Here is a 143,383-nt window from a genome sequence, read left to right as displayed (position 1 = left end):
TAGAGGATCTAGTATCGTTAACGTCTAGGTCAACCAATTAATCTTAACAGAACAATTATATACTGTTTCTTTGTCTCCGTGTAATTATGTCACTTTATGTGGGCCCGCGATAGCTCGTCGGTTAACCAGCCATATAACTCGAAGTGCGTGGTTTGACGCTCCCGTGTCGGTTTGCGTTTCTCCGGAAGTTGAGAAACAGACCGGTCTGTGCTGCCGTCGTTGTGTACTTGGACAAAACACTTTATCCTAATTACTTTGGATGCCATGCGACGGGCCTCCCCTATGCTGTTTTGTGAGGCAGTCACAAACTACTACAAGGAAACCTCGCCTCAAACTGACCTTGGCTGTTCACATGATGATAAACCCAACAAGTAAACAAACAAACTGTCCAAAAAAGCTGGAATTACATTACTTGATTGTGTGGGTGTTGCGCGAAAGTAATAGGTGATGTCGTCTGATACACCGAACCACTCAAAGTAGAACCTCGTTCTATTTAATTCAATTCTTGCAGTGATATGGTTTCTTGTTTTATTAAAATTTTAAGTGTCCTGTAAATATACAACCGATATCAAACAAAGGAAAATGCTGCCGCGGGTAAAATCATTAATATCAAATGTAATTCATTTACATCTGCTACTTAGACTTTTACGCAATAATTGAAAACCTTGCTCAGCACTATACATGGATACCATGTCAAATACATAGAGTAATGCACATACTTTATGATCTGTTAGATGTAAAATATCAATAAGATGTAAGTTTTATTGAGGAGCAATTCAAGCTTGTACATCTTAAGGAAGTATACGTTCCGATAAACTTCAATTTCGAACAAGAGTTATGAACGCGCTATGGGTTCTGCTGACGCTAGCTGTCTGTGGGTTCAATGTCAAGCTCATAGAAGGTAAGCCTTACCAGAAATGATGCCTTTACAATTTTATCATTAATCAAATGCCTCATAGATATCTATATTTTGTATGAAAACAAGTTGGTTTAATAATCTTAAAATTAATAACACTTTTGAAAAGACGGTAGACAAATCTTAGTAAAAAGTTCCCCTCTGTTAAAATACTTTATTGGGTATCTGGCCTAGAATGTCCAACTACCTGCATTGTTTGAATGTTGGTTGGTGCAGAAATGCACACGTTTATATGAATACATTTGGTCCCTGAAGATGGAGTTACGTTTTGATTTGTTTGAACTCTGATGGGGCTCGTAGGAGCACATATTTGCAGACGTTTATCTATAAACCTGACAAAATATAAGTGAACTATATGTTCATCAACACCATAAAGGTCATTAGGACCAAATGGCGAGTAAAAATAGGCAAACAGAAAAAACTTTTCTTGCCAATTTTTTAACGTAGGGAAAGTTCCACCGCCTGCCATTATTGGGGGCAATGATGCTGGAGAGGATGCGTGGCCATGGCAGGTGCTTCTTTTACACAAGAATAAGTACCAATGTGGCGGTACACTTCTAAACCACGATAGGGTACTTACTGCGGCGCACTGTACCTACCGCAAGAGGTAAGTTGCTCCCAATTTCACCTTTGAGGCTAGGGAGGTTATGCAAGCTGATCGATTGTGGCAGATTCAGTGCTTGGTACTGGTACCCATGGTTATCTTGTTACTTGGTACCCACGGCTACCTTGTTACTTGGTACCCATGGCTACCTTGTTACTTGGTACCCATGGCTACCTTGGTACTTGGTACCCATGGTTACCTTGGTACTTTGTATCCATGGCTACCTTGGTACTTGGTACCCATGGCTACCTTGGTACTTGATACCCATAGCTACCTTGGTACTGGTACCCATGGCTACCTTGGTACTTGGTATCCATGGCTACCTTGGTACTTGGTACCCATGGCTACCTGGATACTTGGTACCCATGGCTACCTTGGTACTGATACCCATAGCTACCTTGGTACTGGTACCCATGGCTACCTTGGTACTTGGTATCCATGGCTACCTTGGTACTTGGTACCCATGGCTACCTTGGTACTTGATACCCATAGCTACCTTGGTACTGGTACCCATGGCTACCTTGGTATCCATGGCTACCTTGGTACTTGGTACCCATGGCTACCTTGGTACTGGTACCCATGGCTACCTGGATACTTGGTACCCATGGCTACCTTGGTACTGGTACCCATGGCTACCTTGTTACTTGGTACCCATGGCTACCTTGGTACTTGGTACCTATGGCTACCTTGGTACTGGTATCCATGGCTACCTTGGTACTTGGTACCCATGGCTACCTGGATACTTGGTACCCATGGCTACCTTGTTACTTGGTATCCATTGCTACCTTGGTACTGGTACTGGCTTGTCATATTCCTGACTCTATTCACGATTGAGGACAAGTAAATCACGCGATATTTTATATTTCTGGCAACTGGTTACATGATATTATAATGTCACTGTCTTTGAGAATTTACTGTTTTCATGTCCTAAAGTCCTAAAAGCTATTGTGTAATTTGAAACTGAATATAATTATTTGTCGTGAATGAAACTGTCAGTGAATAACTGTCGGTTACATCTGAATCATGCAAGGGTGGAAGAGGCATACTGTCAGATCCCCGACCAAATATAAAGTCGGTGACATACGGAAGTCACTTGAACTGTCAGATCCTCGTCCAACTGAACATCAGGGACATGATTGTTTTTTTTTTGTTTTTTTTTTGTATGTTTCACATTTGAATCCAATAAGTTTGAGTTTTTATTGTATTTTAAGATGTACATTTGCATCGCATATTTTTAGTTTATTTACTATGATGAAGATCCCGATACAGTGTTAATACCAAACATATTATGCAAACATTGTGTGAATTTTGTGTTGTAGCATCCTGATTATGACTATGACAATGACATAAACGACCTGTCGATCATAACGCTAGATAGATGTGTCAAATTCAACAATTATATTCAACCGATACCAAAGCTGGCAGACGACAGTATGGACTTCATCAACAAAACCTGTTACGTCACTGGCTGGGGAGTCTACGACGGTAAGGGAAATTTGATTTGCAATCCTTTTTTGGAATTACATCAATTCTGCTTTCAAACGAAGTTCAGCTTACATTTTCTGTCTCACACAAATGATACAGTCTCGGGCTAAGATTCTGAAACATCCCAACCGAGGCGTTATCCAAATGTTATGGAATCTAAGCGCTGCACTGAGAAAACCCTATTTCTCTCACTCAATGGTAGTCCACTCCAATATCGATTGTTCCTCGTCAATGTCTGACTCTAATGTCGTCTGTTCCTCGTCAATGTCTGACTCTAATGTCGTCTGTTCCTCGTCAATGTCTGACTCTAATGTCGTCTGTTCCACGTCAATGTCTGACTCTAATGTCGCCTGTTCCCGTCAATGTCTGACTCTAATGTCGTCTGTTCCCGTCATTGTGTGACTCTAATGTCGTCTGTTCCCCGTCAATGTCTGACTCTGTCGTCTGTTCCCCGTCAATGTCTGACTCTAATGTCGTCTGTTCCTCGTCAATGTCTGACTCTAATGTCGTCTGTTCCCCGTCAATGTCTGATTCTAATGTCGTCTGTTCCCGTCAATGTCTGACTCTAATGTCGTCTGTTCCCCGTCAATGTCTGACTCTAATGTCGTCTGTTCCCGTCAATGTCTGACTCTAATGTCACCTGTTCCCCGTCAATGTCTGACTCAGATGTCGTCTGTTCCCCGTCAATGTCTGACTCAGATGTCGTCTGTTCCCCGTCAATGTCTGACTCTAATGTCGTCTGTTTCCCGTCAATGTCTGACTCTAATGTCGTCTGTTCCACGTCAATGTCTGACTCTAATGTCGTCTGTTCCCGTCAATGTCTGACTCTAATGTCGTCTGTTCCCCGTCAATGTCTGACTCTAATGTCGTCTGTTCCCCGTCAATGTCTGACTCTGTCGTCTGTTCCCCGTCAATGTCTGACTCTAACGTCGTCTGTTCCCTGTCAATGTCTGACTGTAATGTCGTCTGTTCCCCGTCAATGTCTGACTCTAATTTCGTCTGTTCCCCGTCAATGTCTGACTCTAATGTCGTCTGTTCCCTGTCAATGTCTGACTCTAATGTCGTCTGTTCACCGTCAATGTCTGACTCTAATGTCGTCTGTTCCCCGTCAATGTCTGACTCTAATGTCGTCTGTTCCCCGTCAATGTCTGACTCTAATGTCGTCTTTTCCCCGTCAATGTCTGACTCTGTCGTTTGTTCCCCGTCGTGTCTGACTCTGTCGTCTGTTCCCCGTCAATGTCTGACTCTAATGTCGTCTGTTCCACGTCAATGTCTGACCCTAATGTCGTCTTTTCCCCGTCAATGTCTGACTCTGTCGTTTGTTCCCCGTCAATGTCTGACTCTGTCGTCTGTTCCCCGTCAATGTCTGACTCTAATGTCGTCTGTTCCACGTCAATGTCTGACTCTAATGTCGTCTGTTCCCCGTCAATGTCTGACTCTGTCGTCTGTTCCCCGTCAATGTCTGACTCTAATGTCGTCTGTTCCCCGTCAATGTGCGTCTCTTCAGTTAATATGTGGCGCACGATTGATTCATTTGCATTCACCGCCATATCATTAAATACGATACTATGCTTGTTTGAATCACACTTATACTGTATATGAAACAGTATATTACACGGAAAGAAGCATAATGCTTGTTACTAGTACTTTAAGGAGTATCTTGTTCATTCTTCAGGTCCATTTTCTGTCCACAGAATTCTGAATCAACTTCAAACGTCTGCGATGACAAATGTTTTTTTCTTTCAGATTTGTTCCGCCCGGCCAGAATTCTGCAAGAGCTTCAAACGTCCGTGATATCAAATGCTCACAGATGATATGATCTGTACTGACGCGGCTCCTAACGGCGCTTATCTAGTAAGTAATTGTGAACCGAAACAAACATCTTACTGCATAGTGAAGGAACATAAATAATATGTTGACGCAGATTAACGCACGGTTTTGTTTATGTTGCTAGCGGATATGTGTTGATATTTTAAACATACTAACCACAAGACGACCTTTCATTCTGCATCATACGACAGGACAGTAAAATATTGCTGCAAAGGTTATCATCAAGAATAAAAGAATTGTCTTCTGGGTATTTCAACAGTTTTCAAGCATGAAAAAGCTTCTCTTTTAATCTGATGTGATTTTAAGAAAATGTTTATCTTGTGTTGTTAGAGAGTCTTCTTTGATATTTCAAACGTTTTTTATCGTTTTCAGCATGATTTGTTTTAAACTGATTATATACTAAGAACAATTGTAGTTTGTTTTTATTTCCTATATCGAAGATATAAGGTGATGGTATCACTTTGTTTTCTATTTACAACTAAAACCTGCCACCCTGTCCCCACCTCCCATCCTTTTTTAATTTTGGAGAAGCAGGCACGGCAAATATGTTTAAAAGAAAAAACAACAATGGTGATGAAAATGATAGCAAATAAAAGGTGTTAAACATTAAGACCAGCAAGCATCTCTTGTAAACATAAACGAGATAAATTATATATGTAAACCAAATTAAACGATGTATGGATAATATCTTCCTTTCGATATGTTTTCTATGACAGAATTTTGATTCTGTATGTAGAATACAATGGTGAAGAAATTGCAGTCTTTTTTACCTGCTAGATCTATGGTAATGAATCTGAAATGCAATTACAGTTCTATAAACAAAAATTTTTAGTTGAAAATCTTAATTACGTTAGTTCTGCCTGCATGAAGAGTACGGCAAGGATCTCCAACCTCAATCCCTTCTTTTGTGAAAATTTGATTAAAAGTCTTAAAGTGAAATGGCCATGACTCTAGACACAAGAGGCCCTCGGGCCTGAACGGTGAACCGAGTTCTGATTTACAGCTCTAGGTTCCAGTAGTTATGGATCAAAATAAGGAAAATGTGTAAATTTTGGCAAATATCTGACTACTTCATACCCTCAACCTCAGTCCTCTGGTCACTTAATACGATCACACTACCAACGCATACAGATTGATTTAACCTAGTTTGAATAATTACAATGGAAATTCAATAAATGATTCTCAAAATTCCATCCCTTCATGTGTATAAACAATAGTTAAGTTTATCACCGTATCTGTAAAATAATAGGTGAGTGGAAACTAAATTATACGAGAATGAGGGACAAAGGTAAAACGATATTTTCCTGTCCATTAATTACTCGTCTTGATGTTTAATACTGCTTACTGACCCCGCCGTGTGTGTTGTATCTTACAGGGTGACAGTGGCGGACCTCTCCAATGCCGAATGAACCGGAAATGGGTCCATGTGGGAACCGTGTCGTGGGGCAGTAATCCTGACGTAGGTTTGGGACCAACCGTCTATGCCAGGACCTCATTCCACAGAGACTGGATCTTGAATAACATAAGGAAAAAATAACCACCAATTAGTCAACAGTTTAACCAGGCAAACATCCAGCTACCATGGTGTAACATTTCCATTAGGTCATCATCAACACCACCCAACCTTTCCCATATACTAGCCTGTCATATACTAGCCTGCAATGTGTTTCTACATGGACGTTTCAAACTTCTTCAAAGTACATTAACATTGAATTTTATTACGTTTGACGAACATCAACACTGCATTGTAATAATTGTGCTGATACAAATTTGATATAACTAAATAAAGGTGTATTGTTGATAATGTATTAGTGATGTTATAATAACCCCGTACCACTGACATTTTTAAAACCTTCAGTCATTCTGCTTTATCATGACAAATGAAAAAAATATTTCGGACAATTAACTAGCACAAACTGCGCACGATGATCTGGGATCTGATTATTTATATGGTACAGATACCGTGTAGTAAATACCCTTGACTATTGATAAGGCTTTTAGCAGCATTCCGCTCATACTTATTAATAAACAAGGGAAGTTATCTATATATAATTCACGTTGTGCGTTATTGAACTTTGTCCGAATCGTCCTTTTTCTAATACTTTTCATAAAAATGCACATGGTGGGATCGACTTGGACTATTCTCGAGTTCCTGTTTTTTTTTCCTTTTTAACAAGTTTAAGCTTAGATTGCATGGGGTTTAACGTCAAACGACATACAGAACAACGTGATGAAATATAAAGGGGAGATAACTCAACTTTACGAGATAAAAATATGACATTACTATCTTTTATTATTTATATTTCCATGGTAAGGTAACGTTTTATTCTTCCATAATCTAATATTGATAATAATCTGTCACCTCAGAAAAGGTAATATGATTGCACAGAGAAAATATATTGAGAAAAAAATGTTCGCCATATTTTGGTGGTTTAAATGGAGTCCACAAGTATGGTGTCGTCTTGCATATTCGATAGTTACATGTTTTCGATAGGCTTCGTAAACCCGGAAGTACTAATCACGCGAGCACGCGCTGCGCTGATCTGCATATGTCAAGAAACCGAGAGGTTCTTGTTGCTCCATCTCCGGTTCCAAAACTCTGCAATCATGCGTCAGAAGCAGGCCAGATATGCAATTTATGTTTTTCGTGTAGAAAAATCGTTTTTCTGCTAAGCCTTTTTATAGAAAATGTTTAAAATTATGATTTTCATAAAAAAAAACATCATCGAAATCAAGACTTGCTGCATCGTCTGCAAGCTCTGCCTTAATCCCAGCATCCCCGAAGTTATTATTGGGGGTCAAATTAAAATAGTGAGGCTAAAAATGGGTGGTCTCCTAGCTTGCGTATTAAAAAAACATGTATGTACTTTTAAAATATACTTTATAAACAAAATTAATACTTTTTATAGAATCATGGGTATTTAGTAAAAAAAAAATATGGAGGAATAATACAATATTTATCTTTAAAATAGATAAACGGCATAGTTTTAATGCTGGTGGTTATAATGTAAAACTACTGGTGAAATAAATGAACGAACTACATTGTAATTAATAAATGCGCAGTTTCAGCACGGATAATAAAATTATATCAGTTTGAATCATTTTTGGTGATAATAAGACTGCAAATGTGTCATTTGAATAGATGCATCCACTTATTCAGCTTGCATTCAATTTAAAAGGGACATCACGGTAAAAAAAAAAGTTGCAATTTTCACTGAATGTACGCGTTTTGTTCCTTTCCAGTTATGTTTCTGTGCTGTCCAGCTTGACCACTCGATTTAGTTGGGAATCCCCCTCTAAATTTAGCGTGACTGTTTTGAAATCGTGGCAGCACAAACACACGATAGTTTACAAGGCGATATCTATATCCCATCTGGGTTAGTTGGATAACGATATTATACAGTGGTTTAAATATTAAATATCATGTTCTGCATATATATTACGGCACACATATCTATGTGTAAGTAAGTGTAAACATTTGTCATATAGTATAGTGACAGTAGCGATGTACTGGTACAGACTGTATAAATATTACCGAGTTTGTGGAACTACTAAAGGATTACCGAGTTTGAGTTAATATTACTGAGTTTGTGTAAATATTACTGAGATTGTGGAAATCTTACCGAGTTTGTGTAAATATTACTGAGATTGTCATGACCTACTATCAAACAATCAAGCAGAATACGAGCGGCGTCCGTATTACTGCTGTTTTCATGTTTGAACTATTACAGTCTATTGTACTGCTTCACAAGTTTAATTCTAGGATTGTGTTTGACCCATTTTCCTATTATTCTCTTCATTGCGGAAGCTGTTATTGTTTTCAACCGCAGTCGATTCACATTGGAAGCCATTTTTGTTTCCATGTGTTTTAGTTTGTTGTGCGCATGCGTTTATCGTATATGTCACAAAATTTTTGCATATTCAGATTGTTTATCAGCGAATTGTGATAACCTTTTAATAATTGATAATTGATGTTTTTATGTACATACATCATCGAATTCGAATGGTTATTGTTCAGAAGGTTATTTTTTCAAAAGATATACCCAATAATATGATAAAAAATACAAAATAAATATTAGTTTACCGTGAGGTCCCTTTAACATTGTTTCGTTTTTAACTGTATATCTGCATTTTGCATTGACCGCTACATTGACCAATCACATACTTCATCTTGACCAGTAACGCCACCTGTCGCGTCATATCCGGGGCCAAAACAAAAAAATAAGACGGCTATGCCGAAAAACTCGACGAAACAGTTATTTTGTTCAGTTGTTCCAATCACTTACTAAAATGATGTCGCAACTTTACCGCTATTTTCTATGTAAACATCTATCCTAGCTTTACTTGTAGTTTCGTATCCATATGTCTCATTTTTGTTGTGTGTGTTGAAAAGTCGAAATCAGAAATCAATAACTTACAAAAGATGTAATTGTCTCTTTAGATGTCATATTTCATATTTTTGTATCAAAATATGTAATTAAATCAACGACCACGTGATCCGTCTGTTCACGTCTGATCACATGATCAATTAGTCAAAATGGGAGCGCCTTTTGGATACGTGCTTCATCCGAAACTCTGTAGTGTGATGTTTGTCACCGTATTTATCAACACGAATTAAAGGCAAGTTGCTTACAAGTTGTTAATCTGTTTGTTCACATGTTTGCCTTATTTTTTCTTTAATTACTTAGGACTAAACTTTGTTTACCGTAAGTTACGATTAACGTTAATTAGAACGAAGTCATACCCTTCCTACACTGCTCTGAGGCAGACATATCGTCGTCCAGATCAACGTTATCGCAGCTAGTATTTCATAAAAAAAAAACATGTATCATGGGTCAGTGATAGTATGTTGAAATCCGATCGATTATCTTATAAAGCTAACAAAACTATCGCATCTGTTAGTCGTAGTGGTCATTCCGACATTCGTGATGTTTACACCGACGGCACTCTTCCTTCACGAAGAATATACAGAATTTGGAATTTCTGGGATAATATTAACTGCAGTGGGTTATAGTATTGATAATAAAGACCCATACCATAGACATCAACAAAAGAAGGTATCAATAGCTGTATTTGATATGTTAATATATACATATAATTTTCTAACGACGTTTTCATGTAATGTGCTGATGTTGTGAGATGTTTTTTGGGTAGTTTTTGAGTGTTTTTGGGTAGTTTTTGGGTGTTTTGGGGTGTTTTTGGGTAAATCGTTCTGCCGCCAGAGCGCGCTATTATATCCGACACCGTTTAGTGTCGCTAAGAATTTGGTGCAAATACAATAAAATCGGGTGTGACATAACACGTACCTTACATTTATGGATAAATGAGATATTTATTTACCCAAGAACACCCATTTAGTCCCATCTAGGTGTTTTATTCCATCCGTATAGACCTTCGCTTTACGCTAGTCAAAATTTCATACTTGACTCGACGCCATATATTGCTAACTATGTAGGTCGCGGTCAGCCAATTTCCCTAATCAGTGCGCGATGGAGTGAAAAGGGAAAAAAATACAACATTTATTTTTTATATATTTTACCCCTTATAATGTATAAATAATGAATTTTTGAATTTAATATAATTCACACAGGTTTTGGGAAATAATAAGCTTAGTTTTCTTAATTTAAGACATATGTGGTCCTTTTGGTCCATTGCGTTCCGATTCCGGTGGTGACAGGGCCAGAGTAAAATTGGGATAATTTATAAAATGAAAAATAATTTTAGATCATCAAAATGTATACCAATTGCATACCATATACTACTTTTTGAAGTATATATATATATATATATATGGGGCAAAGAAGTAATTCAAACAGTGTAAACAATAAGGTTTGTTAAATTTTCGAGGCAATCCGCCCCTTTATCAAAACACAAAAAATCACAAATACAATCACATAATATATATAAGAAGTACTGGAAATACAATAAAATACAATAAGAATAATGTTTTAGTCTAGCCGCAATATACCGCTCAGCTAGAGAGATCTTCTCTTTAACTAAATTGGTTGAGTGTAAGACTAGTAAGCTAGAGGTCCGGCTTCGATCCCTAGCGGAGGCAGTGATTTAAATTTAATTAAGCATGCGCTCTGTTTACAATATTTATCACAGGGGACAGGGGAGGACCAACGTCACAAAAAATAATTGTTAGATAGATAATCTGACAATCATTTTTTGTGACGTAATTCCTGATTTTGCAGAAGACGACAAAGACATCCACGGCATGGCGGTGCAGTGTGCGGAGCACGTCCCTATGGTGCAGAGCTAGAGTGCTGCAACATGGTGAGGAGTTCCGGTTTGGACAGGTTGCCCATGTCCACGCACCAGATCCTGGAATGCTCAACTATGTCAAAGTGCGAGCAATTGTAAGTACATAGAAATATATGCAGAAACTGTATTTTTAAGATTGATTGTTCAAATGACACATTAATAAAGTTAAATTTCTGATTCAAATGCAGTCTTGCTATCACCAAAAATGATTTAATTAAAAATTTAATGCATTAGTTCGTTAATTTTTTTCACATACTGTATATATAGTAGAAATGTGTATAGAACTTTGTAGTGTTGTGGACATTGTTAAGAAGAAAGATGTGTTTCAGTTTTGTATTTTTAGTGTATTAATTAAATAAAATCCATTTGCATAAACATCTAGTAGATATTATATGATATGAAAGGAAATTATATATTTGTGCTGATTTATGTCCTTTTTTCATCTCTTCTTTGTTTATTGTATGTAAACATCTACGTTTATATGTAATATTATCTTCAGAATGAGAAGTGTATATACCTGTAGAACTGTGAAATAATTGTTAAATAAGTGTTTAAAGTATTTTATATTTATATCAGCCTAACTATAAAGTATACAGTTAAGAAATGTATCATATTCATCAAAATAAAGTCAGGTTTGTACATGCTTTTGTACATTGTTGTAAATATATATATGCTTTTGTACATTGTTGTAAATATGTTTTCTGTACACCGGTAAATTTGTGAAGAGAAAGAAGTTGAAAGTTGGAAATATGATTACAAACTACATGTATATGTATTAACAATTAAATGAGGCATAAATAAATAATATATATCCCATCTAGTTCTAGTTTTCTTTGTTATACTCAGTGACGTTTTATAATACCGGTGTTACTTATCTCTCTATATATGTCTCTGATATGGTATATACGTCTCTGGTTAGGGTTTATCTAGATCCCAAGAAGATGGTTCTAATCACACTAGGTATCAGCCCAATAAGGTTGGATACAAAATAAAATCAGTGGCCTTTTTATGTTAGATATAAGGGATTTAAGATTTTTAATTGATCTGTCCTTGGTTACACAAATGTAGGAGTATATTATGTCACTGCATGTACAAACTTGTACACATTTATTTTCCCGAAATGGCACGAATTATCACCATTTATTTCAGTAAAAATCCATCGACCGTTTTTTCTATTATTTGTAGAGACACTGACCATATACAAGTCTCTGCCCTACCCTACCGCATTGTTCCGACAATAAACGATCAGTACCTCTAAAAACGGCCCTTTTCAAAGCCGACCCCTTCACGAAATGTGTCTAAAAAATCTCTAAAATGCACAACTCAAATCTATAGAACTAATATTTCAAAAAGCCAATCGTACGTATTACGTAGTCATCAATAATAGTAATTGATGATTTTTTGTACGCGTGTTGTTGCAGAAGTACAAGATGGAGAATATTACATTTGGTAATAAAATGACTTTATTTTTTATGTTTCTGGTAGCAACAAAATATTCTTTTTATATTAGAATAGAAATAAGCAAACTGATGATGGGGGACAAACAGCACGACACCTAATTTGCTAGTTACGTGACTCCGCCTATTGATAGCTTTCGTCACCTGTCACCATCTTCCATTGAACACAAGTAGGCGGAGACGCGGGTTAGTTGACAGCTAGACAGGCGCCAAAGTTATATAAACTAATCCAATTAGACTACACCGCAGGTGGGCGGAGTCACCGATAGATGATCTTTTTCACTTGTCTCGGTCAATGATTGTTTTATTAAATATCAATGCATTTATTGATCACTTCGAAAATTGTATGTATGCATTCATGGTCACGATGAAATAATAAGTTTTATAAGTATTTTATTTCAGGTTTCAGATTTGGAATTCCACAATTGACATATTAGAGACGTGTACATAAGAAACACCGAGAATGTCTTTATTCTTCTCTATCAAAAATGGTATAGATATAAATTTTCTTTGTGACATCATGCCAGAAAGTTTAGGGAAAATCCGTAATATTTTAAATTCCCATCATCTGAGACAACCTAACTTTCGATTAGAAAATATGCGTATTTCCTTCTTTCCGTCGTCCATCAAACTGGAATGATCCAGATATTACTATAAAGGATTGGTTTACTTAGAAGTTCATTAAAAGAAATATACCTAGGAAGTGCCCAATAATAACTGCATCTTGGCGTGTGGCTCCCGCATGTTAAAATACTCCATAGCCGTTTGAAGAACCGTGGTAGCTCTCTTAACTATGAACTTTTCAGAGCAAATTTTAGATATAATTCTCCTGATTATATGTGTGGTAATCCTTGAACGACCCTTATAGGCCCTTAGTTGTTTTTCTATTTACAATTTACATTGTTATAACCTTTCCGCAAAAATCGGACCTCAATTTGCAGGAGATTGATAAATAATTGATATATTTAATTTTAAGTCGTTAATTGTACTAGAATACTATAACAATATATTTTTGCCTCTGATTGTACGTTATCTAGCGAGTGTCTAGCTGGATTAGCCGAACACGCGGGCTTGTCCCTCATTAGAACTATTTATATTGTAAAAAAGAATGTTAGTATTTAACTTAGAATGTATAGTTTTCGTATTTATTTTAGAACTCGAAGTTTACGATGTTATTAAACGTTCTAATTACTGAACTGAAACTGTAACTGAAGGAATAATCGTAACTGATGAAATAGTTAGTTTTTATTTGTATTTTATTCCGGGTTGCAATATGTTATATATCAATTCACAGGGACATGTCAAATTCAAATTGGTTTATGTCAAGTTGTTATGTAAACCAATACAATTACCGGTTACACAGCAGGTGGGCGGTGCTACGGATATAAAATGGCCTGGACAATGAAGTGATCACCGAAGGCTGGATTCAGAAACAAATTACAATAATATGCACCCGTCCGATCGAAGTGAAATTTTGCTTGGTGTTAGATAAATATATAATCTGTATGTTACAGAAAAAATAATAAAGAAATATAAATTCACGACTTCCTGGGCGTGTAAAATCCTCCCTGGACACTCATGTGCCGAGCGCAGCCGTAATACAGGGCAACTTTCATAGGTCTCTGTTGTAACTTCGTAAGATTTAATGGTAAAATTTAGTAATAATCTGTATGTTACAGAAAAAATAATCAAAAAATATAAATCAACGACTTCCTGGGCGTGTAAAAACCTCCCTGGACACTCATGTGCCGACCGCAGCCGTAATACAGGGCAACTTCATTGTAACTTCGTAAGACTTAATGGTAAAATTTAGTTTTATGCATTCGTCTGATCGAAGTGAAATTTTGCATGATGTTAGATAAAGGTAGAATCTGTATGTTACAGAAAAAATAATCAAAAAATATAAATCAACGACTTCCTGGGCGTTTAAAAACCTCCCTGGTCACTCATGTGCCGACCGCAGCCGTAATACAGGGCAACTTCATCGTAACTTCGTAAGATTTAATGGTGAAATTTAGTATTATGCCCTCGTCTGATCGAAGTGAAATTCTGTATGATGTTAGATAAAGGTAAAATCTGTATATTACAGAAAAAAATATCAAAAAATCTTCATTAACGGCTTCCTGGGCGTGTAAAATACGCCCTTGACACTCAAATGCACGCTATAATGCACCTTCAGTAGTGCATTTCCGTATTATAAAATCGTTTGATCGGGGTGAAATTTTGCATGGTGTTAGATAATGGTCTAATAAGTATGTTACAGAAAGAATAATCAAAAAAATCTTCAATAACGAATTCCTGGGCGTGCAAAATGTCCCTATATATGGCTTTGAATTTAAAAATTGGAAACACTTGTGTAAAAGGAGCGGGTCGCTGTGGGTTGCATATATAATGTTAAATATGGTCTCTGTCACTCTCAGGTGACGGAGCATGTTTCTTTAGCTCAGTCGGTAAAGCTGTGGATTATCCAGCCATAGACCCAGGTTCGATTCCTGTAGGGGTACTCGACAAGAATATGTTTCCCCCCTGTTCTATTATACAAAGATTTTTTCTTCACTATGCTTCCCAAACCCCTCCGACGAGAGGGTTTGTGATTTTCAACACTCAGCTGACATAGGATGATATATAAAAGTCATCATTTACTTTTGTCTGTTTATAGATCAGGTTGTACGTGGGGCAGCGACAGAACAGCTAATAACTTTGGTGAGAGAGTCGGACATTGCATGTGGTAAGCTACTAATTATATCATTCTATAATTTTATATCTTAAAACTTTGAGACAAGTTTTCTTTTATCGTTCTTGATTGTAAACAGGAACAAAAATTTATAACTAATTCTACTAATAATGTTCTTTGATTTCCCTTAGATAATTTAAAAGAAAAAATGTATGGATACCTGAAGGATTTTATGAATTAGTGCATTTGACATCATGTTTGTACACACCTAATTAGTCCCCCACTGGTACATGTGGGAGGGGGGCTATATTTTTCTTTTGTGTGTCTGTCCGTCCTTTTGCATAAAAGCATGTCCATGACTCCATCTCCAACACTACTTGTAACTGGAACTTCTTACATGGGCCAGAGTTTCACCTAGTTGAGACAGGGTGTCATGTACCGAAAGTAGGTCACTCTGAGCTATATTTTGACCTTTGACCTACTTCAAAGAAAACTCTTGTCTAGCTTATAATTAATTCACATCCAGTGGTAGATTGTAATTCTCCTGATGGCCTTGTTGTAATTTATCGTAATTGTATTTTGCATTACTGTATGTATTTATATTTGCAGAGAGTTCAGCAACATCGACTGTTAGCACTCCAGTTGCTACTCCTAGCACTCCAGTTGCTACTCCTAGCACTCCAGTTGCTACTCCTAGCACTTCTCCAGTTACTACCCCCTCACAGTCTAATGAGATCACTTTGTCACCGAAGATATGGAGTGAAACAGAGGCCAGACTTCTTCTAGACACTAGAATAGAAATGGACAGTCTATTCCAAGGTTCAACAAATCATAAAACTCTTTGGGGAAGAATAGCAGAAAGAATGTTGTTGAGAAATGTTCGTGTTTATGGAGACCAGTGTAACAATAAATTCAAGGCGACGAAAAGAGATTATCGGGCGACAAAAGATCACAATGAACAGAGCGGCAATGATAAGAAAAGATGTAGGTTTTACGACGAGTTTGACACGGTGTATGGCTGCAAAGCGGGAACAAGACCCACAAAGACCCTTGCTAGTTTTGGGTCAGAAGATGAACAGAGTCCTGTCACCATAAAGAGTAAGAAGAGGAAAGTCCGAACAACCCGACAATCTGCTCAAAGTCCAAACTCAGAATATCTGGAAAGGTGGGGGAAAAGGCAAGATGATAGAATGCAGACAATGAAAGCAATGCATGATGAGAAAGTCAAATTACTTGAAAGGTTTTTGGGTGTACTTGAAAACAAACATAACCAACCAAATTAGTGAGAGAAATTAGTTGGTACTCATTTAATAGCAGTCTAGCAGGAATACATATTTACACAGTTCACATAATTACTATTTTTTATATATTTTTTCATAAACTAGAGATGGGCTCTGTAGTATCAACCTATGCTTTAATGATTATGGCCCGGGGTGACTGGGCATATAGTGTTTGTCCTGTTTGTCTGCTAAGAGTTCGTATATATTGTACATTGTATGAGAATTTTCTGCAACAAGAGATATATTTTGATGCCTCTCACATCTTAAATGTGCTGTGTATACTATATGAATTGTTACTAGAAGGCTTTGATTTTATTACAGAGATATTTTGGATCTTCCAGAAGAAATTGTAGCTGAAATTCTGTCATATTTATCACCAGAGGATTGTTCTCGGTTAACCATGGTGAATAGACATTTCAGAAACAAGGAATCCTTTTGTATAACACAGCAATATCTGGAAGTCAACACATTAGTGGCTATGCAAAACTTTTTTTTGATATTTTTTTTTATTTTTGAAGGCATTTAATATACATTTATACATAAAAGACACTTTCATTCCAACTGACTCATCTCATTCATATTTGGTGACAGTATTATCCTCATCATTCTCCTCAGCTTCATATACATGTATCATCATCAGTCACCTCACATCCATACATCATCTATTATAGCATCAATATAATCATATCATCAAAATAAATCATCATCCTCATATATGTCATCATCATTGTTTTACAACAGTCTATTGCACATCCACACACCCTTTCACATACAAACATACGTACGTACCTAAATATATGCATACAAACATACATACATGCACATAACTGTGTACGTACACAGTTATGTGCATGTATGTATGCATACATACATACATACATACATACATACATACATACATACATACATACATACATACATACATACATACATACACAAAAAGACTAATATCCCCACCCCATACACACAAACACACACTTGCTCTAAATCCAATTTGTGTGTGTGGTGGGCAAATTTGTTGAATGATCTCTGTGGAAGGGTTACATTTTGTCATGACATAATTGATTCACTGCCAAGAAGTATGTTAGCAAATCATAGACAAGCTTACAGTTGGCCATGGCCATCTGGCTTGCACTCCTCTGTATTGGAAGAAAAAAATTAAGGCTAAATCCAGTGTCATAAAATGGCAACTTGTTAGATCACTTGTTTGTTTGCTACTTGTTAGTTGCAAAGCATTTTCTGAATTATTTGCAAATTATATAATTCTGATCTGTTCAATGATTAAGTTTACATTGTCCGTAGTTTTGTGTTCTGAAAGTGAAGAAAATATTTCACTATGCAAGAGTCACATATACATGTAACATTCTTATATTTTATTATCCCTTGTTATCATTTAATTTTATGTTTTATACCAACAACTTAAGTGAAGTATTTTTTCATTGTGCTAAATATGAGGTAAAATTTTACATGTTATATATGACCCGTTATAATAGAAAATAGTAAGATGTTACAAGTTGTATACGGCTCGTTATAATAGAAAATTAGTAAGATGTTACATGTTATATATGGCCAGTTTTAACATAACATTATGTCCCTGGTAGCACTTGTTATAACTAATTCACAAGTATAACTCAAAAGTTTATTCAGCCCTTACATAATTGTTATCTAATTCGCATTAATTGCAGGCACGTGTTCACGTTTGTTTCCAATACTTCTATATATTTCCTATATGGAGCGTACCATATACAGAGTTTTGATATAGATGCCAAGCGTTAATAAAAAAAATAAAATAAAATTACTATGGAAATATGAAAAAACAAGTGCAATCAATGATTGCGAAAGCTCATCGGCGGCAGCAATCACGCTATGCATACATTTTTTATGTATGTATAAGCATGTCATTTTGAAATTGTATGTCACATAATATCGCTCCTAGACCTCTAATGGATGTATAAACCAAATAAGAAGGGTGTGGACTTACAAGCTTTTCAAAACTAACCCCCAAAATCTTTAAAGTGGTTTTTTGTGTCAAAAAAGTAAGTCCACTAAATAGTAAAATGTCAAAATGCCATTTTTTTCTGCATAATTTGCCACAGCATCACTCCTGGATCTCTAATGAATGTATTAACCAAATAAGTAGGGTGATAGGTGTATAGTTTTGGACTCACCCCCAAAACGTTAAAGTGAGTTTTGGTGCAAAAAAAAAAGTTAAGGCCACAAAATGATAAAATGCGAAAAAAAAGCACAATTTTATTCTGCATGATATTGCCATAAAATCCCTCCTAGACCTCTAATGAATGTATAAACCAATTTTGAAGGGCGTGAGGTGTATACTTTTGGACTTACAAGCTTTCAAAAATCTTACTCCAAAAACTTTAAAGTGGGTTTTGGTGCCAAAAAAGTTAAGTCCACAAAATGGTAAAATGCGAAAAAATCACAATTTTTTCAGCATAATTTTGCTATAACATCATTCCTAGACCTCTAATGAATGTATAAACAAATTTAGAAGGGTATGAGGTGTATGCTTTTGGACTTACAAGCTTTCAAAAAACTTACTCCAAAACCTTCTTCAAAGGTTTTGGTGCTAAAAAAGTTAAGTCCAATAAAGTTTTGGTGTGGGACGCCGACGCGGACGCCGGGGTGACAGCATTAGCTCTCGGTTACTCGTAACCGGTGAGCTAACAAGTAAGTAGTACAAATAAAAAAACAAAAACAGATTTACTTCAATTCATTTACAAATATTAAAGCAATATCAGACTCAAGAACAAGAACTTGTTTATTTGTTCAAAAAAAAGGTCGGCTTATGACACAAGAAAAATTAAATAAAATTACTGTAAAAGTTCTGAGGAATTACGGCATTAGTTCCGAATCCTGAGACCAGTGTATCCTCGTATAGTGATTTTCATGTTCGTCAACTCTGTGGTTCTGTCTCGAAATTTACAGCTGGCTACAGATCAATGGAATGACAACACAGTTTATAAAGTTCAACATTTTATTATATGAAGTTTAGAAGTGATGAAACACGATGACTGAATATATACATAATGCTCACGTAACCTAGCCGTGTGTCCGGTCCATATCTCGTATGAAAAATATCCACCTCTGTCCCTCCCTGGGGAATAAATGTACCCAAAAATACAACGACTATAATTAACATGCCTACAACGGGAAAAGACCACCCGAAATAACAGCGGAATTTCTGACTATATCATGCCTATAATTGAGAGAAAAATACCACCCAACCCTGGATAATTTAGAAGTTTAAGTCCGAAATCTACTGCATACCTGACTCTGTGAAGGAGAAAGACGAGCCGGCCAGCTACATGTAAGCCTCTGCCAAACTGTCGTATTATACTAAAATTCCCAGCTATATAGCTATTTAATTGTATGCCTCGTAATACACGTGCAGTTTGTCCCAAGACTTACAGATAGACCGATACCTGAGCGTAGAGTAATGTACTGGTAAGGTGATTATAAATAAACACATACCCCGAACATTAGCCAATCAGAAACGTCGACAAATACAACCGGAAGGGTTCCCCAACGGAAATACCCCGTATTAACAATATGGACTGATGATCACAACACAACAACACGCACTCTGATTTACAGGATGTAAATATGGTATTATATACAACGGGTAAGTGTTCAAAACCCAAATCTTTTACATTACTATGGGAATATGAAAAAGAAGTAAATAGTAAAAATAAAAAAAGATTTACTTCAATTCGTTTACAAATATTAAAGCAATATCAGCATCAAGAACAAGAACTTGTTTATTTGTTCTAAAAATAAAGGTAGGCGTCGGCTTATGACACAAGAACTAACCAAGTGGCCGTGTTTTAAGAGTACATGCTAGAGTTATGCCCCTTCGAATAGGGCGCTTCGAAATTGTATAAAGAAATACGAGTCAAAACAACAAAACCCAAATCGTCGTTTATCAAGTCGACCAAGAACTTTTTCAAAGCCATTTTTAACATGATAATGCATTTATCTCGACATTTAAGGGAGTTTTTGGGTAGGTTTATGGTATTTTTGGTGGTTGTTGTGCGTTTTTGGGTAGTTTTGTGTCTTGAAATACCGAACAAGAAATCAAAAATCAAAATCGTAGTTTATCAAGTTGGCAAAAAACTTTTTAAAACCCATTTTTAATATGATAATGCGTTTATCTCAACATTTAAGAGTGTTTTTGGGTGGTTTTGGGGTAGTTGTTTTGGGGTGTTTTTGGGTAAATCGTCGTACCGCCGGTGTACTGTTGATGGCGAGTAAATCTTCAATAATGCTTATGACAAGAGCTGTGATAGCATTGGACGCCATATTTGTTTACTCGAGTTACACGACCCGGCGTATTCGATTCGAAATTAGGATTATACATAAATGCGCATGCGCACTTGTGTATCTCGCGTCACCGAATGGAATGCAGCCTCGTTTGAGGCAGTCTCGAGCGAAGACGAGAGTCTGGGGAATGGAATGCGAGACTACTATCCCGGGCCAGCTAGAAGCAGGAAGTGTAATGGCTAGGCCTAATGGCACTTGTCTATTATTCAGACGTTTTTTCTATAATTTATTTATCTCTAACAGGCGTCATCCACCATATTGTAGGTGAGTACACTGCAAAGTTCTCTTTAGACAACACGTGTATAAGCTATATTTCCAATCAAATCTATACCCCTTCAACTTTGAAATCGTGTCCCGCGGGAAAGGTCGCGCGCCTCCGGTAAAGGCAGCCAGGTTTGAAATATCGTTCCCTACACGACGAGATCTGACTAATTTCTCTCTCGCCGAAACAAATAACTGAAAGTTAGTTCAAAATACTTAATTCTTGAAATATCTACACAACCCATGTCAAAGGTCTTGATTCATTTAAAAATTACAAATGTATTTTCGAATTTGATTGGCTTGAGATACTTCGTTGAGTGAGGGTACCTAATTTCGTACACTTTTCACACATATTTGCATTTTTAGGTCATCTGACCCGAAGGGTCAGGATGACCTATAGTCATCGTGCTTCGTCCGTCGTTGTCTGCCTGCGCCGTGCGCCGTCTGTAAACTTTTCACATTTCAATCTTCTTCTCAAGTTCCACCAGTGGTATTGAGCTGAAACTTGCCTGAAATGATCCTAATATGATCCTGACCAAGTGTTGTTATTTTTCGGGTCAGTCCGAAATCCAAGATGGCCGCCATAGCCGCCATCTTGAAAAACACATTTTAAACTTCTTCTCAAGTTCCACCAGTGCTATTGAGCTGAAACTTGTCTGAAATGATCCTGATATGATCCCGACCAAGTGTTGTTATTTTTCGGGTTGATCTGAAATCCAAGATGGCTGCCATAGCCGCCATCTTGAAAAACACATTTTAAACTTCTTCTCAAGTTCCACCAGTGCTATTGGGCTTGAAATGGATGAGGATATCAAGGAAGGCGAGCCAAAATAGTGTTGTTATCTTTTCGGCTTTGTAAAAACTTTGAAGTGGCAGCAATGGTGGCCATTTTGTAACATGATTGCGCAATCATGGTTTTCCTGAACAATGCCTATTTTAAACTTCTTCTCAAATTCCCCCAGTGGGATTCAGCTGTAACTTAGCAGAAATGATCCTTAGATGGTCCTTACCAAGTGTTGTTATTTATCGGGTCGCCCAGAAATGCAAGATGGCCACCACGGCAACCATCTTGAAAAAACATTTTAAGCTTCTTCTCCAGTTCCACTGGTGCCATTGAGTTGGAAATTGGTGAGGATTTTAAGGAAGGAGGGCCAACAAAGTGTTAATATTTTTCCGCCTCGTAAAATCATTGACTTGGCATGCAGCCATGGCGGCCATTTGTAACATGATTGTGCAATCATGGTTTTCCTGAACAATGCCTATTTTAAACTTCTTCTCAAATTCCCCCAGTGGGATTCAGCTGTAACTTAGCAGAAATGATCCTTAGATGGTCCTTACCAAGTGTTGTTAGGTCATCTGACCCGATGGGTCAGGATGACCTATAGTCATCATGTTTCGTCCGTCGTCATGCGCCGTCCGCCGTGCGTAAACTTTTCACATTTCAAACTTCTTCTCAAGTTCCACCAGTGGGATTGAGCTGAAACTTGCCAAAAATGATGCTGGGATGGTCCCGACCAAGTGTTGTTATTTTTCGGGTCAGTCTGAAATCCAAGATGGCCGCCACAGCCGCCATTTTGAAAACACATTTGAAACTTCTTCTCGAGTTCCACCAGTGCTATTGAGCTGAAACTTGCCTGAAATGATCCTGAGATGATCTTGACCAAGTGTTGTTATTTTTCGGGTCAGTCTGAAATCCAAGATGGCCGCCATGGCAACCATCTTGAAAAACACATTTTAAACTTCTTCTCCTGTTCCACTGGTGCCATTGAGTTGGAAATTGGTGAGGATGTTAAGGAGGGAGAGCCAACAAAGTGTTGTTATTTTTCGGTTTCGTAAAAACATTGACATGGCCGCCACATCGGCCATTTTGTAACATGATTGCGCAATCATGGTTCTCCTGAACATCACCTATTTGAAACTTCTTCTCAAATTCCACCAGTGGGATTCAGTTCTTACTTACCAAAAATGATCCTGAGATGGTCTTGACCAAGTGTTGTTATTTTTCAGGTCAGTCAGAAATCCAAGATGGCCGCCATGGCAACCATCTTGAAAAACACATTTTAAACTTCTTCTCCAGTTCCACCGGTGCGATAGAGCTGGAAGTTGGTGAGGATGTTAAGGAGGGGGAGTCAACAAAGTGTTGTTATTTTTTGGCTTTGTAAAAACTTTGACATGGCAGCCATGTTGGCCATTTTGTAACATGATTGCGCAATCATGGTTCTTCTGAACAACACTTATTTGAAACTTCTTCTCAAATTCCGCCAATGGGATTCAGTTCTTACTTACCAAAAATGATCCTGAGATGGTCCTGACCAAGTGTTGTTATTTTTCAGGTCAGTCAGAAATCCAAGATGGCCGCCATGGCAACCATCTTGAAAAACACATTTTAAACTTCTTCTCCAGTTCCACTGGTGCGATAGAGCTGGAAACTGGTGAGGATGTTAAGGACGCAGAGCCAACAAAGTGTTGTTATTTTTTTGCCTCTGCCACGGCAGCGATTTTGTAACATGATTGCGCAATCATGGTTTTCCTGAACAACACCTATTTCAAACTTTTTTTCAAATTCCACCCGTGGGATTCAGCTCTTACTTACCAGAAATGATGCTGAGATAGTCGTGATCAAGTGTTATTTTTCGTGTTTATCCAAATTCCAAAATGGCCATCATGGCCAACAGTGCCACTATACCTGCTACAGAGAATACATACTACAATAGTATAATGTTCTTTAATTTAGAGTCAGATGACCGTTAAGACCCTTGGGCCTCTTGTTATTTATTGGGTCGGTCAGAAATCCAAGATGGCCACCATGGCAAACGGTGCCACTATATACTTGCTACGGAGAATACATACTGTACTACAATTACATAAGGTTTTTAATTTAGAGTCAGATGACCGTTAAGGCCCCTGGGCCTCTTGTTTAAAGATATTTCTTGTTTGGCATTTATAATCAATACTCGGGTAAAATATTGATAGCAGTACCTTTCAGACAAATTGATAAACAACTTGTTTTATTTTTATAATGATGCTAGTTCCAGAAACGGCTCTGGATTTTTTGAAAGGAAATAAATTTTGCCATTGGATTTGCTAATATTGGGCAATGTATAGGTGAAATACACAACATGTTCTTGGATTGTAAAAGTGCAAGGTAACCTGGGGTCCATTCCGGGTACAGTATACATTTTCAATGGAATCTTACATAACAACGTGTTTCAGTTTCGCTAAATATCCAATGCAGTACCTCACCAGCAAAACCTGTTTGGAAGTCAGAAATGTGTCTGCGGTCAAGCATGACGGTACCGGTGTTACAATAGGATTTACCAGAGTGTTGTCTCAATAGCCCTGGGCATATACTGCCAGGTGTGATTACCGTAGTCGCTTTATAAGAAGCCCTAGGTTTACAGGTTAAATAAATCTGAACGGAGATTTTATGTCACAAGTTTGGACATGTACCTTAACGACCGCTGTTCAAATATCACCGGTCGTTAGTCACATTAGACAGGTAGTCGCTATACAAAGGGTCGTTATATAGTAAAATCTCACGGGGGAATATTAAAATCAGTCGTTATAGGCAGGCAGTCGTTATATGCAGGGGGTCGTTAGAGCAGGTTTGACTGTATATGCATTTTATATGGGACGAGATGTCTCTATGTAAACAATGTGACATAAACATGTATTACAATGTAAATTTGTATTTCATTTGTAAGAATTATATTTTAACTTTGTAATTTTATTGATTACAGTCAATCTTTCCTCCACGTAATTTTATTGATTACAGTCAATCTTTCCTCCACGAATGAATTGGAGTTTGTCATGTGCTGCATTTGGAGTTTGGTATCTACAGCTGTAATTTCCATGTTACATAAAACAAGTAGTTTCATTAATTTGCACTTTTTTTTGCACAGGTTTTTAGTGTGCTGTTCCGGATATGTTGCTCCAGAATCTAGTATCGCTGTAATATGAAGCCATATATTCAAATGTGCAGAGAGAAACAAAAGAACAGTAAGTATTTGTTTGCATCTTCGGCCCCGAATAGGGAAATTATCTGAATAGTTTGTGTCGCTTGTAGATTTATTAGGTCATCTGGGTCAGGATGACCTATAGTCATCATGCTTCGTCCGTCGTCGTCCGCCGTGCGTAAACTTTTCACATTTCAAACTTCTTCTCAAGTTCCACCAGTGAGATTGAGCTGAAACTTGCCTGAAATGATCCTGAGATGGTCCTGACCAAGTGTTGTTATTTTTCGGGTCGGTCCGAAATCCAAGATGGCCGCCATTTTGAAAACACATTTTAAACTTCTTCTCATGTTCCACCAGTGCTATTGAGATGAAACTTGCCTGAAATGATCCTAATATGATCCTGACCAAGTGTTGTTATTTTTCGGGTCGGTCTGAAATCCAAGATGGCTGCCATAGCCGCCATCTTGAAAAACACATTTTAAACTTCTTCTCAAGTTCCACCAGTGCTATTGAGCTGAAACTTGCCTCAAATGGTCCTGACCAAGTGTTGTTATATTTCGGGTCCGTCCAAAATCCAAGATGGCCGCCATTTTGAAAACACATTTCAAGCTTCTTTTCAAGTTCCACCAGTGCTATTGAGCTGAAACTTGCCAGAAACGATCCTGATATGATCCCGATCAAGTGTTGTTATTTTTCGGGTCGGTCCGAAATCCAAGATGGCCGCCATAGCCGCCACTTGAAAAACACATTTTCAACTTCTTCTCCAGTTCCACCAGTGCTATTGAGCTGAAACTTGCCTGAAACGATCCTGAGATGGTCCTGACCAAGTGTTGTTATTTTCCGGGTCGGTCTGAAATCCAAGATGGCTGCCATAGCCGGCATTTTAAAAACACATTTTAAACTTCTTCTCATGTTCAACCAGTGCTATTGAGCTGAAACTTGCCAGAAACGATCCTGATATGATCCCAACCAAGTGTTGTTATTTTTTGGGTCAGTCCGAAATCAAAGATGGCCGCCATAGCCGCCATCTTGAAAAAACACATTTTAAACTTCTTCTCCAGTTCCATTGGTGCCATTGAGCTGGAAATGGGTGAGGTTGTCAAGGAAGGAGGGCCAACAAAGTGTTGTTATTTTTTAGCTTCGTAAAAACTTTGACATGGCAGCCACAGCAGCCATTTTGTAACATGATTGTGCAATCATGGTTCTTCCTTTACAACACCTATTTCAAACTTCTTCTCAAGTTCCACCAGGGAGATTCAGCTCTAAACTACCTGAAATGATTCTTTGATGGTCCCGACCAAGTGTTGTTATTTTTCGGATCGGTCCAAAATCCAAGATGGCCATGACATCCAACTTGAAAAACACACTTTGAACTTCTCCAGTTCCACTGTTGCTGTTGATCTGGATATTAGTGAGGATGTTAAGTAAGGGGGGGTCAATAAAGTGTTGTTATTTTTCGGCCTCGTAAAAACTTTGACATGGCAGCCATGGCCGCCATTTTGTATCATTATTGTGCAATCATAGTTTTCCTGAACAACACCTATTTCAAACTTCGTCTCAAGTTCCTCTATTTGGATTCAGCTCTAACTTACCTGAAATGATCCTGAGATGGTCCTGTCCAAGTGTTGTTATTTTTTGGCTCTGTCTGAAATCCAAGACGGCTGCCAATTGAGAGCCTGCCATGGCAAACAGTGCCACCATGCTTGCTACTGAGGATGTATATGCCACGAAAGTACATGAGTCAGATTTCCATCAAGGCCCATGGGCCTCTTGTTTTTATTGGGAGACTATAAGCAGGTTTATCTTGACTGAAGATAGTATAATTGTAATTGTTGTATCACATGTGAACATTTGTTTAAACTGTTATTAACTTGGTGTGTACATGTTTTTTCAGATGACATAACAACATGCTTACAGTGTAATAATCCAAAAGATGGCTGAAGAAGCTAGTGTGAGTTGTGTTATATTATCTTTGAAGGGGGGTGGGGGTATATTCGGTATTTATATGGAAGTAAAATATAGTATGGTTTGATTGAATAGAGCTTCATCCAGGGAAGTGGACACTAATGGGGACTTAACACTAGTTAGTAGAGGTGTAAGTATGCATCTACTTATCACGATGCATACATGCCATATTTTTGGGAGACCAATAAGGGAGATTGATGATTATTTTAATCTTGAGAAAAACTATTGAATATTGTAAACAAAAATGGCGGCGGCAAAAATACCGGAGGGAATTACAAAATACGGGAATTTGGGCTCTCCTCCCGGGAGGAAATAAATGACTTGAAAATAAGGGAGATTTTGTCTCACGCCGGGAGGTATGGCATGTATGATAACTCCTGTTATGTATGCAGACATTCAGCGTACAATGTGTCTGTCAAAAGTATATATTGTTCAAAACTGTAAAACTTCTTACATTGTAGAGATGAAACACACACACATATATATATATAAACACGCACACATTTATGCTGACAATGTTATTATAATACAGTATGTATATGATCCTTTGACAGGCGGCTCATAATACAAAAAACACAATATAAATCATCATAATTATAATTGTATAGCTCTAATTTTTCGTTGAAAGAACTTTGTTTGTGTTTGGTATTTCCATTGTTCATTTAATTCATACCCAAAAGTTGTAACTATGACTAGGTGCTGTCATGAATTCAACATATCAACAATTATATGTGTTCTTGTTATTTCTGTTTCTAATTGAATTACATGTATACTTAAGTGCACAGATTACGTCTTAAATGTAAAAATACATTGTAAATGTTAAATAAAAATTTAACCTGTCATGTTAAACAATTTTAATAGAACCATGTGAATAACAATACTATTTTATTACACAATCGTATAATTGACAGTTGTTTGTAGATCAGTATAATAATTAGTCTTTGATAATGCAATTCAATAGATAATACTGAAGGAGTTGGGAAAGGGAGAATACTGAACTGAAGTTGTTTGGAAAGAGAGTTTGTTTGGGAAGGGAGAATACTGAGGGAGTTAGGGAAGAGAGAATATTTAGGGAGTTGGGAAGGGAGAATACTGAGAGAGTTTGGAAAAAGAGAACATTTAGGAGTTGGAAACGGGAGAATACTGAGGGAGTTGGAGAAGGGAAAATATTTAAGTAGTTTGGAAAAGGAGAATACTTAGGGAGGTTTGGGAGAGATAATACTGAGGGAGTTGGAGAAGAGAAAATGTTTAGGGAGTTAAGGAAGGGGAAATACCGTAGGGGTCGGGGCAGGGGAATATTTTGGGAGTCGGGGAATGGAGAATACTGAGGGAGTTGGGGAAGGGAGAATACTGAGGGAGTTCGGAAAGAACAAAACTGAGGGAGTTGGGAAAGGGAGAATATTTAGGGGATAGGGGAAGGGGGAATATTTAGGGAGTTTGGGAAGGATATACTGTGGGAGTATAGGGAAGGGAGAATATTTAGGGAGTTCAGGATGGGAGAATATTTAGGGAGTTTAGGATGGGAGAATATTTAGGGGTTAGGGGAAGGGAGAATATTTAGGGGAAAGGGAATATATTAAGGGAGTTAGGAGAAGGGAGAATACTGTGGGAGTAGGGGAAGGGAGAATATTTAGGGAGTTCAGGATGGGAGAATATTTAGGGGTTAGGGAAGGGAGAATATTTAGGGAGTTTAGGAAGGGAGAATATTTAGAGAGTTGGGGAAGGGAGAATACTGTTGGAGTTGGGGAAGGGAGAATATTGAGGGAGAAGGGAAAGGGAAAATATTAAGGAGGTAAGGGGGGGGGGGGGGGGATATTTAGGGAGTTGGGAAGGGAGAATATTTAGGGAGTTGGGGAAGGGAGAATTCTGAGGGAGTTGGGGAGGGGAAAATATATAGGGAGTTAGGGAAGGGAGAATATTTAGGGAGTTGGGGAAGGGAGAATACCGAGGGAGTTGGGGAAGGGAGAATATTTAGGGAGTTGGGGAGGGTAGAATATGTAGGGAGTTGGGGAAGGGAGAATTCTGAGGGAGTTGCAGAAGGGAGAATATTTAGGGAGTTTGGGAAGGGAGAATATTTAGGGAGTTCAGGATGTGAAAATATTTAGGGGTTAGGGAAAGGGAGAATATTTAGGGAGTTTAGGAAGGGAGAATATTTAGGGAGTTTAGGAAGGGAGAATATTTAGGGAGTTGTGGAAGGGAGAATATTTAGAGAGTTGGGGAAGGGAGAATATTTAGGGAGTTGGGGAAGGGAGAATATTTAGGGAGTTGGGGAAGGGCGCCTCTCTTCAGGGGAGTTGGGGAGGCCGGGAGATCCTGTTGGAGTTAGGGAGGAAGGGAGAATCTTTAGGGCGTGGGGCCGGGCTAGACTCTTTAGAGAGTTGGGGAAGGGAGAATACTGTTGGAGTTGGGAAAGGGAGAATATTGAGGGAGAAGGGAAAGGACAAATATTAAGGGGGTAAGGGGTGGGGGAGTTGGGGAAGGGAGAATATTTAGGGAATTGGGGAAGGGAGAATACCGAGGGAGTTGGGGAAGGGAGAATATTTAGGGAGTTGGGGAAGGGACAATATGTAGTAAGTTTGGGAAGGGAGAATTCTGAGGGAGTTGGGGAGGGGAAAATATGTAGGGAGTTAGGGAAGGGAGAATATTGAGGGAGTTGGGGAAGGGAGAATATTTAGGGAGTTGTGGAAGGGAGAATACTGAGGAGTTGCAGAAGGGAGAATATTTAGGGAGTTTGGGATGGGAGAATTCTGAGGGAGTTGCAGAAGGGAGAATATTTAGGGAGTTTGGGAAGGGAGAATATTGAGGGAGAAGGGAAAGGGAAAATATTAAGGGGGTAAAGGGGGAAGGGAGAATATTTAGGGAGTTGGGGAAGGGAGAATACTGAGGAGTTGGGGAAGGGAGAATATTTAGGGAGTTTGGGAAGGTAGAATATTGAGGGAGAAGGGAAAGGGAAAATATTAAGGGGGTAAGGGGGGGGGGGGGGAGAATATTTAGGGAGTTGGGGTAGGGAGAATATTTAGGAAATTGGGGAAGGGAGAATACCGAGGGAGTTGGGGAAGGGAGAATATTTAGGGATGTTGGGGAAGGGAGTTTGGGAAGGGAGAATTCTGAGGGAGTTGGGGAGGGGAAAATATGTAGTGATTTGGGGAAGGGAGAATATTTAGGGAGTTGGGGAAGGGAGAATACTGAGGGAGTTGGGGAGGGGAAAATATGTAGGGAGTTAGGGAAGGGAGAATATTTAGGGAGTTAGGGAAGGGAAAATATTCAGGGGGTAAGGGGGGGGGGGGGGGAATATTTAGGGAGTTGGGGAAGGGAGAATATTTAGGGAATTGGGGAAGGGAGAATATCGAGGGAGTTGGGAAGGGAGAATATTTAGGGAGTTGGGGAAGGGAGAATATTTAGGGAGTTTGGGAAGGGAGAATAGGTAGGGAGTTAGGGAAGAGAGGATATTTAGGGTGTTGGGGAATGGTGAATATTTAGAGAGTTATAGTTGGGGAAGGGAGAATACTACGGGAAATGGGGAAGGGAGAATAGTTTTCATAATGAATAAAATACTAACCTCTCTATCTGTTTGTCATTTTTACAGATTTCCAAACAGTTGGAGAGTCTGCATTATCGTATGGTCAATGATGTTGCAAATTACATCAGTCCAGATCTTGATAAATCAGACTGGGATGTTTTTGTCGGGTCATTACATTCCCTCTTGGAGAAAAATTTCCTAGAGAGAAAAGACATCAATTTTATTCAGATTTGTACAGAACTGATTAAAAAAGAACATATATATTATGGATCCTACACTACGCTGTATGAAGCCGTCAAGAAAATTGATGCTCGTGCCGCAAAGATTATTCAAGCTACAGCTGATGAAATCCAGGCGATCCAATTAGAAGGTTTGTTGATTTTAAGTAAGTTTATGTATAGGTTGAGATTAAAATGACAGGTTGGTAGTGTGACTAATTAATGACCTAGCTATGTGTGCTGAGGAAAGTATATACATATATGTGATATTTACTAAAGGTAGAGTTTGACTTCCTATAAATGTTGTTTTTAGCTCACCGGTTATGAGTACCGAGAGCTAATGCTGTCACCCCTGCGGCCACGTCCGCGTTGGCATTGGCGTCGGCGTTTTTGGAAAGCTTGTAAGTCCAAAAGTATACACCTCATGCCCTTCTAATTTAGTTTAAAGATTCATTAGAGGTCTTGGAGTGATGTTATGGCAAAATCATGCAGAAAAAAAAATGTGATTTTTTAAGCTCACCTGGTCCGAAGGACCAAGGTGAGCTTATGCCATACCGTTGCGTCCGTCGTCCGTCCGTCCGTCAACAATTGACTTCTTCTTCATAACTACTGATCAGAATTTGACAAAATTTGGTCAGAAGCATCCCTATGGGGTGGCAACTAAACATTGTACAAATGGTGGGGCTGACCCCCCAGGGGCCTGAGGGGCGGGGCCAAAATTGGCCAATTTGGCTGTATTGATATTAACAACTTCTTCTATGAAACCAAGCTATGGATATCGCTCATATTTGCCTGGTAACATCACTATGAGGTGGGGATTCAAAATTGTACAAATGATGGGGCTGACCCCCCAGGGGCCTGAGGAGCGGGGCCAACTGTGGTCAATTGGGCTATATTGATAATAAACGACTTATTCTCTGAATTCGATCAATGGATATTGTTCCTATTTATTTGCCTGGTAGCATCACTATTGGGTGGGGATTCAAAATTGTACAGATGGTGGGGCGGACCCCCCAGGGGCCTGAGGGGCGGGGCCAAATTTGGTCAATTGGGCTATATTGATATAAACGACTTCTTTGATACCGAGCAATGGATATTGCTCATATTTGCCTAGTAGCTTCAGGGGATTAAAAACTGTACAATTGATTGGGCTGACCCCCCTGGGGTCTTGAGGGGTTGGGCCAAAAGGGGTTTATTTGGCTATATTAATATTAACGACTTCTCTGAAACCGAGCAAAGGATATTGTTCCTATTTGCCTGGTAGCATCACTATTGGGTTGGGATTTAAAATTGGACAAATGATGGGGCTGACCCTCCAGGGGTCTGAGGGGCGGGGCCAAATGTGGTCAGTTTGGCTATATTTATATGAACGACTTCTTCTCTGAAACCAAGCAATGGATATCGCTCATATTTGCCTATTAACTTCAATATTGGGTGGGGATTCAGAAGTGTACAATTGATGGGCTGACCCCCCAGGGGTCTTAAGGGGTGGGGCTAAAAGGGGTGGCTATATTAATATTATTGACTTCTTCTCTGAAACCAAGCAAAGGATATTGTTCCTATTTGCCTGGTAGCATCACTATTGGGTGGGGATTCAAAATTGTACAAATAGTTGAACCAACCCCCTGGGGGCTGAGGGGCAGGACCAAAAGGGGTCAATTTGATTAAATTGATATAAATAACTTCTTCTCTGAAACTAAGCAATGGATATTACTCACATTTGTATGGTAGCATGGTCATGGGATGGGGATTCAAAGTTGTACAAATCTTAGGGTTGACCCCACCAGGTGACTGAGGGGTGGAGCTAAAAGGGGTCAATTTGGCTAAATTGATATGATCAACTTCTCTGAAAAAAGCTCATGTTTGACTGGTAGCATCCTTTTTGGTAAGGATTCAAAATTTTATGAAGGAAGGAACTGACCCTGACCATGACAAAGCAATACCAGTGACAAATCAGGGCTCTACAATATTATTTTTTCACACTTGTCCGCTTGGGCAAGTGATTCTAAAATCTACTTGTCCGACAGCCAAATGCACTTGTCCAAGCTTTTCCCACTAGCTTGCAGAAAAATGTTTGCCATTATGATAATCATATTATAATAATGAAATAAACTAGAAATTGTTGGCTAACAATTTGACGGGCTTTTCACCTTCTTGGCATAAATGACCTAAAGGCTTGGTATTTCCAAAGGTTAAAAAAATTATTTAAGAACACTTGATGGTCATCCACATTCTAGTTTTGAATAAATCTGCCATCATTAAATAAAACGTTTCAACAAATGTTGGACGAGGGGAGGTAACTCGTACAGCACATTGTATGAGTTATCTCCCCTCGTCCATCTAACGTTATATCTCAGATGCCAGATTAATTCAAAATTTCGTACCGCATTAATGGCAAATGTTACCGAAACACTAAAAACATCAAAATCATCAAAAAACATGCTGCATCATACTGAGAACTTTTTTTGGAAAAAGATTGAAAAATGAAGATTTTCTAAAAATAGACTTATTTGACCCCATAGCAAACGCTTTTATTTAACCCGGCTGACCCTAAAACTTTTAGTGAGTAAAAGCTATAGCCAGGCATTAACTACAAATAACAAAATTACCCGACCCCTGTAAAATGAATACTTTTTTAATTATGGGCATTTTAAGCTTTTTAATACATGACGTCATGGCGGCCATCTTGGATTTCAAATCAACTTAAAAAATAACATAACTTAGCCAGGACAATCCAAGGATTATTTCAGCTAAGATTGAGCTGAATGCCACTTGTGGAACTTGAGAAGAAGTTTAAAATGTAAAACTATTTTTAATATAGAATATATAGGGGGAAATTCAAAATGGCGTATAACAGAAACCGTATGTGTCACAGAAAAACTGAAAACGTCAAATTCATCAGAATGACATTCTACATCATACTAAGAATGTTTTTTGGAAAAAGATTGAAAAATGAAGATTTTCTAAAAATAGACTTATTTGACCCCATAGCGTACGCTTTTATTTGACCTGGCTGACCCTAAAACTTTTAGTGAGTAAAAGCTAGAGCCAGGCATTAACTACAAATAACATAATTACATGACCCCCGTAAAATGAATACTTTTTTGATTATGGGCATTTTAAGCTTTTTAATACATGACGTCATGGTGGCCATCTTGGATTTCAAATCAACTTAAAAAATAACATAACTTGGCCAGGACAATCCAAGGATTATTTCAGCTAAGATTGAGCTGAATGCCACTTGTGGAACTTGAGAAGAAGTTTAAAATGTAAAACTATTTTTTAATATAGAACATATAGGGGGAAATTCAAAATGGCGTACAACAGAAACCGTATGTGTCACAGAAAAACTGAAAACGTCAAATTCATCAGAATGACATTCTACATCATACTAAGAATTTTTTTTGGAAAAAGATTGAAAAATGAAGATTTTCTAAAAATAGACTAACTTGACCCCCAGGCGAGCTTTTTTATTTGACCTCTGACCTTTAACTTGTAATTTTATAAAAATTAGCCCCAAAGGTACTGTAACATAATATCATAACATGACTCTTGTTTCTTGAATACTTTTCGAGTTATGGCCATTTTAAACTTTTGAGGTATGACGTCATGGCGGCCATCTTGGTTTCTTGACCTACTTGAAGATGTTGCTGTCACCCCTTCAACTCATGCCATATACAATAGGCATACCAGACTTGGCATACCTTTTACCATTTTCCCACAACTTGTGTGACAAAATAAAATGCAGAAGAAGAAGAATAATAATAAACATAACAGAAACAATAGGTCTTTTCACCACTTAGGTGAAAAGCCCTAATTAAGTTAACTCTTTAAAACTGTGTCAGTTGTCTTTATTTATTATTACAGTGATTTTTTCATTATAATGCAACGCTGAACCCAAATTTCGTCAAATCCATATTACACCTGTTATAAACAGTCAGATCAATCTTTGTCATGTAAACGCTTATATATAGGGCGATCTCTTAAATACAAACGCAACAGCGATTCAGATTTTCATGTTCGGAACACATCTGGGTTTACCCCGATCTCTTTGATACAAACGCAACAGCGATTCAGATTATCATATTCGGAACACATCTGGGTTTTTACATAACATACCAATAGCTTACCTCCCTGAATCCAGAATGTGGCCATCGCAGTTCAATCGATCTCTTTGAAGTCACATTTTATTGAAAAACGAAATGAACAACTCTTGAATTTTGTAAGAAAGACATTTTAATCTTTTTTGCCATTTCTAAAAGCATAGTTTCTGCTAAAAATCATTGTCCGACAGAGATTTGTACTGGTACGGACAAGTCGGACAAGCGTAATTGTCGAGCCCTGCAAATATACTTCATCATCATTCTTGTTAGCTCACTTGCCCTTCGGCGTCAACTTTCCATTCAAACAACTTCTTCTCAATAACCAAAAGGCCCAGAGACCTAATATTGGGCCTGTAGCATGCTGGGGTGAAGGGCTACCAAGTTTGTTCAAATGAATAACGTTGACCTTCATTCAAGGTCACAGGGGTCAAAAAGGCTAAAATCTTTAAACAACTTCTTCTCAATAACCAAGAGGCCCAGGGAGTTGATATTGGGTCTGTAGTATGCTGGGGTAAAAGGCTACCAAATTTGTTCAAATGAATGACCTTGACCTTCATTCAAGGTCACAGGAGTCAAAAGGCTAAAATCTTTAAACGACTTCTTCTCAATAACCAAGAGGCCCAGGGAGTTGATATTGGGTCTGTAGCATGCTGGGGTGAAGGGCTACCAAGTTTGTTCAAATGAATGACCTTGACCTTCATTCAAGGTCACATGAGTCAAATATGCTAAAAAAAATTAAACAACTTCTTCTAAATAGCCAAAAGACCCAGGGACTTGATATTGGGTCTGTAGCATGCTGGGGTGAAGGGCTACCAAGTTTGTTCAAATGAATGACCTTGACCTTCATTCAAGGTCACAGGAGTCAAAAAGGCTAAAATCTTTAAACGACTTCTTCTCAATAACCAAGAGTCCCAGAGACCTGATATTTGGTCTGTAGCATGCAGGGGTAAAGGGCTACCAAGTTAGTTCAAATAAATGACCTTGACCTTCATTCAAGGTCACAGGAGTCAAAAAGGCTAAAATCGTTAAACGACTTCTTCTCAATAACCAAGAGGCCCAGTGAGTTGATATTGGGTCTGTAGCATGCTGGGGTAAAGAGCTACCAAGTTTGTTCAAATAAATGACCTTGACCTTCATTCAAGGTCACGGGGGTCAAATATGCTAAAAAAAAATTAAACAACTTCTTCTAAATAGCCAAAAGACCCAGGGACTTGATATTGGGTCTGTAGCATGCTTGGTTGAAGGGCTACCAAGTTTGTTCAAATTAATGACCTTGACCTTCATTCAAGGTCACAGGAGTCAAAAAGGCTAAAATCTTTGAACGACTTCTTCTCAATAACCAAGAGTCCCAGAGACCTAATATTTGGCCTGTAGCATGCTGGGGCAAAGGGCTCCCAAGGTTGTTCAAATGAATGACCTTGACCTTCATTCAAGGTCACAGGAGTCAAAAAGGCTAAAATCTTTAAACGACTCAATAACCAGCAGTCCCAGAGACCTAATATTTGGCCTGCAGCATGCTGGGGTGAAGGGCTACCAAGTTTTTAGGTCACCTGAGACGAAGTCTCAAGTGACCTATTCTAATCGCCTTTTGTCCGTCGTCGTCCGTCGTGCGTCGTCCGTCGTGCGTCCGTAAACTTTTTACATTTTCGACTTCTTCTCCAAAACCACTTAACAAAATTCAATGAAATTTTGCAGAAAGTTTCTATGGCTGAAGGTCAACCAAAATTGTGAATTATATGGTCCCCACCCCCCAGGGGCCTGAGGGGTGGGGCCAAAAAGGGTCAAATTGACTAAAACTTCAAAAATCTTATTCTCTACTCTCAGATATGGTGGAGTCAAACACTCTTTATAGATGAAAGGGTCTTGTGGTGCTTTACCAAAATTGTGAATTGCATGACCCTGGGGTCTCACGTTTGCCCCTGGGGAGGGGGTAAACTTAACTATAGTTTATATAGGGAAATGACATTTTTGACTATTATTTGTTGGATTTGTATTGGAATTCATTCTAACTTGGTTCAAATTATCAGCATGGGATTACAGTTTGATGTTATGTACATGTTGGCCCTGGTTGACTCCCAGGGGCTGGTGGGTGGGGCCAAAAATGGTCAAATTGACTGAAATTTCAAAAATCTTCTTATCTACTATATGTTAGAATCAAATACTCTTCATAGACTGACCCCATTAGGACTGATGGGTGGGGCCAAAAAGGGCCGAAATATTTCAAATCTCAGGTGACCGTTAAGGCCCTTTGGGCCTCTTGTTTCAAATGAATGACCCTGACTCACATTCAAGGTCACGTCGATCAAGTATGCTTAAATCTTTAAATGACTTTTAGTGAAAAGCCAAAGTGCAGAGAGACATTATATTGGTCCTGTAGCATGCTTTCAAATAACTGCAGGATCCATGTATGAAAAGATCACTGCATTGCAGGTGAGCGATTTGGGCCCATTGGGCCCTTGTTTCATATCTTGTGAAATCCAGGTTGAGCGATACAGGCCCTTTGGGCCTCTTGTTAGTTTTATATGATCAGGTTATTAAATGTTACTATGTTTGTCATGTCATTATTACATGTATGATCAAATCTCATACCTAGGTAATAATTATAACATATTGTATGATCAAATCTCATAATAATTAACATATTGTATGATCAAATCTCATCATAATTAACATATTATATGATCAAATCTCATAACAATTGTTGTGCATGACACACTGTATTATTAGCTCAAAATATCCCGTTTTATTAGCTCACCTGGTCCGAAGGAGCAAGGTGAGCTTATGCCATACTGTGGTGTCCGTCGTCCATCTGTCAACAATCGACTTCTCCTTCATAACCGCTCAACAGAATTTGACCAAATTTGGTCAGAAGCATTCTTATGTGGTGGGGATAAGAAATTGTAAAAATGGTGGGGCTGACCCCCTGGGGGCCTGAGGGGCGGGGCCAAAAGGGGTTAATTTGGCTAAATTGATAGAAACAACTTCTTCTCAGAATCTAAGCAATGGATATCACTCATATTTGACTGGTAGCATCCTTATAGAGTAGGGATCCAAATTTGAACAAATGGTGGGGCTGACCCCCTGAGGGCCTAAGGGGCCCAAAAGGTGTCCATTAATTAGCAATATTGATATAAATTACTTCTTTTCTGGAACTAAATGCAATGCAATGTATGACATTGATTTTTAGCCCACCATCTTCAGATGGTGGGCTATTCAAATCGCCCTGCGTCCGTGGTCCGTCCCTCCGTCTGTCCGTCCGTCCCTCCGTCCGTCCCTCCGTCCGTCCCTCCGTCCCCCGTCCCTCCGTCCCCCGTCCCTCCGTCCCTCTGTCCCTCCGTCCGTAAACAATTATTGTTATCGCTATTTCTGAGAATGTACTGAATGGATCTTTCTCAAATTTCATATGAAGTTTCCCCTTGGTGCTTAGTTATGCATATTGCGTTTTGAGACCAATGGGATATCAACATGGCCGACAGGCAGCCATCTTGGATTTTGACAATGAAGTTTGTTATCGCTATTTCTGAGAATGTACTGAATGGATCTTACTGAAATTTCATATGTAAGTTTCCCTTGGTACCTAGTTATGCATATTGCATTTTGAGACCAATCAGAAAACAACATGGCCGACAGGCAGCCATCTTGGATTTTGACAATTGAAGATTGTTATCGCTATTTCTGAGAAAGTACTAAAGGGATCTTTCTGAAATTTCATATGTAGGTTCCCCTTGGTGCCTAGTTATGCATATTGCGTTTTGAGACCAATTGGATAACAACATGGCCGACAGGCAGCCATCTTGGATTTTGACAATTGAAGTTTGTTATCGCTATTTCTGAGAATGTACTGAATGGATCTTACTGAAATTTCATATATAAGTTTCCCTTGGTGCCTAGTTATGCATATTGCGTTTTGAGACCAATCAGAAAACAACATGGCCGACAGGCAGCCATCTTGGATTTTGACAATTGAAGTGTGTTATCACTATTTCTGAGAAAGTACTGAATGGATCTTTCTGAAATTTCATATGTAGGTTTCCCTTGGTGCCTAGTTATGCATATTGCGTTTTGAGACCAATCAGAAAACAACATGGCCGACAGGCAGCCATCTTGGATTTTGACAATTGAAGTTTGTTATCACTACTTCTGAGAAAGTACTGAATGGATCTTTCTGAAATTTCATATGTAAGTTTCCCTTGGTGCCTAGTTATGCTTATTGCGTTTTGAGACCAATCAGAAAATAACATGGCCGACAGGCAGCCATCTTGGATTTTGACAATTGAAGTTTGTTATCACTATTTCTGAGAAAGTACTGAAGGGATCTTTCTAAAATTTCATAAGTAGGTTCCCCTTGGTCCCTTGTGTTGCATTTTTGGACAAGTCTGTCCTGAAAACAACCTGGCAAACAAACAGCCATCGTTAAATCTCAAATTTCTTATATAGCTACTGTAGGATTCCTTTGTTTGAAAAGTACTGGAGGGATGTCTCAATTTGCACAGATTAGTAAAATGAAGGGAAAAGTAGAGAAAAGATCAATCTGACATGGAACCTATGAAGATCATTCCATGGTGGGCACCAAGATCCCTCTGGGATCTCTTGTTAGGTCTTCTGACCTGAAGGGTCTTGATGACCTATAGCCATCGTGCTTCGTTCGTCGTCGTCGTCCGCCGTCAGCCGTCCGTAAACTTTTCACATTTCAATCTTCTTCTCAAGATCCACCAGTGGGATTGAGCTGAAACTTGCCAGAAATGATTCTGAGATGGCCCTGACCAAGTGTTGTTATTTTTCGGGTCGGTCCGAAATCCAAGATGGCCGCCATAGCCGCCATTTTGAAAACACATTTTAAACTTCTTCTCATGTTCAACCAGTGCTATTGAGCTGAAACTTGCCAGAAATGATCCTGAGATGGTCCTGACCAAGTGTTGTTATTTTTCAGGTCGGTCCGAAATCCAAGATGGCCGCCATCTTGAAAAACACATTTCAAACTTCTTCTCATGTTCCACCAGTGCTATTGGGCTGAAACTTGCCTGAAATGATCCTGATATGATGCCGACCAAGTGTTGTTATTTTTCCGGTCGGTCTGAAATCCAAGATGGCCGCCGTGGCCGCCATCTTGAAAAACACATTTTAAACTTCTTCTCCAGTTCCACAAGTGCTATTAAGCTGAAACTTGCCTGAAATGATCCTGATATGATCCTGACCAAGTGTTGTTATTTGTCGGGTCAGTCAAAATCCAAGATGGCCACCATAGCCACCATCTTGAAAAAACACATTTTAAACTTATTCCTAAGTTCCACCAGTGCTATTGAGCTGAAACTTGCCTGAAATGATCCTGATATGATCCAGACCAAGTGTGTTATTTTTCGGTTTGGTCCGAAATCCAAGATGGCCGTCGTGGCGCCATCTTGAAAAACTTTTTTGACACAGGGGTAACCCTGAGTCATAGGGATCACTATAAAAAAGGGGAAATGGCAGTGGTAAAAATACAGGTACTGCCCTCTACCGGGCTCTCTGAACAATATTACAATACACAATTTTTGCTTCTGCTGAACGGAAGATGTGAAATAATTACTGTAGTTAAAATGGTTCCTATAAATCAGTCATAATCATATTATGATAACATCATTTCTTTCTTATTTTATTGTTTAAGTATATTTTTGTGTTTTTGATGTTTACTTTTGAAGCTAAAAGCTAACCTGCCATACTGGATATTATATGTTATCGTAGGGTTGACCTACATAGTAACTTCACTTCGGTTCCGATTGTGTAATAAATACACAACACTGCAAATATGCCGGTAATACGCCAAGTTACCTTGGATTCATATATTCGATGTAGAAGGTAGAAGTTTTGAAGTGATGGGGAAAGATTGACGTGTAAATATGGACTTTGAAAGATTATCGATAGAACTAGTGCCAGTTTGTCCGCGCTATTTTTAGATCTATGGAGATTGTTTGTACAACATACTGAATCGGCCCGGATATTAAATCCGGAAAAAATATAAGTGGCCTAATTTATTTACTCATTTTTTTATTTAAACGCTAAAAGCGTGTACATTTACGCCACTTTGTGTGCAGCATTTATTAGAAATATCTTTTAATTATTGTGTTTGCTTTATTAAATGGAATATCACAGTTTAAATGTATCCGGACATTTGACCCGGTCGCTGGTTTTTGTGTCAGTTTTGCCTTGTGACCCGTATGTTCATCGAGACATTTCATCTATCTTGTTTACCATCGTAGACTTTCTTTTGTGATTGTAATATACCTGATCAGAATACTATGCAATGCGATAATTAAATGCAAATTTTATATCTCAAATCTAGATTGTTATAATAAATAGATCTAGTGTACAGAAAAATAGAATAGAAATAAGAGCCGACCTATATCTACCGTAATTTGTTGACATCATTCTATTTTTATTAGGCCTAGCTGATTAGTCATAACGTTGCCATACCAAATAAACCCAATAGGATAAAATGAATGAAATGTAGTCTAGATCTTGCACAAAAAAAACATTGCCTCTAATTCTAGCTTTTAGAGTGACAACCTCTTGCATCTTTGCTAACTAAGATATGTTTCAATGCTGCTAAATGTACAGTTCATCCAGTTGGGCATTCTAATTTTGAAATTGATGATTTGATATCATCAATTTCAAAATTAAGTAAGCTATAGCTATATTCAGATCTCACTAACATAAATTAACATTAAACATACATACATATATGTATCATGCAGTTACAGTTATGTATATGGTACATATACTATTGTGGAGAATATTTGATGTAATGTACTTACAAAAAAAATATAAGTTAAAAACAAACTTCCACTTCAAATTGATTTGAACTGTACATGTGAATGAATGTGTTTTTTTATAGATAATTTGTAGCTACACAGTATGGAGTGTAAACATATAACATAGAGTGCTATATGAAAATCATGTTTCACTCGAATGAGCGATTAAGAAATCGCCACAAGTCTGAGCTGATATGAGCATGTAATTCAAAGTTTTGAATGCTAATTATAAATTAGTTTGATGTGCCCGTCATTGATGCCAATGCCGTATATATAATGGTATACTCTAGCTGCCCTGTCTACATCCGCATTCTCAGCCTCCAGATCTAGAGTAGTTTAGCATACCCAGGTGTTTTTTTGTACAGTGGAACCTCTATAAACCGAACATGCATGGGACATGATTATTTGTTCGGTTTATAGAGGGTTCGGTTTGGAGAAGTTGATCGAAAAATGACCTGTCAAATTCCGGATATAATTGGTTGGACGATGTTTTATTAGAATGCACCAGATTACAAAACGGCACGTACATACTTAGACAATTTGGATTGTCTGAATAATATGCATATTATGAAAGTTAATCAATGTTTATATTGCAGAATATATAAGAAAGGCAAATGACTATAACAATAGTTTTAAACAGTATTTTCACATGTACAACTACACTTTACGATCGGCCTACATTTTGTTACATCCGGTGAAGCTTCGTCATGTGGATGGGGCCAATAGTCCGATACGGAATATTTTACACATCAAATAATAGTTAAAGGGTGTGAAGATGTTTTGTTTCAATATCAATTACAATTGATCAGATGATACTGGTCATATTTCCGACATCGCTGTTGTCTAAAAAAACATCACGGGCTTCTTTACGAAAACAACCCCTTTTGGGCCTCATTTAAATTAAATGCGAAACTCAGGCTTCTAGCTCTACTTGCATTGAGAAGTTAAACGAACCGACGCGCTTCAATGAAGTGTGGCATTGTTTCATAATTGTCGTGTTGATTATACACTAGGCCTTCCGTCATAATGCCCCCTTGGGGTATATATTGGATACCTGTACAAAACACCTACGTAGGTCCCGAGACAATAAGGCTTCACACAATACCCGTCACAGTTGTTTCACGGTTGACTGGCCTGACCTCGTGTCATAATCGCTCAGGTAAGGCCGGTTTTCGGAAGTAATTTTTGGTATATTTTAACAGGAACCGGACACAAAATCAGTCCGGTGTTCGGAATTCAGAGGGATCGGTATTTGGAAGTTTTTTAATACTATAATAAAGAAGGACCAATTCCATACAATGACAATTCGTTCGGTATTCAGAGGTGTTCGGTTTTTAGAAGGTTCGGTTTTCGGAAGTTGCACTGTACTTATATATTAAATTATTAATTACACAATTGAATATGTTTTAATGGAAATGAAGTGCTTATTATATTAATTACACAATTGAATATGTTTTAATGGAAATGAAGTGTAACTAGCTCAGTAGCTAGTCTTCTAATCCGATACAAAATGATAGATACTGAAACCCTAAACCTATAGTCAAAGATGATTAACATCTAGTTTATGTTATCATAAAGACAGTCTTAGGAATTAAAATTCTGTGTATATCATGCAGGTGAAACATTGAGATCTATAGGTTATTAGTCAACCCCTCCCGCCTTCCCTTCCCCCTCCCCTGCTGATAGGGTGCGACACCCTTTTATTACCTGGACAGTTCAGGCCTCAGGGAATCTTTCAATACACTGGTCAAAGTGCAAAAGAGTGACACTGGCATGTTGTTTACATCTTCCTAAGTGTGAGGAATTAATTTTAAAATATGGTAGAAATAACTTCCATAACTGTGAATGTATTAGGTGGCTAAACGAGACGGATAGAGTAAGAAATATGTCTTATTGTCCAGTAAATCAATATATAAAACAAACTATGATAGCAAGGGAAAGCAAACAAATATTTCATACAACAAATTGAATCTAATTAGTCAATCATATATAGTTCATAATCTTACATCAAGGAAAAGCAATAATATAAACTGGTGATGGCATCACTTTTTTGTTATTTTAAAAGATATAGATCTATAGAAGACCACATAAGAATGGAAATCATCACATTTTACTGTGCCCTGCACTCACAATTTCATGCATATTTTGTAACATGTAATTAACCATTGATAATATCTTACATCATTAGCTCACCTGAACCGAAGGTCCGTTGAGCTTATGCCATGGCGCGGCGTCCGTCCATCAACATTTGCTTCAAATCGCTACTAGTCAAAAAATTCTTATTGGATTTTGACAAAATTTGGCCAGAAACATCCTTGGCAGAATGGGAACAGATTTTGCATAAATGGTTACTCTGACCCCCTGACCCCTGAGGGGCCAAAGGGGCGGGGCCCAATATGGGAAATAGAGGTAATTCCTCTAAATCTCAACTAGTCATAAAGTTATGAATGGATTTGAACCCAATTTGGTCAGAAACATCCTTGGGGGAAGGGGAACAGATTTTTTATAATTGGTGATTCTGACCCGCGAGGGGCCAAAAGGGCGGGGCCAAATATGGGAAATAAAGGTAATTCCTCTAAATCTCAACTAGTCATAAAGTTATGAATGGATTTGAACCCAATTTAGTCAGAAACATCCTTGGGGGGAAGGGGAAAAGATTTTGCATAAATGGTGGCTCTGACCCCGAGGGGCCAAAGGGGCGGGGCCCAATAGGGGAAATAGAGGTAATTCCTTTAAATCACTACTAGTCATAAAGTTATGAATGGATTTGAATCCAATTTGGTCAGAAACATCATTTGGGGAAGTGGAACAGATTGTGCATAAATGGTGACTCTGACCCTAAAGGGGCCAAATGGGCGGGGCCAAAAGGGCGGGGCCCAGTGGGGGAAATAGAGGTAATTCCTTTGAATCGCTACTAGTTATCAAGTTATGAATGGATTTGAACCCAATTTGGTCAGAAACAGGGGAACAGATTTTGCATAAATGGTGACTCTGACCCCCGAATGGCCAATAGGTGAAATAGAGGTAATTCCTTTAAATCGCTACTAGTTATAAAGGTATGAATGGATTTGAACTTAATTAAGTCAGAAACATCATTGGGGAAGAGGAACAGATTTTGCATAAATGGTGACTGACTCCCAAGGCTCCAAAGGGCAGGGCCCAATAGGGGAAACAGAGGTGATTTCTTTAAATCACTTCTAGTCATAAAGTTATGAACGGATTTGAATCCAATTTGGTCGGAAACATCCTTGGAGAAAGCGAAACAGATTTTGCATTAATGATGACTTTGACCCCCAATTGACCAAAGGGGGTGGGGCCCCATAGGGGAAATAATGGTAATTCCTTTAAATTGCTACAAGTAATAAAGTTATGAATGCATGTTGTAAATTTAGAGCAGTTAGGATCCCCACACTATAACCATATATAGCATTGTTTGATGTTGACAAACAAAACAAATTGAACATGAACATTATTTTGACATTTGGTCAAATCAAACCAGGTGAGCGATACAAGCCCCATGGGCCTCTTGTTACCATTTAGTGGACTTACTTTTTAGCCCACCATCGGACCTTTCTTAAATTTCATATGTAGGTTCCCCTTGGTGCCTAGTTATGCATATGGCATTTTGACACCAATCGGAAAACAACATGGCCGACAGGCAGCCATCTTGGATTTTGACAATTGAAGTTTGTTATCGCTATTTCTCAGAAAGCACTGAAGGGATCTTTCTCAAATTTTATATGTAGGTTCCCTTTGGTGCCTAGTTATGCATACTGCATTTTGAGAACAATCGGAAAACAACATGGCCGACAGGCAGCCATCTTGGATTTTGACAATTGAAGTTTGTTATCACTATTTCTGAGAATATACTGAATGGATCTTTCTGAAATTTCATATGTAGGTTTCTCTTTGTGGCTTATTATGCATATTGCATTTTGAGACCAATAAGAAAACAACATGGCCGACAGGCAGCCATCTTGGATTTTGACAATTGAAGTTTGTTATCACTATTTCTGAGAAAGTATTTAAGGGATCTTTCTCAAATTTCATATGTAAGTTTCCCTTGGTGCCTAGTTATGCCTATTGCGTTTTAAGATCAATCAGAAAACAACATGGCTGACAGGCAGCCATCTTGGATTTTGACAATTTCAGTTTGTTATCACTATTTCTGAGAAAGTACTGAATGGATCTTTCTGAAATTTTATATGTAGGTTTCCCTTGGTGCCTAGTTATGCATATTGCGTTTTGAGGGCAATCAGAAAACAACATGGCCGACAGGCAGCCATTTTGTGGATTTTGACAATTGAAGTTTGTAATCGCTATTTCTCAGAAAGCACTGAAAAGATCTTTCTGAAATTTCATATGTAAGTTTCCCTTGGTGCTTAGTTATGCATATTGCGTTTTGAGACCAATCTGGAAACAACATGGCCGACAGGCAGCCATCTTGGATTTTGATGATTGAAGTTTGTTATCGATATTTCTCAAAGTACTGAATGGATCTTTCTGGAATTTCATAAGTAGGTTCCATTTGGTCACTTGTATTGCATTTTTGGATCAGTCTGTCCTGAAAAAACCCTGGCAAACAAACAGCCATTATCGTTAAATCTCAAATTTGTTATATAGCTAGGATTCCCTTGTTTGAAAAGTACTGGAGGGATGTCTCAATTTGCACAGATTAGTAAAATGAAGGGAAAAGTAGAGAAAAGATCAATCTGACATGGAACCTATGAAGATCATTCAATGGTGGGCGCCAAGATCCCTCTGGGATCTCTTGTTTTGACACAAAAACCCACTTTTAAAGATTTTAGGGGTTAGTTTTGGAAAGGTTGTAAGTCCACACCCTTCTTATTATCCCCCGCGAAACGTGTTTGCATATTAAATTGGGCTCCGTCTGTCGTCCGTCCGTCCGTCCGTATTCTGTCAACAATTGACTTCTTCAAAACCACACATCAGAATTTAACCAAATTTGGTCAGAAGCATCCCTATGAGGTGGGGACTCAAAATTGTACAAATGGTGGGGCTGACCCCCTGGGGGCCTTAGGGGAAGGGTCAAAAGTGGTCAATTTGGCTCTATTAATGTCAACGACTTCTTCTCTGAAACCAAGCAAAGGATATTGCTCCTATTTGCCTGGTAGCATGGCTATGGGATAGGGATTAAAAACTGTACAAATGGTGGGGCTGATCCCCTGGGGGCCTTAGGGGCAGGCCAAAACGGGTCAATATAGCGATATTTATATTAATGACTTCTTCTCTGAAACCAAGCAAAGGATATTGCTCGTATTTGCCCGGTAGCACATATCACTATGGGGTGGGGATTCAAAATTGTACAAGTGGTGGGGCTGACCCCCTGGGGGGCTGAGTGATGGGGCCAAACAGTGTCAATTTGGCTAAATTAATATAAACAGCTTCTTCTCTGAAACTAAGCAATGGATATTGCTCATATTTGCTTGGTAGCACCCCCAAGGGATAAGGATTCAAAATTGTACAAATGACGGGGCTGACCCTCCTGGGGGCTAAGGGCGGGGCCTAAAAGGGGCCAGTTTGGCTTAATTGATATCAACAACATCTCCTCTGAAACTAAGAAATGGATATCACTCATATTCGCCTGGTAGCATCCTCTTGTGGTAGGGATTAAAAAGTTGTACTAATGTGGGGGCTGAGGGGCGGAGCTAATTATAAACAGGGTCAATTTGGCTAAATTAATATAAACAACTTCTTCTCTGAAACTATGCAATGGATATCGGTCATATTCGCCTGGTAGCATCCCCTTGGGGTAGAGTTTCAAAATTGTACAAAGGGGGCTGAGGGTTGGAGCCAAACGGGGTCGATTTAGGTAAATTAATATAAACAACTTCTTCTCTGAAACTAAGCAAAGGATATCGCTCATATTCGCCTCAGGTAGCACACCCTTGGGGTAGGAATTCAAAATTGTACAAATGGTGCGGCTGACCCCCCCAGGGGTCTTAGGGGCGGGGCAAAAGGGGTCAATTTGGCTAAATTGATATAAATGACTTCTCCTCTGAAACTCAGCAATGGATATTGCTCATATTTGCCTGGTAGCACCCCCTTGGGATAGGGATTCAAAATTATACAAATGGTGAGACTGACCCCCGGGGGGGGGCTGAGGGGCGGGGCCAAACAGTGTTAATTTGGCTAAATTAGAGATCCAAGAGTGGTGCTGTGGCAAATCATGCAGAAAAAAAGGCATTTTGGCATTTTACTATATAGTGGACTTACTTTTTTTGACACAAAACTCACTTTAAAGATTTTGGGGGTTAGTTTTGAAAAGCTTGTAAGTCCACATCCTTCTTATTTGGTTTATACATCCATTAGAGGTCTAGGAGCGATATTATGTGACATACAATTACAAAATGACACGCTTATACATTCATAAAAAATGAATGCATAGTGTGATTGCTGCCACTCACTGGTGAGCTTTCGCAATCATTGATTGCACTTGTGTTAAATATGTCTTGGGCATGTACAAAGATAACACTAACATTTCAGTTTCTATATGAAAAAACAACTCGCCGAAAACACACTTGTAGTCTGCCATTTTGTTTAAACTTCTGAAGGCGAGCCTAAAAACTACTTCCGGTACAGAATCCGGAAGAACACAAAGTACGGAAAGAGTTAATTGACAAGGCTATTGACATGATAAAGCTAGAAGAAAATTGGTGCAGTAGTTGTGGAAAAAGTTTGTTCAAACTCGTATAGATATAGTTTCTGAATCCAAATAGTAGCTTTGATATTGGTATTTCATGAAGGTTTGATTTATTTGTTTGTTACAGAAGAAATGGTAATTTTTATGTATCAGCAAATATATGCGATACAGGAAGGATCTTTAGCAGTATTTATAGAGTGTGAAGTGGATCCTAAACCAAACAGTATTTTATGGAAAAGAGGCAAAAGTACACCACCAAGGGAAAAAGTTCTTATTGACAATCGTAAATACTTTTCTGGTAGTAAGGAAGCTCCTTCACTTGTGATAAGAAACCCAGAAAAACTAGTGGATGAAGCTTACTACCAATGCATGGCAAGGGCCAATGGAAAAATAAAAAATGGTGATATTGTACAGCTACAAGTGTGTAAGTATGGATTTATGTAAGTATGTAAATGTTTGATCAAGTAAAGAACAATTATATTGTCAATATTAAGGTAAATAGTTGATTTTAAGACTGCAAAACTCAGCTGAAATGATTGAAAAAATTAGATGAGATCATTTCTGAAATTTTTTGGAAACTTTTAAAAAAATAATCCAAGTAGTGCATTATCTTACTGTACCTGACCAGCAATGAGGCCCTGTTCCAGAATAAGCGCGCTCCCCTTTCGATACAGTCCTTTAGAACTAGGCCTACATTTGGTAATAACCTCCCTCCCTGATTTTGTTCTTGAAAATCTTGTGACATGATGTTAACTTATAAGTTGATCCTAAATAATCTGATTCATATGCAAACCTTAATATCAAAAAGTTCTCTCACCAATTCATGTTCTGATGGTCATCGGTCAAAGTGTCAAGGGTAACACTTGACCCACTTTGGAACAAGATTTGACAATATATACAGTAAAACTCACTTGTGTCGAACACAGTTGAATCAAATACATCGGATGAGTGGAACGTTTTGTTCGGTCCCGATTTTTTCCCTTCTTTATCTTAGTAAATTAAGCACGGATGATTCGAACACTGTTGAATCGAATACTGCGATTGTGTCGAATATATTTTGTGGTCCCTCCCTTTCTAATCTATACCAAAATTTCCATTTTTGTGCCGAACATCGAGTCATCATGCTCATCATGCTTTGCTGACCTCGCCTGATTGACCTAGTGTGACCGATCAGCCGTAAGTTACCAGAGCCTATTGTTAGGTTCCGGCTGTCGGTCACACATCATCCCATTGTTTATACAAGTGAAGTAAACGTTCAGGTATACATAACTAAGAATAAAATGTGCACGTTTTAGTCTACAAACCAATATGTGTTCTGTTTACTGTTTTGATGCACATGGCCGCCGAAAAAATAAGGAAAAAGTAAGGATAAGGATAAATTACATATCTTCCATCGAAAAATGCACAGAAAAAATACTTGTCTGTCATTTATTTATTTATATATGCCTAAATTCTGAATACCACGATGCAAAAGTAACAATGATATGCGGGATGTTTTACTCTGTTCAAAAGATCGTGGCAATACATGATCATGCAGCCGATAAACACTGACCGCGGCGTTCACCTTTGATACAAAATCAGCATGCATACGGTCGCTCAAATTTTCCTGAACTGTTTATTGTTACATTTTGTTAAATTAAAGAACAATGAAAACGGATTTTAAGATAAATAATATGAGTATAATTTATACATTTATATTCTTATAATGTATGTATCGTTTTCATAGAATATTATGCTGTCATTGTACAACTCTCGTGTGTAAATCGCGTGTCTATGTCAAAGATGATTTTACGCATGAAGTTTTTTTTGATCTGTAACTATGCACAATATTGTTTATTAGATAAAGGGAATAACTGTTATCATGTACAATTGATTAATTTCTTTATTATTATTTATTGCTTACTTTCGATTATGTTATCAAGCACTTGTTCTGCATACAGCCGATGATAGTCGGGAATTTTATTTCCGTATATACAAACGTACATGGATAAGTCGAACCATCTGATAAGTCGAATATTTTGCTTGGTCCCGTTGACCTCGACATATCAGAGTTTTACTGTATCTATAAATCCTATTCAGATTGTTGATAATCAACCCATAGGATGACATTAAGCTGTACACCTGATTATATCCTGGTGACAGTTTACGTTGTAGTACAAATGTCAGATAGGTTGATACCTGGATCGATTTTGTTAATACATTTATGCTTACAAACAATGTGTGTATTTGCATTATTATCATTTCTTGATGGACTGAGACCAAAGGTCAAGTTTCAAAATAGCCTAAGAAGCAAAAATTGTTTCCAACAGCTGATGACAAACAAGGATCGAGCAGAGCTAACCCCACCATAACAAGGTCAGTTGTTGAGATTATTACTTATAATCATCGAATAGTCTACTGTAAAATCAGGATAAGAACAATAGTTAAATACCATTATACTTAAAATTGAAACCTATAATCTAAAATGATAATATAACAAAAAACAAAAACAAAATTCAGTGAAAGACAGCATATACAGTCAAACTTTGATGATTTGAACTTTGTTTATTCAAATTTCTCGCTGTGTCGAACTTTTTGCTTGGTCCCGAATTTCCTCACTATATTACGCTACTAACGAACCTATGTATTCAAATTTTTACAAACAGAAAAAGTTTTCGATGTATCAAACTGTTTTCATGGCCCGTTAGCTTTGATATTATAGGTAATTGACATCTCATAATGCGAACAAAAAAATTACCTGTACTGACTTCTTGACAGGTGTTTGTCGTAGCCTCGCGGCAAGATTTCAAGACCAAATTGATAGATAAATGGTGTATTTAGAAGTCATGGCATTTAATCTCTCCGGTATAGCATCTCGGTAGTCAGATATACAAATCTCTGGTTTGGTTTTAATTTGCTTTGAGGTATAAATTAACTAAACTTTTCGATTTGAGCCTGACAGGCGAGAATCAACACGAAGACACCGAGGACATGTTACATTAACAGATATGGTCATTATCAAGAAAACATCGATCTATTGTCAACCATAAATAATTTGAAGTCCCTTTGTTTCAAAGTTTTTCTGTTGGTCCCTTGAACTTTGAAACATCAATGTTTGACTATGTATTATTTCATTAACAATGGATTTATTAACAGTGTTTGATGCATTTCTTTTTATTGCTATCACAGCCATTCGTCCATGACAACGCATGAACCAACCCAGCAAACACAAGGTATTGATAGTTTTTTTGTTCAATACACATTCATAATTTTGCTCAGAGTCAACCATATGAATGACCTAAAATGGAGCATCATCCTTCTTCATCAACATTTCCTTAAAAATCCTTTTTAGTTTTGAACACCTGAATGAATTTTGATGAAATTTGGTCTGGAACATCATTTGATATTCACCCATGCATTTCTGAATTATTCAGTCTAGGTTTTGACAAAATATTCACTTGAAGTTAGCTTTATGTACAGAGATCATCGCATAACAAGAGAAAATTATAAAATTATGTTGATCAGTCTTTTCAAAATGGCACCACCGGGTTGATGTTTCGTAACATCACAAAGAGATGATATCATGAATTGTATCTTACCAATTCCTACGCTTATTAATTCGCTAAACTTTCCACTGCATATACATTTATGCTTACTTATTATCCCCTGCCCAAAAAAGTTGGTGGGGGATATACAAATGAGTTCCGTCCGTCCTTCCTTCCATCCAATCTTCTGCCCTGATTCACTTTGAACAATATCTTTCGAGGGAATGATTGGATTTGGATGAAAATTGCTTGGTAGGCTTATAACCTGAACCCCTCGTTCAATTTCCATTATTAGCATATTCTGTGCATATATTTAATGAGGCTGCTGTGAACTAACTAGCCGATTGCTTTCTGTAAGATTTCGTTTGAAGTTATAACCCGATTCTAACGAGACTTCTATGCTAGATTCATTGCCTGAACCCCTCGCTCAAGTTTGATCATCAGCTAAATCGGAGTTTATTAAATGAGGCTGATGTAACCTGATTGGCCCATTGCTTTCCAGATATGAATCACTCTGTCATTTTAGTATATTTTGCAAGTATATTTTATACATCATAGACACAAACATGCCAATCTCAACCATTACAAAAGGCAAAGTACCAATGATCTGGGTAACTTTAAACATCCTCACACTTCAATTAGTAGGATAATCTCTCTCGAAAAGGAAAAGCTCTCTTGAACATTATACATGTCTCAGGTGGATTCGAACTCAGAACCAAGGCAGTGATGAGAAGGTAACACTTCCATTGAATCCGCCACCTGAATTTTCATAATGTGATGAAACCTCATTACTGATCTTATGTTAGAATTATTATACCACTGTTACAGTTGAATGATTATAAATGTTTTACTGAGCATAACTTTTTTTTAGCCCACCATCATCAGATGGTGGGCTATTAAAATCGCCCTGTGTCCGTGGTCCGTGGTCCGTCCCTCCGTCCGTAAACAATTCTTGTTATCGCTATTTCTGAGAAAGTACTGAAGGGATCTTTCTCAAATTTCATTTGTAGGTTCTCCTTGGTGCCTAGTTATTATGCATATTGCATTTTGGGACCGATCGGAAAACAACATGGCCGACAGGCAGCCATCTTGTATTTTGACAATTGAAGTTTGTTATTGCTATTTCTGAGAAAGTAGAGAAGGGATCTTTCTCAAATTTCATATGTAGGTTCCCCTTGGTGCCTAGTTATGCATATTGCATTTTGGGACTGATCGGAAAACAACATGGCCGACAGGCAGCCATCTTGGATTTTGACAATTGAAGTTTGTTATCGCTATTTCTAAGAAAATACTGAAGGGATCTTTCTCAAATGTCATATGTAGGCTCCCCTTGGTGCCTAGTTATGCATATCGCATTTTGGGACCGATCGGAAAACAACATGGCTGACAGGCAGCCATCTTGTATTTTGACAATTGAAGTTTGTTATCGTTATTTCTGAGAAAGTACAGAAGGGATCTTTCTCAAATTTCATATGTAGGTTCCCCTTGGTGCCTAGTATTGCATTTTGGGACCAGTCTGTCCTGAAAACAATCTCGCAAACAGACAGCCATTATGATTATCGCTAAATCTCAAATTTCTTATATAGCTAGGATTCCCTTGTTTGAAAAGTACTGGAGGGATGTTTCTCAATTTGCACAGATTAGTAAAATGAAGGGAAAAGTAGGGAGAAGAACAATCTGACATAGAACATATGAAGATCATTCAATGGTGGGCGCCAAGATCCCTCTGGGATCTCTTGTATCTAACTCAAATAATTTTGTATGGAAATTTCTGTCGCTATCCTTAAGAAATATATACCACATCACAGGTTTATGATGGATTTAGGGGTTCATCATTGATTACAAATTGTTTGGTTACTATCTAATTAAAATCTAGATGGTCATTCTCACTACGTTACATGAACATCTAACAACATCCCATAAGGGGTCACGTTCTGATGACCTCTGAGATGTGTGTATTTCACTTTCAGGGTGAATTGGCATTTTATCGATGTCATCAAAGCTAAATATTTCGTCACAGCATGCATCTGAAGCAAACCTTTTCAGCACAGTATATAGCTATATGCTTTCTGGGACGAAACGACTTGAAACAAATTGACAGATTATACAAGCTATGCATTCTAGTCATGCTAACTAGGACATATAGAATTCACTTCCAATATTCTGGAAGTAGTCATTTGATTGGCTAATCCAAAAGGTCACCCTGACGTGATCCCTTATGGGATGTTGTTAGATGTTCATGTAACGTAGTGAGAATGACCATCTAGATTTTAATTATATTGGTTTGGTTATGTCTTAAATCTTACTCAACACAAGTGTACTGAAGTGTCTTAAAATTTATAACTTTTTGTAGCTTTTCTGTACCTTGAAAAGGTAAAATTGGTTAATAATTCAACACTTCTTTTTGGTTCAGTCATTTTATTTTGATGACATTTTTTTTCCGTGTCCAGAAAGTTGAGATTGTCAAAGCTCAAACAAGTTATAAAAAGTTATAACGATATTTGATATTGTAAGTTTTTTTGTATCGTTCTGGAAAAGCACCCTACAACAGAATCAATTTATCTCAAATCCCACTAACCCATAGATGTCATTATTAAAAAAGCCTCTTGATGTTTCACGGGGTCATGTTACAAATAGTTGAGGCTCAAGGAGGGATTATTTGTAAGTTTTAAACCACTTTTAAAGTTTTCTTTCAAAAAAAAAAAAAAAAAAAAAAATGATTCTACTGAAAAAAGTTCTTGGAAGGGACTCATATCAAACTAGAAATTGTTTCGGAACAATTTGACGGGCTTTTCACTATTTAGCATAAATGACCTAAAGGCTTGGTATTTCCAAACATAAAAAACTATTTTAGAACACTTGATAGGTCATCCACATTCTAGTTTTGATTAATCTGGCATCTGAGATATTACATTTCAACAAAGGAGTGGACGAAGGGAAATAACTCGTACAGCCTTGTACGAGTTATCTCCCCTCGTCCAACTAACGTTATATCTCAGATGCCGTTATATATCAGATGCCAAATTAATTCAAAATGGCGTTCCGCGTTAATGGTAAACGTTACCGAAACACCAAAAAACATGAAAATCATCAGAATAACATTTTGAATCATACTTCAATTTCTTTTTTTGGAAAAAGATTAAAAAATGAAGATTTTCTAAAAATAGACTTATTTGACCCCATAGAGAACGCTTTTATTTGACCTCTGACCCTAAAACTTTTAGTGAGTAAAAGCTAGAGCCAGACTTTAACTACAAATAACATAATTACCTGACCCCTGTAAAATGAACGCTTTTTTAATTATGGGCATTTTAAGCTTTTTAATACATGACGTCATGGCGGCCATCTTGGATTTCAAATCAACTTAAAAAATAACATAACTTGGCCAGGACAATCCAAGGATTATTTTAGTTAAGATTGAGATGAATGCCACTTGTGGAACTTGAGAAGAAGTTTAAAATGTAAAACTATTTTTAATATAGAATATATAGTGGAAATTCAAAATGGCGTATACCGGAAACTGTATGTGTCATAGAAAAACTAAAAACGTCAAATCCATCAGAATGGCATTCTACATCATACTAAGAATTCTTTTTTGGAAAAAGATTGAAAAATGAAGATTTTCTAAAAATAGACTTATTTGACCCCATAGCGAACGCTTTTATTTGACCTCTGACCCTAAAACTTTTAGTGAGTAAAAGCTAGAGCCAGGCTTTAACTACAAATAACATAATTACCTGACCCCTGTAAAATGAATACTTTTTTAATTATGGGCATTTTAAGCTTTTTAATACATGACGTCATGGCGGCCATCTTGGATTTCAAATCAACTTAAAAAATAACATAACTTGGCCAGGACAATCCAAGGATTATTTTAGTTAAGATTGAGATGAATGCCACTGGTGGAACTTGAGAAGAAGTTTAAAATGTAAAACTATTTTTAATATAGAATATATAGTGGAAATTCAAAATGGCGTATACTGGAAACTGTATGTGTCACAGAAAAACTAAAAACGTCAAATTCATCAGAATGACATTCTACATCATACTAAGAATGTTTTTTTGGAAAAAGATTGAAAAATGAAGATTTTCTAAAAATAGACTTATTTGACCCCATAGCGAACGCTTTTATTTGACCTCTGACCCTAAAACTTTTTGTGAGTAAAAGCTAGAGCCAGGCTTTAACTACAAATAACATAATTACCTGACCCCTGTAAAATGAATACTTTTTTAATTATGGGCATTTTAAGCTTTTTAATACATGACGTCATGGCGGCCATCTTGGATTTCAAACCAACTTAAAAAATAACACCACTTGGCCAGGACTATCCAAGGATTATTTCAGCTAAGATTGAGCTGAATCCCACTGGTGGAACTTGAGAAGAAGTTTAAAATGTAACACACTTTTCTATATTGAAATATATAGGGGGAAATTCAAAATGGCGTACAACAGAAACCGTATGTGTCACAGAAAAACTGAAAACTTCAAATTCATCAGAATGACATTCTGCATCATACTAAGAATTTGTTTTGGAAAAAGATTGAAAAATGAAGATTTTCTAAAAATAGACTAACTTGACCCCTTAGCGAGCTTTTTTATTTGACCTCTCACCTTAAACTTGTAATAATATAAAAGTTAGCCCCAGTTATTATCTACAAATAATATAATTACATAACCTCTGTATAATGAATACTTTTTGAGTTATAGTCATTTTAAACATTTTAGGTATGACGTCATGGCGGCCATTTTGAATTTTCTGACCTACTTAATTTTGTTACATGAACATCTTCAGACCTTCTTATTAAACATACCTACATCATTTTAAACATAACTTATACCATATTTGCTGAATGGCTGTCACAAAATCAAGTGCAGAAGAAGAAAAATAATAAGAAACATAACAGAAACAATAGGTCTTTTCACCACTTGGGTGAAAAGCCCTAATTAAATATGGTTGGAAAATAAGGTCTGTTCCAGGAAAACATTTGGGCCTACCTATAGAAGCAATTTAACTTTTTGAAGACACTCGATCATATCCACTTTTTCGTGAACATTATACTGATCTAAATGCTATTTTGATTTTAAAAAAACCAACTCATAACATATGTCTAACAACAGAGTTAATTTATTTTAAACCCCACCAACCCATAGATGTGTTTTTAATATGAACCCACCACATGTAATTTCACCCATTGGGGCCTATAATATCGGTTCCAAAAAGACCTCATACAAAAGGTGCAAAAAGCCATGTTTACGTAATGTATATAGTTTAGTAAGTTAGTAGCACGATTGGAGCTCTTAGAATTCTAATTTCAAGAATTACCTGCCATCAAACCAGACTTTATGAAAAGTCGTCGAGGACAAACAAAAAGGGAAAGGAAGGACGTGTCTGATGATAGTGATGATGAGTGGAATCCTACGTCTGAAAGGAGGAAGAGCCAAAGAGGTAAAGGCAGGAAAATTATTTTTGATTTATGGCAGTTCAAATCTTATTTCAGTGCAAGATAACATATATATATTACACTATATGGCATTCAATTATATTGTTCCTCCCAGCCGTACTCTGGTTTATTAGCTCACCTGGTCCGAAGGACCAAGGTGAGCTTATGCCATACCGTGTCGTCCGTCGTCCGTCTGTCGTCCGTCCGTCCGTCCGTCAACAATTGACTTATTTGACTTCTTCTTCATAAACGCTGATCGGAATTTCACCAAATTTGGTCAGAAGCATCCCTATGGGTAGGGGACTCAAAATTGTACAAATGATGGGGCTGACCCCCTGGGCGCCTCTAGGGTGGGGCCAAAAGGGGTCAATTTAGCTATTTTGATATAAATGACATCTTCTCTGAAACCGAGCAATGGATATCGCTCATATTTGCTTGGTAGCATCACTATGGGGTGGGGATTCAAGATTGTACAAATGATGGGGCTGACCCCCTGGGGGCCTCTGGGGCGGGGCCAAATGAGGTCAATCGGGCTATATTGATATAAACGACTTCTTCTCTGAAACCGAGCATTGGCTATCGCTCATATTTTCCTGGTAGCATCACTATGTGATGGGGATTCAAAATTGTGCAAATGATGGGGCGGACCCCCCAGGGGCCTGTGGGGCAGGGCCAAATGTGGTCAATTGGGCTCTATTGATATAAACGACTTCTTCTCTGAAACCGAGCATTGGATATCGCTCATATTTTCCTGGTAGCATCACTATGTGGTGGGGATTCAAAATTGTACAAATGATGGGGCTGACCACCCAGGGGCCTGAGGGGCGGGGCCTAATGTGGTCAATTGGGCTCTATTGATATAAACGACTTCTTCTCTGAAACCGAGCAATTGATATCGCTCATATTTGCCTGGTAGCATCACTACTGAGTGGGGACTCAAAATTGTACAAATGATGGGGCTGACCCCCCGGGGCGCTGAGGGGCGGGGCCAAACAGGGTCATTTTGGCTAAATTGATATAAACAACTTCTCCTCTGAAACTAAGCAATGGATATCTCACGTATTTGTCTTGTAGCACCTACTTGGGGTAGGAATTCAAAATTGTACAAATGGTGGGGCTAACCCCCTGGGTGTCTTAGGGGCGGGGCCAAAAAGGGCCAGTTTGGCTAGATTGACGTCTCCTCTGAAACTAAGCAATGGATATCTCACATATTTGACTGGTAATATCCCCTTGGGGTAGGGATTCAGAATTGTACAAATGATAGGGCTGACCCCCCTGAGGGCTGAGGGTTGGCCAGAACGGGTCGATTTGCCTAAATTGATATAAACAACTTCTTCTCTGAAACTAAGCAATGGATATATATATATCACTCATATTCGCTTGGTAGCATCCCCTTGGGGTAGGGATTCAAAATTGTTACAATTGGTGGGGCTGACCCCCGGGGGACTGAGGGGCAGGGCCAAAAGGGATCAATTTGGCTAAATTGACATTTTTAGAATTACAATAAAAACAATGTTCATGTAACCATATAAAATGCATATGATATATATTGACATAGCAATACCAGTGGCAAATATACTTAAGCATAGTTCTTGTTTCATATCTCATGAAACCAGGTGAGCGATACAGGCCCTCTGGGCCTCTTGTATAATTAGTCCTCTACCGTTGAAACTTGGAGGACAAAAGGTTTCTTCCCTGTATGTCTATCAATCTGTCCACTCAGTTTTTTGCATTTTTCTCAGCCATGCTTCAAGGTATGTTGGTGAAAGTTGGTATGTAACTTAAGTATGAGTAGCTACAAATCGAGTCCAAGTTTCAGGGTTTTTGGGGTCGAATGTCTAGGTCACTTGTTTTCAGTGGGGAGCCGGTATGGCATACATGTTTACAAATACATGCCCATCAATCTTTTGGCGTATTAGGTTCCCCTTGGTGCCTAGTTATTATGCATATTGCATTTTGAGACCAGTCGGAAAACAACATGGCCGACAGGCAGCCATCTTGGATTTTGACAATTGAAGTTTGTTATCGCTATTTCTGAGAAAGTACTGAAGGGATCTTTCTCAAATTTCATATGTATGTTTCCCTTGGTGCCTAGTTATGCATATTGCATTTTGAGACCAATCGGAAAACAACATGGCCAACAGGCAGCCATCTTGGATTTTGACAACTGAAGTTTGTTATCGCTATTTCTGAGAAAGTACTGAATGGATCTTTCTCAAATTTCATATGTAGGTTCCCCTTGGTGCCTCGTTATGCTTATTGCATTTAGAGATCATTTTGAAAACAATATGGCCGACAGACCGCCATCTTGGATTTTGACGATTGAAGTTTGTTATCTCTATTTCTCAAAGTACGGAATGGATCTTTCTCAAATTTCATAAGTAGGTTCCCCTTGGTCCCTTGTATTGCTTTTTGGGACCAGTCTGTCCTGAAAACAACCTGGCAAACAAACAGCCATTATCGTTAAATCTCAAATTTCTTATATAGCTAGGATTCCCTTGTTTGAAAAGTACTGGAGGGATGTCTCAATTTGCACAGATTAGTAAAATGAAGGGAAAAGTAGAGAAAAGATCAATCTGACATGGAACCTATGAAGATCATTCAATGGTGGGCGCCAAGATCCCTCTGGGATCTCTTGTGACAATTGATGTTTGTTATTGCTATTTCTCAGAAAGTACTAAAGGGATCTTTCTCAAATTTCATATGTAGGTTTCCCTTGTTGCCTAGTTATGCATATTGCATTTTGGAACCATTCTGAAAACAACAGGGCAGCAATCTTGGATTTTGATAATTGATGTTTGTTATCGCTATATTACAGAAGGTACTGAAGGAATTTTTCATCAATTTCATATGCAGGTTCCCCTTGATCCCTCGTATTGAATTTTGGGACTAATCTGAAAACAACATGGCCAATAGACAGTCATTATCACTAGAATCTCAAATTTCATCAATGGGTTCCCCTTGTTTGAAAAGTACTGGAGGAATGTTTCTCAATTTACACAGATTAGTAAGAGGAAGGGGAAAATAGAGAGACGTTCAATCTGACATGAAACTTATAAAGATAATTCAATGGTGGGCGCCAAGATCCCTCTGGGATCTCTTCTTAGATGTCTTGATGAAAAATATATGCAGCATCAACAGGTGCTGGGCATTGTACTTTAACCAGGTCACTGTGACATTCATTTCTACAGTTAAAATAATGAATATCTATATTGTTTGTTTACAGCAAGGCTTGCTTCTACTGACCAAGGTAGCCAGATGTCATTTAAAATAAAGGAAGACATTGATCTAAACAGAGAAAAGTCAAAAGAAGATGTTTCTGTTGTATTTTCAAGAGTAACTCATACTGAAGAACGAACAACTAAAGTAGAATATGAAACAGGTAAGTTTATTCATATTTGTAAGACGGCAATATAGAAATAAAGTACAAAAGTACTTCAATTTTATTACTAGTTTTTTCCTACTTGCCTCGCGTCTGTAATCCGTCCATCCCTCCATCCGTAAACAATTCTTGTTATCGCTATTTCTGAGAAAGTACAGAAGGAATCTTTCTCAAATTTCATATGCAGGTTCGATCCCCCTTAGTCTGTAGTTATGCATATTGCATTTTGGGACCGATAGGAAAACAACATGGCCCACAAGCAGCTATCTTGGATTTTGACAATCAAAATTTGTTATCTTGGATTTTGACCATTGAAGATTTGTCCTGCTATTTCTCACAAAGTGCTGAAGCGATCTTTCTCGAATTTCATATATACGTTTCCCTTGGTGCTTAGTTATGCATATTGCATTTTGAGACCAATCCAAAAACAACATGGCCGAAATGCAGCCATCTTGGATTTTGACAATTGTAGTTTGTTATCGCTATTTCTCAGAAAGTACTGAAGGGATCTTTCACAAATTTCACATGTAGGTTCCCCTTGGTGCCTTGTATTGCATTTTGGGACCAATCTGTCCTGAAAAAACCAGACCAACACACAGCCATTATTGCTAAATCTAAAATTTCATTATAGGTTTCCCTTTTTAGCTCACCTGGACCGAAGGTCCAGTGAGCTTTTATCATGGTGCAGTGTCCGTCTTCCATCATCCGACCATCCGTCGTCTGGCTGTCGTCTGGCCGTCGTCCGTCATCATTTGCATCAAATCGCTACTAGTCAAAAAGTTCTCATTGGATTTTGACCAAATTTGGCCAGAAACATCCTTGGCAGAAGGGGAATAGATTTTGCATAAACTGTGACTCTGATCCCGGAGGGGACAAAGGGACGGGGCCCTAATGGGGAAATAGAGGTTATTCCTTTAAATCGCTACTAGTAATCAAGTTATGAATGGATTTGGACCCAATATAGTAAGAAACATCCATGGGGGAAGGGGAACAGATTTTCCATAAATGGTGGCTGACTCCGAAGGGGCCAAAGGGGTTGGGCCCAATAATGGAAATAGAGGCAATTCCTTTAAATCGCTACTAGTCATAAAGTTATGAATGAATTTTAACCCAATTTGGTCAGAAACATCCTTGGGGGAATGGGAACAGATTTTGCATAAATGGTGGCTCTGACCCAAAAGGGGCCAAAGGGCCGGGCCCATAAGGGGAAATAGAGTTAATTCCTTTAAATCGCTACTAGTTATAAAGTTATGAATGGATTTGAACCCAATATAGTCAGAAACATCCTTGGGGGAAGGGGAACAGATTTTGCATAAATGGTGGCTCTGACCCCAAAGGGGCCAAAGGGGCGGGGCCCATAAGGGGAAATAGAGGTAATTCCTTTAAATCACTTCTTGTCATACAGTTAGGAATGGATTTGAACCCAATTTGGTCAGAAACATCCTTGGGGGAAGGGGAACAGATTTTGCATAAATGGTGGCTCTGACCCCAGAGGGGGACAAAGGGGTGGGGTCCGATAGGGGAAATAGAGGAAATTCTTTTAAATCGCTACTTGTCATCAAGTTATGAATGGATTTCAACCCAATTTGGTCAGAAACATCCTTGGGGAAGGGGGAACAGATTTTGCATAAATGATGACTCTCGGGCCAAAGGGGCGGGGCCCATAAGGGGAAATAGAGATAATTCCTTTAAATCACTTCTTGTCATACAGTTATGAATGGATTTGAACCCAATTTGGTCAGAAACATCCTTGGGGGAAAGGGAACAGATTTTGCATAAATGGTGGCTCTGACCCCCGAGGGGGACAAAGGGGCGGGGTCCGATAGGGGAAATAGAGGAAATTCTTTAAATCGCTACAAGTCATAAAGTTATGAATGAATTTGAACCCAATTTGGTCAGAAACATCCTTGGGGGAAGGGGGAACAGATTTTGCATAAATGGTGACTCTGACCCGAAAAGGGCCAAAGGGACGGGGCCCATAAGGGGACATAGTTAATTCCTTTAAATCGCTACTTGTCAAACAGTTATGAATGTTAATTCCTTTAAATCGCTACTTGTCAAACAGTTATGAATGGATTTGAACCCAATTTGGTCGGAAACATCCGTGGGGGAAGGGGAACAGATTTTGCATAAATGGTGACTCTGACCCCAAAGGGGCCAAAGGGGCGGGGCCCATAAGGGGAAATAGTTAATTCCTTTAAATCGCTACTTGTCAAACAGTTATGAATGGATTTGAACCCAATTGGGTCAGAAACATCCGTGCGGGAAGGGGAACAGATTTTGCATAAATGGTGACTCTGACCCCAAAGGGGCCAAAGGGGCGGGGCCCATAAGGGGAAATAGTCAATTCCTTTAAATCGCTACTAGTCATAGAGTTATGAATGGATTTGAACCCAATTTGGTCAGAAACAGCCTTTGGGGAAGGGAAACAGATTTTGCATAAATGATGACTCTTGGGCCAAAGGGGCGTGGCCCAATAGGGGCCCAATAGGGAAAAAAAAGGTAATTCCTTTAAATCGCTACTAGTCATAAAGTGATGAATGCTTGTTCTAAAAACAATTTTTGAGGTCTTTTACACCTTAAAGAGTCTGGACTTCATTAATCTTTAAAGCAGTTCAGATTCCCACACTATAACCATGCCTATATAGCATTGTTTGAGGTTTACAAATAAAACAAATTGAATATGAGCATTATATTTTGACATTTGGTCTAATCCAACCAGGTGAGCAATACAGGCCCCATGGGCCTCTTATTTAAAAAGTACTTGAGGGATGTTTGTCAATTTGCACAAATTACTACAGTGTCTCAGATTGGCGGTGCGCCCGCGCCATTCCCACACGTTTTTTGTGAATGACGCATGGTTTTATTTCCTGAAGGGCCGCCCTGGTGCATAGATAAAATACAAAATAAAAGATTCGTGACCAAAACATCGGCGCAGCCAGTATCGGCCTCTCGTGGTTAAAGGGAGGCAACTTCTAAACTAGTACAAGAATTAATAAAGTCTCGTTTAACGTGAGAATTGAAAATGAAACAAACACAGATCGGCCGATATTTCACCTCCGGTGGACCGGGAGACAAAACAAAATTTGTCCCTAAAGAAGGTATGTCAAGTTAACTTATCAATGAAAGAAGATTTATAAATATGTTAACTTCAAATAAATTAAGGGAATATGTATAACTAAACAAAACATGTCTGACATTTAGTCATTTACCGATGACCCAATTACTGTGCGTTCGTGGTTACGTACTGCGAAAGCAATTTGATGTAGTGTCAATCAGATTTGATATAATTACTAGGCAGTATTAAAGCTTTATGAAAGAATCATAAACTGCAATCAGTAATTGAGTTATAATGATGCATTACAGCCTATTTTCACGAAGATTTAATTTATTTTCCCGATATAAGATGTCCGTGTTGTTTGATTTAATATTTACATGTATAATTTTAAATGTACTGTACAGTGAAATGTTTCATCTTTCATAATAAATTCATTGTTTTAGTTTATATTTACAGTATATGTAATAAAAAAGAAACACAGTTTCATTTGCGTTTTTTTTTTAATTAGTAAAAATATCACCAATAATATTTGATAATTTTAACACCAATAGGGACCGGCCCATGGTTTTGGAAAATGACCCCTCATTTCCGACCCAGAGGGGTCATATGGCCCACACCCACTGAAAACAATCTGAGACACTGTTACTAAAAGGAAGGGGAAAATATAAGACAGAAGATCAATCTGACATAGAACCTATAAAGATCATTCAATGGTGGGCGCCAAGATCCCTCTGGGATATCTTGTTTGTTCATTTTCTGGGGCATTATTGAAGAGAAAAAACAAGATAAAAATATGATGAAATGATTACATATCAACAAATCAGTGACAATTATAAAAAAAAGAAATCTGTTCACACAAGGAAAAAATTATGTTACACATGAGTGATGCATGGGTGACACTGTGAGTCATACTGTAAGTCATTCTACCGAATGATTTTGTTGTATTCCATGAAGGTAATCCAAAAATAAGTTTGAACTTTTCCTATAGGATATATTGTAGTAAATATTTGGCGAGATACAGTTATAATAGGCTCCACACAGTTTTAAAATATAATTTATCAATGCTGGCAGTGACAGCCATGTGCTAGGAAAAACGACAAGTGCAAAGGATGATTGACGTAACCCTACAACAATCGCTTCTAGTAGGGACCATGAATTTTGAATGAGCACAGCAAGAGTTAAGAAACATGGGTGTGAACTTATTTTAATGGAACCAAAAAATGTATTGATATTCCTGTAACATTGTGGTGTGTACAACATAGCATTTTTATCCAATCATTAAAAACAAAGTCAAAATAGTCTTAGATTTGCAATTATGTGTTTTGAATAGGTTTAATATATACACAAATAGTAGCAGTAATAGATTAATTGATGTCATATCACCCATGTAATAAAATATCGGACAAATGTTCCTTCTTGAAGGATTTTCACCAAACTGTTTGAGGACCATAATATCTCAGGCAATGAAGTTTAAGGTTATTGAGTCCATGTTATACTATTTTTAGCTTACCTGCCCACATGGCAAGTGAGCTTTTATCGTTGAGCTGTCTCCGTTTTCCGGCCATCTGTTTGTCCTGTATCCATTTTGTCATTTGACCAACTTCTCAATTACCATGAGACACAAAAACCTAATATTGGGCCTGGGACTTGATAATGAATCTGTAGCATGCTGCAATGAAGGGCTACTAAGTTTGTTCAAATGAATGATGTTGACCTTCAATCAAGGTCGCGGGGGTCAAATAGGCTGAAATCTTCAAACGACGACTTCTCAATACCAAATTTAAGAGGCCCATGGAATTGATATATTAGCTCTAGCATACTGGTGTGAAGGGCTAACAAATGTGTTCAAATGAATGACAAGGTCACAGGGTGCAAATATGCTAAAATCTTTTAATGACTCCTTTCAAAATAATTCTATTGAATTCTTTTCAATAAACAAAAGGTCTTGAGATCTGATATTTGGCTTGTAGCATATGCTTGGGTGAAGGCTAGGAAGTTTGTTCAAATGAATGACCTAGACCATGATTTTGGTTTGAAAGAGTTGAATATTAATTGGCCTAAATATTTAAAAGACATATTTTTAAATAACTGCGACGCCCTGAGATCTTTTATTAGCTCACCTGGCCCAAAAGACCAAGGTAAGCTGATGCCATACTGTGGTGTCCATTGTCTATCGGCCAAAAATTACCTTGTGTACACATGATAACTTGAGTAAAAATCAAAATCAAGTTTAATGAAACTTTCAATTGCATGCAGTCGTATCGACAAGATCTCAGACTTGTGAAAAAATGGAAATAATTCAACAGTAGTAAACAGAGTAATTGCCCTTTGTAATAATAATGTTATTAACAATTTGTTAGCTTTCCTGGCCCGAAGCGTCTGGAGCATTATTGGGCAAGAGAGATGTAACGTATAAACGGAGGGTATGGCTCCCCTGGGGTTAGTGGGGTGAGGCCCCATATGGGAAATTGAGGTAAATCGTTTTAATCTGTATTATTCCTGAAGGCCTGAATGGATTTTGTTGAAATTTGGTCTAAGGCCAAGGAGATCTAACATTATATAAATGGAAGGTATGGATATACCCTGAGGCTGGAGGGACAGGGCTCAATAGGGTAAATGGAGTTAAATCTTAATCGCTACTAGTCCTGAACAACATTATGGATTTTGATAAAATTTGGTATGGAGCATATATTATTTGGCAAACAAGATCTTATGTTGTACAGATAAAGGTTGTGGCACTCTTGGGGCCGGAGATAGGGGGCTCAATGGGCGAAATACAGCAAAAATGAAAAAAACATCCCTTTAAAATGCTTTTACTTTTTCAATGATTTAGTCAACCTTTGGTTTGAATCATTGGGAAAGACAGTGCAAAAGCATTAGAAATATAATTGAATAAGAGTATTCTGTCATAGTTGCAGAAAATCTAGGTTAGCAATGCAGGCCCTCTTAGCCTCTTGTTTTTAGACCTAATTATATTCCTGTTAAATAAACTTTAGTAGAGTTAGTATACTTACTGTGATAGTTCTCGTTAGATCTGTAGATTATTGGTATGACATATTGAACAAAATTATTTTTATAAATGTATGTGCATGTACAAACTTCATATTTTGACTTTGCAGGAAGCGTAATAATATGTATAGATATCTCACCTGCCAGCAATTCATCAGAACCATCTTCTATACATTTGGCTGAAGAGTTCAAACATTATCTATTGGATGGTGGAACTATACAATTAACTGATGAATCACACACAGTGTTACATGTAGACGAAGAAGCTTGTTTCAAGATAGCACCACAAAATGCTGCTGAAGATGGTAAGAAAACATATTTTTAGCCCACCATCATCAGATGGTGGGCTATTCAAATCGCCTTGCGTCTGTGGTCTGTCCGTCCGTCCATCCGTAAACAATTCTTGTTATCACTATTTCTGAGAAAGTACTAAAGGGATCTTTTTAGCCCACCATCATCAGATGGTGGGCTATTCAAATCGCCTTGCGTCTGTGGTCTGTCCGTCCGTCCATCCGTAAACAATTCTTGTTATCGCTATTTCTGAGAAAGTACTAAAGGGATCTTTTTAGCCCACCATCATCAGATGGTGGGCTATTCAAATCGCCCTGCGTCCGTGGTCCGTCCGTCCGTCCGTCCGTCCGTCCGTAAACAATTCTTGTTATCGCTATTTCTCCGAAAGTACTGAAGGGATCTTTCTCAGATTTCTTATGTAGGTTCCCCTTGGTGCCTAGTTATGCATATCGCATTTTGAGACCTAACGGAAAACAACATGGCCGACAGGCAGCCATCTTGGATTTTGACAATTGAAGTTTGTTATCGCTATTTCTGAGAAAGTACTGAAGGGATCTTTCTCAAATTTCATATGTAGGTTTCCCTTGCTGCCTAGTTATGCATATTGCATTTTGAGACCAATCGGAAAACAACATGGCCGACAGGCAGCCATCTTGGGTTTTGACAATTGAAAATTGTTATCGCTATTTCTGAGAAAGTACTGAAGGGATCTTTCTCAAATTTCATATGTAGGTTCCCCTTGCTGCCTAGTTATGCATATTGCATTTTGAGACCTATCGGAAAACAACATGGCCGACAGGCAGCCATCTTGGATTTTGACAATTGAAGTTTGTTATCGCTATTTCTCAGAAAGCACTGAAGGGATCTTTCTCAAATTTCATATGTATGTTCCCCTTGGTGCCTAGTTATCCATATTCCATTTTGAGACCAATCGGAAAACAACATGGCCGACAGGCAGCCATCTTGGATTTTGACAATTGAAGTTTGTTATTGCTATTTCTCAGAAAGTATTGAAGGGATCTTTCTCAAATTTCATATGTAGGTTCCCCTTGGTGCCTAGTTATGAATATTGCATTTTGAGACCAATCGGAAAACAACATGGCCGACAGGCAGCCATCTTGGATTTTGACAATTGAAGTTTGTTATTGCTATTTCTCAGAAGGTGCTGAAGGGATCTTTCTCAAATTTCATATGTAGGTTCCCCTTGGTGCCTAGTTATGCTTAAAGCATTTTGAGACCTATCGGAAAACAACATGGCCGACAGGCAGCCATCTTGGATTTTGACAATTGAAGTTTGTTATCGCTATTTCTCAGAATGTACCAAAGAGATCTTCCTCAAATTTCATATGTAGGTTCCCCTTGCTGCCTAGTTATGCATATTGCATTTTGAGACCAATCGCAAAACAACATGGCCGACAGGCAGCCATCTTGGATTTTGACAATTGAAGTTTGTTATTGCTAATTCTCAGAAGGTACTGAAGGGATCTTTCTCAAATTTCATATGTAGGTTCCCCTTGGTGCCTAGTTATGCATATTGCATTTTGAGACCAATCGGAAAACAACATGGCCGACAGGCAGCCATCTTGGATTTTGACAATTGAAGTTTGTTATCGCTATTTCTCAGAATGTACTGACGAGATCTTTCTCAAATTTCATATGTAGGTTCCCCTTGGTGCCTAGTTATGCAATAAGCATTTTGAGACCTATCGGAAAACAACATGGCTGACAGGCAGTTATCTTGGATTTTGACAATTGAAGTTTGTTATCGCTATTTCTCAGAAAGTAATGAAGGGATCTTTCTCAAATTTCATATGTAGGTTCCCCTCGGTGCCTAGTTATGCATATTGCATTTTGAGACTAATCGGAAAACAACATGGCCGATAGGCAGCCATCTTAGATTTTGACAATTGAAACTTGTTATCGCTATTTCTAAGAAAGTGCTGAAGGGATCTTTCTCAAATTTCATATGTAGGTTCCCCTTGGTCCCTGATGTTGCATTTTGCGACCAATCCGAAAGCAACATGGCGGACAGACAGCCATTATCGCTAAATCTTAAATTTTATATATAGGTACCCCTTGTTTGAAAAGTACTAGAGGGCTGTTTCTGAATTTACACAGATTAGTAAGACTTAGAAGGGAAAAGTAGAGAAAAGATCAATCTGACATGGAACCTATAAAGATCATTCAATGGTGGGCGCCAAGATCCCTCTGGGATCTCTTGTGACAATTAAAATTTGTTATCGCTATTTCTCAGAAACTAATGAAGGGATCTTTCTGAAATTACATATGCAGGTTCCCCTCAGTGCCTAGTTATGCATATTGCATTTTGAGACTAATCAGAAAACAACATGGCCGACAGGCAGCCATCTTGGACTTTGACAATTGAAGTTTGTTATCGCTATTTCTGTGAAAGTACTGAAGGGATCTTTTTCAAATTTCATATGTAGGTTCCCCTCAGTGCCTAGTTTTGCATACTGGGACCAATACGAAAACAACATGGCCGACAGACAGCCATTATAGCTAAATCTTAAATTCTATATATAGGTTCCCTTTGTTTGAATAGTACTAGAGGGCTGTTTCTGAATTTACACAGATAAGTAAGACTTAGAGGAAGGGAAAAGTAGGGAAAAGATCAATCTGACATGGAACCTATAAAGATCATTCAATGGTGGGCGCCAAGATCCCTCTGGGATCTCTTGTTCAAATTTCTTATGTAGGTTACCCTTGGTGTCTTGTTATGCATATTGCATTTTGGGACCGATCTAAAAACAACATGGCCGACAGGCAGCCATCTTGGATTTTGACCATTGAAGTTTGTTATCGCTATTTCTGAGAAAGTTTTGAAGGGATCTTTCTCAAATTTCATATGTAAGTTCCCCTTGGTGCCTAATTATGCATATTGCATTTTGGGACCGATCGGCAAACAACATGGCCGACAGGCAGCCATCTTGGATTTTGACCATTGAAGTTTGTTATCGCTATTTCTGGAAAAGCACTGAAGGGATCTTTCTAAAATTTCATATCTAGGTTTCCCTTGGTGCCTAGTTATGCATATTGCATTTTGGGACCAATCGGAAAACAACATGGCCGACAGGCAGCCATCTTGGATTTTGACAATTGAAGTTTGTTATCTCTATTTCTGAGAAAATACTGAAGGGATCCTTCTCAAATTTCATATGTAGGTTCTCCTTGGTCTGTAGTTACGCATATCACATTTTTGCACTGTTCGGAAAACAACATGGCCGACAGGCAGCCATCTTGGATTTGGCAATTGAAGTTTGTTATCGCTATTTCTGAGAAAGTACTGAAGGGAGCCTTCTCAAATTTCATATGTAGGTTTTCCTTGGTCTGTAGTTATGCATATTACATTTTGGGACCGATCGGGAAAAAACATGGCCGACAAGCAGCCATCTTGGATTTTGACTATTGAAGTTTGTTATCGCTATTTCTGAGAAAGTAAGGAAGTGATCTTTCTCAAATTTCATATGTAGTTTCCCCCTTGGTCTGTTGTTGTGTATATTGCATTTTGGGACCGATCATAAACAACATGGCCGACAGGCAGCCATCTTGGATTTTGACAATTGAAGTTTGTTATCGCTATTTCTAAGAAAGAACTGAAGGGATCCTTCTCAAATTTCATATTTAGGTTGCCCTTGGTCCTTAGTTATGCATATCGCATTTTGGGACCAATCGGAAAACAGCATGGCCAGCAGGCAGCCATCTTGGATTTTGACAATTGAAGTCGATATTCCTCAGAAAGAACTGAAGAGACCAACCAACCAATTGTTTTCCCATAGACCTTAGTGTTATCGTTTTGGATTATTTCATTCAAATTCTTGAATTGAATATGACGATTATGGTTTATAACAAAAGTTTAGGGTCTGATATAACACCTAATCAAAAAAAACATTTCTTATTGATAGTTACCTATCAGGCTACATATCTATTTTCTCACTTCATAACATACTGGCCAATCAGTGGCTGCCAGACATTTTATCCTTGGCTCAACGTTCTATACACAGGGGCTGTTTCAAAAATATATTTTTTCAATTGGTTGGTTGTTCCCTATAGCATCTTTCACATTTTTCAAAGATAACTTTTCTGGAACAGGATAGAACCATAGGATATGCTATCAAAATATGCAGTGCCTGACTGCAAGTCTTAGGCTGGTAGGTTGATTCTTCTATTGGTACCGGATATGAAATTCTTAAGAGAAAACCACATTAAAATTGAGTTAATTTTGAAATGTAAATTTTAATATCTTGATAAGCTTTGAATTTAAAGTGATGGTTTTTGGTTAATAGCCAAGTATAGAAATCGTGCTACTCAGAAATATAAACAAATAAGATATAGAATAAAGATCAGGGGGAGATAACTCAATGTTATCTCCTCCACCCCCTAATTTCTGGTCTTTTTGTAAAAAATGAAGAAAAAAAGGCCGAACGATAAAAAAAATTAGGAGTGGAGCCATTATTTAGATAAAAGAGTCGAAACACAGACACAGAACACGGAACCGGGCAAGTGACAACAAAAAATAACCAGATATATCACCAAACACTGAACTGGGGTAGTGACAACAGAACAACCAAACATATCACCGAATACCGAATCGGGGTAGTGACAACAGAACAACCAGACACACACCCACACATTGAACCGGGGTAGTGGCAGCAGTACAACCAGCATACCACCGTACCCCGAGCCACGATATATACCGCTACAATTGAAATATAGAATGTATGTCCGTATCTGTCCGGTCTATGGTCCTCCTTGTAACACTACATGTGTCATATTTTCATCATCAATCCCCCCTGAATCTCAATTTCTCTCTAAATTCTGCTACAATGCCTCCAAGATGAGAATCCCGTCCGAAAATGTGCTAGTCGGTCCCATCATCTGGTTTCCAGGGATGCTAGATGGCACAAAATGTCATATGCGGTAGCTATATGTAGAGACCAACCAACCAATTGTTTTCCCATAGACCTTAGTGTTAACGTTTTGGATTATTTCATTCAAATTCTTGAATTGAATATGACGATTATGGTTTATAACAAAAGTTTAGGGTCTGATATAACACCTAATCAAAAAAAAAAGTTGGGTCCTTCAGCTCAAATTTTCTCCAGGGTAGCCATTTTGAAAATAGGTGAATTTCGCAGTAAAAATTCTCAAACATCTTAAATGTTTACCTGTTTACTATTATTACGTGAACTTTTGGGAAAAAAACCAATCGGACTTAAGAAATTTATATCAACATTTCTTATTGATAGTTACCTATCAGGCTACATATCTATTTTCTCACTTCATAACATACTGGCCAATCAGTGGCTGCCAGACATTTTATCCTTGGCTCAACGTTCTATACACAGGGGGCTGTTTCAAAAATATATTTTTTCAATTGGTTGGTTGTTCCCTATAGGGATCTTTCTCAATTTTCATATGTAGTTTCTCCTTGGTCCGTCATATTGCATTTTTGGACCAATCTGGAAACATTGTCGACAGACAACCATTATTGCTACATCTCAAATTTCATATATAAGTTTCCCTTGTTTAAAAAGCACTGGAGGGATGTTTCTCAATTTATGCAGATTAATAAGAGGAAGGGAAAAAAAGAGAAAAGATCAATCTGACATGGAACCTATGAAGATCATTCAATGGTGGGTGCCAAGATCCCTCTGGGATCTCTTGTGACAATTGAAGTTTGTTATTGCTATTTTACAGAAGGCACTGAAGGAATCTTTCTCAAATTTCATATGTAGGTTCCCCTTGGTCCCTGGTGTTGTATTTTGGGACCAATCAGAAAACAACATGGTCGACAGACAGCCATTATTGCTAAATCTTAAATTTTATATATAGGTTCCCCTTGTTTTAAAAGTACTAGAGGGCTGTTTCTGAATTGACACAGATTAGTAAGACTTAGAGGAAGGGAAAAGTAGAGAAAAGATCAATCTGACATAGAACCAATGAAGATCATTCAATGGTGGGCGCCAAGATCCCACTGGGATCTCTTGTTAGATATACACAAGACAGTGGAGACCTGTGTCAGACATCTATAATATACTTGTATAGTATATTGTCAGTATGATGTGACAAGCTTAAGATAGAGAGGTATGTCACTTTGTCACATATAACAACAACCAGGTCATAAAACTTTCAGCAAACAAATACCTTACATACATAACGTTTATCGTTTAAAAAATTCTACTGAATAACATGTTTTGATACATTTTAACCAATGTGTATTTTGTTGATCAGGTTTTCCATATGTGAACATTAGCCATGGCGAGTTCACTGTTCCTGTCGAGAAAACAGCCTTCATCCAAGCATATGTCATAGCATCACCGGAGGCTATGTCAATTCAGTGGTATAAAGTAGAAAATGATGAGCGCATTCCAATAGAAATAGACAACGAAAGATACTTTGCAGGCTCTACTCTTTCCCCCACATTAATAATCCGTGAGACAAACACTGATGATCAAGGACAGTACCAGTGCTCAGCTACTAATAGTAATGGAACTGGTTGGAGCAATATTTCGGTTCTGTCCATACAACCTGGTAAGTACGATTTGATTTTTAAATGAAATGTTAAAAAAATTATGACAGTGTTGTACAAGATGGAATTTGATTGTAAATTGAAAAAAGATTGACCAGACCTTTCTCTAGGGGCTCGTGGCCTGGCCAAAAGCGGGAAAATTGGCTGAATGTCAACAATCTTCTTATTTAGATAAGATATTTTACAATCAATACTCTTCATATATGTAAGTCCCAAAAAGAGGGATCAACTGGTTAATTTCCTTGCACTTGAACCTAACATCTTAAATTTGAAAACAAACAACAGTCTTCTTCTGGCCAAACCTAGAATTCTGTTATCATAAAGTGTTAGCTCAACTGCCCGAAGAGTGAGTGAGCTTAAATATGTCATGGCGCTGCATCCTTTGTCCGTCTGTCTGTCTGGCTGTACTCACTCAACATCCTTGTGGGGTGCATTCACCGATTCATTGCGTCAAAATATCTTCGTCACCTATATAGAAAACAAATTTTAAAGTATTTATCTTTTTTACCCATAAATCAACATTCAATGGAATGGAAATGAAAACAGATTTTGAAATTCTGATCGACCAAGGCCGTTCGTCCGTACAGCATCAAAATTTTCCTTTAAACAATTTCTTCTCAAAAACCACAGACCAGATATTTGTCATGTGGCATACTGGGGTAAAGGGCTACCAAGTTAGTTGAAATGAATTACTTTGACCCATATTAAAGGTCACAGGGATCAAATATATAGTTAAACAACTTGTATTCAAGGTCACTGAGTCAAATAGGCTAAAATCTTTAAACGACTTCTCAATAATCAAGAGACCCAGGGTCTTGATATTAAGCTTGTAGGGAACAACCAACCAATTGAAAAAAAATATTTTTGAAACAGCCCCTGTGTATAGAACGTTGAGCCAAGGATAAAATGTCTGGCAGCCACTGATTGGCCAGTATGTTATGAAGTGAGAAAGTAGATATGTAGCCTGATAGGTAACTATCAATAAGAAATGTTGATATAAATTTCTTAAGTCCGATTGGTTTTTTTCCCAAAAGTTCACGTAATAATAGTAAACAGGTAAACATTTAAGATTTTTGAGAATTTTTACTGCGAAATTCACCTATTTTCAAAATGGCTACCCTGGAGAAAATTTGAGCTGAAGGACCCAACTTTTTTTTTAGCCCACCATCATCAGATGGTGGGCTATTCAAATCGCCCTGCGTCCGTGGTCCGTCGTCCGTCCGTCCGTCCCTCCGTCCGTCCCTCCGTCCGTCCCTCCGTCCGTCCCTCCGTCCGTAAACAATTCTTGTTATCGCTATTTCTCAGAAAGTACTGAAGGGATCTTTCTCAAATTTCATATGTAGGTTCCCCTTGGTGCTTAGTTATGCATATTGCATTTTGAGACCAATCGGAAAACAACATGGCCGCCAGGCAGCCATCTTGGATTTTGAAAATTGAAGTTTGTTATCGCTATTTCTCAGAAAGTACTGAAGGGATCTTTCTCAAATTTCATATGTAGGTTCCCCTTGGTGCCTAGTTATGCATATTGCATTTCGGGACCAATCAGAAAACAACATGGCCGACAGGCAGCCATCTTGGATTTTGACAATTGAAGTTTGTTATCGCTATTTCTCAGAAAGTACTGAAGGGATCTTTCTCAAATTTCATATGTAGGTTCCCTTTGGTGCTTAGTTATGCATATTGTATTTTGAGATCAATCGGAAAACAACATGGCCGACAGGCAGCCATCTTGGATTTTGACAATTGAAGTTTGTTATCGCTATTTCTCAGAAAGTACTAAAGGGATCTTTCTCAAATTTCATATGTAGGTTCCCCTTGGTGCCTAGTTATGCATATTGCATTTCGGGACCAATCAGAAAACAACATGGCCGACAGGCAGCCATCTTGGATTTTGACAATTGAAGTTTGTTATCGCTAGTTCTCAGAAAGTACTGAAGGGATCTTTCTCAAATTTAATATGTAGGTTCCCCTTGGTGCCTAGTTATGCATATTGCATTTTGAGACCAATCGGATAACATCATGGCCGACAGGCAGCCATCTTGGATTTTGACAATTGAAGTTTGTTATCGCTATTTCTCAGAAAGTACTGAAGGGATCTTTCTCAAATTTCATATGTAGGTTCCCCTTGGTGCCTAGTTATGCATATTGCATTTTGGGATCAGTCAGAATACAACATGGCCGTCAGGCAGCCATCTTGGATTTTGACAATTGAAGTTTGTTATCGCTATTTCTCAGAAAGTACTGAAGGGATCTTTCTCAAATTTCATATGTAGGTTCCCATTGGTGCCTAGTTATGCATATTGCATTTTGAGACCAATCGGAAAACAAAATGGCTGACAGGCAGCCATCTTGGATTTTGACAATTGAAGTTTGTTATCGCTATTTCTCAGAAAGTACTGAAGGGATCTTTCTCAAATTTCATATGTAGGTTGCCCTTGGTCCCTTGTTATGCATATTGCATTTTGGGATCAGTCAGAATACAACATGGCCGTCAGGCAGCCATCTTGGATTTTGACAATTGAAGTTTGTTATCGCTATTTCTCAGAAAGTACTGAAGGGATCTTTCTCAAATTTCATATGTAGGTTCCCATTGGTGCCTAGTTATGCATATTGCATTTTGAGACCAATCGGAAAACAAAATGGCTGACAGGCAGCCATCTTGGATTTTGACAATTGAAGTTTGTTATCGCTATTTCTCAGAAAGTACTGAAGGGATCTTTCTCAAATTTCATATGTAGGTTCCCCTTGGTGCTTAGTTATGCATATTGCATTTTGAGACCAATCGGAAAACAACATGGCCGACAGGCAGCCATCTTGGATTTTGACAATTGAAGTTTGTTATCGCTATTTCTCATAAAGTACTGAAGGGATCTTTCTCAAATTTCATATGTAGGTTCCCCTTGGTGCCTAGTTATGCATATTACATTTTGGGATCAGTCAGAATACAACATGGCCGTCAGGCAGCCATCTTGGATTTTGACAATTGAAGTTTGTTATCGCTATTTCTCAGAAAGTACTGAAGGGATCTTTCTCAAATTTCATATGTAGGTTCCCCTTGGTGCTTAGTTATGCATATTGCATTTTGAGACCAATCGGAAAACAACATGGCCGACAGGCAGCCATCTTGTATTTTGACAATTGAAGTTTGTTATCGCTATTTCTCAGAAATTACTAAAGGGATCTTTCTCAAATTTCATATGTAGGTTCCCCTTGGTGCCTAGTTATGCATATTGCATTTTGAGACCAATCGGATAACATCATGGCCGACAGGCAGCGATATTGGATTTTGACAATTGAAGTTTGTTATCGCTATTTCTCAGAAAGTACTGAAGGGATCTTTCTCAAATTTCATATGTAGGTTGCCCTTGGTCCCTTGTTATGCATATTGCATTTTGGGAGCAGTCGGAAAACAACATGGCTGACAGGCAGCCATCTTGGATTTTGAAAATTGAAGTTTGTTATCGCTGTTTCTCAGAAAGTACTGAAGGGATCTTTCTCAAATTTCATATGTGGGTTGCCCCTGGTCCCTTGTATTGCATTTTGGGATCAATCTGTCCTGAAAACAACCTGGCCAACAAACAGCCATTATCGCTAAATCTCAAATTTCATATATAGTTACGGTTCCCTTGTTTGAAAAGTACTGGAGGTATGTTTCTCAATTTGCACAGATTAGTAAAAGGAAAGGAAAAATAGAGAGAAGATCAATCTGACATAGAACCTATAAAGATCATTCAATGGTGGGCGCCAAGATCCCTCTGGGATCTCTTGTTTGATTAGGTGTTATATCAGACCCTAAACTTTTGTTATAAACCATAATCGTCATATTTAATTCAAGCATTTGAATGAAATAATCCAAAACGTTAACACTAAGGTCTATGGGAAAACAATTGGTTGGTTGGTCTCTACATATAGCTACCGCATATGACATTTTGTGCCATCTAGCGTCCCTGGAAACCAGATGATGGGACCGACTAGCACATTTTCGGACGGGATTCTCATCTTGGAGGCATTGTAGCAGAATTTAGAGAGAAATTGAGATTCAGGGGGGATTGATGATGAAAATATGACACATGTAGTGTTACAAGGTGGACCATAGACCGGACAGATACGGACATACATTCTATATTTCAATGGTAGCGGTATATATCGTGGCTCGGGGTACGGTGGTATGCTGGTTGTACTGCTGCCACTACCCCGGTTCGATGTGTGGGTGTGTGTCTGGTTGTTCTGTTGTCACTACCCCGATTCGGTATTCGGTGATGTGTTTGGTTGTTCAGTTGTCACTACCCCAGTTCAGTGTTTGGTGATATATCTGGTTATTTTTTGTTGTCCCTTGCCCGGTTCCGTGTTCTGTGTCTGTGTTTCGACTCTTTTATCTAAATAATGGCTCTACTCCTAATTTTTTTTCTCGTTCGGCCTTTTTTTCTTCATTTTTAGCTCACCTGCCCAAAGGGCAAGTGAGCTTATGCCGTGGCGCGGCGTCCGTCGTCCGTCCGTCGTCCGTCCGGCCGTCCGGCCGTCCGGCCGTCTGGCCGTCCGTCCGGCGTCAACTTTCCATTCAAGCAACTTCTTCTCAATAACCAAAAGGCCTAGAGACCTAATATTGGGCCTGTAGCATGCTGGGGTGAAGGGCTACCAAGTTTGTTCAAATGAATGACCTTGACCTTCATTCAAGGTCACAGGAGTCAAAAAGGCTAAAATCTTCAAACGACTTCTTCTCAACAACCAACAGTCCCAGGGGGTTGATATTGGGTCTGTAGCATGCTGGGGTAAAGGGCTACCAAGTTTGTTCAAATGAATGACCTTGACTTTCATTCAAGGTCACAGGAGTCAAAAAGGCTAAACAAAAATTAGACGACTTCTTCTAAATAGCCAAAAGACCCAGGGACTTGATATTGGGTCTGTAGCATGCTGGGGTGAAGGGCTACCAAGTTTGTTCAAATGAATGACCTTGACCTTCATTCAAGGTCACAGGAGTCAAAAAGGCTAAAATCTTTAAACGACTTCTTCTCAATAACCAAGAGTCCCAGGGACTTGATATTGGGTCTGTAGCATGCTGGGGTGAAGGGCTACTAAGTTTGTTCAAATGAATGACCTTGACTTTCATTCAAGGTCACAGGAGTCAAAAAGGCTAAAATCTTTAAATGACTTCTTCTCAATAACCAAGAGTCCCAGGGAGTTGATATTGGGTCTGTAGCATGCTCAGGTGAAGGGCTACCAAGTTTGTTCAAATGAATGACCTTGACTTTCATTCAAGGTCACAGGGGTCAAAAAGGCTAAAATCTTTAAACGACTTCTTCTCAATAACCAAGAGTCCCAGGGAGTTGATATTGGGTCTGTAGCATGCTGGGGTGAAGGGCTACCAAGTTTGTTCAAATGAATGACCTTGACCGTCATTCAAGGTCACAGGAGTCAAAAAGGCTAAAATCTTTAAACGACTTCTTCTCAATAACCAAGAGTCCCAGAGGCCTAATATTTGGCCTGTAGCATGCTGGGGTGAAGGGCTCCCAAGTTTGTTCAAATGAATGACCTTGACTTTCATTCAAGGTCTCAGGAGTCAAAAAGGCTAAAATCTTTAAACGACTTCTTCTCAATAACCAAGAGTCTCAGGGAGTTGATATTGGGTCTGTAGCATGCTGCGGTAAAGGGCTACCAATTTTGTTCAAATGAATGACCTTGACCTTCATTCAAGGTCACAGGGGTCAAAAAGGCTAAAATCTTTAAACAACTTCTTCTCAATAACCAAGAGTCCCAGGGAGTTGATATTGGGTCTGTAGCATGCTGGGGTGAAGGGCTACCAAGTTTGTTCAAATGAATGACCTTGACCTTCATTCAAGGTCACAGGGGCCAAAAAGGCTAAAATCTTTAAACGACTTCTTCTCGATAACCAACAGTCCCAGAGACCTAATATTTGGCCTGTAGCATGCTGGGGTAAAGAGCTACCAAGTTTGTTCAAATGAATGACCTTGACTTTCATTCAAGGTCACAGGAGTCAAAAAGGCTAAAATCTTTAAACGACTTCTTCTCAATAACCAAGAGTCCCAGAGACCTAATATTTGGCCTGTAGCATGCTGGGGTGAAGGGCTACCAAGTTTGTTCAAATGAATGACCTTGACTTTCATTCAAGGTCACAGGAGTCAAAAAGGCTAAAATCTTTAAACGACTTCTTCTCAATAACCAAGAGTCCCAGAGAGTTGATATTGGGTCTGTAGCATGCTGGGGTTAAGGGCTACCAAGTTTGTTCAAATGAATGACCTTGACCTTCATTCAAGGTCACAGGGGTCAAAAAGGCTAAAATCTTTAAACAACTTCTTCTCAATAACCAAGAGTCCCAGGGAGTTGATATTGGGTCTGTAGCATGCTGGGGTGAAGGGCTACCAAGTTTGTTCAAATGAATGACCTTGACTTTCATTCAAGGTCACAGGAGTCAAAAAGGCTAAAATCTTTAAACGACTTCTTCTCAATAACCAAGAGTCCCAGAGAGTTGATATTGGGTCTGTAGCATGCTGGGGTAAAGGGCTACCAAGTTTGTTCAAATGAATGACCTTGACCTTCATTCAAGGTCACAGGGGTCAAAAAGGCTAAAATCTTTAAACAACTTCTTCTCAATAACCAAGAGTCCCAGGGAGTTGATATTGGGTCTGTAGCATGCTGGGGTGAAGGGCTACCAAGTTTGTTCAAATGAATGACCTTGACCTTCATTCAAGGTCACGTCGATCAAGTATGCTTAAATCTTTAAATGACTTTTAGTGAAAAGCCAAAGTGCAGAGAGACATTATATTGGTCCTGTAGCATGCTTTCAAATAACTGCAGGATCCATATATGAAAAGATCACTGCATTGCAGGTGAGCGATTTGGGCCCATTGGGCCCTTGTTTACAAAAAGACCAGAAATTAGGGGGTGGAGGAGATAACATTGAGTTATCTCCCCCTGATCTTTATTCTATATCTTATTTGTTTATATTTCTGAGTAGCACGATTTCTATACTTGGCTATTAACCAAAAGCCATCCCTTTAAATTCAAAGCTTATCAAGATATTAAAATTTACATTTCAAAATTAACTCAATTTTAATGTGGTTTTCTCTTAAGAATTTCATATCCGATACCAATAGAAGAATCAACCTACCAGCCTAAGACTTGCAGTCAGGCACTGCATATTTTGATAGCATAGCCTATGGTTCTATCCTGTTCCAGAAAAGTTATATTTGAAAAATGTTAAAGATGCTATAGGGAACAACCAACCAATTGAAAAAAAATATTTTTGAAACAGCCCCTGTGTATAGAACGTTGAGCCAAGGATAAAATGTCTGGCAGCCACTGATTGGCCAGTATGTTATGAAGTGAGAAAGTAGATATGTAGCCTGATAGGTAACTATCAATAAGAAATGTTGATATAAATTTCTTAAGTCCGATTGGTTTTTTTCCCAAAAGTCCACGTAATAATAGTAAACAGGTAAACATTTAAGATTTTTGAGAATTTTTACTGCGAAATTCACCTATTTTCAAAATGGCTACCCTGGAGAAAATTTGAGCTGAAGGACCCAACTTTTTTTTTTGATTAGGTGTTATATCAGACCCTAAACTTTTGTTATAAACCATAATCGTCATATTTAATTCAAGCATTTGAATGAAATAATCCAAAACGTTAACACTAAGGTCTATGGGAAAACAATTGGTTGGTTGGTCTCTTGTAGCATGCTGTGATGAAGGGCTACCCAGTGTGTTCAAATGGATGACCTCGACCTACTTTCAAGGTCATAGGGGTCAAATAGGCTAAAATCTTTAAACGACTTCTTCTCAATAATCAAGAGACCCAGGGTCTTGATATTAAGCTTGTAGCATGCTGTGATGAAGGGCTACCAAGTTTGTTTGACCTTCTTTTTAGATTACAGGACTCAAGCCTTGAAACAACTTATCAGCCAAAAATCCCATGCAAATCAGATTTAGGCCTGTATGGCCTCTTCTATTTATTATTCAATGAAGTATGCATGCAATCACCAATAGTTTTGTCAAGAACTTTTCATTTGAAACAGATTCCATAGGTAATTGCATGGTCAGATAAGCATCACTAGCAGACAACATTGATGAACTTGGTAATCTCATTTAGAAGAATAGAGCTTATAATAATTTTGTGACAACTTCATTTGAGGAGGGTAAACGTGCTAGTGAGGTGACACCTGAAGGATGTCACAGAAAGAATGAAGCGTAGTGAGGGGCAATAACTCTGTTTCAGCAGTTTTCATCAAAACCACTCAATATCTAAGTTTCAACCAAAAAAAGACTGTGTTATTCTGAAGACAAAAAAAAACCCGTACTGTTGAACTTGCAGTCCCCTAATGCCTGCTTTTACCAAATTAAATGAAAATCGAACTATATCTTTTCCACCAATCAGAGGCAAGAAATGAGCGGCAATTTTGTTTAAAGCATGAAAGTGAGGCTACGGCACAGAAACCGGTGTCCCTTGATGTACTTACATATCAAATTTCATCAAATTTGGAGATGTCAGATGTCTGGAAATGGTGGCCATTTTGTTTAAATGTGAAAGTAAGCTAGGTTACAAGAGTGATTGGTGTCCCATCATGTACCTACATATCTAATTTCATCAAGATCGGACAATATCTAAATTTGAACCAATCAGAGCTCAATTGATGCATGGTGGCCATTTTGTTAAAATGTGAAATTGAGAATACGAGAGGGACCTGTGTCCATGATGTACCTACATGTAGATATCAAATTTCATTACAATTTGACAATACTTTAATATGGACCAATCAGAGGCCAGTAATTGACGGCCATTTGAGGTGACAAGAGTTGCCGGTGTCCCGTGATGGACCTACAGTCCAAATGTAATTAAAATCGGACAATATCTTAATTTGGACCAATCAGAGGCCAGAACATGGTGACCATTTTGTTAAAATGTGAAGATCAGGCTACGAAAGTGACTGGTTTCCCATGATGTACATACGAATCAAATGTCATTAAAATAGGACAATATCTTAATTAGGAACAATCAGAAGTCAGGAAATGGTGGCCACTTTGTTAAAAAAAGTTAAAGTGAGGTTACGAAACCAAATTTCATTGCAATCGGACGCTATCTCAATTTGAACCAGTTTCCTCTAAATATAGGGATTAACTTGTTCAGATGTAAATCTTCAGGATTTTATGGGAATTAAGTTTCCCAAATTTCAATCTTGGAGGAAACCCCATTTTTAATCTTGGAGGAAAAGGTTAATATAATTCAGACTTACGTGAGGAAAATCCCATTTTTAGCTCACCTGGTCCGAAGGGCCTGTGAGCTTATGCCATGGCCCGGCGTTCGGCATCCGTCAACATTTCTATAAATTGCTACTTGTCCTAAAGTATTGAATGGATTGTCACCAAATTTGGTCAGGAACATCCTTTGGAGCAGGGGAACAGAGTTTGTATAAATTTTTACTCTGAACCCCACGGGCCTGAGGGGCGGGACCAAATAGGGGAAATATGGGGTTAATCCTTTAAATCGCTAATAGTCATAAAGTTATGAATGAATTTGAACCAAATTTGGTCAGGAACATCCTTGGGAGAAGGGGAACCATATTTGTATACATTTTCACTCTAAACCCCCAGGGGCCTGAGGGGCAGGGCCAAATAGGGGAAATAGGGATTAATCCTTTAAATCGCTACTAGTCATATTGTAAGAATGAATTTGAACCAAATTTGGTCAGGAACATCCTAGGGGGAAGGGCAACAGGGTTTGTATAAATATTGACTCTGACCCCTCAGGGGCGGGGCCAAATACGGGAAATAACATATGAAATGGGTACTTTCTATATACGAGAATAAAGTGTAGGGTCTTGAGGTTTGGAAAATCAAAAATATACACTCCTACTGAAAATAGAATGGCGTAGGATTCGAGGTATAAAAAGGCGGGAATTCCCCAGGTCGGGGTTCCCCAGTGTACTGTTAATGTCAGGGTTACTGTCTTTCGAGTACCTGTGTGCTCTAATATGCCATTAAACCTATACAATAACAACATTTGTCTGATAGAAAAAACTTCAAACTTTAATTTGATATAAATTTCACATCATTTGAACTTCAAACGAGCGAATAAAGGGATGGGGTCACTAGTAGTAACATATAGTAAATTATTAAGTTGTGTGAATCCTAAAGGGCAGGTCAGAGGCTTTTACACTGTTGTATTTCAAAATTTAAAGCATTTGAATATAAATATTTCATTAAAAAATTGAGAAAAAAAATCTATTATTGAAAACAAATTGTTCAATATGCTGTTAGTGTGTACTTAAGTACATGTACAGTAGTCCCTGAAAGTTTGTGTCTTCGTAAGCTAAAAATATGTGTGCAAAGTCCGAAAACGTTGCTACTCAACAAACAAATATCAGCTGATCAAGATATCAAAACATCAACATGCATCAACTAACGAAACAGTAATTTCATTACACAAACAAACAATAAAGAAAATAAACATTACATATTTAAAAGTCGCCTGTCTCTAAAACGTTAATGAACATGTATGACATTTACAGAAGGCCTACCTGAAGCTTGTTATCGAAAAGAATTTGAACGCTGGTCTGGGTTGACAATGAATACTGGTCCTGTCAAGCAACACATTAAGTCATTAAGTCGAACAGCTATAACCTTCAATGTCACCTTTAATATGATATAATATTAAACAATCCTGGTCCTGAGGGTAAAATGTAATACAATTCACTTTGACTTCAGCTTAAGGCTTGAGTTGAACGAGTAAGCGACGTGAAGTCCCCGGCATTATTCCATCTGGAGCTCCTCGGGGAATTATTTCAGCGACAATACCCGATGAGTTCAGAATGGCGTTATCCTTGTGTCATCAAAGCAGACAATCTATTTATAGTAAAATACCCCTGTCGAGTGGAAAAATACTGAGAAGGTCGAAAAAATAGGCCATTTTGAAAAACAATTTTGTGACTGTTCTGTTAATTAAAGATATCAAAAACTAAACAGACCATTTTCTTCAGGAAACATTTATCTATTTACATGTGCTTTACATATGCTTCTGGTTTTTTTTGTTGAATTTTGATGGCGATTTGAACAGAACCTCTTAGTCAAAATGTTGATTTTGGCATGTTTGACCCAAATTATCTCATGAATACGAATTTCCACAGGGATACCAGATACATCCAGACCTAGATCGAGCCAAGTTTTACAATGGTTCAGAAAACCATCAAAATTGTATGTGCCAGTTTTACTGTCCTCAAATCGCTATTATATCCGGCAAAAAATGTGAATTGTCTTGTACCTTCATTTCATTCTGTAAGGAACGATAACAGAGTTATCGTCCCTTACTACACTTCATTCTTTACAAATGGTGCTAGTGTGACTTATTGGGCCCGAGTGGTAGGGCCAAAAAGGGGAACTTTGCTGTAATTTTGATTTAAAACTCTACTCCTCCTAAACCTTTCAGTGGATTACAACCAAAAATTTTGTGGATTAGATTACAACCAAATTTGCTGTGAAACATCATAGAGGGATGCCAATCACAATTTGTTCAAATGAGGCAGGTGTGACCCCTTGAAACATCATAAGGAGGCGGCAATCATAATTTATATAAATGAGACAGGTCCAACCCCTGGGGGAAAAAGGGCGGAGCCCCCAAAAGGAGCACTTTGGTTAAATATTGCTTTAAAACGTAATGATCCTCCTCCTTAATAGCTTAATCGATTACAACCATATTTAGTATGAAACATCATTTGGGAAGGGCAATCTTAATATTGTTACATAAATGAGGCTTGGGGTCAGAGGGGCATGGCCCAAAATTGGAACTTGGCTTGCTCTAAGATTCTGCTCCTCCTTTGAGCCAAAATGGAAAAAACCTAATTTGATCTGAAACATAACTGGCTGCGTATAGATAATTTATGGTAATGATGCTTGATTGAGGGATATGTATGTCCCTGCTGTAAGTGCATGTCAGATGATCGTTAAGACCCATGGACCTCTTGCTATTCTTTGTAGGTGAGCCACAACGCACTTCGTCACAGAAGAGGAAGACGGAAGCTAGTGTAAGAATTATTTATCTGTTTTTGTTAAAGTGTGATATTATGTATACCACTGTGTTCGACTAAAACATTCATGCCTAGTATGTAAAGTTTTTTCTGATTCTAACACCTTTAGATATTTTCGCAGGGTCTCTGATACCCGCACTCATTTTCTAGCAATACATAAACAAAAAAAGCTTGAACTCCCTTTTTCTTTGATCTTTCTCTTTGGATCTTTACCTGTGACACTTCATATGTAGATTATCCCAGATTCGTAGCTGGACATGTTTAATTATGAGACTGATGAGATAATAAAATGGCCAACAGGCCGCCATTCTGAATTTTGACAGTTGAAGTATGTTAAAAGCATTTCTCAGATGGAACTATTATGGCACTTTCTCAAATTTCATCTGTTTATATAGCTTAATAGGCACCCCTTGATCCAGGCTAGTAGTTGTTCAATTTTGAATCTGGTCAGAAAAACCAAATGGCGAACAGGCAATCTCTTGTCTACAGCTGCCCTCAGCTGACAATCAAATACTAATCCCTCTGTTTGTCATTTCTACAGCTGTCCTCGCCTGATGATCGTGGGTACCAGATCAGAATGTTATATCACCAGATGGTGCTACATCTTAGTGAGAGGTTCAGCCCAAATCTGAAATTGATCTGGCAGAGACTTTTGGTAGTGCTGAGACCATTGTTGCCTGAGGCATTCCTTGGTGATGACATAACAAATTTTGGACAGATATGCGAGAATCTTTCAAGAGAAGGAAAGATTCATCCTATGAGAGGTTCCTTTAAGAAACTCCATGATGCAGTCAAGAAAATTGATGCTGATTCCGCCAAAGTTGTTGAGGAGACTTCAGTTCAAATAAAGGAACTCCTGTCTGAAGGTTAGTTTATTCACTTATTGCTGAGCATGATATTTAAATTCTTACGGCGAAATGTCTCTATTAACTCTTTCCTACTTTGTGTTCTTTCCCGATTCCGTACTGGGAGTAGTTATTAGTCTCACCCCAAGAAGTATAAACAAAATTACAGAATACATGTCATAGATGTATTTGTTAATTTTTAGCAAGTCTGGACCACAGGTGCTTGCATAGAAAATATCACTTTCGATTTTTTTTTTTATATGACAGCGGTATGTGTAATCTGTTAAGCTGAAGGTTGGCAACAACGCCACGAGCGAAACGGCACCCCATCTCACTTCAATCGACTAAATAACACATTTATTCAAACTGACACGGTGCACACTATATGCCACCTTCATCAGGAAACATTCATCTTTAACCTACCGTGTCACTCAATACGAATTGTTACATCCAAAACACAATAATCCGTGAAAACATCGCCGAATTGGATTTTGACAATTGAAGTTTGTTATCGATATTTCTCAAAAAGAACTGAAAAGATCGTTCTGAAATTTAATATGTAGGTTGCCCTTGGTCCCTAGTTGTACTGAAGGGATCTTTCTCAAATTTCATATGTAGCTTACCCTTGGTCCGTCATGATGCATTTTTGGACCAATCTCAAATTTCATATAGAAGTTTTCCTTGTTTAAAAAGCACTGGAGGGATGTTTCTCAATTTACACAGATTAGTAATAGGAAGGGTATAAAAAGAGGAAAGATCAATCTTGACATAGAACCTATAAAGATCATTCAATGGTGGGCGCCAAGATCCCTCTGGGATATCTTGTATGATAAAAGACATACAACTTATTTCATCGTGACAAATCATAATTAATACTAAAACTTATTAACTCGCAATTATTTTCATTTATGATTTTTTTTTCAAATTTTATGTATTTTTTGCTATTATTTTTTCGGTCATCTGACCCGATACACCTGTCTGTGACAAGTTTGTGGACCGTAATTTCACACCTGGTAATTGTTTAGCGGTATACTAACCCATTAAAACTGTGTGAAATTACGGTCCACAAGATCGTCACAGACAGGTGTCTGTGATTTCTGGTGTTCTAATTGGCACACGCCGATAATTGCTTGTGAGTTCACGCGTTCGGTTTCTGTGCACTTCAAAAAAGTTCCGAAGACATACTTTTACAGGTTGTACATGAATTGAGCTTGAATTTTATTAAGAATTGTGTTCATACTATAGGGAATACATTTTCAAGTTGTTGAAATCACACACATTATTTTTGGAATTCTTTGAGTTTCGTTTTCCTTACAAACGAAAAAATTCGTATCTCAAAGGTTTGTCTATAGAATAATTAACCTACCGCGGTAAGTTACTTCATTCATTCACTCTATGAATCTTGTCTGGAAGTTACTGATCTTTCATGGACACGTTTTATCAATTGCGGACAATTACCCAAAAATCACAAATAACGGTATCATTGCTGTTTTGGCTAATAAATAATTCAAAATGATTAGCATTTTTTAAACTTGTATTACTAGAAGTATTATAACCGAAATCAATACTGGTACTTTTGTATGTAACAAACCGGTCATGCCCTCATGATAAAGGCTATATGATGTAAGTCGTTATAAACGGCCCGTTATTCAAATGTCATACATGTTACAACGACCCGTTAAAATTTTAAAAAATTATTTGAATATACATTGTACACGTTATATACAACCTGTTATGATAGAACATAAATAAGATGATACATGTTGTATTTGGCCCGTTATAATAGAAAATTAGTAAGATGTTACATTACATGTTGTATATGGCTCGTTATGAGAGAAAATTAGTGAGATGCTACATGTTATATATGGCCCGTTTAAAAAGAAAGTTATATGTCCCTGGTTTCGGAAGCACTAATTGTTATTAACTAATTCACAAATATAACTCAGAGAGTTTATTCGATCAGCACTTTCATTTTTGTTGTCTTATTCGCATTAATTACAGGCACGTGTTCACGTTTGTTTCTATATATTTCCTATATGGCGATCGAAGCGATTGTGTTCAACCTTTGACTTCACAGGTCAGAGGTCACCAAAACGAGGTATTCGACTTTGGGCTTCAAGTGTGTTTTCGAGAAAAATCGCAATTACTTGGTAATGGGTTGGCCGATTTTCATGCGGTTTTCTGCATTCTTGTTTATTAATCAATACCAATAACATGTTTAAATATAATTTTTTGTTCAGGGTACACTTTACCACATCACTTTATCATTGTACTAGGGTGCTGATATTTGGTAAAAGAGTCCCTATGGGGTTAAACTTTCCCTTCTTGGAGTGAAACTGAAAAATATACCGGTCCACATTTTTCAAGGAAGACAACCCTCATAGGATAATATTTTGTCAAAAAATTGAAGAAATATGTCCAAAAGCACTTACATTTGTATTTGATATATTTATTTAATCTACAACAGCATAGCTTGTCCCCCGAATGTTTGTCAATAAATAATTTGTATATATATAAATTGGTATGGTTTTGAAAATTGCATGAATTCACAAAACATAATCTGATCAAGTAAACAATATAAATATTATTAATGCAATTTGCAAAACCATTCCAAATAATATATTTGAATTATTAGGTCATCTGACCCGAAGGGTCAGGATGACCTATAGTCATCATGCTTCGTCCGTCGTCATGCACCGTCCACCATCCGCCGTGCGTCGTGCGTAAACTTTTCACATTTCAAACTTCTTCTCAAGTTCCACCAGTGGGATTGAGCTGAAACTTGCCTGAAATGATCCTGAGATAGTCCTGACCAAGTGTTGTTATTTTTCGGGTCGGTCCGAAATCCAAGATGGCCGCCATAGCCGCCATTTTGAAAACACATTTTAAACCTCTTCTCAAGTTCCACTAGTGCTATTGAGCTGAAACTTGCCATAAATGATCCTGAGATGGTCCTCACCAAGTGTTGTTATTTTTCGGGTCAGTCCGAAATCCAAGATGGCCGCCATAGCCGCCATCTTGAAAAACACATTTTAAACTTCTTCTCATGTTCCACCAGTGCTATTTAGCTGAAACTTGCCTGAAATGATCCTGATATGATCCCGACCAAGTGTTGGTCCGAAATCCAAGATGGCCGCCGTGGCCGCCATCTTGAAAAACACATTTTAAACTTCTTCTCAAGTTCCACCAGTGCTGTTGGGCTGAAACTTGCCAGAAATGATCCTGAGATGATCCCCACCAAGTGTTGTTATTTTTCGGGCCGATTCGAAATCCAAGATGGCCGCCATAGCCACCATTTTAAAAACACATTTTAAACTTCTTCTCATGTTCCACCAGTGCTATTGAGCTGAAACTTGCCTGAAATGATCCTGATATGATCCTGACCAAGTCTTGTTATTTTTAGGGTAGGTCATTTTTAGGGTAGGTCCGAAATCCAAGATGGCCGCCGTGCGCCGCCATCTTGAAAACACATTTAAAACTTCTTCTCCAGTTCCACCAGTGCTATTAAGCTATAACTTGCCTGAAATGATCCTGATATGATCCCGACCAAGTGTTGTTATTTTTCGGGTCGGTCCGAAATCTAAGATGGCCGCCGTGGCCGCCATCTTGAAAAACACATTTTAAACTTCTTCTCAAGTTCCACCAGTGCTGTTGGGCTGAAACTTGCCAGAAATGATCCTGAGATGATCCCCACCAAGTGTTGTTATTTTTCGGGCCGATTCGAAATCCAAGATGGCCGCCATAGCAACCATCTTTAAAAAAAATACATTTTAAACTTCTTCTCAAGTTCCACCAGTGCTGTTGAGCTGAAACTTGCCTGAAATGTTCCTGAGAGGATCCTGACCAAGTGTTGTTATTTTTTGGATTGGTCTAAAATCAAAGATGGCCGCCATGGCCGCCATCTTGAAAAACACATTTTAAATTTCTTCTCCAGTTCCATTGGTGCCATTGAGCTGGAAATGGGTGAGGATATCAAGGAAGGCGAGCCAACATAGTGTTGTTATTTTTTTGCCTTCGTAAAAATTTTGAAATGGCAGCAATGGCGGCCATTTTGTAACATGATTGCGCAATCATGGTTTTCCTGAACAACACATATTTCAAACTTCTTCTCAAATTCCACCAGTGGGATTCAGCTCTAACTTACCAGAAATGATCCCGAGATGGTCCTTACCAAGTGTTGTTATTTATCGGGTTGGCCAGAAATCCAAGATGGCCGCCATGGCCGCCATCTTGAAAAACACATTTTAAACTTCTTCTCCAGTTCCACTGGTGCCATTGAGCTGGAAATTGGTGAGGATGTTAAGGAAGGAGGGCCAACAAAGTGTTGTTATTTTTGGCCTCGTAAAATCATTGACTTGGCAGCCATGGCGGCCACTTTGTAACATGATTGTGCAATCATGGTTTTCCTGAATGTGCAATCATGGTTTTCCTGAAAAATGCCTATTTTAAACTTCCACCAGTGGGATTCAGCTCTAACTTACCAGAAATGATCCTGAGATGGTCCTTACCAAGTGTTGTTATTTATTGGGCGGGTCAGAAATCCAAGATGGCCACCATGGCCAACAGTGCCACTATATACTTGCTACAGAGAATACATACTACAATAGTATAAGGTTTTTAATTTAGAGTCAGATGACCGTTAAGGCCCCTGGGCCTCTTGTTTATTGACAAACATTTGAGAGACGAGCTATGCTGTTCTCCAACAGCTCTTGTTAACTTGCACTGTCAGCTTTAAATAAAAACTTCTTCTCAATAACCAACTTTTATGTAGACTTCGTATTTGACATTGAGGAATCTTAGAGCAAGGTTTACAAAGTTTGCGAATGAAAAAAAATCTGGTCAATAATAGCCCCACAAGAGGTGCTGTAATGTGTCCAAAATTCAACTGACTGATTTTATACAAAGGTGCTGTTGCAGAACCGCCCACAGCGATTTCTTCGACTATATTTTCCAGTAAAGCTATGAAAAATACATATTAAACAAGATGTTTTTTTCCACTTGACCCATAACGCCATCTACTTCACTTTTTAGCTCACCTGCCCGAAGGGCAAGTGAGCTTATGCCGTGGCGCGGCGTCCGTCGTCCGTCCGTCGTCCGTCCGTCCGGCCGTCCGGCCGTCCGTCCGGCGTCAACTTTCCATTCAAGCAACTTCTTCTCAATAACCAAAAGGCCTAGAGACCTAATATTGGGCCTGTAGCATGCTGGGGTGAAGGGCTACCAAGTTTGTTCAAATGAATAACGTTGACCTTCATTCAAGGTCACAGGGGTCAAAAAGGCTAAAATCTTTAAACGACTTCTTCTCAATAACCAAGAGTCTCAGGGAGTTGATATTGGGTCTGTAGCATGCTGGGGTAAAGGGCTACCAAGTTTGTTCAAATGAATGACCTTGACTTTCATTCAAGGTCATAGGAGTCAAATATGCTAAAAAAAAATTAGACGACTTCTTCTAAATAGCCAAAAGACCCAGGGACTTGATATTGGGTCTGTAGCATGCTGGGGTGAAGGGCTACCAAGTTTGTTCAAATGAATGACCTTGACTTTCATTCAAGGTCACAGGAGTCAAAAAGGCTAAAATCTTTAAACGACTTCTTCTCAATAACCAAGAGTCCCAGGGACTTGATATTGGGTCTGTAGCATGCTGGGGTGAAGGGCTACCAAGTTTGTTCAAATGAATGACCTTGACCTTCATTCAAGGTCACAGGAGTCAAAAAGGCTAAAATCTTTAAACGACTTCTTCTCAATAACCAAGAGTCCCAGGGACTTGATATTGGGTCTGTAGCATGCTGGGGTGAAGGGCTACCAAGTTTGTTCAAATGAATGACCTTGACTTTCATTCAAGGTCACAGGAGTCAAAAAGGCTAAAATCTTTAAACGACTTCTTCTCAATAACCAAGAGTCCCAGGGAGTTGGTATTGGGTCTGTAGCATGCTCGGGTGAAGGGCTACCAAGTTTGTTCAAATGAATGACCTTGACTTTCATTCAAGGTCACAGGGATCAAAAAGGCTAAAATCTTTAAACGACTTCTTCTCAATAACCAAGAGTCCCAGGGAGTTGATATTGGGTCTGTAGTATGCTGGGGTGAAGGGCTACCTAGTTTGTTCAAATGAATGGCCTTGACCTTCATTCAAGGTCACAGGGGCCAAAAAGGCTAAAATCTTTAAACGACTTCTTCTCGATAACCAACAGTCCCAGAGACCTAATATTTGGCCTGTAGCATGCTGGGGTAAAGGGCTACCAAGTTTGTTCAAATGAATGACCTTGACTTTCATTCAAGGTCACAGGAGTCAAAAAGGCTAAAATCTTTAAACGACTTCTTCTCAATAACCAAGAGTCCCAGAGACCTAATATTTGGCCTGTAGCATGCTGGGGTGAAGGGCTACCAAGTTTGTTCAAATGAATGACCTTGACTTTCATTCAAGGTCACAGGAGTCAAAAAGGCTAAAATCTTTAAACGACTTCTTCTCAATAACCAAGAGTCTCAGGGAGTTGATATTGGGTCTGTAGCATGCTGGGGTAAAGGGCTACCAAGTTTGTTCAAATGAATGACCTTGACCTTCATTCAAGGTCACAGGGGTCAAAAAGGCTAAAATCTTTAAACAACTTCTTCTCAATAACCAAGAGTCCCAGGGAGTTGATATTGGGTCTGTAGCATGCTGGAGTGAAGGGCTACCAAGTTTGTTCAAATGAATGACCTTGACCTTCATTCAAGGTCACAGGGGCCAAAAAGGCTAAAATCTTTAAACGACTTCTTCTCGATAACCAACAGTCCCAGAGACCTAATATTTGGCCTGTAGCATGCTGGGGTGAAGGGCTACCAAGTTTGTTCAAATGAATGACCTTGACTTTCATTCAAGGTCACAGGGGTCAAAAGGCTAAAATCTTTAAACGACTTCTTCTCAATAACCAAGAGTCCCAGGGAGTTGATATTGGGACTGTAGCATGCTGCGGTAAAGGGCTACCAAGTTTGTTCAAATGAATGACCTTGACTCACATTCAAGGTCACGTCGATCAAGTATGCTTAAATCTTTAAATGACTTTTAGTGAAAAGCCAAAGTGCAGAGAGACATTATATTGGTCCTGTAGCATGCTTTCAAATAACTGCAGGATCCATATATGAAAAGATCACTGCATTACAGGTGAGCGATTTGGGCCCATTGGGCCCTTGTTCGTTTACAAGCATACCTGTGTTTTTCACTTGACCATCTTCCTCTTCAGTACTTCTTCAAAGCTTCTCCTCCGTTGGGGTGTGCCACACAAAAGTTCTCTTTGCCACTTGGTCTTTTGACTACTCACCGCGAATGGTGCTTGGCGTGTCGTTATAATTGCTGTTAGGTTTTACAATTCTTTTTAGTTGAGTTATTCTGTAGTGAAGTTGTCTTTGTCTCAAATAGGAAAATGGAGAACTCCATGGGATGTAAAGTACAACCAGGTTGGCGATGGTAAAAATCCGCGAAAAATTCAGGACTGGATGAAAGATGTTCTCCTTTCTGAAGGTGTCATACTTTCTGAATCAACAGAAGCAAAGATGTGTCCAAAATGCTTTCTCAGATACCTCAAAAAACGTCCTGCATCAGAGAATGCCAATGAACCGGAACGGAAAAAAGCTTCCGTAGACAATGATGATTCTGTTGACGAATCTGACACTCTGGACGGGTATCTTTCTGTAGATGATTTATACTATGCCCCTTCTTCGAACAGAAACTGTAGCATTTGTCGAACTTACAACATAAAGAGTTCTAGCTGCATCAGTGAGAAAGCAAGACACCAGCTGCTTATCAAACATAAACTGTACATGCGTGAGAATTCCAGGGTGCGTTCAAGTCATCTTCTTGGTAAGGATATCAGTCCTGACATTGAGCCGGTTTTGACAGGGAGGGATAAACTTGTTAATCACTTGGCCACCAAGTCACCAGCTGTTATCAACGATTTACTCAAAATCATACAGAACATGTCCAATAACTTGTCACTGCTTGTATTAAACTTCGACAACATGGATGATGAAGATTGCCAAGCTTGGACAGGCTGGGATTGTAATCAATTCAATCAAATACACTATGCTTGTTCCGAACATATTACTGGTACAAAAACATTGTCATCTAAGAATGCCCTTCTGCTGTTTTGGGTTAAGCTCAAAACAGACATATCTTTCACTCAGTTGGCTTCTCTATTCCGCATTCACAAATCGAGCATCAGCAGAATTTTCCAGATCATTACAGATGCTCTAAATCAAGCCGTAGTTCCCACACATCTTGGGCCGGATCACACGCTAGGGCGCAGGCGTTGGATCACAATACAGTTTTCACGAAAACATTCTTCGGCAACAAAGTCACTGTAATATTGGATGGTACATATATATATATCGGCAAAAGTGAAGAACGTGAGTTTCAGCGGAAAAGTTACTGCGGTCAAAAAAAAACGCAACTACGTGAAGTTTATGAGTATTGTGTTCCCTAATGGTTACGGTCTAGACACTGTCGGCCCATTTCTTGGTAGTGATAATGACGCCAAAATCATTGACAAGAAGGAAGATGATCAGGTAATTGTAGACAGGCGTTTCTGAGACATTTTGAGCAAACTATCAGTGAGGGATACGAGACTCACATGCCGACATTTCTCAAACCTGGACAGAGTCAACATGATGGGACAGAGGCAAACACAGACAGGTGTATCACTAAAACAAGATGGGTGGTCGAAAGTTATCACTCTCGTTTGAAGCAATTCAGATTATTTAAAACTGAACTCACATCAAACCACTTCATCAAAAATCTCGAAAGTCTTCTGAAAAGTGTCACGGCATGTCTGAATTGGCTACGTGGACCCATATATCGGCCTTCATCAACAAAAGCAGCCGAAGATGAAAAAGTTGCTCTGGAGAAGAAGTCACTTCTAAACAAGTCCAACATCCTAGCAGAGCGTGTTGAGAAAGAGCCAGGCCTATCACGGAGAGCCAAATCCCAATAGCAGAAGCTAGAGGCAGCCCAGCTCGAGTTCCCATGTCTTGACCAAGAATATCTAGAAGTTCTGGCATGTGAGACGTACCAGGTGAAGTTTATCGGAACATTTGACAGCAGATGGAGATTATGAAATCATGGCATACCAACACTCTTCTGACCTGATTCGATGTCAAATCCGATTTCGTCATAAATCGCAAACGAAATACAACATATGGATCCAGTACTCAGTTACCGAACAACCACCAATACAGAATCACTACTGTACGTGCCCAACCAGTCAGAGGACTGTTGGTTTGTGTGCTCATATCGCCAGTGTTCTCTTCTACCTTGGGGTCTATGCATGTCCATAGTCAGTCTCGAAAACCACTTCGACCAACCAAGTTTATGCCACTGATGAAGTAAATAGCCTGCTAATACATATAATCCAGAATGTAGGGAAGATACTACATTGAATGTTTCTGATATACACAACGTAGCGTCATTGTCACTCTTCAAAAATGATCGACATCGTCTAGAATGTAACTGTGAAGGAATATAATACTCATATATATATATGATATCAAGTTCTTAATACACAAATAATACATGATGAGCTTTATGAGCAAGAACAAAGTACATTAGTTGTACAACCAAGTCATGGAGATAGGAAAATAGGTAAAGGGACTAACATTATCCTGACAAAAATCTTGAAACAAATAGTTTCCTTGAAGGCGAATTCGTCCAATCGTGTTTCCTATAATATTTCAACGTATTTCTTGTCCGGACGAGATGTCTTCACTAGCATGCAGTGCTTTCAGCACTTTGATCTATATGAAGATTTATGGGGGTTGACTAATAGAAGTTGCAAAAACGAGGCATATCCAGTAATTCTGAAGTGTATTTTTTTTTCATTGATTACACAAATGAATGGAGATATTTTCTATTGGAAAAATTTGGTAGTACTTGGGGTTTGAATTAGACAAAATGCCGTTTTAAACGTGCAACTTTATGAGAAATATCATTTTTTATGTTTGATGTCAAAGGAGGTGGTGCATAGGAGGGCTAAATCGGCCCACGGCGATTGTTTTCCCAGAAACATATTTTTTGTAAAAAGCATAATATCCCCGATTATGTGGGAGGAATTAATTTCCATTCCTCAATGTATATATTCTTTTTTTGGTGATTTCATTATTTCCCCATCAAACTGCATAAGAAGCTAATGTTTTGACCACTAATTATTATAGAACACATTTTTATTTCCTATTTGTGAAACAAATTCACCCCATTTGTTTAAGGTTTGATTTTGTATATGAATCATCACGCTCCGTGACACTAAAATTAAATTTCAGCCTAATTTGATGTCTTCTTTGTGAAAATCATTGTTTTTAACTTTTCATTTAAAGTCTAATATCACAAAGTTATTAATGCAGTACTATCAAAATTTCTGGTTAGAAATAATCTATGGATATTCATAAACATTCAATGAAACAAATTTATTTGGTGAATTACTGGATATGCCAAGATTTTATTATGTTAAATGCATACACCCCCAATTTTGGACAACATATCAAAGTACTGAAATTACTGAAAAATAGAGGCAAATGCTAAAAATCCAACAAAAATAACAATGCAATCAGACTTTACTGCTTGAGTCAGACAGGGTGCTCCTTTTTAACCCTTGGTTTTTAGGTCATCTGACCCGAAGGGTCAGGATGACCTATAGTCATCATGCTTCGTCCGTCGTCGTGCGCCATGCGCCGTCCGCCGTCGGCCGTGCGCCGTGCGTAAACTTTTCACATTTCAAACTTCTTCTCAAGCTCCACCAGTGGGATTGAGCTGAAACTTGCCTGAAATGACCCTGAGATGGCCCTGACCAAGTGTTGTTATTTTTCGGGTCGGTCCGAAATCCAAGATGGCCGCCATAGCCGCCATTTTGAAAACACATTTTAAACTTCTTCTCATGTTCCACCAGTGCTATTGGGCTGAAACTTGCCTGAAATGATCCTGATATGATCCTGACCAAGTGTTGTTATTTTTCGGGTCAGTCCGAAATCCAAGATGGCCGCCATAGCCGCCATCTTGAAAAACACATTTCAAACTTCTTCTCAAGTTCCACCAGTGGGATTGAGCTGAAACTTGCCTGAAATGACCCTGAGATGGCCCTGACCAAGTGTTGTTATTTTTCGGGTCAGTCCGAAATCCAAGATGGCCGCCATAGCCGCCATCTTGAAAAACACATTTTAAACTTCTTCTCATGTTCCACCAGTGCTATTGGGCTGAAACTTGCCTGAAATGATCCTGATATGATGTTGACCAAGTGTTGTTATTTTTCGGGTCAGTCCGAAATCCAAGATGGCCGCCATAGCCGCCATCTTGAAAAACACATTTCAAACTTCTTCTCAAGTTCCACCAGTGGGATTGAGCTGAAACTTGCCTGAAATGACCCTGAGATGGCCCTGACCAAGTGTTATTATTTTTCGGGTCAGTCCGAAATCCAAGATGGCCGCCATAGCCGCCATCTTGAAAAACACATTTTAAACTTCTTCTCAAGTTCCACCAGTGCTATTGGGCTGAAACTTGCCTGAAATGATCCTGATATGATCCTGACCAAGTGTTGTTATTTTTCGGGTCGGTCTGAAATCCAAGATGGTCGCCATAGCCGCCATCTTGAAAAACACATTTTAAACTTCTTCTCCAGTTCCACCAGTGCTATTAAGCTGAAACTTGCCTGAAATGATCCTGATATGATGCCGACCAAGTGTTGTTATTTTTTGGGTCGGTCCGAAATCCAAGATGGACGCCGTGGCCCCCATCTTGAAAAACACATTTTAAACTTCTTCGCCAGTTCCACCAGTGCTATTAAGCTGAAACTTGCCTGAAATGATCCGGATATGATCCTGACCAAGTATTGTTATTTTTCGGGTCAGTCCGAAATCCAAGATGGCCGCCATAGCCGCCATCTTGAAAAACACATTTTAAACTTCTTCTCAAGTTCCACCAGTGCTATTGAGCTGAAACTTGCCTGAAATGATCCTGATATGATGCCGACCAAGTGTTGTTATTTTTTGGGTTGGTCTGAAATCCAAGGTGGCCGCCATCTTGAAAAACACATTTTAAACTTCTTCTCCAGTTCCACCAGTGCTATTGGGCTGAAACTTGCCTGAAATGATCCTGATATGATCCTGACCAAGTGTTGTTATTTTTCGCGTCGGTCCGAAATCCAAGATGGCCGCCGTGGCCGCCATCTTGAAAAACACATTTTAAGCTTCTTCTCCAGTTCCACCAGTGCTATTAAGCTGAAACTTGCCTGAAATGATCCTGATATGATGCCGACCAAGTGTTGTTATTTTTTGGGTTGGTCTGAAATCCAAGATGGCCGCTGTGGCCGCCATCTTGAAAAACACATTTTAAACTTCTTCTCCAGTTCCACCAGTGCTATTGGGCTGAAACTTGCCTGAAATGATCCTGATATGATGCTGACCAAGTGTTGTTATTTTTCGCGTCGGTCCGAAATCCAAGATGGCCGCCATAGCCGCCATCTTGAAAAACACATTTTAAACTTCTTCTCAAGTTCCACCAGTGCTATTGAGCTGAAACTTGCCTGAAATGATCCTGATATGATGCCGACCAAGTGTTGTTATTATTTGGGTTGGTCTGAAATCCAAGGTGGCCGCCATCTTGAAAAACACATTTTAAACTTCTTCTCCAGTTCCACCAGTGCTATTGGGCTGAAACTTGCCTGAAATGATCCTGATATGATCACGACCAAGTGTTGTTATTTTTCGGGTTGGTCTGAAATCCAAAAATCACATTTTAAACTTCTTCTCCAGTTCCATTGGTGCCATTGAGCTGGAAATGGGTGAGGATGTCAAGGAAGGCGAGCCAACATAGTGTTGTTATTTTTTCGGCCTCGTAAAAACTTTGAAATGGCAGCAATGGTGGCCATTTTGTAACATGATTGCGCAATCATGGTTTTCCTGAACAACACCTATTTCAAACTTCTTCTCAAATTCCATCAGTGGGATTCAGCCCTAACTTACCAGAAATTATCCTGAGATGGCCCTTACCAAGTGTTGTTATTTATCGGGTCGGCCAGAAATCCAAGATGGCCACCATGGCAACCATCTTGAAAAAACATTTTAAACTTCTCCAGTTCCACTTATGCCATTGAGTTGGAAATTGGTGAGGATTTTAAGGAAGGAGGGCCAACAAAGACTTGTTATTTATTGGGTCGGTCAGAAATCCAAGATGGCCACCATGGCAAACGGTGCCACTATATACTTGCTACAGAGAATACATACTACAATTATATAAGGTTTTTAATTTAGAGTCAGATGACCGTTAAGGCCCCTGGGCCTCTTGTTTAATACAATTTACTTCATGACCTTTCTTTGTATGCAAAAATCTTTTGTTATCCAGTAATTTTTGATGATTTTTTTTGGTTGTGTATTAAGATTAATATGCTAACATGTTTTTTAAAAGCAAAATTTGATAGTACTCCAGCGATTATTGCATCTTATCTACTTAACAATTAAAAGAAAATTTCTAGAAGGTAAATTTTTTACTGATAATTTTGTTAAAAAAACTGTAATTACACTTTCTATTATACAAATTCCTACTAAACACACATGTTTTTATAAAATATAACATCACATGAGACTATCAATGCAATATGAAATTCATCAAGTACTTTTGTACGAGAAATATATTGAATTTAAAAGGGAGGGTACACATTTTTTACAGAAATCATGTTAGGTGGCGCTGCGTATACAGCATTTGCCAATTTTCGTTTTAGTGTCTAAAATGACATGTATTTGGTAAAAGTCTATCATAATATCATACATAAAATAAGATTCGGCCGTGGGCCGCCATGCACAACCTCCTTTCACAGAAACTAACGAAAAGATTCATACAATCGATATCTGATTACGTTGCCTGATATATAAATGTATAAATACTTGATAAAGTGTGCTTGTGAGTATTTACGACTTTGGTACAAAATGGCCTTGTTCTGGCATGTCCGGAACGGAACAAGGTTTTCATATGTACTATCAGATGCCGCATGGATATGTCTATCCCGGCATTAGTTAAAGGATCAATTTCCTTCGTGGGCAGTTTTAGAGCATTCCTGCAACAGCACCTTTGGTAGAAAGCATTCCCTGGTGAAAGAGATTTTAGTTTGTGTGAAAAAAGCGGGTGTCGTTGGGGCCCATTAAGGGGCAAAAAATACCTAAAGTTGAATTCTTCTTTAATGTACTTTTGTTCAAAATATGTTGGATGTATTTCAAACAAATTTGGTAGAAAGTATCCCCTTTTGAATCTGCACAAAGTTTGCCCCCTTTAGGGTCTTAACAAGGGGCCAAAAACGGGTAATCTTTGGTTCATCTTTAAAACTCTTCTCATAAAGCAGCAGTCTGATTGACTTCATATTTGATATTTAGGGGTTTTAGAGCATTATTGCATGCAATGCTCGAGAAGAGAGAAATATTCAAAAAAGGCCCGAACTGTGGGCACCGCAATGGGTAAAAATATTAACTTTCACCAATTTAACCAAACTTGGTAGAATGTATCTTCTAGAGAAGAGGATGAATACGTTTGCATAAAAAAGGGGGTTGTGTCCCCTTGGAGGCCCATTATGGGGCAAAAAGGGGACCAAATACAAAAATCTTCTTCTAAAGGCTGAAATAAAGTAGAATCAAATCTTTACTCTCCATAAATGGAAGGGTCATGAGGTGCTTTACCTAAATGGTGAATATAATGACCCATGGGTCTCACGTTTGCCCCTTGGATAAACTTTACTAAAGTTTATTAGCTCGCCTGCCCGACAGGCACCTGCCCTTAATTTTTTTTTTTTTAGTTCTGAGTTACTGCTTTCGTAATTATTTGTACTTATTTGTGTACTCATTTGTTGCTGATCATGAGCTGAAAAGACTAATAAAAGAACTTGAAAACTTACTTTGTGAAATGTAATGATGTGGACATTGTATTTTGCAGGAAGGGATCCAAAACTTGCTGCTATGATAGGTGAGTAAGCTGAATGAGGTTGTTACATAATGTACATAAAGATATTTACCTGATGGAGAAAAGATCCCAAGACAATCCATATCAACCAAACAACGGTTATAAGTGTTTCATGTATAATCAACCATCAAAGGTCAAGGCCATATGTTACCTGATATGTCAAATAGTCACTGTGGCTGACAGATGGAAACAGATTGTGAATGTTATGATACTGCACTATTGTATGACCATCATTTGTCAATATTAGCTCACCTGGTCTGAAGGATTAGTGAGCTTATTACTTGGCGCACTGTCCTTCGTCCTGTGTCCATCAACTTTATACTAGGCCTATTGCATGCTGGGATGAAGGGCTACCAAGTTTGTTCAAAGGAATAACCTTGACCTACTTTCAAGGTCACAGTTGTCAAACAAGCACAAACTTCAAATGGCTTCTTTTCGATAAACAGGAGCTCTAAATCATGATAGTAGATCTGTAGTATGCTAGTTTGAAGGGTTACCAAATTTACTTAAAACTAATGACGTTGACCTACATTCAAGGTCACAGGCCTGGGTCAAATCGGCCAAAATATTCAAAGGACTTCTTCTCAACAACAAATTCAGGAGGCACAGGGACTTGATATTTGGTCTGAAGTATGCTTGGATAAATGACTTTGACTTGCATTTGTCAAGAATTGTGGGTATAGACTTAGCCTAATTATTTGCAAACAGATGAGACAACAACATAAATTACATTAACAAATATATTCATCTGAAACCCATTGTCTCTCCGGACACCAAATATATATAGTTCATCACTGTGATTGGTTCCCAAAGCATTAGGTAAAGGATCAATTGCCTTCGTGGGCAGTTTTAGAGCATTCCTGCAACAGCACCTTTGGTAGAAAGCATTCCCTAGTGAAAGAGATTTTAGTTTGTGTGAAAAAAGTGGGTGTGCCGTTGGGGCCCATTAAAGGGCAAAAAATACCTAAAGTTGAATTCTTCTTTAATGTACTTTTGTTCAAAACATGTTGGATGTATTTCAAACAAATTTGATAGAAAGTATCCCCATTTGAATCCGCACAAAGTTTGCAAACAAAAAGGTTGTAGCCCCCTTTAGGGTCTTAACAAGGGGCCAAAAACAGGTAATCTTTGGTTCATCTTTAAAACTCTTCTCATGAAGCAGCAGTCTGATTGACTTCATATTTGATATTTAGGGGTTTTAGAGCATTATTGCATGCAATGTTCGAGAAGAGAGAAATATTTTTTTAAAAAAAGGCCCGAACTGTGGGCACCGCAATGGGTAAAAATATTAACTTTCACCAATTTTAACCAAACTTGGTAGAATGTATCTTCTAGGGAAGAGGATGAATACGTTTGCATAAAAAAGGGGGTTGTGTCCCCTTGGAGGCCCATTATTGGGCAAAAAGGGGACCAAATACAAAAATCTTCTTCTTGCATTTGTCAAGAATTGTGGGTATAGACTTAGCCTAATTATTTGCAAACAGATGAGACAACAACATAAATTACATTAACAAATATATTCATCTGAAACCCATTGTCTCTCCGGACACCAAATATATATAGTTCATCACTGTGGTTGGTTCCTAAAGTTCTCTTCACTCCAATGTTGTTTACTTCAATAGGTATATGTGTATACCCTCCTTAGGTACTGTACTAGTCCAGCACAAATGTTTCCCTTCTGGTTTCACATAGATATACAGGGATTCTGCGGCTCCCACTATGGGTCTGGTACATAGACATTATGGCTAATGGCTCCCTGTCCCAAGGTCACCTACAAGGTTATAGAGTCAATGTTCTAAGTTCATGGGTTTATACTTGCACATTTGTATTATACATACAATATGTACTTGTATTTCACTTACAATGACATTTAATCATTCTCTTTCTCACTATCTCCTATTACTTTTCTCTCAATTTCCTATTTCTTTACATTCTGTTTGGAAATTATTCTATAACAATGGCCCTATATTTTGCATGCTTAACATTTTACCAACCTTACATTAATGGATAAATATCTACTTACTGTTGGCGTCTCTCTTTAGCATGTCTGAGCAAACAGCTCACTCTACTGTTTCATTCAAGGACTCCCACACTCCATTGAGGTGGACATAGCACACAGCTTCTCCAAGTAGCAAAAACTTTTCACATTTCAAACTTCTCCAGTTCCACCAGTGGGATTGAGGTGAAACTTGCCTGAAATGATGCTGGGATGGTCCTGACCAAGTGTTGTTATTTTTCGGGTCAGTCTGAAATCCAAGATGGCCGCCATTTTGAAAACACGTTTGAAACTTCTTCTCAAGTTCCACTGGTGAGATTGAGCTGAAACTTGCCTGAAATGATCCTGGGATGGTCCTGAGGAAGTTTTGTTATTTTTCAGGTCGGTCAGAAATCCAAGACGGCCGCCATGGCAGCCATCTTGTTTTTTCTTACATTACAGTGCTAACATGCAAACCGTTGACGGTTCTGGCGGTGTATCACCTTGCACCACCCGACAACTCGGTGACCCATTTGTCGAACAATGTTGTGCAATACAAAAGACAGTGAGCGGGACCACGATACCAATTACCGCAGCTCATTATAACACACGAGCGAATCAGCGCTCTTGGATTGACAGGCCACGTGCGACAGAAATAACAGACCGATTGTCTGTCTTGTGGAGCGCATCATTTCACATAAATACAAGATATATATGTGCTACTGCATTTGAATAAAGGGTGGATTGCCAAATAAAATATTTATGGGAATTTTGTACTTTTCCCAAGTGGCAAAAGAAATATCTTTGAATTAAAAGGACTGTTTTACTCTCAACGTAACCCAATTTAAGTATTGTAAAAAAACCTCAAATCCCCAAGTATCACTAATTGGTTAGTTAACCGTGAATTGACAGATGACATTTGTGCACGGTAAGTTATTCTGTACATTTTCTGTGTTTAATTTAAGACTGGTAGGCACAGAAACTCGTCTTATTCTCATTTGGGCACACATGTAGTTCTCATCGATATATAAATTTTGCACATTTCTGTTGTCGGAACGATAGCGATAACGTGGAAGAAATTGAGGTGTTGGGCAATACTGTATGTCCCCTTGTGATAGTTTAAACATTTTCTCATAGATTTTGATAAAAGGAATGTTTTTGAAAACCCTAGCTTATTATTATTGGAGGGACTTGACATGTTACCTTGACAAAAGATCATTAAACATTAACAAAATTATTCCATTTACATGTAATCCACTTCATATCCCTATGTATTGAACACGTTTCCGTGATAATAATAATATATAAATCCTACCCTAAATCCCTATTTTAGGGTCAATTTGAGAAAGGAAACCAAAAATCGTATGTGAAGTTTCTCAAAGAATGTTTGATTAACTGATCACGGGTGTCGTATCACTGTCGGCTGATTGTAAGGTCTTGTCAAACACACCTCATGAGAAACGGTCTACGGGAAAATGCTACGTTAACATATAACTTTACTGAACTCGCAACGACATTGGCAATTACTGCCATTCCCAATCATGCCTGCGAAAAACTGTTTGAAAAATGTGGATATGTATAGTGACTACTGCTTACATTTCTAATTTAGTACTATATATATATCATAGACACGGTGAAATTTAAAAGAGAAGTCTAATAAAATCCTGTATATAATTGAACATTGTATCAATCTCATGTTGTCTGTTATTTCTGTGGCACGTGGCCTGTCAATCCGAGAGCGCTGATTCACTCGAGTGTTATAATGAGCTGCAGTAATTGGTATCGTGGTCCTGCCCACTGTCTTTTGTATTTCACAACGATGTTCGACAAATGGGTCAACGAGTTGTTGGGTGGTGCCAGGTGATACATGGCCTGAACCGTCAACGGTTTGCATGTTAGCACTGTAAGTATTGCTACAGAGGATATCAAAATGTAGCATTCAAGAACCGTAACTTTGCTTCGGTTTTGACACTTCGGTTTTCACAGAGTTATTCCTCTTTGTGGAAAGGTTACTTACATCAAGTTTTTCTAGAGAGGATATGAAAACAGAGTGCAGTATACAAAGTTGGGTTAGTAAGATATTGTAGATGATTTTAAACAACCACTGAAATGCAAAATTTCCATTTCTATATCAGTTTTTGACATTACTTGAAAAACTGCTCAGCACAATGATGACATATGCAGCATGGAGTCTTGATAACTTGTTTGATAAATTGTTTGAGTGCTACATAATATCACTTTCATTTCATTCATACCAGGAATTCAAATACAAATACAGTTGAGTATCAATTTGTTGTTAATAAATCAGTTCACTTTTCATTTGTATCAGCTTTTTTTAGGTCATCTGACCCGAAGGGTCAGGATGACCTATAGTCATCATGTTTCGTCCGTCGTCGTGCGCCGTGCGCCGTCCGCCGTCCGCCGTGCGTAAACTTTTCACATTTCAAACTTCTTCTCAAGTTCCACCAGTGGGATTGAGCTGAAACTTGCCTGAAATGATGCTTGGATGGTCCTGACCAAGTGTTGTTATTTTTTGGGTCAGTCTGAAATCTAAGATGGCCGCCATGGCCACCATTTTGAAAACACATTTGAAACTTCTTCTCAAGTTCCACTGGTGAGATTGAGCTGAAACTTGCCTGAAATAATCCTGGGATGGTCCTGACCAAGTGTTGTTATTTTTCAAGTCGGTCAGAAATCCAAGATGGCCGCCATGGCAACCATCTTGAAAAACACATTTTAAACTTCTTCTCCAGTTCCACTGGTGCCATTGAGCTGGAAATTGGTGAGGATGTTAAGGAAGGAGAGCCAATAAAGTGTTGTTATTTTTCGGCTTCGTAAAAACTTCGACATTGCAGCCACGGCAGCCATTTTGTAACATGATTGCGCAATCATGGTTTTCCTGAACAACACCTATTTCAAACTTCTTCTCAAATTCCACCAGTGGGATTCAGCTTTAACTTACCAGAAATGATCCTGAGATGTTCCTGGCCAAGTTTTGTTATTTATCGGGTCAGTCAGAAATCCAAGATGGCCGCCATGGCAGCCATCTTGAAAAACACATTTTAAACTTCTTCTCCAGTTCCACTGGTGCGATTGAGCTGGAAATTGGTGAGGATGTTAAGGAAGGGGAGCCAACAAAGTGTTGTCATTTTTCGGCCTCGTAAAAACTTTGAAAGGGCAGCCACGGCAGCCATTATGTAACATGATTGCGCAATCATGTTTTTCCTGAACAACACGTATTTCAAACTTCTCAAATTCCACCCGTGGGATTTGGCTCTAACTTACCAGAAATGATCCTGAGATGGTCATGGCCAAGTGTTATTATTTTTAAGGTAGGTCAGAAATCCAAGATGGCCGCCATGGCCAACAGTGCCACTAAACCTGCAGAGAATGCATACTACAATATTATAAGGGTCTTTAATTTAGAGTCAGATGACCGTTAAGGCCCCTGGGCCTCTTGTTTTCTGTTCCATTCATAATTCACATTCATCGTCTGGGTTTGCCGCCAGGGGATTAGTACAAAAATGTATCTTTCAGCGATGCCTTGTTCTAATCGTATTAATGTATAAAAAGGATCACTGGATAGTAGGTGAGCGATTCAGGCCCATTTAGTCCCTTAATTTAATTGTTTCCCAATATTCTACAAAGGATTGGTATGACATGAAGACAGTTGGCTATTCAAATCACTCTCTATAAGGCATCTGTCCATCTGTATAAACAATCCTTGTTATCACTTTTTTTGAGAACTACTTAAATTATTTTCCCCTTGAACCATATTTGTGTATTCTGTGTCTGATTGAGAAAGCAGTATGGCAGACAGGCGACCATCTGGGATTTTGACAGTTGAAGTCTGTTACTGCTATTTTAGATTGTTATTGGCCTAATGGCCTTTTATAAAGTAATAAGAAAATACAATGATGTTTGTTCTTATAAGTATAATCCTTTTTCCTTGTAGACACAACAAAAAGTATAATACAGACAGAGAAAGAAAGCTACCAATTCATTCCTACCAAAAGTCTCCAAGATGCCCATCAAAAACTTCTGGAGAATAAGATTGTTATAATCCAGGGCAACACAGGAGATGGGAAATCCGCTATTGCATTTAAACTTCTCCGTTTGCTGTGCTGTGATGAGGAGGAGGAGCAACAGAATCGATATCGACAACCACTACAACTACACAACATAAAAGACTTTGATTTGGTGGCACCAAAGTCACAATTAGTTATGTATGTAGACAATATCTTTGGAGAGAATTATGTGTGTCAGGAAGATGTGAAAGAATGGGAGAAACGGGAAAAGGAAATTATTGCAAAATGTTGTGGAAATGAGAGAGAAGCCAATTATCTGGTTATTACAATTTGCAGTGGAATTTCTAATTCTGTAAATGGATTGAAAAAAACATTTACCAAACAAAACATTGTTGACCTCAGCCAGTACAAAGATCAAAATGAAAAACTTGAATTGTTAAGGTTGTATCAACCAAAAACTAAATTTGTTAAATGGATGGATGTTGAGGAGAAACAGATTGTTGCCTCGGCCCCAGACATTGGGTTTCCGCTGTGTTGTAGACTATTTAGAGACACACCAACTTTGCAAACAGAGAGAGTCAAATTCTTTGAAAGACCTTTTCATTATTTGAAATCGTCTTTATCTAAATTAAAAGGCGGGACATTTATTGGTCTGCTGTATCTGTTCCTCAATGGCGGCACAGTTAAAGAAGTTGATTTAGACATTTCCTTTGAAAAAAGTGAGGTAAGTGAAAAAATGAACGCAGCGTTTTCTTTTGATGTAATGAAAGTTTTTGAACCTTTTTACTACAAAAGAAACAAAGCTATATTTGTAAAGGAGTCGTTAGAATCGCTGTTGGGTGGGCACGTGAAAAAAGAGAATACAGAAAAACAAGGAAATGGTTCTCCTTGTTACAAATTCAGCTCTGTCGCCATTGAGGAATCAATGGCACTTTTGTATGGAGAGACAACTCCCATTGGCTTCATCCAGAATTGTCCCAAAAAGTTCCTTAGTTATGTAACTACAGCAAAAAATACCCCAAACAGGATAGTTCTATCATCTGATGACCAAATTAATGCCATGTTTAAACGTTTATTCAGAGAGTATGAGTCTGATCCTAATAGTGGTTTGCACTCGGATGTGTGGACAGACATCCTGTTCCTTCGGCAATTTATCCATTGGATAGATGGTAAGAGCATAAACTCACAATGGTCCTTTCAGATGAAGCAAATGCTGCTAAATAGAGTTTGCTCTTCTGGTTCAGAAGATTGTGTCGAGTTTCTCCTTTCTGTGGGTGTCACACCTGATAATGAAACACTGTTTAGTGTGGTGAAGGGTGGGAGTGTACAATTACTGAGTGCACTAACAAAGTATGACATCATTCCTACAGCAAGGGCATGCAGGTCACGATCATCACATTATAAATATTACACTTACAATATCAATGTCCTACATGAGGCATGTTTGCTTGAGAGAGAAGATATGGTGACCATGTTGTGTGACACTTATCCACACTTGGTACATGACACTAATTACTGGAGACAAAGCTCGCTCCATCTTGCAGCACGGACAGGAAACTGTGGAATATTTCAAATAGTGGAGAGAACAGTTCTTAAATCGTTGTGTAGAGTTGAGGATGTACAACATAAGTGTGAATCAGAAGATGGTCATGTTGTGCATAGGAGTTGTGTGTGTGGACAGTACATGTCACAGTTAGTTGACGAGTCTGGGAGGACTGTGTTACATTGGAGTTGTAGGGAGGGACACAGGGAGTTTAGTTTAGAGCTGGGTAAGACTTACCCAGCACTAACTACAGCTGTAGACAAGGATGGGAATACAATATTACATGTGAGTTGTAAGTATGGACACCGGGAGCTTAGTTTAGAGCTGTTTAAGTGCTACCCTGCACTAACCACAAATGTAGATAAAGACGGGAGGACAATATTGCATGCCAGTTGTATTGGTGGACACACAGAGCTTAGTTTAGAGCTGTGTAAGTTGCACCAAGAGCAAACCACAGCTGTGGATAATGATGGGATGACAATATTACACTTGAGCTGTATGTGGGGTCGCAAAGAGCTTAGTTTAGAGCTGTGTAAGTTGCAACAAGCGCAAATCTCAGCTCAAGATAATTATGGGAGAACATTATTGCATGTTAGTTGTATGTGGGGACACAGGGAGCTTAGTTTAGAGCTGTGTAAGTTGTTCCCAGCACTTACCACAGCTGTAGATAACGAGGGGTGTCATTGTCTACATCACATAGCTGGGGAGACTTCGGATATAGACATGTTCACTAATTGTGAACTTTACGTGAAACAGTATGTTAAGACAACAGGAGGTAAGTATGACATCACGACCATGCGTACTAAAAATGGGGAGTCTGTTTTAGACCTGGCAAAGAAACGGACAAAGAGACTGAGAGGGATGGGGGAGTTACATATCAATAACCCATTGTATGATCATCTTGTCAAATTATTCACAAGTGAATTAGGACCTGGTACTGGACAAGACTGAATTGATATTTACAGGAGTGTGATGATTGACAGACAACATAAATACATATTAAATGCAAGTTTTGTTTTTTTGTAATAATTTCAGTTCACATTGCACAAGTCGACAGAGATAACTTCTTGGTTACCCAAGAGGTACCTGGGTAGAGTTTTTTTCTATTAATGACTTTGTCTCAAGGCATCAGAGGTCAAATGTTAAAAACGTCAAGAGTCTTCCTCTCAAGTTCCTGAAAACACTAAGTATGCCAACTGATATTTTGCCATCCATCAGGTTAGCAGGATACAGTATTGTGAAGTTTGCATATAAATGATCTTGACCATTTTTAAGTTCATGGTGGTCAAGTGTGAGAAATTATTCAAGAATCTTCTAAAATTTAAAAGTATGGTCTTCCAAACGTCCTTAACATTTTCTGCATTGATTTTTCTTGAAAGTCAAAGAGGTCCAATAATTCAAACTCATTTGAGAATTTCTCATTTCAAGTTCTAGAAGACCCAGGGTGTCATTATTTGTACAGTAGGTACCCAAGTTAAAGTGCTATCAAGTTTGTTCACATACATTATATGACGTTAATTTCCAAGCTAAACCCTTTTATATACTGTAGCATTATAGATGTCAAGTAGCACTGGCTAGAATAATTGAGCTCGTTGCCATATGGTTAGAATGTGTTATTTATTGAAACACTATTACTAAAGTGTCCATCTTAAAAAATGGTAATTTTGCTATTTCATCTGGGCCTCTTCTCAAATTACTAAATATAACTGAAGGACTGGAAATGATTATAAAGCATGACTTACATTATTGGTATTATTTCAAGAAAGTGTGAGTACCGTATGGATATGTGTAAGCATGAGTGTATGGGTGTAATGAAATTCAGTCAAACCTAGATGATTCGAACTTCATTGATTCAAATTTCTCCCAATATTAATCTCTGTGCTTAGTCTCTAATTACCTCACCTTATAACGCTACTAATTAACTAACTTATGTATGATGCAGATTTTTACAAATCAAAGTTTTTGATGTATCAAACTTTTTTCACACAAGACCTTGACTGACAATAGGGATAACGATAACATGTGTTGTCTACTCCTGATCATGGGATTATTTGCTAATTAGACCCAATTTATAGATCAGTTTGTATTTAGAAGCCATGGCATTTATTAACTCCAGTATAACATACTGGTAGTTGTCTGATTATCTCCACCGCCATTAAAATCAGCAGTCGGTGAGTAGATTTTATGGAATATGTACAGTAAAACAAACGGATCAATTTAAAACACACAATTAGCGATGTCTTCACCCATATTCAAAGTGTCACGTTTAAAACTTATGTATCAATGTAAATTGATTATTGGTCATTCAATCATCATCAAGCTGCAACACTAGCAATCTGATAAATATCAAGTATCATTATCATAATTATGACAATCATCTTCATCAATATTTTATTTTGTTGTGTTTGAGGTAAAGTGTTTGAGGTAAATTAACTAAACTTTTTGATGTGAGCATTTGTCAAAACTGTATGCCTATATATGTCTCCTTGGTCAGCTTGACTGACAGTGTGACCACAGTTTTCTATCGAAGGTAAAATATTTGCATTTTAGATGTTACTAGGGGCCATAAAATAGATGTTTGCTAGGCCTAATTTTAAATAGAAAAAAAACTTAGGGTGTGTACATCCTTGATTTTATCTCAGGTTGTACATGTAACTGTTCATAGACAGATATGTCCTTGACAATTGCTTTTTTTTTCAAAGTTAAGTTGAGTTTACAAGCAGATTTACTAATTCAGAAGTATATCAATGATCTTCCACAAACATTAAAGAAATAGGTCAGGGAAAGAACTATAATAGGCTATTTGTCAACAGATAAATATGTTATACATGTTTTCTTGAATATACATGTATATAGAATAGGAATAACCAGATTAAGACATTTCATCTGATACAAATATAGCTGTCTGACTATAATATCCAATTTTAAATTTCTTATTGAAAACCAGACGTTTCTCATGGCCTTTGGCCCTGTGATTGCAAAAGTTATTCCCTGTTGTTCAGTATTCAAGTTTTTATCTTGATAACTTTTCTACAATTTTAACAAAAGTAAACATTTAACATGTTGAATTTTATATTTAATGTGTTAATGTTTTTAGCGTGTAAAATGCTTATGCATTAAATTTGTCTCATGTTTGACATGAACAGCCTTTCGTAGTTTTCTGTCAATTTCTTTGAAACTTGGTAGGCTTTATACTCATGATATCAAATTTTGTTTAAAGCGTTGAAGACTCTTCATTACTTGTTTTTCTCAAACTGTTAGAAAATTGAACTTTGACTTCATTGTGAAAAGTGAGATTTATAACATTCAGCTAGCCACTCTAAAGGTGATGTAACACTATATGATATTTGGCAGGCATATATATTGTTCTGTCCCATTGTACCTTTGTTCAAATTGTTAAATGTGCAAATGAGATATCTTAAAACTTTTGTACATTGTTGTGTTTTCAGACAAAAATGAAGTAATATCGTTTGTTAGCTCACCTGCCCGAAGGGCAAGTTCAGAGCTTATGGCATGGTGCGGTGTCAGTCGTCTTGCCGACATCAACTTTTCCTTTAAAAAACTTCTTCTCAAAATCCAAGAGGCCTAGAGACCTGATATTGGTCAAGTGTCATGCTGGGATGAATGGCTACCAAGTTTGTTCAAATGAATGACATTGACCCTCAGATTCGGTCACAAAGGTCATATAGACTAAAAACATTTAAACAACTTCTTCTCAATAACCATGCATCCCAAGGGAGTTGTTATTTTGCCAGTAGCATGGATGGAAAAAGGGCTATCAAGTTTGTTCAAATGAATGACCTTGACCTGGATTCAAGATCACATAGGTCAAATAGGCCATAATCTTCAAACAACTTCTTCTCAATAACAAATAGGCACAGTGACTTGATATTGGGCCTATAACATGCTTGGGTGAAGGGCTATCAAGTTCGTTCAAATGAATGACCTTGACATATATTAAAGGTCACATTGGTCAAATAGGCTAAAATCTTCAAACTACTTCTTCTCAATAACCAAGAGGCCCAGGGACTTGATGTTGGGCCTGTCTGTAGCATTCTGGGTTGAAGGGCTATCGAGTTTGTTCAAAAGAATGACCTTGACCTACATTCAAGGTTACAGGGATGAAATGGGCTTTAATCTTTAAACAATGATTTTGCGATAGCCAAGAGTCATATTAGGCCAAAAGTTTGCTGGAATGAAAGACTAGAAAATGTTTTGTCATGAATAAACCTAGCTTACTCTGATATTTGAATAAAGTGGTAATCAGCATAGTTTCTGTAGAAATGCCCATTGAGCCTCTTGTTATTAGCTCACCTGAGACAAAGTCTCAAGTGACCTATTCTTAATGCCTTTTGTCCGTCGTCGTGCATCGTCCGTCGGTAAACAATTTACATATCCAACTTCTTCTCCAAAACCACCGAACCAAATTCAATTAAATTTGGCAGGAAGCTTCTATGGCTAAAGTTCAACTAAAATTGTGAATTATATGGTCCCCATCCCCCAGGGGCCTGAGGGGCAGGGCCAAAAAGGGTCAAATTGACTAAAACTTCAAAAATCTTCCCTTCTCTCAGATATGTTAGAATCAAATACTCTTCATAGATGAAGGGGTCTTATGGTGCTTTACCGAAATTGTGAATTTCATGACCCTTGGGTCTCACGTTTGCCCCTGGGGAGCGGGTAAACTTTACTATAGTTTATATAGGGAAATTACATTTTTGACTATTATTTGTTGGATTTCTATTGGAATTTATTCTAACTTAGTTCAAATTATCAGCATGGGATTACAGTTTGATGGTATGTACATGTTGGCCCTGGTTGACCCCCAGGGGCTGGTGGGCGGGGCCAAAAAGGGTCAAATTGACTGAAATTTCAAAAATCTTCTTCTCTACTCTCAGATATGGTAGAATCAAATACTCTTCATAGATGGAAGGGTCTTAAGGTGCTTTACAAAAGTTGTGAATTTCATGACCCTGGGGTCTCACGTTTGCCCCTGGGGAGGGGGTAAACTTTACTATAGTTTATATAAGGAAATCACATTTTTGACTATTATTTGTTGAATTTTTATTGGAATTCATTCTAACTTGGTTAACATTATCAGCTTGGGATGACAGTCTGATAGTATGTACATGTTGGCCCTGACTGACCCCCAGGGGCTGATGGGCGGGGCCAAAAGGGGTCAAATTAACTGAAATTTCAAAAATCTTCTTACAATGTACAACCCAAATAAGGTAGAATCAAATACTCTTCATAGATGAAGGGGTCTTATGGTGCTTTACCATAATTATGAATTTCCTAGCCCTGGGGTCTCACGTTTGCCCCATGGGAGGGGATAAACTTTACTATAGTTATAGGGAAATCACATTTGTGATTTTTCATTTGTTTTATTTGTTTTGAAATTCATTCTTTCATTCAAATTTACTGAAATATTTCAGTTGACCGTTAAGGCCCATGGGCCTCTTGTTTATTTTGATATGTTATCTTTACATTCAATGAAAATGAACATAAAGTTTATGAATTATTGATTAATTTTGATGTATTTTCTTTATGATCTACGTAAATGTAGATAAAGTTTATGAAATATTGATTTATTAGCTCACCTGGACCGAAGGTCCGGTGAGCTTATGCCATGGTGCGGGTCCGGCGTCCGGCGTCCGTCCGTCAACATTTGCTTCAAATCGCTACTAGTCAAAAAGTTCTTATTGGATTTTGACCAAATTTGGTCAGAAACATCCTTGGCAGAAGGGGGTCAGATTTTGCATAAATGGTGACTCTGACCCCCAAGGGGCCAAAGGGGCGGGGCCTAATGGGGGAAATAGAGGTAATTCCTTCAAATCGCTACTAGTCATAAAGTTATGAATGGATTTGAACCCAATTTGGTCAGAAACATCCTTTGGGGAAGGGGAACAGATTTTGCATAAATGGTGACTCTGACCCCCAAGGGGCCAAAGGGGCGGGGCCTAATGAGGAAATAGAGGTAATTCCTTCAAATCGCTACTAGTCATAAAGTTATGAATGGATTTGAACCCAATTTGGTCAGAAACATCCTTTGGGGAAGGGGAACAGATTTTGCATAAATGGTGACTCTGACCCCTAAGGGGCCAAAGGGGCGGGGCCTAATGGGGAAATAGAGGTAATTCCTTCAAATCGCTAATAGTCATAAAGTTATGAATGGATTTGAACCCAATTTGGTCAGAAACATCCTTTGGGGAAGGGGAACAGATTTTGCATAAATGGTGACTCTGACCCCCAACGGGCCAAAGGGGCGGGGCCCCATATGAGAAATAGAGGTAATTCCTTTAAATCGCTACTAGTCATAAAGTTATGAATGGATTTGAACCCAATTTAGTAAGAAACATCCTTTGGGGAAGGGGAACAGATTTTGCATAAATGGTGACTCTGACCCCCGAGGGGCCAAAGGGGCGGGGCCCCATATGGGAAATAGAGGTAATTCCTTTAAATCGCTACTAGTCATAAATTTATGAATGGATTTGAACCCAATTTAGTAAGAAACATTCTTTGGGGAAGGGGAACAGGGTTTGCAAAAATGGTGACTCTGACCCCCAAGGGGCCAAAGGGGCGGGGCCTAATGGGGAAATAGAGGTAATTCCTTAAGATTGCTACTAGTCATAGTTATGAATGGATTTGAACCCAATTTGGTAAGAAACATTCTTGGGGGAAGGGGAACAGATTTTGCATAAATGGTGACTCTGACCCCCGAGGGTCAAAAGGGACGGGGCCTCATATGGGAAATAGAGGTAATTCCTTCAAATCGCTACTAGTCATAAAGTTATGAATGGATTTGAACCCAATTTGGTCAGAAACATCCTTTGGGGAAGGGGAACAGATTTTGCATAAATGGTGACTCTGACCCCCAAGGGGCCAAAGGGACGGGGCCTAATGGGGAAATAGAGGTAATTCCTTCAAATCGCTACTAGTCATAAAGTTATGAATGGATTTGAACCCAATTTGGTCAGAAACATCCTTTGGGGAAGCGGAACAGATTTTGCATAAATGGTGACTCTGACCCCCAAGGGGCCAAAGGAGCGGGGCCTAATGAGGAAATAGAGGTAATTCCTTCAAATCGCTACTAGTCATAAAGTTATGAATGAATTTGAACCCAATTTGGTCAGAAACATCCTTTGGGGAAGGGGAACAGATTTTGCATAAATGGTGACTCTGACCCCCAACGGGCCAAAGGGGCGGGGCCCCATATGAGAAATAGAGGTAATTCCTTTAAATCGCTACTAGTCATAAAGTTATGAATGGATTTGAACCCAATTTAGTAAGAAACATCCTTTGGGGAAGGGGAACAGACTTTGCATAAATGGTGACTCTGACCCCCGAGGGGCCAAAGGGGCGGGGCCCCATATGGGAAATAGAGGTAATTCCTTTAAATCGCTACTAGTCATAAAGTTATGAATGGATTTGAACCCAATTTAGTAAGAAACATTCTTTGGGGAAGGGGAACAGGGTTTGCATAAATGGTGACTCTGACCCCCAAGGGGCCAAAGGGGCGGGGCCTAATGGGGAAATAGAGGTAATTCCTTAAAATTGCTACTAGTCATAAAGTTATGAATGGATTTGAACCCAATTTGGTAAGAAACATTCTTGGGGGAAGGGGAACAGATTTTGCATAAATGGTGACTCTGACCCCCGAGGGTCAAAAGGGACGGGGCCTCATATGGGAAATAGAGGTAATTCCTTTAAATCACTACTAGTCATAAAGTTATAAATGCATGTTGCAAACTCAGAGAGTCTGGACTTCATTATTTCTTTAAAGCAGTTGGGATCCCCACGCTATAACCATATATAGCATTGTTTGAGGTTAACAAACAAAAGGAATTGAACATGAACATTATTTTGACATTTGGTCAAATCCAACCAGGTGAGCGATACAGGCCCCATGGGCCTCTTGTTTTGATGTGTTTTCGCTATGATCTATGTTAGTGTACAAAATGTCAAAGTTTATGAAATATTGATTTCTTTGATGTATTTTTAATATGATCTATGTAAGTGTACATAAAGTTTATGAAATATTGATTTATTTTTATGTGTTTTCGCTATGATCTATGCAAGTGTACAAAATGTCATAAAGTTTATGAAATATTGATTTCTTTGATGTATTTTCAATATGATCTATGTAAGTGTACATAAAGTTTATGAAATATTGATTTATTTTTATGTGTTTTCGCTATGATCTATGCAAGTGTACAAAATGTCATAAAGTTTATGAAATATTGATTTCTTTGATGTATTTTCAATATGATCTATGTAAGTGTACATAAAGTTTATGAAATATTGATTTATTTTTATGTGTTTTCGCTATGTTCTATGTAAGTGTACAAAATGTCATAAAGTTTATGAAATATTGATTTCTTTGATGTATTTTCAATATGATCTATGTAAGTGTACATAAAGTTTATGAAATATTGATTTCTTTGATGTATTTTCAATATGATCTATGTAAGTGTACATAAAGTTTATGAAATATTGATTTATTTTTATGTGTTTTCGCTATGATCTATGTAAGTGTACAAAATGTCATAAAGTTTATGAAATATTGATTTATTTTTATGTGTTTTCGCTATGATCTATGCAAGTGTACAAAATGCCATAAAGTTTATGAAATATTGATTTCTTTCATGTATTTTCAATATGATCTATGTAAGTGTACATAAAGTTTATGAAATATTGATTTATTTTGATGTATTTTCTTGTAATATTTTCCTTTATTAATATGTGGTTGTATGTGGATTCAAATCTTTAATGAGATCCATATCTATATGTCACTGATATAATGAGTATTAGATAGATACTGAAGGGAAGTAAAAAAGAAAAGGAAGTGAAAAAGAAAATCTTCCAAATCATCAACCAATTCTAGGCTATCAAATGACCTTATGACCTGTTAAGTGGTTCATTAATTAGCTCACCTGCCCGAAGGGCAAGTGAGCTTATGCCGTGGCGCGGCGTCCGGCGTCCGTCCGGCGTCCGTCCGGCGTCAACTTTTCCATTCAAGCAACTTCTTCTCAATAACCAAAAGGCCCAGAGACCTAATATTGGGCCTGTAGCATGCTGGGGTGAAGGGCTACCAAGTTTGTTCAAATGAATAAAGTTGACCTTCATTCAAGGTCACAGGGGTCAAAAAGGCTAAAATCTTTAAACAACTTCTCAATAACCAAGAGTCCCAGGGAGTTGATATTGGGTCTGTAGCATGCTGGGGTGAAGGGCTACCAAGTTTGTTCAAATGAATGACCTTGACTACCATTCAAGGTCACAGGGGTCAAATATGCTTAAAAATCTTTAAATGACTTCTTCTCAATAACCAAGAGTCCCAGGGAGTTGATATTGGGTCTGTAGCATGCTGGGGTGAAGGGCTACCATGTTTGTTCAAACGAATGACCTTGACCTTCATTCAAGGTCACAGGAGTCAAAAAGGCTAAAATATTTAAATGACTTCTTCTCAATAACCAAGAGTCCCAGGGAGTTGTTATTGGGTCTATAGAATACTGGGGTAAAGGGCTATCAAGTTTGTTCAAATGAATGACCTTGACTACCATTCAAGGTCACAGGGGTCAAATATGCTTAAAAATCTTTAAACGACTTCTTCTCAATAACCAAGAGTCCCAGGGAGTTGATATTGGGTCTGTAGCATGCTGGGGTGAAGGGCTACCAAGTTTGTTCAAATGAATAACCTTGACCTTCATTCAAGGTCACAGGAGTCAAAAAGGCTAAAATATTTAAATGACTTCTTCTCAATAACCAAGAGTCCCAGGGAGTTGTTATTGGGTCTATAGAATACTGGGGTAAAGGGCTATCAAGTTTGTTCAAATGAATGACCTTGACCTTCATTCAAGGTCACAGGAGTCAAAAAGGCTAAAATCTTTAAACGACTTCTTCTCAATAACCAAGAGTCCCGGAGACCGAATTTTTGGCCTGTAGCATGCTGGGGTTAAGGGCTCTCAAGTTTGTTGAAATGAATGACCTTGCCCTTCACTTAAGATCACAGCAGTCAAAAAGGCTAAAAAAATTAAGCGACTTCCTCTCAATAACCAAGCGTCCAAGGGAGTTGATATTTGGTCTGTAGCATGCTGGGGTGAAGGGCTACCAACTTTGTTCAAATGAATGACCCTGACTCACATTCAAGGTCACGTCGATCAAGTATGCTTAAATCTTTAAATGACTTTTAGTGAATAGCTTAAGTGCCGAGAGACATTATATTGGTCATGTAGCATGCTTTCAAATAACTGCAGGATCCATATATGAAAAGATCACTGCATTGCAGGTGAGCGATTTGGGCCCATTGGGCCCTTGTTGTTTCCTACATTTATATCAAATATTATAAAATGTTGTCATCATATGTCTGCATGCACCAACACTGCCAGCTTATTTTTAGCTCACCTGGCCCGAAGGGCCGGTGAGCTTATGCCATGGTGCAGCGTCCGTCCGTCTTCCGGTGTCCGTCAACTTTTTCTTTTAATTGCTTCTAGTCCTAAAGTATTGAATGGATTTTCACCAAATTTGGTCAGGAACATCCTTGGCAGAAGGGGAACAGAGTTTGTATAAATTTTTACTCTGAACGCCCAGGGACCTGAAGGGCGGGCCAAATAGGGGAAATAGGGTTACTCCTTTAAATCACTACTAGTCATAAAGTTATGAATGAATTTGAACCAAATTTGGTCAGGAACATCCTTGGCAGAAGGTGAACAGAGTTTGTATAAATTTTTACTCTGAACCCCCAGGGGCCTGAGGGGCGGGGCCAAATAGGGGAAATAGGGTTACTCCTTTAAATCGCTACTAGTCAAAGTTATGAATGAATTTGAACCAAATTTGGTCAGTAACATCCTTGGCAGAAAGGGAACAGAGGTTGTATAAATGTTTACTCTGAACCCCCAGGGGCCTGAGGGACGGGGCCAAATAGGGGAAATAGGGTTACTCCTTTAAATCGCTACTATTCATAAAGTTATGAATGAATTTGAACCACATTTGGTCAGGAACATCCTTGGTAGAAGGGGAACAGAGTTTGTATAAATTTTTACTCTGAACGCCCAGGGACCTGAAGGGCGGGCCAAATAGGGGAAATAGGGTTACTCCTTTAAATCACTACTAGTCATAAAGTTATGAATGAATTTGAACCAAATTTGGTCAGGAACATCCTTGGCAGAAGGTGAACAGAGTTTGTATAAATTTTTACTCTGAACCCCCAGGGGCCTGAGGGGCGGGGCCAAATAGGGGAAATAGGGTTACTCCTTTAAATCGCTACTAGTCAAAGTTATGAATGAATTTGAACCAAATTTGGTCAGTAACATCCTTGGCAGAAAGGGAACAGAGGTTGTATAAATGTTTACTCTGAACCCCCAGGGGCCTGAGGGACGGGGCCAAATAGGGGAAATAGGGTTACTCCTTTAAATCGCTACTATTCATAAAGTTATGAATGAATTTGAACCACATTTGGTCAGGAACATCCTTGGTAGAAGGGGAACATAGTTTGTATAAATTTTTACTTTGAACCCCAGGGGCCTGAGGGGCAGGGCAAAATAGGGGAAATATGGTTACTCCTTTAAATCGCTACTAGTCATAAAGTATTGAATAGCTTTTCATCAAATTTGGTCAGGAACATCCTTGAGGGGAGGGGGAACAGAGTTTATATGAATTTTTACTCTGTACCCCTAGGGGCCTAAGGGGCGGGGCCAAGTAGGGGAAATAGAGATTAGTCTTTTAATTGCTACTAGTCATAAAGATTTAAATGGATTTTAACCAAATATGGTCAGGAATATTCATTGGAGAAGGGGAACCGAGTTGGTATAAATTTTTACTCTGAATCCCCAGGGGACTGAGGAGTGGGGTCCGATAGGGAAAATAGGGGTTAATCCTTTAAATCGATATTAATTATTAAGTTACGAATGGATTTTACCTAAATTTGGTCAGGAACATCCAGAGAGGAAGGGGGGAAAGAGTTTGTATAAATATTGAGGGGCCTGAGGGGCGGGGCCAAATAGGGGAAATAGAGATTAGTCTTTAAATTGTTATTTGCCATAAAGTTTTAAATGGATTTTAACTAAATTTAGTCAAGAGCATCCTTGGGAGAAGGGGAACCGAGTTTGGATAAATTTATACTCTGTACCCTCAGGGGCCTGAGGGGCGGGGCCAAATAGGGAAATAGGGGTTTATCCTTTAAATCGCTATTATTCATAAAGTTATGAATGGATTTGAACCAAATTTGGTCTGGAATATCCTTAGGGGAAGGGGGAAAGAGAGTTTATATAAATATTGACTCTGACCCCCAAGGGGCCTGAAGGGAGGGGACACAATTCTTATGTAAAAATAGGCCCAAGGGTTTTCCCCACCCTAAGGGACTTAGTTTCTTTAAACACCATTATGTTGTAAAAATAATCCATATGGTCTTTCAGAGAGTACATTTTTGTATATGTATTAACAAATTGAACATGAACATTATTTTGACATTTTGTCAAATCCAACCAGGTGAGCGATACAGGCCCCATGGGCCTCTTGTTTTTTTATTGTAATGTTTGTGGTCCTCAGTGTGAATAGCAATGTCTGTGTGTACGTGTGAATGATTTTGTAGCAAAGAAAACACTTTTATACAAGATACCTAATGAGCCAATCAACGATTCAGTTGTATTGATGTCATACATGTGGTATAACATCAAGTTCTGTACCTAATTAGAATGTGCTGAAGATATGTTCAAGAATAAAGAGTCACTTGACCATATCTTAAATCAAATCATATCAATATAATTTATCTGTCTATTCCTGATTCAGGTGCCATTGTTCAAGGTTATAGGACCAGATGTCCCTCTTCTCTAAGCAACACCTTGAAATGTAAAGTTTGTTAAAAGTTATCACATGATCTCAACAAATTTAGTTCATGTTGACGCAGTTCATGTTAATAGTATTAGCTCATGTCTGGTAATAACCCCTTACCTGGTAATAAACTCATACATGGTAATAACCCCTTACCTGGTAATAACCCCATACCTGGTAATAACCCCATACCTGGTAATAAACACATACCTGGTAATAAACTCATACATGGTAATAACCCCATACCTGGTAATAAACTCATACCTGGTAATAACCCCATACCTGGTAATAAACTCATACCTGGTAATAAACTCATACCTGGTAATAAACTCATACATAGTAATAACCCCTTACCTGGTAATAACCCCATACCTGGTAATAACCCCATACCTGGTAATAAACTCATACCTGGTAATAAACTCATACCTGGTAATAAACTCATACCTGGTAATAAACTCATACATAGTAATAACCCCTTACCTGGTAATAACCCTATACATGGTAATAACCCCATACCTGGTAATAAACACATACCTGGTAATAAACACATACCTGGTAATAAACACATACCTGGTAATAAACTCATACATGGTAATAAACACATACCTGGTAATAAACACATACATGGTAATAACCCCATACCTGGTAATAAACTCATACCTGGTAATAAACACATACCTGGTAATAAACACATACCTGGTAATAAACTCATACATGGTAATAACCCCTTACCTGGTAATAAACTCATACCTGGTAATAAACACATACCTGGTAATAAACACATACCTGGTAATAAACTCATACATGGTAATAAACACATACCTGGTAATAAACACATACATGGTAATAACCCCATACCTGGTAATAAACTCATACCTGGTAATAAACACATACCTGGTAATAAACACATACCTGGTAATAAACTCATACATGGTAATAACCCCTTACCTGGTAATAAACTCATACCTGGTAATAACCCCATACCTGGTAATAAACTCATACCTGGTAATAAACACATACCTGGTAATAAACTCATACATAGTAATAACCCCTTACCTGGTAATAACCCTATACATGGTAATAAACCCTTACATGGTAATAACTTTATACATGGTAATAACCCTATACATGGAAATAAACCCTTACCTGGTAATAACCCTATATATGGTAATAACCCCATACTTGGTAATAACCCCATACCTGGTAATAAACTCATACATAGTAATAACCCCTTACCTGGTAATAACCCCATACCTGGTAATAACCCTATACATGGTAATCGTCCAATACCTGGTAATAACCCCATGCCTGGTAATAACCCCATACCTGGCATTAAACCCATACCTGGTAATAACCCTATACATGGTAATCGTCCAATACATGGTAATAACCCTTATATGGTAATAACCCCATACCTGGTAATAACCCCATACCTGGTAATAAACTCATACCTGGTAATAAACACATACCTGGTAATAAACACATACCTGGTAATAAACTCATACATGGTAATAACCCCTTACCTGGTAATAAACTCATACCTGGTAATAACCCCTTACCTGGTAATAAACTCATACCTGGTAATAACCCCTTACCTGGTAATAACCCTATACATTGTAATAAACCCTTACATGGTAATAACCCTATACATGGTTATAACCCCATACCTGGTAATAACCCTATATATGGTAATAACCCCATACTTGGTAATAACCCCATACCTGGTAATAACCCTATACATGGTAATCGTCCAATACCTGGTAATAACCCCATGCCTGGTAATAACCCCATACCTGGTAATAACCCCATACCTGGTATTAAACCCATACCTGGTAATAACCCCATACCTGGTAATAACCCCATACCTGGCATTAAACCCATACCTGGTAATAACCCTATACATGGTAATCGTCCAATACATGGTAATAACCCCATGCCTGGTATTAAACCCATACCTGGTAATTACCCCATACCTGGTATTAAACCTATACCTGGTAATAACCCTATACATGGTAATCGTTCAATACATGGTAATAACCCTTATATGGTAATAACCCCATACCTGGTATTAAACCCATACCTGATAATAACCCTATACATGGTAATAAACACTTATATGGTAATAACCCCATACCTGGTAATAAACCATGCCTGGTAATAAACCATACCTGGTGATGAACCCATACCTGGTAATAAACCCAGTGTAATGTAGTTCATTACAAATATTAACATGTGCTATTTTATTTTATATGCAAACAGTGTTTGTATGAAAACAATCAATACCTAGGTGACCTTGTGTTGAATTATGTAATTTGAATATTTTGTATTTTAATCAGTTGCATTTAAGACTAATATATTCATGTTGAAAATTATTAAGACTGACTAATATTTCCACAATGTAATGTGGAAATAAAACAGACTTGTATTTCAACATACAATATGTGGCATTGACAAAGATTTGTATTTCCAAATACAATGTGATGAAATGTTCAGAAACATCATGAGAAAAAATTCCAATATGGTGTTAATTAAACAGGACATCAATATGTATACCTATTTTGACTTTGTGTTGTGTTACTTTTTATTGATTTGTTATTCAAGATAAACAACGAAATCGAAAAAAAAAATCTGAATTGATTTTTAGCTCACCTGCCCAAAGGGCAAGTGAGCTTATGCCGTTGTGCGTCGTCCGTCCAACGTCAAATTTTTATTTAAACAACTTTTTCTCAATAACCAAGTGGCCCAGGGACTTGATATTGGGTCTGTAGCATGCTGGAGTGAAGGGCTACCATGTTTGTTCAAATGAATGACCTTGACCTTCATTCAAGGTCAAATAGGCTATAATATTCAAACGACTTCTCAATAACCAAGAGGCCCAGGGACTTGATATTGGGCCTGTAGCATGCTTGGGTAAAGGGCTACCAAGTTCGTTCAAATAGTTGACCTTGATCTTCGTTCAAGGTCACATGGGTCAAATAGGCTAAAATTTTCAAACAACTTCTCGATAACCAAGATGCCCATGGACTTAATATAGGGCCTGTAGCATGCTGGGGTGAAGGGCTACTATGTTTGTTCAAATAAATGACCTTGACCATCATTCAAGGTCACATGGGTGAAATAGACTAAATAATCTTCCAACAACCTCTTCTCAATAACCAAGAGGCCAATGGACTTGATATTTGGCCTGTAGCATGCTGGGGTAAAGGACTAAAAAGTTTGTTCAAATGAATGACCTTGACCTTCATTCAAGGTCACGTGGGTCAAATAGGCTAAAATCTTTAAAAGACTTCTCAATAACCAAGAGGCCCAGGGACTTGATATTGCATGGGCCTGTCTGTAGCATGCATAGAGCCAAGAGTCACCAAGACCCGATCTTAGGCCAATAGTATGCTGGAATGAAGGACTAGAAAATATATTGACATGAATAAACCTAGCTTATTCTGATATTTGAATAAAGTTGTTATCAGCATAGTGTCTGTAGAAATGACATCAATCAACTGCAAATTTGCTGTAGAGCCAGGTGAGTGATATAGGCCCATTGGGCCTCTTGTTATCACATACATCGCAAATTCCCAATGAGCTTGTCGCCTTTACTGATGAACAGTTTGTAATGACATGAGATTGATCAGATTTACATCGAGTTGACTGACCAAAAGTCAAGGTCATTGGGTCAAAGTCAAGGTCAAATTTGAAATCTTTTACTGCAACATGTTGTTATACTTGATGCATTTGTCACAATTAAACAAGAACTGACCAAATTCAAGGTCACAGTGTCAAAGGTCAAAGTCAAATTGTGTCTGTACACTTATGAACATTTTGTTATGACATTTTGAAGCAAAGTTGTTCGGAATTAAACAATATAATCAACTGACCAAATACCAAGGTCACTGGATCAAAGTCCAATGTCATTTTGGGTCATAAGGTCAAATACAAAGTGGATCCATGACAAGTGTAAAGGTTTTAATAAAACAAATCAAAGCTATGAGTATCATTCTGTCCATCAAATATGGAGATGAAAGTAAACAGTTTGCTCATCATAGTTCATGTAGAATGTGTAGAATTTGCCTTAATTCTTGTGAAGTGCAAATTAGAAATGCCAAACCCAGCGATAAGGATAAATAATTTTTTGATGATTATGTGGGATAGATATGTAACCACATGATGAAAAAGTTGACCAGTCCACTGTGTCCAGGGTGATCTAAAGAGTGACGAATGCATTGAATCATCAGGATGTTGTCAGGAGATTTGTAACATTTCCTCTGACTGCTTAGCCAATCAGAAAACACCAAGCCGATTTTTGACAAACTGGAAATCTCCAGTTTGAGGACTTTCCTCAAACTGGAGATTGAGCACGGCAATATTTTTACTAAACATACTGAATTCATCAACAAAAAACACACATATTATTTTTAGCTCACCTGCCCATTTGCTTTTCCATTCAAGCAACTTCTTCTCAATAACCAGAAGGTCCAGAGACCTAATATTTGGCCTGTAGCATGCTGGGGTGAAGGGCTACACCTAGTTTGTTCAAATGAATGACCTTGACCTTCATTCAAGGTCACAGGAGTCAAAAAGGCTAAAATCTTTAAACAACTTCTTCTCGATAACCAAGAGTCCCAGGGAGTTGATATTGGGTCTGTAGCATGCTGGGGTGAAGGGCTACAAAGTTCGTTAAAATGAATGATCCCGACTCACATTCAAGGTCACGTCGATCAAATATGCTTAAATCTTTCAATTACTTCTAGTTAAGTGCCGAAACACATTATATTGGTCCTGTAGCATGCTTTCGAATAACTGCAGGATCCATATATGAAATGATCACTGCATTGCAGGTGAGCGATTTCGGCCCATTGGGCCCTTGTTCTAAAAATGACCCTGGTTCCATATTCAACATTGAAAATGGTCCCCACGAAATATTAACCCATTTCCATATCATTTCCTGGAAATGACCCCGGTTCCATATTCAACGTTGAAAATGGACCCCATGACATACTGACTCATTTCCATATTATTTTTCAAAAAATGACCCCGGTTCCATTTTCAACGTTGAAAATGGACCCCACAAAATAATAACCCATTTCCATATCATTTGCTGAAAATGACCCCGGTTCTATATTCAACATTGAAAATGGACCCCACGACATATTGACCCATTTGCATATCATTTGCTGAAAATGACCCTGGTTCCACATTCAACATTGAAAATGGACCCCCATAACATATTAACCCTTTTCAATATTAGATTTTCAAAATGACACCAGTTCCATGTTCCATATAATGTTACAGTGGATCTCTAAATAATAAACCAAAACATGTTATATGCATATCGTATAACAGTGATGAGTTAAAGCAAAGGTCATTATATGGGTTCCAAAGGGTCAAAAGTCAAACTACAATGTATTAATCAATGTCGATCAATATCACATACATTTCATATGCATATCATATTACAGTTTGAATATATACCAAAGGTCATTATATGGGTCACCAAAGGTCACAGGTCATACTCTTAATTAATTTGGTCCAATGTCATATACATTTCATATGCATATCTTATAACAGTGATAAGTTATACGAAATTTCATTATCTGGGTCACCAAAGGTCAAAGGTTAAATTTTTTATCAATGTCAACCAATATCGTGTACATGTCATATGAATATCTTATAACAGTGAGGAGTTATGTCAAAGGTCATTATATGGGTAACCAAGGGTCAAAGATCAAATTGTTAATCAATGTCAATCAATATTGTCAGAGACATATATAGAGAGATAAGTAACATCGCTATTTCCCCGTACAAGTGATGGTTCCCTTTATTCGTGACCACTCAAGCATATCCCTTATCGAGAGCAACTTGTCCCCTATCAAACGCGCGAGCACAGGTAAATCGGGCTTGGCGCATGTGTGTATCGATGTACTGGAACTTACATTATTCGACATGTTCTGGTTAATCCGCCATTACGTCAGACCAAAACATCGTCACTTTTAAAGACACACACAAAGCACATCATTTTATTTAGGCTACTACAAAAGTAACTTCATTAACCAAAAACTATCATACTAATGGGATTTAGTCTTATTGATCATGCACATTGTTGTCATTAATCCGTATTTTCGAAAATCCATTGGGTCCTATTCGACATGTCCATGTTTTGTAATTAAGCAGCCATTACATCAGACCAAAACATCGTCAATTTTAAACGCACACAAAAAGCACATCGTTTTATTTAGGCCACTACAAAAGTTACCACATTAACCAAAAACTATCATACTTATGGAATATAGTCTTGTTTATCATGCACATTGTTGTCATTAATCCTCATAGGGACTTTTCGAAAAAAATTAGAGATTCCCGCCGATCTTTCCTGCGGTGTGCTTGACTTTCATACTCAAAAAACAAACGTTTAGACAGCAAATTGTGATATATTTCATATTGATGACACTTCTGCACTGTGATATTAATAAAGTTAAAGCACATAATTAGATATTGGTGATGATTTCAAATAGAAATTATCCATAATTATGTGTCTGGTTTTCAAGTTTTCTCCAATATGGCGTCTAGTGAAGACTGAACCGTGTAGACAAGAGTCGTCAATCTCTATGGGGCGCCGTTTTACTATTTATTAACAAAACTGGATATCTATAATTCGAATTTAGGATATCCATAATTCATTTCTTGATATCCATAATTCGAATTTAGGATGTCTTAAAATGTTTTGAATTTAGGATATCCATAATTCGAAATTTGGATATCCTCAATTCATTTTTGGATATCCATAATTCGAATTTAGGATATCCATAATTCATTTTTGGATATCCAAAATTCGAATTATGGATATCCTAAATTCCATGTATTTTTGGATATCCATAATTCGATTTTGTGATATCAACAACGTTTACGAAATAGAATACAGCAGAGGAGTTCCAAAGGACAAACTTCCCCAGACAGTTAGGCCCTTACATACAACATTTACCAAAAGTTACTACTTAGGGTGCTCCGACAAGTCAACGGAGGAATTTGTACAAAACAGAACATGGCGACAGACATACTCTGGCACATTAGGGGGAAGATTTTGGCAGTGCAACGTTGTTCGCTCCATCTTGGAATCGCATTGATTCATATAGTGAAGTCCAAGGACTTCCGATCCTACGAAAAAATGCGCCCGCGGGAACAGAATGTAGCAGGGAGAAATCATTAGACAGTAAAATATTAACATTTCCCCGATTTATGGATATCCAAAATTCGAATTATGGATATATCCTAAATTCAAAGCACTTTAAGATATCCAAAATTTGATTTAATGATATCAAGAAATGATATTTGGAATTTTGGATATCCATAATTCATTTTTTGGATATCCATAATTCGAATTTTGGATATCTAATATTAATTTAGGATATCCAAAATTAATATTGGATATCCAAAATTATTTAATGATATCATAAATTCGAATTTTGGATATCCAAAAATGAATTATGGATATCCGAAATTCGAATTATGGATATCCAGTTTTGTTAATAAATAGTAAAACGGTGCCCCATAAATCTCTCTATATATGTCTCTGTAAATAATATATAGATTCTATATACCATTTATATAACAATATAAACTGGTACCGAGTTCCAATACTTTTATGTGGGTCACTATTCAACGGGGTCCATTTTCAACAAGTATGTAAAGAAAATTTGATATTTGGTTCCGTTTTCTACGGCATCCCGGTTCCATAAAATATCACCCCGATATCATTTGCACAAAACACGTTTGTGTGTCATTTATGGTGTCAGGTCATGTGCGAGTCCATTTAATGGACGTATGTTCTCATTATCTTTCCTTTTTTACGACCATCTTTGTTATTTCAATTAATATCTTTGTGCAGGGACGCCCCTGCTTTGTATAAGTAGTAAGTATTTTATTTTTACACGAAATAATTTATGTGATCATAAGTGTGGAATACTTACCGCACCAAACGTATTCAAGCGTCTCAAGTACCAAGAGGTCGCCACAATCGCTCGTAGCGTTGTTGACAAAGAAGGAGGGAATTCGAATTTCAACAAGTGATCGTTGCAAATATCCCAAGTCATGGAAGCAGCAAGGGATTGGGTTGTCGGCATGTTCAAAGAACATGTCGATGTATTTACGTCAGACATGACAGTGACCGTGGCGACGGCCATTAATATCGTATTGTTGCTAGTTCTTGTGCCGTTTGGAGCCAAATTTATGGTGAAAGGACTGACATTTGTTATGGTGTTGGAGGGGATCTTCTTTCTCCTCTTTCCAGAAATAGGCTTCAGATTATTTGCTGCGGTAAGAGGAATGCTCAGAAATTTATTTATACGAAATGGTAATTTATTAGATATAGTAGGATATTTCAATACTCGGTTTTCAGATTCAGTTTGAAAGATAGAAAATCTATGTCGATACAGAAAATCCAGCATTTCTACCAACATGATTATTATGCCGTACTCAGAGAACATTCAACTGCAACTTACTTAACAGAGACCTGTGTTTTTGGCCATTGACCTATAAATAGTATACCCAAATAATTCGGGACACATAAAAGGGCCATTGATGGGTCATACTAAAGACGGGAATATATACAGGACCTGAATATATTTCGACTAATTTAACACTCACACTTCCTGTATACACATGACATGTGGTTGTCATATGAACATACCTAGTGTGTTCCAAATTTTGAATAGGGGTAACTTTCGAAATCGCTAATTTCAGTATCCATAAGACTGTTCATCAGCATTCATAGTGATTAGTGATGTCACTATGTCCAGTTCAGGCGCTCCTCCCACTGATGGTCTGACTGACTTTGGTGGTTTGAATTGTCTACGACTCACTACAAAAGGCAGATTTAGTAGTTAATTTCTTCCTTATTTTTCGACCAAATTTTAAATTTCGTGTACCAAAATGAAGATTGAATTATTGAATAATTTTTCACTGATCTGACAATATCAATAGTTATCAGTTCACCTGTATGTTTTTCATTATATAATTAATGCAAGCAAATAATTAAGATTCAACCAGTGCAGGTGGCCAAATCTGTATTTCTGACCAGTGTGATGTCAGCATGAATGACCCTATTAGAGTAATTATCTTTGTATCTACTAAATTTAAGTCAGTGACATAATTTACATTATACAAGATTTTAAAAAAAAAAGGATGTGAATTAAGTAGGTATAGGTGACTAAAGTGTTCAACATAACTTTTAGGGTCAATGAAGTTTTAACAAGTTTTTCAATGACATTATAAACATTGTTTTCATCAAAGCAGGTAATTTTTTTTTTTTTTATTTGACATTTACAAATAAACTTTTTAAGTGTTGGACAATTAAATTTATATTATTTTGAAAAACAAATACTGAAAATGTGTATTTTAAACCATCCTTTGTGGTTGACTAATTAAATTTTAACATTATGGATTATTTAGCAGTCCAACCTGCGCCCAATATGTTTTTGCCAAACATTCAGTTAAAAATTAAGGACTTGATCAGGATGTCACGTTTACCCTTGATTTTTAGCAATTCAAATGTCAACCCACTCCTTATCAGAAATTTGAAGGACAAAATATATGTCAAATACTTATAGACATTTTTGTATATACATATATACAATGTATATATATATATTTAACTTAACATTTAAATGCAAAGCGTTAAACTGATAAAAATATTTCTTCCATTCCTAGGAAAATGTGGATCCTGATGTCCTCCACCTTCAAGAAATCCGCTCCATTGGGATAAATGACCTTGCGATTGGCATGACCTTCTTCCTGACTATGAAGAGTTCAGATAACACTGTTCATAGCAGTTACCTTTTGTCCATGACTCTGGTGGGTGTTAAATCTGTAGTATTTATTAGGTCATCTGACCCAAAGGGTCAGGATGACCTATAGTCATCGTGCTTCGTCCGTCGTCCGCCGTCCGCCGTCCGTAAACTTTTTCTTTCAAAACGCTACTCCTCCTTAACGCTTGGGTGGATTACTTCCAAATTTGGTTTGAAGCATCATTGGGGGAGGGCAATCATATTTTATATAAATGAGGCTGGTCTGACCCCTGGGGCCAGAAGGGCGGGGCGCCGAAAAGGGAACTTAGGTGAATATTGCTATAAAATCCTACTCCTCCTTTACCCTTGGGTGGATTACAACTAAATTTGGTTGGAAACATCATTGGGGGAGGGCAGTCATATTTTATATAAATGAAGTTGGTGTGACCCCTGGGGCCTGAGGGGCGGGGCCCCAAAAGGGGAACTTTGATGAAATTTTGCTATAAAATCCTACTCCTCCTTAACCCTTTGGTGGATTTCAACCAGATATTGTGTGAAACATCATTGGGGGAGGGTGGTCATATTTTATATAAATGAGGCTGGTGTGGCCCCTGGGGCCTGAGGGGCGGGGCCCCAAAAGGGGAACTTTTATGAAATTTTGCTATAAAATCCTACTCCTCCTTAACCCTTTGGTGGATTTCAACCAGATATTGTGTGAAACATCATTGGGGGAGGGTGGTCATATTTTATATAAATTAGGCTGGTGTGGCCCCTGGGGCCAGAAGGGCAGGGCCCCAAAAGGGGAACTTTGATGAAATTTTGCTTTACAATACTACTCCTCCTAACCCCCATAGTGAATTATTACCAAATTTGGTGTGAAACATCATTGGAGGAGGACAATCATATTTTATATAAATGAGGCTGGTTTGACCCCTAGGGCCAGAGGGGCGGGGCCCCAAAAGGGGAACTTTGGTGAATTTTTGCTATAAATCCTACTTCTCTCTAACCCTTGGGTGGATTAATACGAAATATAGTGTGAAACATCCTTTGGGAAGGGTGGTCATATTTTATATAAACGAGGCTAGTGAGACCCCTGGGGCCTTAGGGGCAGGGCCCCAAAAGGGGAACTTTGGTGAATATTTTCTGTTAAATCCTAATCCTCCCTAACCTTTTGGTGGATTACAACCTAATTTGATGTGAAATATAAGGTGACGGCAATCATATTTTTTAATGAGACAGGTTTGACCCCTGGGGAAAAAAAGATGGGGCAAAAGGAGCGCTTAGGTTAAACATTTCTTTAAAATGCAATTCCTCCTTAATGCCTTAATTGATTACAACTATATTTAGCATGAAACATCATTGGGGAAAGGCAATCCTAATTGATATAAATGAGTCTTGTCTGACCCATTAGGACACAGAGGGGCATGCCCCAAAAATGGGAACTTGGCTAAAATTTTGCTTTATGATGCTGCTCTTCCTGGACAAGCTAAATGGATAAAAACCAAATTTGATCTAAAACATAACTGGCTGCGATAAATGATTTATGGTAATAATGCTGGATTGAGGGGTGTGTCCCTGCTGTAAGTGTAAGTGTTTGTCAGATGACCGTTAAGGCCCATGGGCCTCTTGTATTATAAATGACAGTGATTTTTTTTGGCCAGATCTACAGCCGACTTTAGGCTGTTTCCCCTTGCCAAAAAAAGTTGTATTTTCCCAATTTTGAAACATCATTTTTCCCAATTTAAAAAAAAAAAATTGTATTGAATTTCAATCTGGTTATCTGTATTGTAGTTCATTCCTAGAATATGTGAATATTATGGTACGATAGTTGATCATCATACACGTGAACAGTAGACTGACAAATTTACTTCCGCGATAGGCAAGTTGGCCTCAATTAGTCGTATAAACGGTATAAGGGAGGTAACTCTAATCCTGATCACTGTTGCGCTTTCCACAAATGACATGCAGGCAAGCGTTTCAGAGAGTCCGTAGACAAACACCAAGATGAAAACAAGAAAACTTCCTTTGTTTTGTAGTCTAAGTAATAACCCAGGATGCTTGCTACTGACTCTTCATATCATGAGGCAGACTAGAAAAGCCAATAAATGAAGTGTTTTGACTTATTTAAGTATTTTGTCATTATTTGCTATTTTCCCAAATTCACCAAACACCGCAATTATTTTCCCAATTGAAAAGGCATAGGCTGTTGAAAAAATTACCTGAAAAAAACACTGAATGATGATAAAATCTGCATATGTATCAATATTCAGAAATAATGATTCTTTAACTTTAAGATATAAGTGTATTGCAGATTCTGAGGTTCTAAAAATAGTCATGATACCAATATTGTGAACTAACAATTCTTTAATCTAGATATAAGTGTATTGCAGATTCTGGGGTTCTAAGATAAAATAGTCCTAATGTATTTGAGGAAAAATTAATAAATCGTGACATACAGTCAAACCTGTCATATGTGACCTTCCAAGGGAGTCATTAAAAAAGGTCACATATGACAGGTGGTCTCTTAATCCAGGTTCAAAGAAAATGACCCGAAAAGTAAAGTTCATAATTATTCTGCCACATATGTAAAATTTATCAGCTACAAGTATTAGTACATATATGAAAAGGAATTACCTCAGTCATCAATTAAGATTGTGTATATAATCAAATCTGTAAGAGACTTCTTGAGGAAAACGAAAGAAAGAAAAAAAAAAGAAAAAAAAAGAAAAAGAAAAATCACTATTCACTTTATGAAATAAAATGCTTATAATAATGAACAATATATAAAAATATCCCCATTTCTACATATGAAGTACAATACATGTATCTGTTTTTATAAATTTAATTAAGTTTCTTTTATTTTCATTGATATATATATAATTATATTTAAATTATTTTAGCATGTTACAATAAAAAATGAATATTTTTAAAAACAAAAAATAATCAAAGAGTTTGAATGGCTAATTTGATTATTTCCAGTGCCTGATACATTTCCAAAAAAAAAAAAAAAACTTTTTTTTTTTTTTTGCATTCCTGAATTCCTGGTCCGGACTTCCGTCCGGATTATTAGTCACGTAACTGCATTTCCTTCATAACGATGGAGACGTTTTTAACTTGCAAATATCTGTCCTAATGTCTCAAAAAGAACATAAATTCCAGTTAAACAGTAAGTTGACTGTTTGTTCACTCTTTTTGAATACTTCCCAAGCAAATGTTTGTTTTTCTATCTATCAAAATTTCGTGAAAATCGTCTGAATGGCGAGGACGTTTTTTCGCCATATCCCATCTCCTTCTTTCATTCTTTAGAAGTAAAATACAGTTTCGTTCGTTTTTGGGTGTTATCAGAGCAAATATAATCAATTCAGTACATTTTTTGAGACAGAATAAGACATTTCATGCATTTCTGAAGTATTTTTTAATCTTTAAAAACAGATAAGTTCGTCCGGTTTCTTCTTGATTATGACTTCTGCTTCCGTTTTAAAACTCGGAAAGTCGCTGAAAAAAGTCGCTTTTCAGCATTTGGGACACGGAAATGACGGTCGTTAGTCGCGTCTGACAGGTAGTCGCTTAATTCAGGTCACTAGTATAGTAAATAACGTTGGGAGGAAAAAGTACGGTCGCATATGAAAGGAAGTCGTTTAATTCAGGTGGTCGCTAAGGCAGGTTTGACTGTATTTTATATATCATCTAATAGTCACAGTGATAGCCATAATTGCACATACACAAAATGTCATTTGATTTGTATTCTAAATTGTTATATTTCATATTCTAGCATGCATGTATAAAAAAAAAATAAGTACATTGCAATCGCATATAGTGACAAGTAACATGGTGCTGTGGCTGCCCTGCCTGGATACTTGCTCCCATTAAATCATTTGAACTGATCATGATATAGCGATAACGATATCGCACGTTTTAATGAATATTACATTTCATATTGTAGTGTATGGGATGTTCTTTACTGGTGCAAGGTGCTTCATTGGCCAAGGGAAACTCCAAGTTCAATTCTAATGTAAGTACATGTACATGGTATACATATATATAAAGTAACAAAATGATGCACATGAGGTTAAAAAAATAATATGTAAAACTGCAGTCAACATTGGAATAGGCAGTTCCAATATATGATTTTCAATAAAAAAACAATTCTTTCAGGTAATGTTTTGAATGTTGATTTTTTTCCTTTGATATTTCGATACTCCAAACACATCAACATGAAGCAATCTGCCATAATTTTATGACAATCTCCATTGAAAGCTCTGTCTCAATAAAAAAAAACTCTGACATGCATGACAAATACAAAAAGAACTAGGTCTGCGTTCAAAATTGAGTCACAGCTGAAGTATAGTATGTCTGAATACAACTTTAGATTTAAGTGAGTAATGAGTAATATATATCTTGTCCAGTTGCCTGGATCAAATGGATCAGATTAAAATTGGACATGTACATATTGAAATACATGTATCTCTTGGGACCTTAACCAGTAATCTCCTTTTCATATGCCTGTGAAAAAAAAATGTCTTTGAAACTTGCAAGGCTTGATAGTTAATAATCATGATATATATTGTACTATGTCAGTTTCTCCTTTGATAGCAGTTTTAGTAATTGGTTTTATTATATTTCAACTAAAAGTTATTGCCCCTTCGTTTATTTCAGTATTTGAATAATATCTGCAGATAACTTTTATTTTTGCAATTTCTTTAAAACTGAGTATGCTTTTTGATGATCATGATACATGTACATGTATATAGTTACGTTTTTATGGCCACATACTGATTTGATAATTTTTGCATATATCAGGATTTATATATAAGTTGTTTAACTTTCTGAAAGAGTAATTGCTTTGTTTATTTTTTAATCTTGTATATGGAGAATTTTTATTTTGTTTTAAACTGATCTCTAGGAAATATGATAACTTATAATTATACTTACATGTAGTTGGTTTTGTTACCATCACATATAAATATGAATAAATGTATAATAATAATGCTGTATGAATATTTTACAGATGCAGAACTTAGGGTGTACATGTCGTTTTGGTTTGGTTCGGACTGCTTGTATTCCACTCCATCAGACAAAAGGAATGGGGAGGCTATGTTGAAGTCTCTACCTCTCGTCGAAATACTCATCTTCGACTGGACTTTGTGATCTGGTTTTTGTTTGGTATAATAGCAGTAGTCTTCCCACAAAAATTATATGCATGTCAAGTGGTAAGTTTTTCAAGGTTTACACATACATGAACAAATACTCAGATATGTACAATGTCTTGATTTATTTTCCCCTGAACAATGTTAAATTTTCAGAAATTTGACCCGTTGTATTTTATTAGTTGATAGTTAATGTTGTTTTAAAATTTTAAGTAAATGATTTTCAAGGTTTATAGTTAGTCGAATCTATAGAAAAAATTCAATAGAGTACAAATTAATCTGTATGAATGTCCATAATTATAAAGCTGACAAATCAGGATGTTAAGTAAGGTTGAAATTATTAAAATATTAAGCATAAAAGAAGTATTCTACTAGTTATTATCAAAACCAAAAGCATCATCGAACTACTTAAGGTAAACTTTGTTAACATTGCACTTGACTTTGTAGGTTTCATCAATGACACTGGATGCTACACATGCTCACAATGCCAGGTTAATGGGGGTAGGATTCATCACAATGGCTTTCATGGCAGCGAGAGCGTCGAATTTCTTGCGGGAAGATGACAAGAAAGCGGTCCTACTCAGTCATGCATTTGTATGTATTTATTAAGATACATCAGGGTTCAATCCAGTGATTGCAAATGTCAAATTTTGCGCATATGAAATAAGAAAAAATTATTGGGGATAAAAATGTGACTCCGGCGATATTTTGGTGATTAGAAAAATTGTCAGTTTTCCAAAACAAATTTTTACAAGTCAAACAAATTATTGATAAATAATCAAATACTGGTCAAAACTTGACCTAATCAGAGAGAATTTCAAAAGCTGGTGTGAACCCTGTTATTAGCTCACCTGCCCGAAGGGCAAGTGAGCTTATGCCATGGTGCGGCGTCCGTCGTCCGTCCGTCTGTCCGGCCGTCCGGCCGTCCATCCGGCGTCAACTTTTTCATTTAAACAACTTCTTCTCAATAACCAAGAGGCCCAGGGACTTGATATTGGGCCTGTAGCATGCTGGGGTGAAAGGCTACCAAGTTTGTTCAAATGAATGACATTGACCTTCATTCAAGGTCACATGGGTCAAAAAGGCTATAATCTTCAAACGACTTCTTCTCAATAACCAAGAGGCCCAGGGACTTGGTATTGGGCCTGTAGCATGCTGGGATGAAGGGCTACCAAGTTTGTTCAAATAAATGACCTTGACCATCATTCAAGGTCACATGGGTCAAATAGGCCATAATCTTCAAACGACTTCTTCTCAATAACCAAGAGGCCCAGGGACTTGATATTGGGCCTGTAGCATGCTGGGGTGAAGGGCTACCAACTTTGTTAAAATAAATGACCTTGACCTTCATTCAAGGTCACATGGGTCAAATAGGCTATAATCTTCAAATGACTTCTTCTCAATAACCAAGAGGCCCAGGAACTTGATGTTGGGCCTGTAGCATGCTGGGGTGAAGGGCTACCAAGTTTGTTCAAATAAATGACCTTGACCATCATTCAAGGTCACATGGGTCAAATAGGCTATAATCTTCAAACAACTTCTTCTCAATAACCAAGAGGCCCAGGGACTTGATATTGGGCCTGTAGCATGCTGGGGTGAAAGGCTACCAAGTTTGTTCAAATGAATGACATTGACCTTCATTCAAGGTCACATGGGTCAAATAGGCTATAATCTTCAAATGGCTTCTTCTCAATAACCAAGAGGCCCAGGGACTTGGTATTGGGCCTGTAGCATGCTGGGGTGAAGGGCTACCAAGTTTGTTAAAATAAATGACCTTGACCTTCATTTAAGGTCACATGGGTCAAATAGGCTATAATCTTCAAACGACTTCTTCTCAATAATCAAGAGGCCCAGGGACTTGGTATTGGGCCTGTAGCATGCTGGGATGAAGGGCTAACAAGTTTGTTCAAATAAATGACCTTGACCATCATTCAAGGTCACATGGGTCAAATAGGCTATAATCTTCAAACAACTTCTCCTCAATAACCAAGAGGCACAGGGACTTGATATTGGGCCTGTAGCATGCTGGGATGAAGGGCTACCAAGTTTGTTCAAATAGATGACCTTGACCTTCATTCAAGGTCACATGGGTCAAATAGGCTATAATATTCAAACGACTTCTTCTCAATAACCAAGAGGCCCAGGGACTTGGTATTGGGCCTGTAGCATGCTGGGATGAAGGGCTACCAAGTTTGTTCAAATAAATGACCTTGACCATCATTCAAGGTCACATGGGTCAAATAGGCCATAATCTTCAAACGACTTCTTCTCAATAACCAAGAGGCCCAGGGACTTGATATTGGGCCTGTAGCATGCTGGGGTGAAGGGCTACCAACTTTGTTAAAATAAATGACCTTGACCTTCATTCAAGGTCACATGGGTCAAATAGGCTATAATCTTCAAATGACTTCTTCTCAATAACCAAGAGGCCCAGGAACTTGATGTTGGGCCTGTAGCATGCTGGGGTGAAGGGCTACCAAGTTTGTTCAAATGAATGACATTGACCTTCATTCAAGGTCACATGGGTCAAAAAGGCTATAATCTTCAAACGACTTCTTCTCAATAACCAAGAGGCCCAGGGACTTGGTATTGGGCCTGTAGCATGCTGGGATGAAGGGCTACCAAGTTTGTTCAAATAAATGACCTTGACCATCATTCAAGGTCACATGGGTCAAATAGGCCATAATCTTCAAACGACTTCTTCTCAATAACCAAGAGGCCCAGGGACTTGATATTGGGCCTGTAGCATGCTGGGGTGAAGGGCTACCAACTTTGTTAAAATAAATGACCTTGACCTTCATTCAAGGTCACATGGGTCAAATAGGCTATAATCTTCAAATGACTTCTTCTCAATAACCAAGAGGCCCAGGAACTTGATGTTGGGCCTGTAGCATGCTGGGGTGAAGGGCTACCAAGTTTGTTCAAATAAATGACCTTGACCATCATTCAAGGTCACATGGGTCAAATAGGCTATAATCTTCAAACAACTTCTTCTCAATAACCAAGAGGCCCAGGGACTTGATATTGGGCCTGTAGCATGCTGGGGTGAAAGGCTACCAAGTTTGTTCAAATGAATGACATTGACCTTCATTCAAGGTCACATGGGTCAAATAGGCTATAATCTTCAAATGGCTTCTTCTCAATAACCAAGAGGCCCAGGGACTTGGTATTGGGCCTGTAGCATGCTGGGGTGAAGGGCTACCAAGTTTGTTAAAATAAATGACCTTGACCTTCATTTAAGGTCACATGGGTCAAATAGGCTATAATCTTCAAACGACTTCTTCTCAATAATCAAGAGGCCCAGGGACTTGGTATTGGGCCTGTAGCATGCTGGGATGAAGGGCTAACAAGTTTGTTCAAATAAATGACCTTGACCATCATTCAAGGTCACATGGGTCAAATAGGCTATAATCTTCAAACAACTTCTCCTCAATAACCAAGAGGCACAGGGACTTGATATTGGGCCTGTAGCATGCTGGGATGAAGGGCTACCAAGTTTGTTCAAATAGATGACCTTGACCTTCATTCAAGGTCACATGGGTCAAATAGGCTATAATATTCAAACAACTTCTTCTCAATAACCAAGAGGCCCAGGGACTTGATATTGGGCCTGTTTGTAGCATGCTTAGAGCCAAGAGTCGCCAAGAACCTATCTTAGGCCAATAGTATTCTGGAATGAAGGACTAGAAAATATATTGACATGAATTAACCTGGCTTACTCTGATATTTAAATAAAGTTGTTATCAGCATAGTATCTGTAGAAATGACCTCAATCAGCTGCAATTTTGTGTAGAGGCAGGTGAGCGATACAGGCCCATTGGGCCTCTTGTATAACACTATGATACATATGTGAATATAAATGAATGATACCAAACTGTGATGTTTAAATCTTAAAAAACGTAGTGTACTGTATAGGGCTGTATCCCAATAGATATATTTTTCGGCATAGCCGTAAAATATTCTTTTGGCCCCGGATATGACACGCCAGGTGGCGTTTCTGGTCAAGATGAAGTATGTGATTGGTCAATGTAGCGGTAAATGCAAAATGCAGACATGTAGTTAAAAACGAAACAAAGTTAAGATTGAATGTGAGCTGAATAATTGGATGTATTTTTTTCAAATGACACATTAAACTTATATTCCTAATTCAAATGCAGTCTTATCACCAAAAATGATTCAAACTGATTTGTTATCATTGCTGAAACGCATTAGTTCGTTAATTTATCTCACCAGCAGTTTTACATTATAACCACCAGAATTAAAACTATGCCGTTTATCTTTTTTATAGATATTTCTTGTTTGCTACTGATGTTTGCAGTGAATCTTGATTCTTTAAGTCCAGTAATAGAAACCATAATTTAAGGCCATTACAAGTTAATTCAGTGTTGCCAGGCCAGACAAGACGCGGACAGTGGAATTGACCTGAAACATTCTTAATTTTGCAATCAAATGTCATGTTTAAAGTTGATTTTATATTATAACGGCTGTAAGCCTTGCTGTCAGACATATTGTTTAGATTAGATTTTATTCTGTAACAGGCTTGTGTCCTATTGCTGATCACCATGGGCCTAAACCAGATCCTGACCACCACCTTCACAGTGTGGCATGCAGCCTTTGGAATGGTCACTGTATTCCTCACATTTGTCAATGCCATTCTGGGATCAGACCCAAAACAACTGGCAAAAACTGCCAGACAGCAGCTGGCCAAGCTTGCACCAGTAAAACAGGATTGAAGTGTAAACCCATACTGAAATTTGAAGCACACAACCATGGCAGCAACGACATGCATCATTAATTTGGCAGCAAATATATACTCGCATCATTGATTTGATGGCAGCAAGTATTTACTCGCATCATGGATTTGATGGTGGCAAGTATGTACTCGCATCATTGATTTGATGGCGGCAAGTATTTACTCCCATCATTGATTTGATGGCAGCAAGTATTTACTCGCATCATTAATTTGATGGCAGCAAGTATTTACTCCCATCATTGACTTGATGGCAGCAAGTATTTACTCGCATCATTAATTTGATGGCAGCAAGTATTTACTCGCATCATTAATTTGATGGCAGCAAGTATTTACTCGCATCATTGATTTGATGGCAACAAGTATTTACTCCCATCATTGATTTGATGGCAGCAAGTATTTACTCCCATCATTAATTTGATGGCAGCAAGTATTTACTCGCATCATTGATTTGATGGCAACAAGTATTTACTCCCATCATTGATTTGATGGCAGCAAGTATTTACTCCCATCATTGACTTGATGGCAGCTATCAATACTCCTCTTGCTTCATTAACTTGGCAGCATCAGCTCAATATTGAAACTTTGGTCATTATGAATGTAGACGTATTTCCATTGAATTTGTAAAGAGTATAGAATTGTTATTTCCTCATATCAAGTTGGAGTCTGAAACTTTTCTCAGGAAAACCACTTGACATTAACACTTTTAAATGCTGGTGCAGTGCATAATGCTTATGCATGAATGTCAAAATTACATTTTGAGTGTGCAATATGCAGTAAATGTCAAAATTCCAGGTGTGCAATATGCACTGATATCAAATATCAATAGGTACATGTATGTATGTATGTATGTATGTATGTATATGTACTTACCACAGTCTGTGTAATTTCTGGTAAACATCAGTGATGTTATTCCGTAAAGCTCATTTTGTTACCAAGAAGAGAACCAAATGCACTATACAAATGGACACAAATAATGGTGGGAATAAGAAATGAATAAAAAATGTTTAATACCAAATTTTGACAGGCACATATTGTGTATTAAAGTTACAAGTTACATAGCCAAAACATTATTGTCAACACCAGATGTACAGAGTATTTGAATCAAAGTCTTCAGTATTTTTTATATAAGTATTAAAGAATTTTAAGAAAGTTCCTTGGCTCAGATTTCGACATTATATTAAGGAATATTGATGAAACTGAGACCAAGACCTTGGTGTTGATGTGGCCATTATAAAACAGGCCGTGCTCTTTGTAAAGTTTGTTGAACTATGCATTTACGCATTGTTTTAATTGACATTATTTACTTGAATGTTCATCGTCATTTGAGGTTAATTGTCTTCATTTTATTTCTGATTTGGTTTTATATTACACAAATGTTTAAAGTTTGTTTTAACACTTATTGATGTGTTTATCGGGTCACTCTGTAGTAATGTATTACAAGTGTACATGTAAAATATGTCACAGAAATGTGGCATATATCCTTAAGGAGAGTCGTTTTTGTGTCACCTGCAAAAATGCAGGTAGATATCACTATGTCCGTGTCGGTCAGTGGCAGTGTCCGCATAGAGGTTTCCATGGGATAACTTAAGTTCCTGAGGGCTGTTCAAACAAAAACTTCATTCAGATCTTCCGTCCCAAAAGTGCTTGCTTGGGATGGCTTTTCATGTCACCATTGGTCAAAGGTCAAGGTCACTGTTACTAAAAATAGAAAATTTGTTTCCTTGTGTTAACTCCAGTTCCTTTGGCCCATTAAACTCAATTTGCATGCAGGTTTTACCACAAGTCCTTGCATGGGCTTGTTTTTTTTACTAATCCAAAGGTCAAAGATCAAGGTCACTGTTACTATAGAAAGAAAATATGGTACTAGATTAAGAAATATCAAATTTGTTTCCTTGTGATAAATCAAGATCCTTTGTGCCATTTCTT

General features: G+C 38.1%; 2 protein-coding genes across 2 annotated transcripts; both read left to right on the top strand.

The window, feature by feature from the left end:
* The first annotated feature begins 26,749 nt into the window (after nt 1-26,749).
* LOC117343099 lies at nt 26,750-109,913 on the top strand. The gene is made up of 13 exons (XM_033905412.1): nt 26,750-26,800; nt 30,620-30,923; nt 48,454-48,750; nt 50,636-50,681; nt 51,495-51,538; nt 57,169-57,297; nt 60,519-60,674; nt 66,852-67,046; nt 73,285-73,584; nt 85,568-85,614; nt 86,159-86,483; nt 101,390-101,419; nt 107,347-109,913. Exons 1-13 carry the CDS (start codon nt 26,750-26,752, stop codon nt 109,911-109,913), a joined length of 4,491 nt encoding a protein of 1,496 aa, XP_033761303.1.
* A 19,677-nt stretch (nt 109,914-129,590) lies between these two features.
* On the top strand, nt 129,591-142,963 carry LOC117322103. Its single transcript, XM_033876859.1, has 6 exons — nt 129,591-130,088; nt 131,481-131,624; nt 135,501-135,569; nt 136,566-136,767; nt 137,152-137,298; nt 141,243-142,963. The coding sequence occupies exons 1-4, from the start codon at nt 129,864-129,866 to the stop codon at nt 136,656-136,658; spliced, it is 531 nt and encodes a 176-aa protein (XP_033732750.1). The 5' UTR covers nt 129,591-129,863; the 3' UTR covers nt 136,659-136,767; nt 137,152-137,298; nt 141,243-142,963.
* The last annotated feature ends 420 nt before the right edge of the window (nt 142,964-143,383 follow it).

Source organism: Pecten maximus, chromosome 2 (assembly GCF_902652985.1).
Source record: "Pecten maximus chromosome 2, xPecMax1.1, whole genome shotgun sequence".
NCBI lineage: Eukaryota > Metazoa > Mollusca > Bivalvia > Pectinida > Pectinidae > Pecten > Pecten maximus.
The sequence above is the reverse complement of the archived record's forward strand: the minus strand, read 5'-3'. Positions and strand labels throughout refer to the sequence as shown.

Bases quoted from the DNA above. Each gene is read 5' to 3' on its own strand.
- LOC117343099 (XM_033905412.1), top strand. From the start codon at position 26,750: ATGGCAAACAGTGCCACCATGCTTGCTACTGAGGATGTATATGCCACG. The intron at 26,801-30,619 runs GTACATGAGTCA...TCATTTTTACAG, and splicing joins AGGATGTATATGCCACGAAA to ATTTCCAAACAGTTGGAGAG. The intron at 48,751-50,635 runs GTAAGTATGGAT...TGTTTCCAACAG, and splicing joins TATTGTACAGCTACAAGTGT to CTGATGACAAACAAGGATCG.
- LOC117322103 (XM_033876859.1), top strand. From the start codon at position 129,864: ATGGAAGCAGCAAGGGATTGGGTTGTCGGCATGTTCAAAGAACATGTC. The intron at 130,089-131,480 runs GTAAGAGGAATG...TTCCATTCCTAG, and splicing joins GCTTCAGATTATTTGCTGCG to GAAAATGTGGATCCTGATGT. The intron at 131,625-135,500 runs GTGGGTGTTAAA...TTCATATTGTAG, and splicing joins ACCTTTTGTCCATGACTCTG to TGTATGGGATGTTCTTTACT.